At 35.6% G+C, this 108109-nt stretch overlaps 1 protein-coding gene across 2 annotated transcripts; it reads right to left on the reverse strand.

The window, feature by feature from the left end:
- Positions 1-813: 813 nt before the first annotated feature.
- ND-51 (NADH dehydrogenase (ubiquinone) 51 kDa subunit) lies at positions 814-77662 on the reverse strand. Of its 2 annotated transcripts, none has more exons than XM_089089645.1 (11): positions 77572-77662; positions 73544-73587; positions 70001-70077; positions 59036-59180; positions 57033-57126; positions 55410-55735; positions 28422-28525; positions 16230-16462; positions 14857-15065; positions 13858-13967; positions 814-1062 (listed from the first exon to the last, which is right to left on the reverse strand). In XM_089089645.1, exons 2-11 carry the CDS (start codon positions 73584-73586, stop codon positions 970-972), a joined length of 1434 nt encoding a protein of 477 aa, XP_088945771.1. In that variant the 5' UTR covers position 73587; positions 77572-77662; the 3' UTR covers positions 814-969. The 2 variants fall into 2 exon arrangements, with proteins under 2 accessions (XP_088945771.1, XP_088945772.1); XM_089089646.1 differs by having other exon boundaries at positions 77552-77653.
- Between the last annotated feature and the right edge of the window lie 30447 nt (positions 77663-108109).

The following is a 108109-nucleotide window of genomic DNA, read 5'->3' on the forward strand; positions in this document are numbered from 1 at the left end:
TAACATTTACAGTATCGACTGCGTGGTCGGCAAAATATACGTCCCCCCTCCCTGAGAAAAAAAAAAACATAGATCCGGCAATGCTATGAATAGACACTTCCAAGGCAATAGCCGTGTAAAATTGTCCTCTCAGGAAGCCAGATGCATACGCATTAAACTGGGTAAGCCTGAATACTACTAATTGAAACGATATTAAAGTGATAATAATGCAAGTCGACTGAGACTGGGTTGAGGCACGAGACCTAACAGGGAATCGCAACATTCCAACATCAGCTCAGCCTGCAAATTATCAAACAGGTGACTAGCCAAAGTGAATATTAAAACAGAAAAGCAAATGTGGCCGCTTCGATATTTGGTCTAGAATAATTACACAAACCAAATCAAGAAATTTGGCAAATTAGATATATATTCAAAGAAGACCAAATTTGGAACGCAAATCCATCTATTAGTTTAATTGACCTAGCACAACTAGAAAACTATTTTTCGCGAAAACTCTCTTCCTTGCTCTTTTTCTTTTATATTATTTTTTTTTTTAGCACAAGCAATGTTTTTAGCTAGATTTCAGTACAGAATAAATCAAATCAGCCCCCCCCCCCCAAAAAAAAAAGATCACACAACAGACAATCTTTTGATGTTATTTTGGAACACGCACCTCTACTTAGAAAGATTTCACTTCTTAACATACAAAGTTATGAGTCCATCAAGTGCAATAATGCTAAGATCTGGGAATGAAAGAATATTAATGTGAAGTTAATCAAGTTGGCTTCTGGGAAACTCGAATATACTGCCAAACTGTGAAGAAACAAAGTTAAATCGAGTTCTCTCCTTTTAATAGTCTAATACTTTTCGTAGAACAAAAATTTCACAAAAGATAATGTGACATACTTGATCGTACTGACATTCACAGTAAAGCTTAAATAGAATTAGCGCTTCTAAAACGGTAGACATTACTAGCTAGCATCTTTCAGTTCAATTTGATATAGCGACTTCTGTCTGTCCATGTTTCTCAGCATACTCTTGCATTCTTCTCTCCAATTCTGGTCGAAAATGACGGATTAATCCCTAGAAACATTTGTCTATCAATATTTCATCTAAAGAACAGAAATCATTAAAAAGAGGGACCAGTACCAGATAAACTAGGTCCGAAAACAAGTTAAAGTATTGTGGTTTTTGCTTTGATCTTGAGCAGAGAAAACACTAAATGGTGAATTTTAGAAGTGATGAAAAGTTTTTGGTATCGGTCCTGGTTTCTATGGAGTAAAGCTCTACCTGTATCACGCCAAGAGTCAGTCAAAAGCTTTATGACTAAAAAAAATAAATAATAAGACAGTCGAAGCCGTCGTAGTTACATGAGTTTCTGCAAAGCTCAACTGTAATACCAATTGACAGCAGGAAGTACGACAAGTTCCAGATAAAAGTTGTATAGAATAAACGAGACCAAGGCCAAGCGGGTTTATTTCTCAAAGAGAATAAGATATTTTGACAATACTGTAGGAGTAACTCAACTAACTCGTCTTGGTTTCTTCAGTATTTAATCCTCTATTTGTTAAATTTATCAAAATCTGAAAATACAATACGCAAAAAATGTTTCCCTAATCACAGCAACTGTTCTTTGTTACATATATAATGCAACAATGTTAACTTGGCAGATGCATAAGGCTGAATCTCAGCTATTAAATGATAGCAAAATTACGTCTTACGCTGAAACATTAAAACCATAGGTCTGCAGAAAAATAACATGTGGAAAACTTGCATCAGGAACACAAACCTTAAGTATAGTACAAGGTTTGCCAGTCAGGCTGAAAGTTTCAAGATTTCGCAGGAAAAGAACAACAACCTTAATTTGATTTGTTCTTTCTTTTCAAAGGTTCTAGGCGAATACCCCCCAGAAAATACCCCTCGCAAAAAATCCCCCCCGTGGAAAACAAGGCTTTCCAAAGTTCAGAATTTTATTAGAGCTTTATTTTTTTAATTTCCGTAGGGGGATGGAATTTTGGAACTTGTGTATTATGCACCATTCACTCAAGTTTTCGCTGTGTAAAATTCGAGAACAAGCCGGTTTTTTTTTTTAGTTTCTTAGTTAATTTAGAAATAAATTTACGCTATAGATTTGCACATTAGAGAAGGGGGGGGGGGGGTAAGCATAGCGGGTCTGCATGCAAAATGTGTTTGGTACAATTATTCTGAATATTAGATAGATAGACAAATAAATGTATTTTAAAGCCAAATATACGGCCATGAACACAGTAAAATAACATAAATGAAAGGCATAAATAACATAAACTTTGATCAGCGATAAAACAGTTCGTGGTAACGAACTGTAAGTAAGGAGCGACCCGGCTCAATAGCAACAGAAACTCGAAAAACCGGAATTTTGATACCAGTAGATACATCGAAAGAATCGGATCTTTATGCCGATTTAAAATATATAAGCTTCACAAAGTTTAGTCTTACCCATCAAAAGTTAAGATTATGAAAAAATTTACCTTATTTTTGGAAAAGGGTGGAAACACCCACTGACAGTCGTAGAATCTTAATGAAAATCAATCCATAATATAAAATGCATTAGAACTCTGTAGCTTAGACGTTCAAAGATCCTGTCTGCAAAAATAAAGAGTTTTGTATTTTTTGCAAAAAGAAAGATCATGAATACCTGTTTATTTATTTGTTTTTTTCCCAGGGGTGATCGTATCGATCCAGTAGTCCTAGAATATCGTGAGAGGGCTCATTTGAACTGAAATTAAAAGTTCTAGTGCCCTTTCTAGGTGACAAAAAAAACGGGAGAGCAACTTGGCCCCCTCCCACGCTGATTTTTTCCCCAAAGTCACCCAATCAAAATTTTGAGATAGCCATTTAGTTCAGCATAGTCGAAAATTAATAAATAATAAAATAAATAGTCGAAAATAATAAATCCACGGGGGGGGGGTATTTTCCGGGGGGTAAAGTATTTGGACAGTTTGAAGTCAGTAAAAAGTTCTTTCTAGGTATATAACCACTACAAAATTACAGAAGAATAGCGAGGTACACTATCTGGAGATTTTGTTAACTAAAAAAAAAAAAAAAAAAAAAAAAAAAAAAAAAAAAAAAAAAAAAAAAAGTATAAAGTAAATGTGATGTTTCATTTAAGTGGGTTTTTTTTCAATGATCGTTTTTCCAAGTATTAAATACTATTATTAGGTTTATGAAGTGTGTCATGCAAGTGTTTTATGATGATCGCCATGGGCGCTGGCAAGGGGGGAGGGGCAGGGGGGCCATGGCCCCCCTGGAAATTTGGGACTATAAAGTAATTATAAGGAAACCAACGGAAAAAGACCAGAATAGGGAAAAAACATGAAAAAAATGTGTTTTACCCAACTTCTATAAACAGTTGAGTCTAAAGGCATTAAATATTTTGGTGTTTGATAACCAAGTTCAAAACTGTCGATATTGTTAAAAAATATCCGTCCAATACTTCGGCATTGCTCAGCAGAACGGATTGCTGGGAGTTTATATCTTAGTTTTTGTAAGTAGGCTATTGTTTTGTGTATTTTTTTTGTAGTTAATAACTCTTATTCATTTTTACATACTTTTACTTTAACTGACATATTTTTCCATTGCCTTTAAAAAAAATGTTTGTCTCTAAGCTTCAATACAAAAAAGGTTAATCAACTAAAAGTAAGGAGCAGCATGCTGGTAGATATGGGAATGTAACATTTTAGCTGAATAGAGAAACAATTTAATTAATTCCTACTCCCCCTACCTCGTTCAACATTTATCTGAACCCTCATAAAGAGAAGGCAGCTTGTCCATTAAAATGTAATTTTTTTAGGAATCTACCCTACCCCCACCCAAACAATGACTCACCCCCCTCACTATAGCTGATACGCAATTACAGATCACCAAACGTAGCCTATTTTTATTACAAATAAAGCGAATCAACCTGGTTGAATGCAGTACTACCACCGTGCGATTACTTCTTTTACAACAGGAAAGCCTAAAATATAGTTATTGATACTTTTAAATCAATTAGCTCCTCAGAATTTTGAATTGATTGCAAATTTCTCCTCTTCGGGGTAAAGTCATAGTTTTGGTGCCCCAAAATAGCCAGAAAACAAGACTTTCCCCAGGCCCAATCTGTATCGTCATTTAAAAAGGAGCTTTAAATTCACGTTTGAATGAGCTCCCTCCCAATTATCTTGGACCTTCGGTTTGATACAATCACCCCTGTGAAAAAAAAAACAAATAAACATGCATCAACTATCCTTCTTCTCGAGAAAAAAAAAAAAAAAAGCGAAATTCCACATTTTGAAAATTAGAGCTTGAAACCTCAATATAAAATTCTCAAATTTGGAAAGCCTTATTTTCCACGGGGGGGGGGGGGGGAGGGGTATTTCCTGGGGGGTATTTTTCGCGGGTGTATTTTCCGGGGGGGTAAACGCAGGTCACCATTTTCAAACAGGAAACAAGAATCTCATTTTGAATCTGGTTCCAACTGTTTAACTTCTATGAAATTTGAATTCATAATTAAACAGAAATTTGACTAGAAAAGACAATACCCCCCTTTTCAAATACAAGATGTTCTTAATTCATAAAAACAAAAGAACTTGCTTTCCAAGAAGAATTCTTAAGGGCTTCTTTGACATAAAATCTTATTTTTGGTTCTCGATATTGCTAGGCATTCAAAATGGAAAACCAAGAAACGAAGAAATACAATGCTCTTAAATCTGGTGTGTATCGATAAGTATATTAAATTGATTAGTATCTATGTGTGTATGAACGAATTTTTTTTACCCAATACGATACAACATTGCAATGAAATATCAATAATACACCCTTAAGGGAGAGCTGAGCTCGTAAATTTTAGACCTAGCAAACACAAGAATTAGCCTCTGACACAACAATAAAGTAAATAAATACGAGAACGAAACCATGGAATTAGAAATGGAAATATTGGGTAAGAAAAGAAATGCTGAGCAAGTAGTACACGGAAGGCAACCCCAACATGGGCAAACAGACAAGGAAATAAAAGAGAATAAAGAAATACTTAAAAGTTTAATACTTATGCTATAATATGCTATGCCTATGCATGTATGCTTATCATCAAACCTTAATAAATAATATGTATAATTTTCTTTTTCAAACTATATTTATTATGTCTAAGAGACTCAGCCGCAATTCATTTTCTCTACCTGTATTTATTCGGGATTAACGATAGGCCTAATTTATATCTAATTGAGTACCTATATCTTTCCCGTTCTAAAATGCCCAAGAACCGAAGAAAGCGGTGAAATCATCAGAGGCCTCTCATAGAGATAATTACTTCAGTTTTGTAATTTGAAATGCCATTTTGTAATGTTTATATTTCTCATGCGTTTCAAGTCTAAAATATTCAGAAAAAAATAAATTGTTGCTGTCTCAAATGTATTTTTAAGTTTTAATAGACGATGTTACAGAATTCTAAGCAAGCATTCTCACTGATTTATTTTGAAGTATCACTTGTGATTTTATATGCGTCCAAAAAGGTGATTGGACATATGATTATACAGTAATTGAAAGAAGATACAAGCAACGAGTGATAAATTATTTCTAAAGCCAAAAACGAAAAAAATTGTGTTTTACACGATTAACAGACCCTATATTTTGTGTAAGTTTTACAGAAAAATACTAAATATGAACTGGAAATGACAGAAGTGGGCCAAGAAAGACTTCCAAGTAGCAATTCCTCACGAATCCTCACGGATCTTATGCTCACTAATTTGGAGCTCCGGGTGTGAAGTTTTCTGAGTATCACGTTTTTAACGAGTAAAAACAAATAAAATCAGTTTTTATAAAATTTGGTACTAAATAATTGAAAACAATCCATTGGTTAACAAAATGTGTGGCTAAAATCAAATTTGAGTCAACGTAGACGAGTCCTTCGCTTCAACAGATACAGTTGTATCGTCAGCGTATAGAATCACAAAACCAATATTCCCCAGTAAGCATCGGGGAAAATCATTAATGCACATTAAAAATAAAAGTGGCCTAATAAAGAGCCTTGGGGGACACCGATATCTTCAAGGTCATCTATGCTTGACAAATGACAGCCGACATCCATCACGGTCTGAGAACCACAAAGGTACAATTTCATTATTTCTAGCACCTTCCCCCGTATACCTACATTTTCTATTTTATTAAAACGAATATCACGGTGCAACGTATCAGATGCTTTCCCTAATTTCTTAAGTAGTACTACTAGTTCAAGATGCTATAGCTTGGGCATGATTTACGATTTACTAGAATTTGTTCTATTTAATACTTTTATAAAGTTTAATGGTAATCTGCATAAGCAAATTATTGGAATCCCTATGGGGACTAATGCTAGTCCATTTAAAGCGGACTTGTTTTTGAGCCATTTAGAATATGAGTTTATGATTGATAAAAAGAACCCATGTAATATAAAATATTCACTTTCAAATAATAAAAGATATTTAGATGACCTTCTGGTGATAAATTGTGCAGAATTTTTAGAGATTTCAAATAATATATACCCACCAGAGTTAAGTTTGGAACCAAGCGATGGGAAAGGCAATTATGACCATTTTCTAAATTTAGATATTAATTTTTCACATAACAATAAATTAGTTTTTAAAATATATAATAAAATGGATGATTTCAATTATGAAATAGTTAATTTCCCATTCCTTAAAAGTAATATACATTCAAATATCACATATTCAGCTTATTATTCCCAACTATTTAGATATGTGAGAGCTTGTACGAATTATATCGATTTTAAAAGTAGTAGTCAAATGCTTAGCCATAACTTAATCGTAAGAGGTTTTTCCACCAAAAAACTTTCTTGACAATTTAAAAAACTTAAGTTTTCAGTATTATTGAACTTTTAAATAAATAAAATAAAATTTATCAAGATATTTTGAATGATGTTTTGATGTAACTTGTTGGAGATATTTTTTCTCTTCCTTATATTTTTTTTTTTTATTTAGAGTATGTTTCGACTCAAGCAGGTGTTTAGTAACAGGTGGTAGGTTGAAATAGGTTATTGGAAGGTTTTGCATGAGAGTGAATGGGTATTTTTGGACAGTTGGTTGTTATGCAAATATGGGAGGTAAATTGGCCGAAGTGATAAGGTTCCTTCACATTGAACTTTGGCTTTCCATTCTCCCCTTCACACTGAATTCCGTAAGCCTTCCGTAAGGCTCATAACCCTCCGTAAGACCTTACGTCAACGCATCCGTAAGTCAAAACGTAATGCTAGAGCTCTGACGGAAGAAGTTCAAAATATTTCAACTTCTTACGTTTGCGTTTAAGCAAAATGGAATTTAGATGATAAAATATTTGAGTTTGTAGAAGCTAGAAAATTTTATACAGCTCAAAGGACCCTGTTTTCAAGGACAAGCAATTTTAGCTAAATTATTTGGAAAGTCTGAGCCAAATTCTCCTCAGCAGGAAAGAAAGTAGTAAGTATAGACTGTCTTGATTTGTAGGCCTAGGATAGGCTATGCTTTGATAAATACTACTAGTTTTGTTTTCAATTCTATTTGGGTTTGGGGTTAAAATAAAACCTGTTGTGGTACAGTTAATCATTTAAAATGATATCTAGGAGATTAGTTTTGTAACTTAACTCGGGATTTAGAATGTTCTTTATGAGGTTGAAGCAAGAATAAATTTAGATTAGGATCTAACCTACTTTGGTACATTTAAATATATAGTTTGATATAGTTTCACAACATCCTCTCAAATGAAAAAGATTTAGGATCATTGAGAAAAAATAAAGACTTTAAGTTAATTTCTTTGGCAATGTAGTAGTTTTAGATGGGCTACCTTAGGGATATATCCAGGACCATTAGGGAAGATAAGGCGCACTGTCAGAAACCCAAATTTGATACATAAAAAGAGCATAAAAAAAGGAATCTAATGGTATTTTTTAAAGTTTATCAAGCCGTTTTCTCCTACAAAGCTGCTGATCTGTAATGCTACCTTGCATTGTACTGCCATTCCCCATGATTGGGTTCAATATGGGTTATTTAAGGCTATTTGTTTTTTCTTAAAATGATAAAATTATACAACATGACCTAAATTTTGACTGGAAATAAGTATATAAATATTACAAGCAAAAATGATCTGCAAAGTTTTGTTTATAGCATAGGCAATAGGCTATATATTTTAAATTATTTTTTTAAAACAACACTTTATTTACATTTCCAACTTATGAAAATTATATTTATGGAATTCAAAACAGACAGCGTATTCGCAGTAGGCTACAGCATTTTTTTCTGTGGTGTTGAAATATATTTATATGGATTTGTTGACACAGAAAGATATATCAACTACCAAACATTAGTAAGAATTTAAATAAAGGATAAAACCATTTAGTACAAAGATTTGAACGACACAGTTAGATTATCTTTCTTAACAACAAAGTTTTCAAATTAAAGGAGGATAGAGTATATTCCCCCTATCCTCTATTTATTTGCAGATATGCTGAGCAAAGCAGCGTCTTTTTGCTCTATCCTTGCATTGTTTCACTTACTGTTGGCATCATTTTTGTGTTTAGTACTGCAAAGAAATTAATAAAAGTTCGTTTGGTAAAGCATGCAGGACCTATTAAAATGTGTACCTTTATGTCACAGAGCCTAAAAGAAATGTGGATATCCTCATATGTGCTTTTTTCCTTTTTTTGCATAGAAACTCAATTAATAAAACTAAAATTTATTGTAATTTTTTTCATAATCCTTGACATTTATTGTGATTCACTCTAATTTCATGCCTGATTAAAACTTGTTCCAGGCAATTTATTTCCTTGATTTTCAAAACAAAGTAACTTGAACAATTGAAGAATGTATTATTTGTGAGGATACTTGTAAAACTTAAATTAGGAATGGGAAGCTGCAGCATTAAAAATAAATTTTGACCCCAGCCAGCCCAAGAATAAATCTCGCTATCTATTTGACAAGTTTACCCCTTTTAAATCGGAAAATAATATAATTACACATACTCATCAAACTTTATTTGATAATATTGTACATTTTGATTGCAAAAACATATAATAATTAAAAACAAATCTACAACAATTTACAAATCTTTTACCAAACACAGTGCTAAGAAACAAAAACAGAAAGATATGTCTTGCTCTTATCAAAAAAAAAAAAAAAAAAAAAAACAAAAAAAAAAAAAAATCATGCTACAAGCACTGTAACTCAGTATCAATGAATAACATGATATAAGAAGAGTTGTAAGTTTTCGGTTTTTCAAGTGACTACATACAAAGCCAAAATTGATTATAGAATCTTTTTTTCATATTTCACCCCCTCTTTGTCTACTAAAGATTGTTTGTAAGCTACCCCAGTAGGGCCTGTTTTAACTATATTTTGGGAAAGTTGATATAAAACTAAGTAAATAATTAACTTTTGGTCATTAGATGTATGTAATGTGTGATGTGAGAAAAGAAAGAGAAGAGAATAGTAAATACAATGTCATTTCTCCAAACACCTGTGTGTGGATATTGTCTTCAAGTAAAAGTTGATTTTGACTAACTTTAGTTGAACCCAAAGCAACCTTAAAATTTGATCTTCCATTCATGAAGAAGTGACAAACACAACAAATTGTGTTGTATTTTAAAGCTTCTAATCAGGACACTGATATGCATGTTTTTTTTTATTACCCATGACCAACAGGTTTTAAGTGACACTCAACTTTGATAAACAAATAGAAATACAGTACAGTCTATTGAGTATTTATGCATTGAAGTATTGTTATAACAAAGAAATGATATTAATTCAGTTAGTACAATAACAAATGTTTTGTAATTGGGTATAGGTAAAGTACATGTTTTAATAAATTTGATTTAAGGCGCAATAAATTTTACTTCTTTTCTAAGTGCTCCTTGACTTTCTATGGTCCAGAAAATTCTTTTTTTGTTGCTCCATAGAATTAATCAGCAATGGAATTCTTGCTATTGAGGAGAAAAATTAACAAAATCTCCTCAATATTTTTTACGAATAAGCTGCAATAAAAATTAGGCTATAAAATGAGTATGTTTAAAGTTTAAAAATTGAAAAATTTAATAATAATTGTGTTTTTTTCTAGTTAATGAGCTTATAAAAAGATGAGGGAACTTGAGAGACTACTATGTCCCCCTAAAGAAAAAAGGGAGATCTCTAATGGATCTGGTGCTAGTGTAAGCTTAAAGCCAGAAGAACAAAAGCTTGTACAAAGAATGAACTTCCTTTCTGAACATATTATTGAAAGGAACCATAAGACAACAGGGGACACTGATCAAGATCAGTGGAAATTTATTCAGAGTATGCAGCGGATATCTCTAGTGAGAATCCCTTGAACTATACAACAAGTATTTTCGCCAAATCTCCTGATAAAGTTGTTTCACATGCTGCAGTTAGCAGCCAAAAATATAACTATGATGAGGTGAAGGATACTGATTTTATTACCCCTAGTGAAGAAATTCTCATTAACGTTCAAACAGATATCCCAAGTTTCCAAGCTTCTAGTAGGCAACAAATATATGCCGCAACAAGCCAAAATCAAACTCATAAAAGAACAAAGACTGGGTCTAGAGATCGAACAGACCTAAAGGAACAGTGAGCAATTGAAAAAAAAAAATTATAAACCCAGTGATGACCAGCATGATCCGGAGTGGTGCTTTCTACAATCACTGTTACCTCACCTGAATAAAGTACCAGATGACTCAAAGTTAGAGTGGCAGACGGAGATCATGAAGGCAATTAAAAAATTAATTTAATCATTCAGTGTATTTTTAGTTTTATAGACGAACTTAATAAAGCTTTTTTTTCTCTCTTTAAGGTAAGCATTAAATTATATGAAAAAAATGGCAAGCAGGTCTAAAAAACAAATATTCCAGCAATATAAATCTTTAACAATAATATCACTAGTACCAGAGTAGAAACATGATATGAGCAAAAATTTTTGACATTTCTATGGATTTGTTTTGAAATGCAGTAACTGGTTTTAGATTTTCTTTGAAAAAAAATTATAATAGCTATAATTATGTATCTTAATTCTATGGGAGATGGTGAAAAACAAGGTAAAGAGACGCTTTTTTACAGAAAGTTATTAAAAATGTGTAAAAAGACATGCCTGCCATGAAAGTGTAACTAAAGAGAAAACAGTCAGAAATTTGGAAACTGCCATGCAGTGTAGTCCTTTCCCTTTGCTAGTGTTCACTTCCAGAAGTTTAACGTTGGATTAGGATAACCACAGGGATGACTAAAGAGCAAACTACAGCCCATAGTAACCAAAAGTTAAAAAACGCGTTTAGAAAAAAAAATACCTAGTGAAAAAAAATGCCATCTGACACTGATTCAGGAATGGTAACTATTATTTCGGTTCTTCTTAAAAGTAAAAGTTAATTTCGAAAAAAATATATGGTGATTTAAAAAAAAGTCTGGAGCCCCTCTAAAATGGCGTCATATCAAAATGAAAAGTGTACCTTTAGAATCAGTGCGGTAAAAAACCTAGAATAGGGGAATTACAGCCCACTTCCTTGCATAACAAGGAAAACCACATTTTGCATGGGTAGCACTGAAAATTAACGTTGCAGTGTGAAGGGAAGATTTTCGATTTGAAGGAACATAAACGTAAGACCCGTAACATGAAACGTAACAACCTTAGGACTAAACGTAACGTAAAGTCTTACGTTTTCAATGTGAAGGAACCTATATTCATTCAGATTTGGGTAGACATTATTTTGAATCAGTTCTGGATGATTGGGGTTGAAAGAAGCTTTGCTAAAAATTGCGGGTTTTATTTTTTGTATATATTCCACAGGTGACACTCCATAAGGGTAGGCCATAAGTTTCTATGGCAGGCGCGCTCATTTGCCAGGGTCAGGAAATTTAAGCACCGAAACCCGTATTGGCAAGTGAGTTTTTCTCTGAAAAGCCGTGATGTGAGGTGATCACTTGGGGAATAATAATCTCTGTAGACTTAAGGTGCTTTTGCTTGGTTTTGGACAACGACTTACATTTATTAATGTTGAATTTGCCCTATTTTGGACATGATTTTTTGGCTATTGGATTGGATATACTGTTTTGTCCTAGGTGATTGGATGGATGAATAAGGTCTAGGCCTTGTTCAAGTGCTCATTTATCTTAGTTACTAAATTAGGAAGACAGGTCTTTTTTCTTCTTTTTTTAAACCAAACAATTACCTGTAACATACTATAGATTTCCATTAGATACCTATTCTTTTCGAACAGAGACAGTTCATCGTCCCTTCTTGGTAATAAGCTAAGTCTGACAAAATAGAAGTAATTTGTTCACCAGATAACTGGATCATCAAATTGACAATCAGACCGCCAAGTTTATTTGGCGACCAAGAGTATACAGATTTAACCTATATAGAATGGACCCAAAGTCACCATCTCCCTTCCTGCTCAAGTACCTTTCAGCCATCGGAGGACAAAAAAAACTTTTGTCAAGGTCTTAATCAATGCCTCTACAAAGGAGGGAAATCCCCAAAAGGATTAAAATTGTTTTGTTGCATACATACAAAGTCATTATTCAGCTGTGATTTAGAATGAGAGCCGTAAAGGAATACGAGTCTATCGGACCAGTCCCTTGGGGGGGGGGGGGGGCTGACCCTGTCCTCCTTGTGAACAAGAATCCGTCGGTGTAAAGAAAACAAACATAGACCAGAATACTGTCAGAAAAAAAAAATTATAAATCGACAGACCAAAAATCTGAGTCAAAACTTCATTGATAGAATTGGAGGTTTCGTTAGAAACGAAATTGCCCCAGTTTTAGAGAAATTTTTGCTATAGCATCAATTAAAACAAGAACCTGCTTGCTAGTATGTTTATAAAATTAAATTTAAAGAGGAAGGCAAATGAGCGATCTGTCTAAGATCTGATCAAATATCTGAGAAATCTAGTCTTGTTTTAATCAACTACGTAGATTTCCGAGTCCCTTTTGGCCTCCCCAAGGACTTAATCGTCCCCTTTAGAAGAACTCCAACCACCAGAAGACAATTAATTAAATGAAATGACTGATATCCCAGCTCTGTGGAGAAAATCAACCCTCCAAATGTCAAACCTGTAGCATTATGTAATTAAAAAAGATGTAATTAAATGTCAAACCTGTAGCATTATGTAATTAAAAAAGATTAAACACCAGCATCTTAACACCATGTAAAGGCCGATTCACAATGAGTTTTTTTCCGAGATTTAGCTAGCGCTAAGATTTAGCCCGTCAGATTTTTCACAGAAGATTTTAATGGGCTGTAAAGCTATATAAATATTCTGATTGACTCAAGTTAACGCCAGGTAAATTTCGGTATTAGAAAAACCTCATTGCGAATGGGCATTAACAAAAATTGGCTAAAAAGAGAAAAAAATTGTATAATCTTTAAGCATACTAAACTGTTAATTAAAATGTTTGCCCAGTTTCATAGCTGGTGCCGTAAATTGGGCGGGAAAGCACAATTTTATGTGAATATATCTATCTAAAAAAAATAAATAAAAAGGGTCAAAATATATCTCAAAAATCATGTCTGAGTTTTATCTGTTTGTAGATAAAAATTGGGCGGGAAAGCACAATTTTATGTGAATATATCTATCTAAGAAAACAAATAAAAAGGGTCAAAATATCTCTCAAAAATCATGTCTGAGCTTTATCTGTTTGTATATGTCCCCCTAGCTTCTATCCTCTTTCAGAGAGGCATTTAATCGTCCTGCATAAAGCATACATGTTCCTATGCTTAACGCAAAGCTTTATTTTGCGTGAACTTTTGGCAAATTTCTGATATATATTTTTTGTGAAAGTGAAGTGAAACAACTAAATATAGCTTGCAACGCCTTATTACATCTCCATGGGATATACGCATAATCTATTAAGCACTCACCTGGACAGGCCACGCTGCAGCATCACCCAGAGCACAAATAGTATGGCCTTCAATTTGTTTTGTCAATTCCCAGATCATATCGATCTCTTCTGGCCTTGCATTACCATCAACTAGAGAAATAGAAAGTTCATTAACTCAACATATTCAAAGCGAAACAGAAGCAAACTTACTGACTCCAACCCCCATAAAATCGACATTTTTGGCGTCTGGTGAAGAGCCAACGACCCCAGAAAAACGAAACCATTGGTTTCAAAAATGATCTCGTCAAACTGTTATTGTTGTTTTGTCTGCAAAACGTTGTTCCCCAAATGTTTTAAGACCACATTTTTTTCGTTCTTTTTCTAAATAAAACTATATATAGGTTCAAAGCTCTTGAAATGGTTTTATATTTTCCATGTAATGCATATTTTTGGCGCTTTTTTCAAAGTTTTGTCAATCCATTCAATTTAGTATACTGGAATTCTTTGGAACAGAGATCAAATCCTATCAGTGCGAAGGCCTTCCTGTCTGGATTGTAAAAGAAAAAAAGATTGCAAGGTACTATATCGTGCAAATCTTGTAGGTTTTTTTCACCTTTTTGTCATTCCAATGGAGGCTCAAATAAAGAACTTAAAGGTTATTAGATGTAATTTATATCTACCTAATGAGAAACTATTTATCTTTAAAAAAAAAGCCAACGTCTTAAACAACCGGAATTGAAAACATACCTCGGGCCAATTCGAGTCACTTTTAGAATTAAATTATTGGAACACACGCTACTACTTCTTTCTTTGCAAATTGCAAAGGGTTATTCGTCCTCCATTTCCAAGTTCAATCTAAACTAGCGCAAGGCAAGGACAAATTTTTTCCTAAAATAAAATCCACAAAATGTCGTCGCCATAATGATTTCACTTACAAAAATAAAACTCTTTTTCTTTATGTGTCGAAATTTATAATATTAAGCCAGAAATTTTTTTGATTATCCATAAACTAGTCGCTGAATAAAATTGCATTGCTTACCGAATCTATACATCATTTTAGTAAGCCATCCAGTGCCTTCACGGCATGGAGTACATTGTCCACAGGATTCATGTTTGTAGAACTCAGACAAACGAGCAATGGCTTTGACAACATCGGTCTGTTTGTTCATAACAATAACAGCAGCAGTTCCTAAGCCGGATTGGGCAGCCAAGAGAGAGTCAAAATCCATCAGAACCTCTTCGCAGAGGCTATAAAAAAAAAAAAAACTTAAATACTACGCCATCGAATACCAACTAATATCTCTAGAAACTCTTGCAGCTTTAAGCCACCTAAGCACGGCGCACTGCTGAACGCCACTCTTCCTTTCCACACAATTTAAAGTTTTGCCATGGCAAAATTACAAGAGATCCCCACAGATATAGGTTAATTATTATAATCTCCGTCAGCCTAATCCATAAAGCCCAATATTTTATCTTATTCGTTGTTTTGAGTTTAATTGACAAACCGTCGTAATTTAAAAAGTACTGAATTAGATTATATACAATTGACAGCATCGTATTTCAAGTTCCAAGTTTTTTTTTTTTTTACTACATTTTTAGAAGATTTCATCAACACTAATATCGACATCCAGTTTATTCTCTTTGCATTAATAAATTAGCTGAACTGAAAGACCCTCTCGTAACTTATGTTCAAAATATCTAAGATTGTACTAGCTGGATACAACTTAAAAAACAAGTTAGGAGAGCAACGAGAGAAATTCTCAGCCAGTGAAAAAAAACGCACCTTCAATGCAAGCGAAACAAAAGGAAAATGACTAAATAATGAAGCAAGAAAACTGTAAGAAACGGGAAAACTTGAAAAATCTAAACGTTAAATATATATATATATATATATATATATATATATATATATATATATATATATATATATATTATATATATATATATATATATATATATATATATATATATATATATATATATATATATATATATATATATATATATATATATATATATATATATATATATATATATATATATATATATATATATATATATATATATATATATATATATATATATATATATATATATATATATATATATATATATATATATAAACAAATCACAAATTCACGTCACTAAACACAAAAAGAAGTAAAAAGTCTACAGACGAAAGCGAATGACTTGCAAAACTAGAAACAAAATAAAATAAATAACCGTTTGCTTCATTTTTCCTCTGACAAGAGTTTTCCCAGCTCTTATTCTTTTACCCCTTTTTTCTGTTCTAATTATGATAAACTCTGCAATTGGTTGATACGCTTAATAATGACTATTCCAAGTCGTGAGTTAAATTAACAATTTAATAGAAAACCTTTCCAATTGAACTCTATAAATGCGTTCACTTACTTCTTTGGAAGCATTGGGACGGAAGAACCACCTGGAATAATGGCTAGAAGGTTGTCCCAACCCCCAAGAACACCCCCAGCATGCTTCTCGACAAGCTCTTTCAAGGGAATTGACATTTCTTCTTCCACTGTGCAAGGGTTATTCACATGTCCAGAGATATTGAACAGCTTCGTGCCTGAGTTTCTAGGGCGCCCGAGACTGGCGAACCAATCCCCACCACGGCGGACAATAGTCTATAATTATGATATGAACTGACAAAAAAAATTAACATTTATGGAATGTTTTACAATTACGATACAAGCACTATTAAAAAAAAACAGACGTCTTTCATATGCACAATAAAAAGGACAATCACGCAGGAATAGTACATACATATAATTAAAAAGTTCAATGACTCTAATAACAAACAGTCTTTCTATTTGCTATTGTAATGAAAATACAATAAAAAATGGTACAATTTTCTAATAAGGCCTTTTTGGACACAAAAATAATAATAAAAATCCGAATATTCCGGCCTCAAATTCGGAAGCCTTTAGGAATGGAAACTAATATATATATATATATATATATATATATATATATATATATATATATATATATATATATATATATATATATATATATATATATATATATATATATATATATATATATATATATATATATATATATATATAAGCTATACAAGACATCTTGCCATGAAGCTTTCTTGTTTGCGCTTTGGTGCTTCAAAATATTGGATTTTGTTTAAAAATAATTCTTGCTTTTGTTTTTCTTTTTGTTTTTTTTTGTAAAGTTTTGTTTTAGTTTTTCTTTATATTTTTTGTCTAGTCTAGTTTTTTGGTTTCCGTTGATATAGGCTTCTACATGAGAAGCCGGAATATTCGGACTTAAGTTTTAATTTAAAAAATTTATTTTCATTACAATTGTAAAAAAGGTCAATATATGGGATAACCTTCTTTAAACTGGCACACAGAGTTTGATATCATAACCTGTTATATTGAATTCACAATTGATAACAAGTACTGTGGCCGCCCAATTTAGCTTCGCAGCAGTGATAAAACAAGCATAAAACACAATTTATCTTTTTGAAACTGGGTCGATGCGCTTGATTAGCGAATTGGCATACTTTGTGATTAGCAAATTTATGACGGTAGAAGGATTTTTGCAATAAAATATCATACATTTTTCCTGATTTTTAAAATACAAGGGAACGACCTTGTATTATCAAAGAACAGCCAACGGTGGTGTTAAGCTATATATGTCACAGAAGCAACTTTAATGTTACATTCTTTTTCAGTAACAAGAAGCTAAACTTAGTTAAAACAAACTTCTTTTCACAGACCAGCTAAATTTTTTATTTTGTTTAAACTCATATAAATCAAACTAAAACAAATATCCAATACTTTTTCGGAGGGGCTAAAAATAATCTAAACGTTGTAAGAGAAGGTTTTCCCCAGGAAGAAGGAAAAGCAATTATAATTATCAAAACACTTTCCAAAAAAGCATTCAGCATATTTGAAAGCCAAAGCATTTAGAGTTCTAACACCAAATCCAATCAACAACTGCTTAAACCTGTGTTTAATAGAATTTAGTACAAGACCGTGGTTTATTATTTATTTGCTTCATTTCGCTTTCCGTATTCAACAAATAGTTATAACTAACATAAACGGTATCCTTGGAACTGTAGAATGCTGGAAATGCCCAATTTCCTATTCTGAGATGTATGCTAAATTCATATTAATCAAAAAAGAATCTGAGGAAACTTTGCATAGTTCAACAATGTCATATTTGATTTTTGGAGATTTTAATTTGGATTTAAATATGGTTGATAGAAACAGTAAGGTACGACATTTTGTTAGCACAATATCAAGTTTTGGCTTTTAAACAGTAATCAATTTATGTACATGGGTAACAGAAACTTCGAAATCTACAATTGATAATATTTTTATTAACATTAAATACCCATGCTCTATAGTAGTTATTAAGAGTCTATCCAAAAATGAAAATAACGATGAAGATTACACTAACTTTCAATCATACAAACAACAAAAGGTAAAAGACTGGGGAATTAATCTAAAACAGTGAATTTATATATTTGCATTTATATATATATATATATATGTATATATATATATATATATATATATATATATATATATATATATATATATATATATATATATATATATACATATATATATATATATATATATATATATATATATATATATATATATATATATATATATACAGATATACTGGTTTCTAAAAGGATTGCTCGCCTCAATGAAAAAAAAAAGCAAGAGACATATAAGAGGTGCGCGGCTGCAGGTTTAGTATCAAACAGTTTGTGGTAACGAACTGTAAGTAAGGAGCAACCCGGCTCAATGGTAACCGAAACTGTAGAAAACGGAATTTTGATACCAATAGATACATCAAAAAGAATCATATTTTAATGCTGATTTCAAATATTTAAGTTTCATCAAGTTAAGCTCTACCTATCAAAAGTTACGCGCCTGAGAAAATTTGCCTGATCTTCTAAAAAAAAGGGGAAAAAAAGTCATAGAACCTTAAAATCACACCATCAGATTTAACGCATCAGAGAACGCTACTGCGGAGGTTTCAAGCTCCTATCTACAAAAATTTGTAATTTTGTATTTTTTGCCAGAAGAAAGATCACGGATGCGTGTTTATTTTTTTTTTTATTGATTTTTTTTTCCCTCAGGGGTGATGATATCGACACAGTGGTCCTAGAGTATCCTGGGATGGGTCATTCGAACGGAAATTAAAAGTTCTAATTCCCTCTTTAAGTGACCGAAAAAAATGGAGGGCAACTAGGCTCCCTCTCCCACTCATTTTTTTTCCAAAGTCACCCGATCAAAATTTTGAGATAGCCATTCTGTTCAGAATAGTAGAAAATATGATAAATGTGTACTTTATGATGACCTAATTCGCCGACGTCCCCGGGGGGAGGGCTGAAAGTTATGAACTTTACCCAAGGCTAACATATAGTATTGGGTATTGGGAAGTATACAGACGTTTTCAGAGGGGATTTTTTCTGGTAGGGGGGGGGGGAGTGGGGCGGGGGTTATGTGGGAGGATCTTACCACGAAGGGAGTTTTCATGGGAGAAGAGACATTGCTATGAAGGGGGTGCCGGATTTCCCAGCATTATTTAAAAAAAGATCAGAAATTATATAAAAAAAAACAAGTTTTTTAACTGAAAGTAAGGAGCAACATCAAAACTTAAAATGACAGAAAACATTACGTATATATTTGGGTTCATCCTCTAGTCAATACCTCGCTCTTTAAGCCAAAGATTATTTAGTACTTTCATAAGAGCTATTTATTCTAATTAACGGCATTTGTGATTAAGGGGTCATTTTTAAAGAATTGGAGCAAAATTCGGACTTTAGCTTAAAGAGCAAGGAATTAAGAAGTAAGAATTGTTTTCTTAACATGTCTCCTTATGACCTGGAGTGGTTATGAATTTACACCCTCCGTTGTGGCTTCATCTCTCTTACTTGACAACTATACTAGAATTTTTCATTTTTATTCGATCGAGTCCACTCCTTATATCCTACAAACATGACATTTTAAAGACTTTTCCTGATAAAAAAAAAGACGTATTCGTTACCATACTTCTGAGAAAAATATAAAATTTCGTATTTTTGTAGGCAGGAGCTTAAAGTCCTTCTCACAGGACAGACTAAAAGAAGTCAGTAAGACGATTAACATCGAAAATAAATCTGAAGAGAGGGTAATTACAAGAATTTGAAAAAGACTAAGGATGTCAAAAGGCATGGAACGAAAATTAAAGAAACCAAACCAACTTGGAGGGATCAGAAAGGACTAAAGGAAGTCAATATGAATTAAAGAAAGTGAGAAGGAATTAAATAGGTCGAAAGGATGTAAAGGAAGTTCGAAGGAATTAAAGGATGCTAGAAGAGACTAAGAAAGTTGTGAGACTTTCTCATAGCTCTATTTTTTTTCAAACAATGAAAAACTTTAGCGTAAAGAGCGAGGCGTTGAGGAGGGGACAACCCCTTTCATATACCGATTAATTTCTTTTCGTTTTAAGTTTTAACGTCGTTCCTTACTTTAAGTTAAAAACTTGTTTTTTTTTTATTTAATCTAATAAAGAACACTATGAAGAAATCGATATAAAGTTAAATAGTCTTAAGAAAAGCAAAAATGGATTACTATGCCAAGAAATTTAAAGACTACGAAGGAAGCCCAGCTAAAACCTGGCAACCGATTAAGTTGGTAATAAGCCCAAATAGTTAGCCGATAATTCCCAATGATGAGCTGTGGGAGTCAGACAGCGACATGGCTAAGAACTTGTGTACCCACTTTTCAGAAGTAGGGCACCGACATCATTGGAGTGCGTAAAAGGTGATGGTACATATCGGAATTCTCTTCCTAAAGCAAGCAATACAACCATTTATTCTCAACCATTGTGAGAGAGAGAGAGAGAGAGATTTATTCTAAACAAACAAACAATGTAACATCAGTTTAGCGATATTGAGGCCACGTACATTTGAGGATACTTTGAAAAGGTATGAAAAATCGGCAGCTATAATGGACTTTCAAATAATACAACCAATTTGTCTGATTATACCTAGTCATCTGTAGTACCTTTTTAATCAATGCTTTGAATATGTTGTGAACGCTAACTGCTTGACAAGTGCGTTGGTTATTCCCCTGATTAAAGGAGGTGATAAGGAACGTAAAAATAATTAACGTCTGATTTATCTACTTCCAGTGATTTCTCGTATTTTTGAAAAATCGACTTATCAATGCTTTGTTATTTTTGACTACGTTTGTTACCGATTGTCTAGATTTAGGTTTAAAGATGGCTTCAATTTTTTCGGACATTATGAAGGGCTTTTGACTGTGTTGACCTTGAAATTTTATTGGCCAAGCTCGACAACGCTGGAAAACGTTTTAAAAGTCTGAAATAGATAGCTTCATTTCCTAAAGGAAGAACACACAAAGTAAGGCTGGACACGATCTTGTCAGAGGAGATAGTAGTACAGTGTGATGTACCACAAGGATCTGTGCAGGGTCCCCTATCATCTCTTGCATACATCAAGCATCTAAATGGATGTCTCAACAGCTGGCGATACTAAGGTGCAATGAAGGCCGGGTGGGGGCAATACTTCCGAATTTTGCTGATAATATTTAGTTTACAATGGATGGCGAAAACAGAAGCTGATTTGAAAAATGAAATGAAACAAGGAATGGTGATGATCGAGAGGTGGATACAAGCGAACCAACTGCTTGTTAATCACAAGAAAACGATGTTCCACTTATATGGCAAAAGTACAAACTACCATCTCTGGATTGAAGAAATTGAGATAGAAAGTGGATGTGTAAAAGAGACAAGTATTGTAAAGTATGTTGGTGTCATGGTAGATGAGTGCCTAAGTTTCACAGACCATATTGCATTTATAAGTACTAAAATGGCCAAAAATGGTGGATTTCAAGGAGAGTTGCAGAATTTTTCCCCAAAAGAACTTATTAGAACATAGCATTTTTCTCTTATTTATCCATATTTGTTGTATCGTTAGAGTTTGGTCGTCGACGTTCAATAGCCATTTATACCCGCTCCGTGTGTTACAAAATAAAACCGGAAGAGTTTTGACCAATATGACCAATAATTTGTCCAGGAATTTGGTAAGATCTAGGTATCACCGGTTAAAAATTTTACACTTTTTGGTTTGAATAAATTTTGTGTAAATTCGTTTATCATAATTTTTTTCTAATGTGTTACCTGTGTATTTTTAAGATTTTTATAAAGAAAGGGAACATAGTTATGAAACTAGAAATGTTGAACTGGCTAAAATGCATGTTCCAGTTACTACCAGATCTAAGCTTTCCATTAGGTGTGCAGGCCCTGAAGTCTGGAACAGGCTTTCGGCAGATGAAAAAGGTAAGAAGGCCCATGAGGAATTTTGTGTTCTTTGCGCTGCATTTGTTTTAACCAATATTCTACGGATGGATTGAATGATTGATTTTGGTGTGAGTATATGCTTGTGTGTTGTTAAAAGAGAAGTTGATTGCTGAGTTAGATTAGGTAAGTGTTGGTATCTTTCAGGAAGTATGGTGAACTTTTGAGTAGGAGTCTGGGATTCCTTTCAATTCCCTATAAATATATTGATATTAGAAATGTTGATTAATTGTTTAGTGTAGGGCGGGGAGGGGGGGGGAGTAAGAGGTTTTCTTTTTTTCTGAGGAAGTTCATTAGCAGTGGATGTGTGTTTTTTAGGTCGTTCCAAAAACGCTAATATGCGTTGGGACTTATTTCTTATGTAAGGGAGAATGTTTATTTTTGCATCCGTTATTATTGTATGGAAAGTTTTTGTTGCTGTTTTTTTGTGTGATCCATTTGTTAATAATAATAAAAAAGAGTCCTCCAATTAAAAATACAACGTAGATAGAATCCATATTTTTCTAATTTCTCATTTAATCAAAAATCGATTTTTTACTTTTTATTTGGAGCCCTTTTATTTTTTTTTATTGTTTGGCTTTTTTTCTTTCTTTTTTCTAATGTGGAGGGTTCGATAATAAAACGGATAAATTCCAGGAAAGTAACTATCGAGACAGACAGGTTTTCAAAGTTAAATTACTAAAATTGAATCCCTTTCTTAAATTCTATTTCAGTAAGACCAGTCAACAATTAAAATACCAATCTGCTTTCAGAATAATAATTTTCAAGCAAATAAGAAAACCCGAACGACTGCCACTTTAATTTTGTTTGCTATTGCTACGAAGAGAAAAGATATCCATTGAGCCCTTCAGTAACTATGAAGTATCTCGGCAAATCCATGTACAACAGGTTCGTGTCTACATTGAAAAACATGAGTCTCAATTATGTTAACTACCGGAATTTTGAAGATGTTAAGCAGTGGAACTGATTAACTTCAAAACTCAATAATCAAAACTTAAAATGGACTATCCGAAAAAAATAAATTAAGTAACTTGAGAAAGATTCCTACAATATAATGTACAAATGTACAAAATATAGGCTCCAAATCACGCTGCTTTTTGCGCCATTTTTGAGACCTAAGGGGTGTCAAAGGGTGTCTGCAAGAAATACATTAATTAAAATCCGAAGTCAGATGACATAGTTCTCCAACTTATTTAATTGTTGGTTCGTTTTGTTTTTGAGTGAATGAATTGATTTCTTTTCTCTCTCAGTTGTTCGCTAGTATCCGTCAATGGCAGTTCATATTTTTGGATTTTGTGCAAATCGCAGATATTGGCGAATAACTCGCTTTTATGGTTGTTAGGTATTTGGTTTTAATTCTTTTAATTTTTGGCTTTTATTGAATTGTATTAATCTTTTAAGTTTTTGGTCTTTTCTTTGTTTTTTTTTTTTGGTTCTTTTCACATTGACTTTCCGCGTTTCTTTCATTTGGCCTATAAAAAAACCCATTTTTTCTCGTTTTTATTTTTTTATGTGATGTCAGGCTAATGTGGTTTAAGGAATTATCTTCGTCATGCTTATGGGGAGCATTCTACCAATGTTGTTACTACAATCATATCTCTTGTGAGAAAAAAAGCAAATTTGATTAATCAACAGTATTTTCTTCATAATTTTAAAATGAACCGTATTTTACCCAAGTCAATGCGACATTCACTTCACTTAAACACACGTAACGAACGGCAATTTACAGAACGTATAGGGTTTGGTATTTTGAATCATGTTATTAGAGATTGCAAAAGCAAGCGCTACCGGTTAAATCAGGATATTTTCAGGCTAGAGCGAGAAATATTATGTACGCTCTCTTATGCTGATTTTCATCAAATTAAGGCTATTGCTGAAAAATTCTTTTAAGCATGATTTTAGGATTTCTAGACAAAGACTTTCTGAAAAATTACACCGTTTAAAATTGAAAAACTCTAATAATCCACCTGTTGTCCCAAAGGTGTATCCTAGTCCTGTCTTGATCAATGTCAGCTCCATGCCCCTTGAAGAAGAGAAACATCAAACTCTGTTAAAATAATTGAAATTTCTAATAGCCCCTTCGAAAATACATGACAGTGAAATTATTGCGAACGCATAATGGGCATTTCATGAATCCTACGCTGAGATTGGAGATATTGATGAGGTTAGAGCACAACTTGTTTAAACTTTGTTGAGTTTACATTCTGTTCATAATCGGAATTTAAAATTTTTTAGTGAAAATGCACACTAGGTCTTGCACACCCTACATGATGATCGTTCCAGAATAATTATCGAAGCCAATAAAGGGAATACTGTTGTTGCCTTGGATTCAGATGATTACAATAGAAAATTCAGGGACATTTTTAGTGATTCTAACAAACATGAATAAAAACCTACTAATCCCAAAGAAAAATTTGTCCTGGAAGTCTAAAGAGATTTCTTATCTTAAAGGCAAAAAGGAGATCACAGATCAATTGTGCAAAAAGTTTAACCCGTGTGGATTTACGTCCCCACGCTCTTATAGTCTGCCTGAAGTTCATAAGCCCAGTGTTCCACTTCGGACAATTTTTTTTTCTTTTAATTCTCCTACAGCAACAAAGGAAAAATTTTAATTAGCTGTGGTTCGCTAACATATGCCGGGTCAAAATCGGTGTTTCTCAAATTCCGATTATTTCTCTTCCCAGGTAGAGCATGCTTCAGTTAAACCAAATATAAAAATTGGTAGTTTTGATGCAGATTCAATTTATACCAATTGGTATCCTCAAGAGGCTAAACGGATTTTGGAGCTTAAAGTTAATTCTAACCCGTCTATATCAGAAAAATCTACTCTTTCGAATCAGGCACTTCTTTCTCTGAGAACCGTTTGTAACAGAACTTCTTTTCACTTCTATTATAGATGTCTTTTTTATAGAAAGAAATATGGACTTTCAATGGATGCCCCCTTTCTCCAATATAGGCTGAAATCGTTATGGATAACCTTGAATAAAGGGCTATTTTGCAAAGTTTTTTTAAACCCTGTTTTCGGGTTCGTATCAAAAACGATGTTTTTTATCTTTTGGGACATAACAACGAGTCTCCTAGTTCTTTTCTTTACTTGCTCAATTCCTGGGATCCAAAATATAAATTTACTCGGGAGTCAGAGGTAGAGAGGTGTCTCCCCTTTTCAAATGTTCTGGTGCACCGATCTTAGTCATGTTTGGAGTTTGGTGTCAATGGAAAACCAACAAACAATGACCGTTACTTAAATTATTCCTCGAATCATTCTCCTGCTGTGAAAAGAGGAGTTGTCACTTCTCTAGTTGATAGAGCATCGAAAGTTTGTTCAACACTTCTTGGATTTAGAGCTCAACCACCTTAGAAATATTTTATTTGGGAATTAGAATCCAATTAGTTTAATAAATCCTGTAATTGCAAAAACGCACTAAAAGATTATCAGATAGTTCCACAGAAAACACAAATCAAAGGGAAAATTCAGTTTATCTTGGTCTCCCATACGTTAAAGGGGTTTCAGACCACATTTCCAAAAATCTAAGAAAAAATAACATTTACACTTATTATAGACCCAGAAAAACTATCAGGTCCCAAATTTATCAAGGTAAAGACCCTATCCCGATAGGTGAAAACTCCGGTGTCTAAAGAATTCCTTGTTCGTGTGGTCTTTGGTATATTGGAAGAACTGATCAGCGACTCACGGAGAGATTAACCCAGCACTCTAGTTCAATTAATAATACACTTAAGAAGCGGAAAAAAACAGAAAATTTTGACTCTGCCCTTGCAGAGCACATTTTTGAAAAACCAGACCATACTATTTTGTTTAATCAAGCTAGCCTAATTTCGCATGACAAAGGTATTGTCCAGCACAACAGAGAAGCTGTTGAAATTTATAAATACAAACATTTAGGTCTAGCTTTGAACAGAGATTCTGGTGATTTCAGAATAAAAGAATCATATGTCGTTTTTCTCGAAAAAGAAGTCGATACTTTGGTTATACCTAAAATGACCCTTGAACCACCTCCTCAGAGCTATAATCAAACACTGGAAAAGCCCGTTATGTCTCAAAGAGTGTCTGCAAGAAATGCATTAATTAAAATCCGAAATCAGATGACATAATTCTCCAACTTATTTAATTGCTGGTTCGTTTTGTTTTTGACTGAAGGAATTGTTTTCTTTTCTCTCTCACTTGTTCGCTAGTATCCGTCGATGGTAGTTCAAATCAAAGGGAAAATTCAACTTATCTTGGTCTCCCATAAGTTAAAGGTGTTTCAGACAACTTTTCAAAAAATCTAAGGAAAAATAACATTTATGCTTACTCTGGACCCAGATACACTATCAGGTCCCAAATTTATCAAGATAAAGTCCCTATCCCGATGGGTGATAACTCCGATGTCTACAGAATTCCTTGTTCGTGTGGTCTTTGGTATATTGGAAACACTGATCAGCGACTAACGGATAGATTAACTCAGCACTCTAGTTCAATTAATTATACACTTAAAAAGTGAAAAAAAAAAACAGAAAATTTTGACTCAGCTCTTGCAGAGCAACTTTTTGAAAAACCAAACCGTAATATTTTGTTTAATCAAGCTGGCCTAATTTCGTATGGCGAAGGTAAAGTCCAGTACTACAGAGAAGCTGTTGAAATTTATAAATACCAACATTTAGGTCTGGCTTTGAACAGAGATTCTTGGAATTTAAGAATAAACGAGTCATATTTCGGTTTTCTCAAAAAAGGAAGCCCATACTTTAGTAATCCCTGAAATAAAGCTTGAACCACTTTCCCAGTCATATAATCAAACACGTGAACAACCCCTTAGGTCTCAAAGGGTGTCTGCAAGAAATGCATTAATTAAAATCCGAAATCAGATGACATAATTCTCCAACTTATTTAATTGCTGGTTCGTTTTGTTTTTGACTGAAGGAATTGTTTTCTTTTCTCTCTCACTTGTTCGCTAGTATCCGTCGATGGTAGTTCAAATCAAAGGGAAAATTCAGTTTATCTTGGTCTCCCATACGTTAAAGGGGTTTCAGACCACATTTCAAAAAATCTAAGAAAAAATAACATTTACACTTATTATAGACCCAGAAAAACTATCAGGTCTCAAATTTATCAAGGTAAAGACCCTATCCCGATAGGTGAAAACTCCGGTGTCTACAGAATTCCTTGTTCGTGTGGTCTTTGGTATATTGGAAACACTGATCAGCGACTAACGGATAGATTAACTCAGCACTCTAGTTCAATTAATTATACACTTAAAAAGCGGAAAAAAAACAGAAAATTTTGACTGCCGTTTCACAGCACCTTTTCGAAAACCCAGACCGTACTATTTTATTTAATGAAGCTAGCCCAATTTAGCGTGAACGAGGCATAGTCCAGCACCACAGAGAAGCTGTTGAAATTTATATACACCAACATTTAGGTCTAGATTCGAACATGGATTCTGGTGACTTAAAAATTAACGAGTCACATTTCGGTTCTCTCAAAAGAGAAGTCGATACTTTAGTTATCCCTGAAATAAACCTTGAACCACCTTCCCAGTCCTATAATCAAACACGTGAACAACCCGTTAGGTCTCAAAGGGTGTCTGCAAGAAATACATTAACTAAAATTCGATGTCAGATGATATACTTCTCCAAGTTATTTAATTGCTGGTTCGTTTTGTTTTTGTGTGAGTGGAGGGATTTCCTTTCTCGCTTAATTTTCAGCTAGTATCCGTTGATCGCAGTTTAAATTTTTGGATTTTTTACAAATTGTGGACATTGACCACTAACTCGCTTTTATGGTTGTTAGGTATTTGGTTTGAATTCTTTTAATTTTTGGCTTTTATTGAATTTTATTACTCTTTTAAGTTTTTGGTTTTTTGTTTGTTTTTTTTTTGTTTGTTTTTTTGGTTCTTTTCACATTGACGTTCCGTGTTTGTTTTTGTTTTTCGGCACTTTCCTTGGATACATTATTTCGTTTAGCGCTGAAGAAGAGAGGTGTTTGCCCTCTCGAAATATTCGCTTTGTTGTGTGTTTTTCAGTACTTTCATTTGGCCCATAAAAAAACCCATTTTTGCTCGTTTTTATTTCTTTATATAAAAAAATAACATTATAATGAAAGAGCAAGGATTCGCCTCAAAATATAAACGTTACTTTCTTTTTTTTTGCATACATCTTTTTATTTCCTTGCCGACTAGTACATACATTTTCTCACAGACGTCTTTTTAGGCGTAATGTATGAAAAGAGATCTGAAGACTTACTGGAGCAACAGCAACAGTTTCTACGTTAGCGACAGTTGTTGGACAGCCAAAAACACCGATGTCAGCTGGGAAAGGGGGCTTGAGACGGGGTTTCCCTTGCTTTCCTTAAAAAAAACATTCTTATAAATTTTACAAAAGATAAAATTACATATTAATACACACTCAATCCACTTATAATTATAACTCCCAATATGACTCTTCAATGCGCTGAATCACTGCTTTCTCGATTAAAGTGACTGCGATTAATACCAAGTAGACATCGTTTCCGCTTAGTCGTGACGAAAAGCATATTAATTTACAATAAACTATAGACAGCTTGTGCTTTTGAGAGCTCACTGCGATTTTTCTCCTATGTCACCAACAATGGCTTTGTAAGGTGTTTGAAAAAGGCAAAACCGGTTACTTAGGTATGCTCTTCTAATACCTGATTGGTTGCCCCAATTCCTATTAGGTACAAGATGGCTGTTTACCTGCTCGCGCGTTTTTTTCTATACCATCTGGTGTGTATTCAGGTAATAATCTACGGTCAGGACCACAGTGGTGTTTTAAAAGTACTATTGCCTAAATTGACATATCAAGTCTGGTTCCACTAAATTCCATTTCCCTAATATCATAATAATAATATTTTACTAACCGTCAAAATGAAACAAGAGAGACGGAGTAGATAAAAATACAAGAAAAAGATAAACAAGACAAATATAGAAGACAAATACAAAATACATAAAGATAAAAGTTTTAGATACAATGTAACACTCACTAGCAAGAAAAGACTGGTTGAACCCTAGAAAAAAACAAAAACACACTGAGTTCTACTGGCGGAGGATTTAAAACCACGGATGGCTTTTAACATTATTACTGAACCTTGAGATCTGATTAAGGATGGCTGAGGTAGGGTCTGCTATATTGTAATTCCTAATAAGAAAAGAATTTAGGGACCAAAGTGGGAGACAAAGTAGAAACTTAGCATAATTAAAGAAAACAGATCGAAGTTTACGTTTATTGTACTCGGGAAAAATTCTCCGAAAAGGACTCAAATACAAAAGATGAGGGAGTGCCTTTGTACTATAAAGGCGAGCTAAAACTTTTCTGTTGAACCTCAGCTTATTTGAAACAATTTTACTATATGCAAAACCAATTCGCTTCTGTAGATGCGCCATAAGCAATCGACAGGGTGTTTTTAGAGTTGAACCGATAGGAAGGCCAAGGTAAGTAATGAACTGGACTGGCTTAACATTTGTGTTTCCAAGAGTAATCGTAAAACCATCGGGGACTGATATCCAATTAAAAAGCAAGATTTCCGGCTTTTCTGTGTTAAATTCTAAACCGAGCTGCTTATAATCATTCTGGAGGATGTTGAAGTTGTCCTCTATACCCAAAACAGTGCGACTCGAGTTAAATATATCATCCGCGTTATATATCAACGAAACATCGATACATCACAGGACACAACTTGTTTTACGTCTCTCTTGCCTTCGGATTATTGTATTATTAAAAGCAGTAGGTGAAGTTATTGCCCCTTGTCTAGCCCCTTTTTTAACCAGGCCAATAGGATTATTTTTTATTTTAAGATCTGGATGCTGATACGCGAGCTTAAGTTCGGCTTTCAGATTTACATACATATTTTTTAAAGGAAGAAGGGTTCCTTTTTTACACCGCGCTTTCCCATGTCCAATATCAACTCATCATGAATCAAAGAGTCGAAGGCACGTTGAACATCGTACACTGCGAGAGCCAAACTCTCCAGTTTTCTCGGCATCAACGAGAATAGGTGCTACGGCAGACAATGTATGGCAACAACCCAGACGCGGCTGGAATCCAAACTGTGAGTCCGGGCTATAACACTTATTTCAAAAAACCAACAAAGAGAAAAATCTCTAAAAAAAAAACAAAAAACAAACAAACGAGACTGTGGCCAGTGGAGAGAAAAGGAAAACAACAGAAACAAAACAACGCGTATTTTTAGCCTTTATAAAAAAAAGGCGTATTAAGCACTAAATACACAAAAAAAAAAAAACAAGATAAAACAAAAAACCAATAAAACCCCCACCAAAAAAAAAACAAAAAAAAATGTACAATCGGCGCAAACTAATCCACGTAGGGAAAAGATGCTAATAGAGAGTTACTTCAGTGAGGACACCAGAGTAACTGAGGACAAATAAAAAAATTGTAAATTAATTTAATTATTCAGTTGTGAAATAATCCTTTTGTTAGCTATTACTGAAGCAAATCGTTTTGGTCTAACAGGTAAAATAGTCCCCTGGTGATTATTTAAAATCTTTACTCCCTTATTGACAATTGATTCACTCTTTAGAAGGTTATCATAAATTGGGTCAATATTTAAATTACCCGTGTCCCTATTTATGGAAAGGTTAGCAAACATATGTTTTTTAATTTCTATGGCTTCCCTGGCCCATTGGGTGTACCCCTTATCATTAGAAATAGAAATTATCATTAGAAATTTCGGACCTCATTAATAATCAAAAGCTCAAATATTTTACAAAAAGTTGTCAAAACCGTGATCGGCCGAAAAGACGAACATTCCGGACGAGGTTTAACTTTCTTAGGGATTGGAGTTAAAGCCCCAATGCAAAAAAACGATGGAACTATTCCGGTGACGAAAATCATTTGAAATAACAGTGTCATACAATGAAGAAATAATTGACTATATATTTTGACATGGAACGCGGAAATATTATCTGAACCCCTGAATTTCTTTTTCTTAAGGCGATTAATAGCATTCATTACACACTCTAGAGAAACCACAACATCAGAATCAGACGAACTAGCTAAGAAAGAATCTAATTCAAACTTATAATAATTCGCAAGGCACTTTTCAGGGGCACAGAACACGTTCTCATAATATTCAGGGATGTCATAATCCGGTATATTATTAAGGCAATTACTTTGTGGTTTTAGCACCATTTTCCAAGGCTCATTTGGATTACTAAGAACTTTATCGGAATAAACTGACTGAATTGAACTCCTATGATTGGCAGGCTCCTTCGCGACTTGTTTTTTAATCTGCAGTCTTATCTGATTTACAATACCAGATCCAGGAGAACCACAGTCTCTCCAAATTGTAAACCAAAATTTTGCCTTATCACATGCTTCACAAAGTGCTGGGTTTTTTAACCACCCGATAATCTCCGTCCCACTTTTAATACACTTAATAGGAATAACCGCAAGTCCGGCAACACGCAAAGAATGGATCAATTCGGCACAGTATACATTTAGCTTCACTCGCGTATCAACTGAGTCTGCACGAGCAGACTTACAAAGTAGATCATAGGGCACACGGATTTTGTCCAAGATTACATCACACAACTCATGAAATTTTGAACTAAACATTAACCCTAAACCAATTCGGTAACTTGATTCACCTTTAACGCGACTCAGCGCTGTCCGTATCTTGTGGTAACTGAGCCTGCGGGAAATATTCTCTAAACTTGAGTGGGAGATGGTCAGAAGTTAAGTTATTATCCATAACAAGCAGAGAAGGAATATTAACAGATTGGCTTGCTACAACATGGTCCAAGTTGAACGTACTTCCAGAGTTATGAATGTATGTGAATTTTTCACTTTTGGCTCTGACGCAGAGATCATCACTCATAATACCAAGTAAAACACTTCCACGACTTAATAGTTTTCACTCGCAAAATAGCCATTATCGGGGGGAAGTGGTGGTAGATGGCGTTTTTGGTAAACCGAAGATTAATAGACAGAATGATAACTAACTGATAATTTTTTCAACCTTGAGGTTCACTAGAGAAAAGTTCCATTTCCCGGATGAAATACTTCTTATTTGATAGTACCTTATCTGGACGAACTTTTTTTTTAGTTTAGTGCAGTTAGCCCGTAAAAAATTATTTTATTATTGTTATGAGCAGACACCAACCAACGGTCTTGAGCTTTTTCACAGTCAAAAACAGGTTCATTTGAAGTACCAAAATTTTAGAAGCTCACATAACTTAGGTATTCCGAATCTGATTGCAGGGTATCTTTATATGACACGTGAAGTCCACAGCGTACATGCCATATGATGCAGTAGCTCTTGTTCCTTTTATTCAATTTTGTTTATTTTTTGGAAGGGGGAGGAAGAGAGCGTACAATCAACAAATTTTACCTTCTTCTTACCGGATGCCAAATGTCCCATGCATTTTTTTTTATCTAATGATTGGACGCTTTAGTGCGGGTGATGGGGGTGGCAAGCAGAGAGACGATAAGTATCCAGTGCCTTGATGTAATTGCTTATGAGCTTAAAGATTAATTGGGCTGCTGCAATTAAGTGTATAAATAAATTTAATAATCTATTATTAAAAAAAATGCTAAAATAGCCGTAATTACAGAAACTTAGGATTTATTGCGACTTTGGAAGGGTCTAGAAAGGTGTGGATAATATTAGATAATAATTTAAAGAAGCTCCAAATGCTGCTTAGTTTTCAAGACTATGATTGTATCTCTAATTAAGCCGTTATTATTATTTCTAATACAAGGAAAACTCTAATTAAACCCCAACCCCTCAATAAGAATGGTGATAAGAGTGAGTATGGCAATTATGGCGGAATTAGACTGGTTTCTAAAGGTAGCAAATTACTTAGTTTGGTGATATTTTTTAGACTTAGAGATTGTGTAGATAAAGTTTTAAGAGAAAAACAGTGCGGTTTTAGAAAGGGTACAGGATGTGTCGACCAAATTGTCACTCTTAAGATTAATAATTGAGAATTGCCTGAGTCATCTGATTAAGCTGATAGAAGAGCTTTAGCGAAGATCTTATCTTTGTATGGTATACCAGAAAAATAAATTAAAGTGATTAGTGGTATGTATGAGGATAACATAGCTGCGGTTTGGTAGGATATGAGGTTAGTAGCTGGTTTCGTAATAAGCAAGAGTTACGCTGGGTTGCATTCTATCCCCATTTATATGGATCATTTTGAAGAACTTTGTCTAAAGAGGCACAGCAAAGGCAATGGGAGAACACAGAATCAATTGGGGAAATAAAACTCCTGGACTAAGATTGCGCTGATGATTTAAACATCCTAGATGAAATTGTTAGCAAAATGGATTACTTTTTAGAGGTTTTGCGAGTTAAGGGTGCAAGAATAGGTTTGAAAATTAATGTTAAGAAGACTAACTCGCTAAGGGGTGATAGTGAAGATGAAAAGGTGATGTTGGGTAACAAGAAGATCCATCAAGTGGATAGCTCCACTTTACTAGGTAATGTTATTAGTAAAGATGTTAAAAGTAGAATAGCTAAGGACCAGGTTATTTTATTTTTCACAGTTGAAAAAAGGTTGGAAGAATAGGAAGACAAGTCTGCGAACCAAGATTAGAATATTGGAAGCTACAGTGATGACAGTGGTCACGTATGGTTCTGAAGCGGGGGCACTCCGGAAAATGGAGAAAGATTTGCTAGATGTTTTACAGAGAAAATGCCTACGGATTGTTTTGGCTACCCGACTGACTGACCGTATCTCACGAAAAGTAGGGTTCAATCTCTCTTTCTAGGGCTATAATGAGAAAAAATGGATATAGCTAGGGTACGTTCTACGGATGATGGATGACAAGATTGCCAAAGATTGTCATCTTCGACCAGCCGTCTAGGACAAAACAAAAACAGGTTGTCGGCGGTTGGGGTAGGAAGATTCTGTAAGGAGATTTAAGGAAATGAAAAATACCTAGGAGGGTGTAAAGAGGGAAGCTTTGAATAGATTGGGATGGAGGAGGAGCGTGCGTAGCTGTGATGGCATCAATCAGCTTGGAGCTGCAGTGGTGTGTTAGTAGTAGTAGTAGTAGTATGGATATTAGTTACCTAAAACTGCAGACCCGATCATAGTAAACAAAACTTTTTCCATTCTAGAGTCTAACACTGGTTAGCTTGACCCTTTTTGGTCTGTTCTTGTTTATGAGTTCAAAGATGCATTGTAAAAAGAACCCCTTACTTTTGTCATATTCTCGACAACTGATGGCTTGGTTTGGAGAAAACCACTTGTAGAATCGACAGTCTAGTCCTTGTCTCGCAGGCTGGAGTGAAACCACCTGTTTAGTATATAACGATTCATTTATCCTGCTTTCAATCGGATTCAGAGAACTCATCAAAATGATTGACATGGCTTCAACCCTTCAGGTTACTTTCGAGACGTACGCGAGATTGTTTAGCACCATGCAGCATGTGAAAATCTACTCACATACAGTCTGTGGTAACAAAAGACTATTAGTCTACTTGTTATGTCATGCAATAGAGAAAATCTAAGCTTCTTCGATGAGAATGAGGTTAACGACTGTTTTGCTTCACTAGAGAACATTTAAACGATTTAGTTATCGAGCGTCAACACTTGTCAAAGGATGTGTCTCAGAAAGAATTATTTGTAAAATAAAAACAACTTCCCTGAATAAGGTCTAAAAACAGTGTTTCTGCTTAAATCCAACATTATTCTGCTACATATGTTGACACGCAATCAATATTATTGATTTAAAGTGCCCACGTAGCCTACATGCGGTAATGGTATTATAATTCAAACCAACAAATTAAAATCTAGCCCAAGCCTGTAAATAAACCTTATAATGAAATAAATTCCCTCTGTCCCCATGGCACAAAGTTAATAATCACAAAATTTTCAATTGAATCTGACTAATTTCCTGCAAATATCAGAGAAACAGAACAACTTCTTCAATTTCAAGTTGACAGTCATCATTTTCATATCCGAGTTTCAGATTATGTCAACAACTTTCAACCCATCTTGTGGCCTATAATTCCAACCAGATTGGTGAAAACAAGCATGCCTGCCTTTTTCTGAAAAGTTATTGTTAGAGGCGGCGTTGGAGGGGCCAAGGGTACATTTTGTGCCTCAGATTACAGAGTGAAACCTCTTTCTTGCTTCAAACGAGGAACAGTATGCCCGCGTCTCTGCTGAAAATTTTGCAGTATAGGGGGGGGGGGAGATGCTGGAAGGACTAAAAATTCTATAAATTATAAATCACGGCACGTTTTCAATTATAGAAGAGTAGAGCATGACATCTTTCTTCTAAGAAATTGGGGGTGAGAGGAGTGGATGTGTTGGAGAGGTTTCATGGCCAATATGTCAAGGAGGCACACTTGTGCCTCTATGAAGAGGCGACCCACCACAATGTTAAGCGATTTCAGGTCCTAGAGGTCGCAGAGAGACGGCGGTGATTGCATTTTGTAGCCCAAACTCAAACTAAGAAACTTGCAAAATTTCATCCTCTTCCGACTTTATCTTCACGGAGTAAACTGGGCCGGAATTTTCGACCCTTCCGCCTCAGCCCCCCTTTAACGTTTTCCGATTCGGCTTAAATTTAGAGGCTAAGCTTTCCTAGGACCCTGGAGCTTATCCTCGAAATTTCAGCTCAATCCGATCACTCCTTCCCTGTTTTCAAAAACCAAATATAGCCACTTAAACTTCATTTCTCTTTTTTTTCTTGTTATCCACGCCTACAGGCCACAGTTGGCAACTGATCCGGGTGAATGAGGACTCATTCGAAGCAGAATTCGACCTGTTAGGGCCTTTTGATATTTTCATACCGAAAAAATTATCCCCCGAATTTACATTTACGAAAAACCTCGTTTTCCTATACTAGCCCAGGTTAATTTTTCCCACCACCCCCCCCCTTGACCGGTGTCTGATCGGGCTGAAATTTAAAGGATAAGCTTTCCTGGGGCCTGGAAACTTATCATCGAAATTTCAGCTCAATATGATCACTCCTTCTCTGTTTTCCAAAAACCAAATATCAAGTTTTGTGGGGAATTGCTTGCGTCAAAAATAGATTCCCATTGCTAAAAAACAATTACAATTGTGTCTCTTTAGTCCAGCGGTCGAGACCTCTGACTGTCAGGTGGAAAACCCGGGTTCAATTCACTGTCAGAGGAAATTTTTTATATACTGAATTTAAACTTTAAAAAAGAAACTGACTTTCTTTTTTAAATTATTTGAAAAAAATTACGTTTTCTAAAGAGTTAAAGAGGCTGAGTTACAGGGTCGACCCTTAAAACGCACAGGGATTAGGAGGCACAGTTGGGGGGCTGTTAAAGAGGTTGAGTCACAAGTTATAAACTGTACAAAAACGTGCAGAAATTATTTGAAAAAAACTACGTTTTCTAAAGAGTTAAAGAGGCTGAGTTACAAGGTCGAACCTTAAAACGTACAGGGATTAGAAGGCACAGTTGGGGGCTGCCGCCCCCCAAACCCCCGCTTTCGCAGCCTTTAAATAAAATAAAAAAAAGTTTTTTTAAACTGAAAGTAAGGAGGGACATTAAATCTTAAAACGAACAGAAATTATTCCGTATATGAAAGGGGCTGTGCCCTCCCCAACGCCTCGCTCTTTACGCTAAAGTTTTTATTGTTTAAAAAAAGAGTTGTGAGAAAGTCAAACTTTAGCGTAAAGAGCGAGGCGTTGAGGAGGGCACAGCCCCTTTCATATACAGAATAATTTCTGTTCGTTTTAAGATTTAATGTCGCTCCTTACTTTCAGTTTAAAAAAAACTTTTTTTTATTTAAAGGCTGTGAAAGCAGGGGGTTTGGGGGGCGGCAGCCCCCCAACTGTGCCTCCTAATCCCTGTACGTTTTAAGGTTCGACTTTGTAACTCAGCCTCTTTAACTCTTTAGAAAACGTAGTTTTTTTCAAATAATCTCGGAATAAATCCTTGCACGTTTTAATAGATTAAAGATTCCTGCAGGTTCTGGTTCAAAAAAGGTACGAAATACCTAATATTGTGCTCTAAAACGTTGTTGAAGATATTGAAAGGCACACACTCGGACATTGCATCTGGTACACTTTGGGTTCTCTACTCATACCGATCAATTGGCAGATTCCAGTTCAAACAAGATGCAACATGCTTTTCTGCTAAAAATGTGGTAGCTGAGGGGTCGGGGAGGAAGTGGGGGAGGTGGAGGGGCCATTTACCATGCATCTAACAATTTAGATTGAATGAAAACCCTTCCGTGATTTCAAATCAAACGACACTGAAGCGGAATAACCTTTCTGAAAAAAAAAAAAAAAAAAAAAAAAAAAAAGGGTGATGGCACATTAAGTGATCCTAGGACTTTCTGGCCCAAATTATGAAGATTGAAAAGCCTTATAAGATTCCGGTTCAAACAAAGTATAACATGAATACCTTTCCACAAAAAAGTCGACGACGAGGCGGAAAGTTATTGGGGGGAGCACGGTCCAATATATCCTCTGCTCATCCCGAAATCCTTGCATGATTCAGATTAAACAAGGTGTAATATGCCTATGTTTATGCTCAAAAAAAATTGGCGGGACAAATGGATGGAGGTATTGAAGAGTTCAGGTAGATATTAGAGGGACCATGGGCCTAATTTATCCCTACAATAGCATCGACCAAAAATCCTTGCAGGATTCTGCTTCAAACAAGGTGCAACTTGCCTGCTTTTCTGAAGAAAAAATCGTTGAGAGGTGGGGTGAGGTTTGAGGGGCCATGGGTCCACTTTATGCCTTAATTTATGCCAACTGAAAATCCTTATATGATTCCAATTCAAACAAGGTGCTACATTCCTAACTTTTTACTACAAAGTTAGTGGTGGATTGGGGAACGGCAAGTGTTAAAGCCTGTCTCCATTTGGCAGATTATGCCATCATGCAGACAAAGCAACATCGAAGGTTGCAGTATCTGTAAACTGCCAATGCGGAGCTGGAAAAGAAGTCTCCATTGAAATAAAATTTGCAGATTTGCAGAATCTGCCAAATGGAGACTGGCTTTTAGATCGAGTATAGTAAAACTATGATTATTCAGTAATATGGATTGGACATTCTTTGCAAGATTTCGGTTCAGACAAGGCGCAATACGCCTACCTTCCAGCTTCAAGTTAGAAGTGGGAGGGGTTTTGGAGAGGAGGTCGAATCGGCCAATAGCCAACTTCGGCTCGCTAATCAGATATATAGAAAGATCTTGAGTAATTCTAGATTAAACAAGGTGGAATATGCCTGCGATTATGAAAGTTTTACGCATTGTCCTCACTTGAATTGACAATCAAATTTAGTGACGACGTCGAAGAAAAGCAGAACTATCAGGAAACACTCCACATAATGTTTTAACTGAAATATTGTTAGCTAGGATATTTTTCATAATACTAAGGCAATATTAAAAATGCTCCGAGTGAAACAATTGGCACCATGATCATACGTTCGGCATTATAATTAACGATATACTAATCACGGTCCACAACATCTGAAGATGAGAGGCCAAATTCAGAAGTATATGGTCTTATAAACTTTCACTCAAAGGGCGGCTCATATACACTCACTCTCACTCAATCACACTCACATCCAGGTGGTAGAAATTGTATAAAATTCGGAGGGGGCTCACTTGATGGAAAATCCCAAGTTCTAGTACTTTATAAGAGTCAAAAGTGATCGGAGGGCAACTAGACCCCCCCACACCCTCTTTTCCCCAAGCCATTTTGTTCTAAATAGTCAATAGTCCAAAGATTAGATAACAAAAAACAGGGTCAACACAGCCCCCCAGTGCCCGGGGGCAAGTGTTGTAAGTTATGTCCCGGGGCATTTAAGGTTTTTATGGAAGGGGTGGTCGCCACAGTGAAAAAAGTGGGGTAGCAATGCTGCTTGGCAGTTTTCATGGCCTAATGAAATTTGTTGGCAGATCTTGTCTGAAAATACCATTTTTACATAAAAAATACTTTTTGCTTAAAGAAAAGCTGTCAAAACAAAAGTTGTGCTACTAAAGTGTCGGCAGCCTCTGGAATTCTGTCGAGTTCTGCTACTGGTAGCTTTGAAACTTTTCCCACGACTGGGTGGTCGTAAAAACTTTGAAGGAGGCTTATTTGATTGGTAATTGAAAGTTCTTGTTTCCTTTTTAAGAGTCAAAAGTGATCAGAGAACAACTATCCCACCCCAACATTCTCTTTTCCCCAAATAAATCCAATCAACATTTTGAGATAGCCATTTTGTTCTAAATAGTTCCAAGATAAGATAACAAAAACTTCGGGATTGGCACAACCCCTAGAGCCCGGGGGCACGTGTTATAAGTTATGCCCTCGGGGCATGTAAGGTTTTTATGGAAGGGGTGGTCGTAAAAACTTTGGAGGAGGCTCATTCGATTTGTAATTGGAATTTCTAGTTCCCTTTTTAAGAGTCAAAGTGATCGGAGGGCAACTAGCCCCCCCCCAAGCCCTCTTTTCCCCAAATGTACCCAATGGAGATTTTGAAATAGCCATTTTCTTCAAAATATTCCAAAAATCATATAACAATATCTCCAGGGTTGACACAAACCCACAGAGCCCGTCAGTAAGGGTTGTAAGTTATGCCCCGAGGGGATATAAGGTTTTTATGGAAAGGGTGGGTTGTATAAACTTTGGAAGAGGTTCATTTGATTCAAAATCAAAAATTCTAGTTCCCTTTTTAAGAATCAAATGTGATAGGTGGTCAACTATCCCCCTCCATGCCCTCTTTTCCCCAAATACATCCGATCAAAATTTTCAGATAGCCATTTTGTTCAAAATAGTCCAAATACCGCACAACAATGACTTTGGGGTTGACACAGCCGCCCAGAGACCAGGAATAAGGATCGTAAGTTATGCCTCGGCGGCATATAAGGTTTTAACCACAGTTTATATAATTATCCAGTATGATTATTTCCTATCTCACCCATTATAAGAACCCAGAGTTTTTATAATGCGAGTTCCCAGGTGCGAGTGCTCCGGAGAACGTTTTTGCAGATAGAAACATAAGCGGAATCAGATCTTTTCACGGGTAGACAAGTCAGACGCGAAACAATCGGAAACAAGTGGAAACCCGCTATTACGAATAATGCACTTAGTAACCATTTCTCATTGATAGACGCAAACACACTGATCCATAACTGCACGAAGAAGTGGGAGGAGATTTTTTTTCGCACCGAAAACGCAGACCAGAAATGATCTGCGATAAGCTTACTGGATAATTATATAAACTGTGGTTTTAACAAAAGGATGGTCGTATTAAATTCGGAGGGTCTTATTTGATTGGAAATCAGAAGTTCTAACGCCCTTTTAAGAGTCAAAAGTGTTTATTGGGCAACTAGCTCCCCCAATGTCCTCTTTTCCCAAATCGCATCTGACCAAAAAAAATTCGAGATAAGTATTTTGTTGAAAATAATACTAACATCATACAACAATGTCTCAAGGGTTGAAACAACCCCCCAAAGCCCGGGGGCAAATAATGTAAGTTATACCCCGGGGCATATAAGGTTTTTATGGAAGGGGTGCTCGTATGACCTTTGGAGGAGGCTCATTTGACTGGAAATGGAAAGTTCTAGTTCCCTTTTTAAGAATCAAAATTGATCGGAGGGCAAAAAGCCCCCCCCCCATACACACCCTCTTTCCCCCAGATGCATCCGATCAAAATTCATAGTATTCATTTTGTTCAAAATAGTCCAAATATCATATAACAATGCCTCCAGGGTTGACACAGCCCCCCCCCCCAGAGACCGGGGGCAAGTGAAAATTGTAAATTCTACTTCCATTTTAAGAGTCAAAAGTGATTAGAGGGCAACAAACCCCATCCCTTACATCCTTTTCCCCAAATAGATCTGATCAAAATTTTGAGATAGCTATTTGTCCAAAATAATCCAAAGATCCTATAAGAAAAAAAACTTGCATAAAAACTTTGCATAAAAAGAAGCTTTTCAAATAAAAGTAAAGAGCCATATTAAACTCAAGACAAGCATAAATTAATTCCTATAGTAGTTCAAACTCAAAACGACCAATGATCAAACAGTTCGTGGTAACGAACTGTAAGTAAGGAGCGACCCGGCTCAATGGTAACCAAACTCTATAAAACGGGATTTTGATACCAATAGATACATGAAAAGAATCAGATTTTGATGCTGATTTCAAATATATAAGTTTCATCAAGTTTAGTCCTACCCATCAAAAGTTACGCGCCTGGAAATTTTGGCTGATTTTCGAAAAAAGGGTGAAAGACCCCCTAAAAGTTATAGAACCTTAATGAAAATCACACCATCATATTCAACGTATCAGAGAATCCTTCTGTAGAGGTTTCAAGCTCCTATCTACGAAAATGTGGAAAGTTGCATTTTCTGCCAGAAGAAACATCACGGATACGTGTTTATTTATTTTTTTTTCAGGGGTGATCGAATCGACCCAGTAATCCTAGAATATCGTAGGAGGGCTCATTGGAACGGAAATTAAAAGTTCTAGTGCCCTTCTTAAGTGACCGGAAAAAATGGAGGGCAACTAGGCCCGCTCCCACGCTCATTTTTTTCCCAAAGGCACCCGATCAAAATTTGAGATAGCCATTTTTTTCAGCATGGTCGAAAATGTGATAACTATGTCTTTTAGGATGACTTAATACCCCGAAGCCCCCGGGGGTAGGGCTGAAAGTTATGAACTTTACCTAATGTTAACATATAGCATTGGTTATTGGGAAGTATACAGACGTTTTCAGAGGGGGATTTTTTCTGGTAGTGGGAGGGGGGGGCGGGTCGGGGGTTATGTGGGAGGATCTTTCCATGAAAGAAGTTTTCACGGGGGAAGGGACACTGCTATGAAGGGGACACCGGATTTCCCAGCATTATTTAAAAAAAAAAACGATCAGAAAATAAATTTAAAAAAAAGTTTCTTCAACTGAAAGTAATGAGTAATATCTAAGCTTAAAACGAACAGAACATATAACGTGTATGATTGGGTTCACCCCCTAGCCAATACTTCACTCTTTAAGCCAAACATTTTTTAGTACTTTCATAAGAGCTATTTATTCTAATTAACGGTCTTTTTGATTAAGGGGTCATTTTTAAAGAATTGGAACAAAATTCGAACTTTAGCTTAAAGAGCAAGGTATTGATTAGGGAGAGAACCCCCTAATATACGCATTAAAAATATATGAACATAGAAGTTCGTTACGTAAGTTAATTCGTAAGTTACGTATATTTATTACTAATAAAAACGTTCGTAAACAAAATTAAACAACTTTCGAGGAGGTCATTTAACCAAATAAAAGTAAAATTAATATACAAATTTTGTTTTAATTATTCATGTACGGTGAGCCAAAATCAAAACCTGCATTAATTCAAAAACGTTCAAAAATTAAAGAAAAAAAAAACAATTTTTTTTAACTGAAAGTAAGGAGCGACATTAAAACTTAAAACGAACAGAAATTATTTTTTAAGAGTCAGAAATCATGAAAGGGCAACCAGACCCCCCCCCCTCCCCAAATGCATCCGGTAAAATTTATGAGATAGCCATTTTGTCCAAATAGTCAAAAGGCCAAATAACTACGCTTTTGGGGTTGAACGCCCCTAGCCCCCCAGCCCCGGGGTAAGGGCTGTAATTTATGCAAGTTGATCATTGTTACTTTGATACTTTGATTTACTTATTTACGGAGCTATTTTGATTAACAGGGCACGGCTGTAAGTTATGCAAGTTGCTTATTGTTACTTTGATAATTTGTTTACTTTGATACTTTGTTTCTTAAATATTGTTACTTTGATACTAGTTTTGAAAAATTTGATGTTGAAAGTTTGGCAATCAGAATGAACAGAAAATAATTCAAAAATAAATTCCGAAAAAGAAGTTTTTCAAAGAAAGTGTTTTGTCAAAGCCTTATTGAACTCAAGATCAGCGGAAATAAAAACCTAAAATAATTCAAACTCAAAACGACCAGAAATTACTAGTAAAAAATAAATGAAACCCAAAACGAACAGAAATAAAAAAAAAACAATCCCAGTAAACAAGCATACAACAGACACTAATATAAATAAATCATAAAAACAGCAACACTTAAATTGAACATGCAACTAGTTCCACTTTTCTTCAACATTGTTACTGTTTATATAACTTTCATTGTTAATTCATTTGACTGTGCGTAAAACCCTGAGGATCAGAATAGTAAAAAAATACCATCTACTTTCTAAGTATTTGCTGTAAAATAATACAGAATATCACAATATTTTTCAATTATTAATGATAGCAAGAAAATGGAGGAGGGGGAATTTAATCCAAGCTGATCCATAAATGGCACTCACTCACTTGGGGTTGAATAACTACTTGATCCATTCAAAACTGCATTGACTCCTAATAGAATTCTAACAGCTGTCCATAAAATGAAAAAGAGCTTTTTCTTTAGGCAAGACTCATTAATCAGAATATTTCTCAATATCAGCAAGGGAACATCGAGCGATATTAAGAAATCTTACGAAAGACAATCCAATATTGAGTCAAAGGCATGTATAGAGAAGAAACTTTCGTAATATTGATGAAGCAACTAACACGGATAGGGCAATTTCGCAAGCGCTGTCATGGTAAAATATTGAGAAATGGGATATATCTTTCGTTATTTAAGCATATTATTCTCATCTAATACAGCAGTAGAAATAGATAACAATGCCTATTCGACATTATCAAAACGGCAAATCAAATTAATCCAGAAAATAGAATTATCAACATATCGAGTTTTTATAACATAGATATTTTCAAGAGTTACATAAATAGAAGTCACAATAAACTGAGTTAGACCCCGGCGCCACGCCGGCAGATCAACCGAACGCCGCCAACGAGAAGCCCGTTTGACCGCCACCAAAGTGTTGTAACGCCGCCGGCGCGCCACCGCCAGCAGAGGCGGCGGCGTTCGGCTGACTGAATTAATTTTGCGCCAATTTTTTATTGCGTCAACCGCAAAGTCGCCTTTTCTCGTGTGGTTAAGTATTTCGATATTCCTGATTAGAAATCAAGGAGGGCTTGCACTATCCCCCGAATTGTCGGGGATTTCCCCGAAAATCTGTGTCACCCCGAAAAAGGATTTGGTTCCCCGAATCTCCGAAAACGGTGCCACCCCTAGTGAAGTGACCACCCCTGTCAAATATTACTTTGCATACCATAATTCTTCACTACTCTTTTGTTCGTTAATTTCCGTCTCTAATGTTACTTTGCATAAAAACCACAACAGACAAAATACAATTGCAATATACACGGTTCTTCATATGTTGACAAAGTATTGTCTTTATGAAATGAGATTAAACCATTTCGAATGTAGTTTCCTAACATCATTCGCAGTCTAGAATTTTATTTTTAAGTTGAACGGAACGCATACACTAAACAAACTCATTTGGATTTTGAAATTGATATTCAACAGATAGTTGCGACAGCTGAATCATAAATTTGCAGAATTTTGTTTTCTTTTGCTATTTTTAGATACATTTTCTTGATCTTTAATACACAATAATAAACGCATGATAGATTAAAGAAAATACAATCTTCTCTCTGAAAAAAAAATTACCCTCCCCCCTCCAATAAAAACCTATCGAGAAAAAAATTAAGCTATAGACTATGTACAAGATTGGGGAAATGAAAATTGAAACGGAAGTGACCCCAAAAATATGATTCATAAAAAATGTAAATGATTGTCTGTAGGGGGGGGGGGGGAATAGGAGGCTATCATTTTTAAATGATAATACCTCAACTTTTTTTATTGAAAGTAGGGATGCCAAAAAGATAATTATTTTTTCTCATGTAAAGCGGAGACGGAAGAAAATTATATCAAATTCACTGAGAAACCATAGAAATATTTTGATAGACCTACGGCCCCCCATTGGGACCTGTTCATTGTCAGGGGTATTTTTGGATTTCTCATAGGCTACTGGCCAAATTTAAGTTTTGTGTGCGCTCCCTTTGAATTAGATTCCTTGGATCTTATTGAACGTCACGGCGAATCTATGACTTAGTTTTCCAGTAATTTGAGGCATATCTGAATAATTTCAACATTTTTGTAGTTCAACCTTTATAATTTTTAAATGATAATACCTCGAATTTCTTTTTATTGAAATCAGATATACCAAAAAGTTTTTTGTTTTTTTTTTAATTTAAAGCATAGATGGTATCCAATCAAAGTGGTATCCAGAGGGGGGAGGGCTAGGGAAATGTCATATTTAAATGAAAATACCTCGATTTTTATTTATTGAGGGCAAAGATGCCAAAAAGTTATTTTTTGTTTAATTTAAAGCGGAGACAGTATCCTATCAAGGCAGTATCAAAAGAGGGGACGGGTAGGGGAGCTTTCATTTTTAAATGAAAATACCTCAATTTTTTTAATGAAGGCAGAATGCCAAAAAGTCATTTGTTTTCTTACTTTAAAGCAGAGAGGGTATCCTATCGAGGCGATATCAAGTGCGGGGGGTAGGGGGCTATCTTTTTTTAATGATAATACCTTGATTTTTTTTTATTGAAAGCAAGGATGCCAAAATGCTAATTATTTTTTCACTTAAAGCGGAGACGGAAGAAAATGATATCAAATCCCTGGGAAACCATAGAAATATTTTGATAGACCCAGGACCCCCCATTTGGGATTTGTTCATTCTCTTGGGTATTTTTGGATTTATCATAGGCTACTGGCTTAATTTGGCTTTTGTGTGTGCTCCCTTTTAACTAGATTCCTTGGATCTTATTGAATGACACGGCGAATCTATGACTCAGTTTTCCAATAATTTGAGGCATATCCGAATAATTTCGACATTTTTGTTGTTGTTATTTTACCCCTTTACTCATTCACTCAATTTTTTTTCCAACGAACACTAGGCTGTTTAACTTTATTACGCGTGTTTGTTTGAACCATATAGTTACCTAGTTAATTATTAAGAATTCTTTTAATGTAAAGCTGAGACGGTATCCTATCAAGGTGGTATCCGGAGGAGGGGGGGATTAGGGAGGTATTATATTTAAATGATAGTATCTCGATTTTTTTTATTGAAAGCAGAGATGCCAAAAATTTAATTATTTTTTCTTAATTTAAAGGAGAGACAGTATCCTATCAAGGTGGTATTCGGAGAGGGGGGGGGGGGGTAGGGAACTATCATATTTAAATGATAATACCTCAATTTTTTTTATTGAAAGCAGGGATGCCAAAAAGCTATTTCTTTTAAATTTAAAGAAGATACAGTATCCTATCAAGGTGGTATCCAGAGGGGGGAGGGGCCGTAAGTAGAGTAGTACATTATATTTTGCTGACCGCACTAGGAATCACTGTGCTATTTGCTGACCGCTCTACACCTTTTCAAAGAGAGTGAGTATCCCCTCACAATGTCGTATGGATTTGCTGATTCTATGTTCCTTACTGTGCTATTTGCTGACTCTGTTTCTTACTGTGCTATTTGCTGACTCTATGTTCCTTACTGTGCTATTTGCTGACCGCTCTACACCTTTTCAAAGAGAGTGAGTATCCCCTCACAATGTCGTATGGATTCTACGGGTTTATGTTTCTCCCCATGCTATTTGGGGACATTATGTTCCTTGGTGCCTTTCCTAGCAAAGTAATCAAACACGTTTTGGAACTATGAGCGAGATTGTATAATACAATCAGACTGGTTTCGTTTCACAGTTTCATTAATAGAAAAACTAATGTTTTTGAAAAGGGTAATTACTTGTAAGTTCAATAGCCAAGGTAAACTTCCGATGGTTAAGAATGCGGCACGGGGAATAAAAGAATGAGGAATGGGGTACTATAGTTAGAATGGTTTTAAGTTGAAAATTGTGCCATTTGCGTAAAAATAACTCTATTTGCGATTTTTTGCGAAAAGCTATTTGCGAAAAGGTATTCCGATGGTTAAGAATACATCACGGGTAATTAAAAAATGAGGAATGGAATGCTATAGTTAGAATGGTTTTAAGTTGAAAATTGTACCATTTGCGTAAAAATAACTCTATTTGCGAATTTTTTTTCGAAAAGGTATGCCGATGGTTAGGAATGCGTCAGAGGTAAGTGAAGAATGATGAATGGAGTGCATCAACAATACAACGAATATACTTAGATGGCTAATAGATCTGATGTTTACTAGAGACACTGCTAGAAAGCGTTGAATTGATGATCTGGCTTTATATCCTTTTGTGTAAAAGATAACTCTAATTGCGAAAAAGGGTTAAGCATTTGTGAATTGGAATGTATGAATGATATTAATTTTTGATTGAATAATAGGGATGTGAATGATCCTAATTAGTGATCGGATTGTATGAAGGTAAAAAAAAGGGCTAAACTGATTATCAGTTAAGGTAACCCCTCGGGGTTGTTAACTCATAGCTTATTTATTATAAATTTGGAATACCATCAATCTATGGGAATGGTTAACAATGATAAAATGGTCTTGTGAGTTGACCTATCTTTACTTCTTCGACGTGTTCTGTATAATACACAAGTGGCGTTTGAACAGTGTTGTCAATATAAAATAGAGTCTAACGTTATAGTAAACTAAAAAGTTGATACTAAGAGTGATGTAGATGACAAGAAAAGAAATTTAATAAAGAAATTCAGAACAATCCGTAGACATCCTTACAAATCAAGTAGTGAGGTGTATATGAGTACGAACCGTCAAGGATCATAAGCACCAATGACCCTAACCACCAGGGACCTCAACCCCCGAAGGTCCCCTATCCCCCAACTCCAAGGCCCCCCTCCAACTTTTTGCCCCCCTCCATTTTTGTTTGTTGAATTTTTTTTTGAAGTTTCTTTTTTAACATGATATATTTTTTCAACTTTTTTTTGCATCTCTAAATCATATCAGAAAAATAAAAATGACACTTGATTTAAATTTTAAAATATATTCTTGTGCATACCCATACTCCTATTGATGAGGACTGATGGTTCTCATTCAATATTTTTTCATGAAAACCAAGCTATTTTTTTTTAACTAAAATTTTTTGGGACTTCGAAATTATTCAAATTTTTTTTTACATCTATAAATCATATCATGAAAATAGAATGACACTGTTTATTTAAATTTTAAAACATATTCTTGTGCATACCCATACTCCTATTGATGAGGACTGGTGGTTCTAATTCAATATTTTTTCATGAAAAACAAACTTTTTTTTTTGAACAAAATTTTTTTTTGACTTATTTTACGATTTGTGTGTCTGAATCTATGTGTTTTTGTCTCTCTCACTCTTTTTGCCTATGTGTTTGGGTGGGTGTTCGCTTATTCCAAATGCATGTCTTTCTCGGTTTGTGTGTTTGAATCTACGTATTTTTATTTGTTTTTGTCTCTCTCACTCCTTTTGCCTGAGTGTCTGGGCGGGTGTTTGCTTATTCCAATTAAATGTGAATTTTTTATTTTGTAAGTAAGTTTCATGTCATTTTAAGAGATGTAAAAAAAAGTTGAAAAAAATAACATGTTAAAAAAAAGAAAAAAAGTTGAATAATTTCGAAGTTCAAAAAAAATTTAGTTAAAAAAAATAGTTTGTTTTTCATGAAAAAATATTGAATGAGAACCATCAGTCCTCATCAATAGGAGTGTGGGTATGCACAAGAATATGTTTTAAAATTTAAATCAAAAGTGTCATTCTATTTTTCTGATATGATTTAGAGATGTAAAAAAAAAATTTGAATAATTTCGAAGTCCAAAAAAAAAATTTTAGTAAAAAAAAAACAGTTTGTTTTTCATGAAAAAATATTGAATGAGAACCATCAGTCCCCATCAATAGGAGTATGGGTATGCACAAGATAATATCTCGAATTTTTTTTATTGAGAGCAGGGATGCCAAAAAGTTATTTTTTTTAATTTAAAGCAGAGACGGTATCCTATCAAAGTAGTATACAGAGGGGGCGGGGGTAGGGAGTTATCATATTTAAATGATAATACCTCGAATTTTTTTTATTGAAAGCAGGGATGACAAAAAGTTTGTTTTTATTTATTTAAAGTAGAGACAGTATCCTATCAAGGTAGTAACCAGAGGGGGGGGAGGGGGTAGGGAGGTATTATATTTAAATAATAATGATAAATATATTTAAATGATAACATATTTAAATGATAAACAACATTAATCATGCCGGCGGCACGCCGCCGACATCTTACCGGTGGTGGCGCGAAAAAATCATCTGCTATTTTTTACCCCGCCGCCACCGGCCTTTCCTTATCGGCGCGGTACTGGGCTCTAAAATGAGTTATGCAATACGAACTGGAATTACCCTGCACGGCAAAGGATAGGTGCCATTGTGCGTGTTTCTATATTTGAGATTCAAAGGGGACTTGCCGCTTTTTATCCCAAATTCTCCGAAAAATTATATCTGTTCTAAACACATATAAATGTGTCAGGCACGTCAAAAAAATACCCCCCCCCCCCAAGAAAAAAGAAACACCTGAATACGCTCTTGAATTTCAGTAATTATTTGATGAGTTTTTTTTACAAGTTAATATACATTATAAAATTAGTAACCTTATAATACATATAAATCTTTGTCGACCTAATAAATGTAAGCATTTAGGCCTACATAGGTATATTCTAAATGTGGATCGAGGCTCTTAAGTGAAAATTTAAGAAAAAAAGTGTGCCAATTTAAGGCTACAGCCATTTCAGTTTAGGTTATTTTCAAATCAAACAGTTCGTGGTAACGAACTGTAAGTAAGGAGCGACCCGGCTCAATGGTAACCGAAACTCTAGAAAACGGGATACCAATAGATACATCAAAAGAATCAGATTTCAATGCTGAATTTAAATATATAACTTTCATCAAGTTTAGTCCTACCCATCAAAAGTTACTCACCTGAGAAAATTTGGCTGATTTTCGAAAAAAGGGGGAAAGATCCCCTAAAAGTTATAGAACCTTAATAAAATCACACCATCATATTCAGCGTATCAGAGAACCCTACTATAGAGGTTTCAACCTCCTATCTACCTCCTATCTGGAATTTTTTATTTTTTGCCAGAAGAAAGATCACGGATGCGTGTTTATTTGTTGTTTTTTTTTTCCCCAGGGGTGATCGTATCAACCCAGTAGTCCTAGAATATCGTGTGAGGACTCATTCGAACGGAAATTAAAATTTCTATTGCCCTTTTTAAGTGACCAAAAAAAATGGAGGCCAACTAGGCCCCCTCCCACGCTTATTTTTTCCCAGTCACCTGATCAAAATTTTGAGATAGCCATTTTGTTCAGCATGGTTGAAAATATGATAACTATGTCCTTTAGGATGACTTAATCCCCCAAAGTCCCCGGGGGAGGGCTGAAAGTTGTGAACTTTACCGAATGTTAACATATGGTGTTGGTTATTAGGAAGTATACAGACGTTTTCAGGGGGGATTTTTTCTGGTAGTAGGGGGGTGGGTGGGTCGGGGGTTATGCGGGAAGATCTTTCCATGAAGGAAGTTTTTATGGGGGAAGGGACATTGCTATGAAGGGGAAGCCGGATTTCCCAGCATTATTTAAAAAAAAAAGATCAGAAATTAAATATAAAAAAAAAAGTTTTCCAACTGAAAATAAGGATTAACATCAAAACTTAAAACGAACAGAAAATATTACGGGTATGATTGGGTTCACCCCCTAGTCAATACCTCACTCTTTAAGCCAAAGATTTTTTAGTACTTTCATAAGAGCCTTTGTGATTAAGGGGTCATTTTTAAAGAATTGGACCAAAATTCGAACTTTAGCTTAAAGAGCGAGGTATTGACTAGGGGGCGAACCTCCTAATATACGTATTAAAAATACACGAATGTAGAAGATCGTTACGTAAGTTACGTATATTTATTACTAATAAAAACGTTCGTAAATAAAATTAAACAAATTTCGAGAGAGCCATTTAGCCAAATAAAAATAAAATTAATATGCAAGTTTTGTTTTTATTATTCATGTACGGTGAGCCAAAATCAAAACCTGCATTAATTCAAAAACGTTCAAAAATTAAATTAAAAAAAAAACAAGTTTTCTTAACTGAAAGTAAGGAACAACGTTAAAACTTAAAACGAACAGAAATTTTCCCGTATATGAAAGGGCTGTCCCCTCCTCAACGCCTCGCTCTTTACGCTAAAGTTTGAATTTTTCACAACTCTTATTTTTTTTAAACAATAAATAACTTTAGCGTAAAGATCGAGGCGTTGAGGAGGGGACAGCCCCTTTCATATACGGAATAATTTCTGTTCGTTTTAAGTTTTAACGTCGTTCCTTACTTTCAGTTAAGAAAACTTGTTTTTTTTTTAAATTTAATATATAACTGAGACGTGGCTACATAAGTGACTTCCTGATTAAGAATCTGTTAAATTCTTAGGTAATAGGGTTGAGATTGTCTGTGCAGAATTTCCACTCTTGTTAATAGAAGAGCATCACCAAGTGCTGAAAACCATGTTGTGACCAAGATGGGCCCAGGATTGCACAAAGCCTCCATTCATACTAAAGGTCCCAGGGACTTCTAGTTGTCCGGTTCTAAGCCGGCTTAAGCACTTCGGTGTAGACTTGAGAAGATATGTGGTCCCTGTCCTGCACTGGTATCCGGGATCATTGCTTTTGAAAATAGGAACTTACGTCGTAATAGGAATATTACGACGTTAAAAAATTACTATCGTATCGACATTTTGATAGACGAATTCGGACGATTCGAACTGAACTTATTAGGAATTTCAGAAGCTCATATTCCAGGGGGTAGGAAGCATGAAATTAGGTGATATAGAATTTGTTTACTCAGGCAGGAAGGATGGGGTACAGAGACAGGGAGTAGGGCTCATGATGAATAAGAAAGCTGCTAAGTCTTGTTTAGGCTGGGAAGGTATTAACAATAGAATACTAATTGCTCATTTTATCACTAAAATATTCAGGGTATCAGTTATAGTAGTATATGCCCCTGTAGAACCGACTGACGGAGATACTAGTGACTGAGATGAATTTTACTTACAGTTACAGGAGCAAATAGACAGGGTCCCAGGTAGAAATATGAGGTTTTTGCTGGGAGATTTTAACGCCCAGGTCGGTAGAAATAGAGATAGATGGTATTCTAGCCTTTGTAAATTTGGTGTAGGAAAACAAAATAGTAATGGATACAGACTTTTGGAATTTTGTAGGTAAAACAATCTAGTTATAACCAATACGGTTTTTGGTCATAAAATGGCTCATAAGTTAACATGGTATTCACGTGATGGTAAGAATAGTAAACCGAAGTAAAGGTATAGTAAACCAAAGACTGGCAGGATCAATACAAGATACTAGGGTATATAGTTATTGATGCTAAAAGTAAAGATCACCATCTAGTAGTGTCTAGGGTCAATTTAAAGCTGAAATTTCGGTGGGATAACTACCTCCTGTGAAATTGTGATGTTGGTAGACTCCCGGATAAAGATTTGAGAGACACTTTCCAAAAAAAGTTGAATACTAAATATGTGAGTTTAAAAATTAACAATGTGGAAGATGGTTGGAATAATTTTAGAAAAATCATCTGTGAAGTTGCTGAAGGTGTCTTAGGAAAGAAAGCTAGGACTGCAGCTAAGAATATTAGTGAAGTTTAATAGAAAGGTTTAAGTTTAATAGAAAGGAGAAGGGACTTGTACAATAATTATCTGAGTGATAGATCATATGAAAACAAAAGGAATGTAAAGAAAGTGGAGAAAGCATTAAAATATGAACTAAGGAGGTGTGCAATGGAGGCTATGAATAAAAGTGCCGAGGATCTGGAAGATGCAGCTAGACGGCATAATAATAAAATATTGTACTGGCATGTTAATAAATTGAGAAGGAGTAGTCAATCCAGATTTGTCCCAGTTAAGGATAGGAACGGGGCCACAATTAGTGATAAAGAAAGAGCTAAAGAGAGATGGGCAGAACACTGAGAATTTGCTAAACCGAGATAGAGTTGCAGGAAAAGATATAGAAGAAAATGAAAAAGTTTGTGATGCCTTGGATGTGAAGGAAGATTTGTTCTGTGAGAAGGAATTAGCGACAGAACTAAAAGGATTAAAAAAATAATAAGCCTCCAGGTGCTGATAGTGTGGTAAATGAGCTTCTTAAATATGGTGGCTCTAAGGTTAGAAATAAGTTGCTGAAGATTATGAATATGATTTTTGAAAATTGGGGAAGTACCTAACAATTTTAGGAAAACCTAAATTAAGCCACTGTATAAGATAGGTGTTTAGAGTCAGCATGGTGACTATTGAGGCATTAGTCTGGTCTCAGTAGTTTGAAAATAACGGAGTAATTTTAGACAGAGAGATGCTGTAGACAAAGTTTTAAGAAATGAACAATGGGTTTTAGAAAAGATAGAGGATGTGGCAACCAAATTTTTACTTGTGGATTAATAATTGAAAAATGCCTGAGTTCTCAATCCCTTCTGGTTCTCAGTTTTATAGAATTTAAGCAGGCGCTTGATTCAGTTAATTGATGAGGTTAAGTGAAGGTTTTATCCTTGTATCGTATACCAGACAAATACATGAAAGTCATTAGTGCTATGTACGAAAATAACACTGCTGCGGTTAAGGTAGGAAATGACGTTAGCAGCCGGTTTTGTATTAAATCAGGAGTTAAGTGGGGTTATGTTCTATCCCCCTTTATATGGATTATTTTGATGGACTTTCTTTTAAGGAGCTCAGCAAAGGCGATGGGAAAACACGAAATCAAATGGGGAGGAAAAAGTCTCCTGGACTTAGATTATACATATGATTTAAGCATCCTAGATGGAAGTGTGAGCAAAATGAATGAAGTTTAAGAGGTTTTGCGAGTTCAGGGTGCTAGAATAAGTTTAAAAATTAATTTTAAGAGGACCAAGTGACTAAGGCTAGGAATAAGTGAAGATGAAAAGGTGACGTTGGGTAACGAAAAGATTGATCAGGTGGGCAGCTTCGCTTACCTTGGTAGTATTATTAGTAAAGATGGTGGGAGCAGTGAAGATATTAAAAGTAAAATGCTCAGGGTGTTATTTCACAGCCAAGGCTCAGGGTGTTTTTTCACAGTTAAAAAAAGTTTGGAAGAATAGGAAGATAAGTCTGCAAAGATTAGAATACTAGAAGCTACAGTGATGACAGTGGTCAAATATGGCTCAGAAGCATGGGCGCTCCAAAAAGCGGATGAAGATTTGCTAGATGTTTTCCAGAGAAATTGTTTACGGATTGTTCTGAGTACCCGGCTGACTGACCGTATTTCAAACAGTAGGCTCTACGAAAAATGTGGTTTAATACCACTTTCTAGGACTATAATGAAAGAAAGGTTGAGGTGGCTAGGAAACGTTTGCGGATGAAGGATGACAGATGGCCAAAAGTTGTCCTTTTCGGCCAACCGTCTAAGGCTAAACGGAAAGCAGGCCGTCCTCGTCTGGGGTGGGAGGATGTTATAAAGAAAGATTTAAAGGAAATGGGAACTTCCTGGGAGCGTGTAAAAAGGGAGGCTTTGAATAGATTAGGATGGAGGAGGAGCGTGCGTAGCTGTGTTGGCCTCAGGCGGGTTGGTGCTGCGGTGAGTTGTTAGTAGTAGTAGTAAGTTCTTAGATGAATGCTCGTTCTAAACCTAACATGACAGCCATTATTCTCTTTCTTTTTCATGCACTCTTAATGCAAAGAGTAGCAGTAGGAGTAGAAACTAAACATTTTTGACTGCAGATAAAACACCGCTTAAATTTTTTTCATGCCATTTTTTTGTAGTCTTTTTTCGCATTTATTTTATATTTCATTAGAAAGCATGCGCATCAGCCTTATCCTCCACGGTATTCTCATTGAAAATATTTTGGTCTATCCATCAAAATCTTGTACTATATTCATCCAAAAATTTTCCTGAACGAATCTCTAAACAGAAAACTAACATTTTTTGTTATTCCCAAGGATCCAGGCTTCGGTGCTACATTTTGCAACATTAGGAATATATCCCTAAAATACCTTAGCTTTTATTAAGAATATATCTCTAAAATATCCCTCACTCAAAACAATATGTGGCAAAACAGTGTGATTTGGAGATATTAAACGCTATCCTGGGGCAACAGTCCTAACTTATTCCTGCTGAACCGGTAATGCCCCATATTTTTATCTTACATATTTCACTATTTTCATTAAAATTTGAAATTCATTAGTATTTCACAAATTCATTTTGAATCCATTAGAATTCAAAATTTCAAATTTCTAGATAAAACAACAAATGAATATAGAAGGATTACCAAGGAAGTTCTACTTCCCTTAGGAATCAAACTATTTAATCCGATATTACCAAAATGGCCTAGACACCACATTTTTGGCCATCTTAGTCTCATCTACGTAAGGAAAAAGGAGAATGTCGTACCTTCAAGAGATTCGATGAGAGCTGTTTCCTCTCCGCAAATATATGCACCAGCACCACGATGAACAAAGACTTCAAAGTCATATCCACTGTTGCAGGCGTTCTTTCCAAGGTAACCCGCCTTGTATGCCTCATGAATCGCAACTTGCAAGTTGGTACCTTCATTGTAGAACTCACCGCGAATGTAGATATAAGCTGCTCGTGCTCCCATAGCTCGACCAGCAACAAGACAGCCTTCAACGAGCTTATGAGGATCGTGTCGCATGATTTCTCGATCCTTACAAGTTCCTGGCTCGCCCTCGTCAGCGTTTACAACCAAATATTTTGGCCTAAGAAAAAACATTCGTTTACATTTATCTAACTTAATTATTTTAGTATGTCAAAATTATTTTTCCTTTTTTTCTTCGCAGAGAAAATGCCCCTGACCCCTACAATGTAATACTTCACCAATAAAAACGCAAAAAAATAAAATAAGTTGTCTAAGATTATCTGTGCACTTCATACACTCTTCATTAGATTGGTCCTATCTTAATGTTATTCCATCCCCTCCCCTAAGAGTGATCTAAAAATCCAAAGAAAAAATTGAACAACAGTGGTGCAAAATTGTACTTTATTCATGTTTGTAGCCCCCCCCCCCCCAAAAAAAAAGGACTTGAATACAAATATTTATATAGGATAAAATAAATAAATAAAATTAGACAGGGTCTCGAGAAAACTTTATTCCAAAATGTAAAGACTTTCCCTATCTTTTTCGATCAAACAACTTTATTTACTCATTTTTTACCTTTGCTCAACATTTCTATTCAATATAAGGGATGGAAAAACGAGAATCATTTGATACATCCTGAACAGCAGTTATATTTCATATTATGGCCTTGAAATGTGAATTAAAATTTGCTAAAAAAAAGAAGAAGTAATTTTGGTACTTTTGTCTTACAGCCACCACAATCAAGATCTTGTATCACGAACATGAGACAATAACCGGTTTTCATGGTCTTTACACTAGACAATAATAGCTTCGGCACGGGGGGAAACTACATTGTAGCTATATTTTGATTAAATATTTAGTTGTTATTTTGGTTAGATTAGATTACGTATTTAATATAATGCGGTCTGGGCAGCCCTTTTCCATAATTCTTTGTTTTAGTTTTCATAGTTTTGTTGATAAAGTATTACATTTTCATCATATTTTGTTTAATTGCGTTAGCATTAACCAAACTTCACTTCTCGACAGAACTTGAGTGTGGTTGGCTATAAGACACGAGTACCGTGATTTTATTTCAAATTAAAAAAATTTCCATCCAATGTCTTCTGCATGACTTATGAATAAATTACCAGTCCACGCCCAATTACTTTTGAAATTGTACAACTCCAACATGACTAAAGTGCCCAAACTTGTTTATTCACCAAAATCCAGAATTAGCTAAGGCCAAAGATACCGGCCTATTTTAGATACTGTTCAACTAACTAGTTAGTAGAAGGGCTTTTCGAAATTGGCAACATTGAACTATGCGCATGGCATATAAAAATTATAATAGACAATAATTTGAAAGAAAAAAAGCTCCACTATTCCCTGATAACAAGTTTATTACATAACAAAAGTAATATAACTAAAACATGCCGCACCTGCCATCAGACGGTTTGTTCATGAAACTCCATTTCATTCCAGTTGGAAAACCAGCGCCACCTCTACCACGAAGACCAGATTTCTTCATTTCATCTGAAAAAAAAATGTGGATGTGAGATTTAGCTTTAAGAGGATATAAGAATTGAAAATATATTTTAATTCAAATACTCACTGTAAAAATCAGTTTCAGTTTCAGAGGGGTTTTGGTTGTCAGCATCCCCATAGACTTCTTTCTTCTCTCGTAATCCAAGCTATGAAAAAAGGTGATGGTATTTATGTGTGCTCTTGATTTGGCCAAAGCCTTTGACTCAGTTGCGCATGCTCAAGCTCTTTATTCTCTTGTTTCCAATAGAATTAATTTTTTCATTATTCCTTTTCTAAAATATTGTTATAGGAATTCATTCATCCGTCTTAAAACTGGAGACAGTCTTTATTCAACTTCTGCATTTACATGAGACAAGGGGAATTATGATTTTGTCCATTTTCAAACTGTGTTGCTCTAAAGTATTAAATATAACCTATCAGCTACTTACTTTTGGGAAATTTTAATGTCTCATACATAGCTTACGGTGATGCCATTCTCCTAATTAGTTTCAACCAGAAGAGGCTTTCTATTTCTGTTGAATGTTATCTTTCCTCTCTCCACTACATGACTTTCTCTGAATGCTGATAAATGTGAGTTTTCCTTTCTTATGATGTTAGGGTTTCTTCTAGATCGCCACTTAGTCATACAAATATGTCTATACCTTTTGATAAATCTATCAGGTGGTTGGAAATTACGATTCTAAATAATTTACGTTCACTTCGTTCCTCTAAAGTTTTTGACTCTAAGCTTAAACTCCAGATTGGGTACTCAAAACCGTAGCTAATATGAGTGAAATTAACAGTAAAGCCTAACAGCAAATTTGTACTCGACCTAGTGTGATTCACCTCTTGTTGCTTTCCAATTTCTGTCAAATATGACATCCCAGCCCCCTGTACAGCCTATTTTCAGCATTTGAGATTTTTAATATATTTGCTACCGTGGTATAGGGACAGAAAAAGTATGCAGAAATTTAATATTCTTGAAGTTGGCCTCGCTACATGAAGAGCTCTTCGAGTCTGCTATTCCAAAGTCAATTTAAGGTCTTTTCCCACGTTCTTCACCAAGTTGGTTGTGTAGTTTTTCATTATGGTTTATTTTTGTCTTCATATTTTTTTACTTCACTTTGTATTCTGCTTTATAATTCTTTGTTTTGTTTGTTTGTGGCTTGGATAAAAATACGTATATATTTTCTGATTACACGACGGCAACTAAAAAATATTGTAGACATAGTTCATTTGCGACCTCATGTGGTATAACGACAGATATAGAACCTAAGCTCGTTATTCCTGATAGACTAAAAAAAAAAAAAAAAAAAAAAAAAAAAAAAAAAAAAAAAAAAAAAAAAAAAAAAAACACTGTTTTGTATTCTTTTTTTAATAGCATACTTGAGAATATTGTTCCAAGAAAGAGCCCGATAAGCCACTAGCCTTTTACTTAGCCTAATCCCTAGATGTTATACATCTCTTAAACCATCGATTGGAGAAATCCACAGATTGCTTTGGTGGGAACCCAGCCTCAGAACTTTGGGTCTGTAAAGAAGTGGAGTACTGGGTTTAATATGACGATTCTTGCATTACTATATTTGCCTAGCAGCCCTTCCTTAGTTCCGCCTGTGCGTCTCCAAAGGTACAAAGGGCACCAAGAAGGAGCTGTCAATCAATTCCAAGTTTCTGCTGTGATGATGTCTCCCGATTTAGGCTGGAAGTTGGTGTGGAGGTTTTGCAAAGCCTTGTAGTAGGTACTTCTAGGTCTACCTCTACCAAATAATCCAAATATATTATCTTAGAGACAGTTCGCTTAACAATTAAATAATTCCCAAATTAAGACTGAATATCTTGTTGGAGTATCAACTGTAGCAAATTAAAACTCCGGACAGTAACTTCAATGAAAGTAATCAAAAAATTTTGGTCTACATACTTAAAATCCACTCATGGCCTTTTAAGAGAACTTCCTTGGTTTTGTACCAGTCTCCACGGGCTTCAGCGCCTTTCAGTCTCCAATCATGGCGACCATAAAGATTTGTGAAAATTCGATCTTCGTCTGACAAACCTCCAAACTTGGTCTAAAACAGAAAACAAACTCTGAATTTCACAGATATTTAAATAAGACTGTATACAATATAAAATAGGATGAAATTTAAATCACGAAGAAGAGTATGCAAGGCAACTCGGCTGCAGTGACTCAAAATACGGTATGTCAAATTTCATTTCAACTTTATAGATATTTTACCCAAGTTCCAAAAATCCAACCCTAAAGCCCATTCTGTTTCCCGATGACTTTCATTCCAACAAACTTTCATGGGTGTATCTGTAAACACTCCACCATGATTGGCTAAAGTGTTAAGAGTAAATCTAAACTATTGTCAGTGCCAATTGAGATGAATAAAGTGCACAACTGGGAAAAGATGAAGAATGTCCAATGGAAAGATTAGAAATGCACCAGTAAATTATCTAGGCTTAAATTAACATATCATATTGGTTATTTGTGTATGCAACTTACTTCTAAGTATTATGTTCGAATAGCATGTTTTCAACCCTTCATTGCTTGTTCTACCCTTAGATACGTCTTTCAGTGTCCAAGGCTTCCACTGAAGAGTGTTTCAAGTCAATCATCTCACCTACAATCCACTGTGCAAACAGACTGCTTTTTAGTGTTTATCTGGCATTGGGGGAAATATAATGGGATGCCATTAAAGGGGCGCAAATCCTCCCTTTGGTTGGTAACAGATCTAACCCCGTAATATCAAATGCCAATAATCCGGAAAATGTTGGATATTTGGAACCTGCAACAACAAAGAAATTTGATGAATGCGAATTTAACAGGTCAAGACCGGATAAAAAGAATGAAACCAAACCCAAAGCTTGTTTTTTAGTACCACCCTGTAAGATTAAGTTCTCTACAACATTTTTTGTCCGAGAGGTTTACCCTCGTCAGGCCACTTTGGTAAGCGTAGGGAGAATTAGGGGGAACCAAATTCTGAAAACCCTTGAATACTGCTTTCAAGGTCTTCAATGAAAGAAAAAGCATAGGTGATTCCAAAAATGAAGCCTAATTTTCAATAAAGGCAAAACTGAAGGGGGACTAGGGAAACCAGACGGTTAACTTTTAAAAATGTTAAAATTGCCAATAGGCTGTTTTACGAAAATATAATACATCCATTCGTAAGTTGATCATTTTGAACTACTAGCCTACATTGAGGACTGGCGAGGTGCGTATATCACAAGGAACTTAACTGATTCCTTCTATTGACCTTTAGAAGCGACGTCAAAGTTTTCAGATAATTATAGTTTTGGCTACAAAGCTAAAATAACGTGACACATATCCTAGTCTGATCACCCAGCTCTACCATAGGCATCCAACTAGTATAAAACTTGTAATAACATTTACAAATAGCTAGCAAAAATCCACTGTACTTGGTAGATTGGACCCTCGTAAGTGGGTCCTCAATTGATTCTTTGTGCGGGAAACCTTCGTGGCTGGTAACGTAAACCCTCCTATCCTGAGGGATACTGACAGCGTTTTACTTTTTCAGAGGTGAAAATTACTTAATTTTGAAACCAGTCCTACTTTTCTTTGACGAATTTTGAGCAGTCATTATTTGAAGTAATAGGCTGCCAAGTTAAGAAAATGAATCAGCACAATCTCTTGGCTCCCATTTGATTGCTAGTTGCACTGTCATAGACCCAGATAAACCCAAAAATTGAACATTTTATATTCCTTTAGTGATAACAAATCTCTCAGCCACAACCATCCGTATACATCCAAGCCCTCCAGGAGGTGCTCATGACAGTCGACTTTAATGATGTCGCCAGCATAGACACTTCCACTTTTTTTAACAGCTTTCAGCTGATCGTAGCGTTGTCTCTAGCTTTAGCTATCGACGCTTTTCCAAGGGACAATAAAAGGCTACAGCGACAATACCGCATTGGACGACATTAAATAATATTATAACCTCATCGGCAGCCCTTCGAAGTCAGTGCAGCTGTGTTCAGTACTCCCAAACTTTCCTCACCAGCTGCCTACTCGGGGAAACTCTATTCTCTGGTAAAAAGACCAGCTCAAAAGCCTTTCCTCTAGCATGCAATTTATTAAAGATTTCAAACTGTCATCGAAAATTATTGTAAGGATCTTAGCCGACTGGTGCGTCAGGCTTGTAAAGAGGAATAGCAATTCAACTAACACTGAAGAAAATAACCTGGTTCAGAGAAGCTTGAGTTAATTTTGAGGCAAATATTTACTTATTCTTCATGGCTGAAATTCAGCAACTCTGATTGAATACCATATGGACTGGGAGCGATATGTCACCTTAGAAATGTATTTCTATTCTTATTTACTCTTTTAGCAGCAGAAAACTAAGAAGAACAGAATAATTTAGGGTTAGAAAACACATCACGATGCTCGGCACTAGTGCAATAGAGCATCCATTGCCTCCTATCACGGCTGGGGAATCTAAGGCAATAACTTCACGGACTTTCTTATCATAGGCAGCGCAATAGCGCTGCCTAAGTAAAGAACGATGTTGGCACAATGTATTGTTGTTTTTTTCTTGGTCTTAGACCAGGGCACTTCGTATCTAAGGAAATGTCGTAGAAACTTCGAAAAGGGCTCATTCGATTGGAAATTGGAGTGGCTATTGCCCTTTTTAATAGTCGAAAGTGGCTGGAGGGCAACTAGCCCCCCCCCCCACGCCCATCAGTCCCCCAGACACATCCATTCAAAATTTTGAGATAGCTATTTTGTTCAGCGTAGTTGATTTCCAGATAGAAAATATGTTTTTGAGGAGGTCATTCCCCCACAACCCTCAGGGCAAGGGTTTTAAGTTATGCCCTGGGGGCATATAAGAACGATGTCAGAAACATGTATTATTTATTATTTTATTTCCTTTAGACCAGGGCACTTCGTATCGAACAAGTTGTCGTAGAAACTTCGAAAAGGGCTCATTCAATTGAAATTTGGAGTGGCTTGTGCCCTTTTTAATTGAATTGAATTTTATTAATAACCTGTCTTACAATAAACAGAAAAAGACAGAGCACAAACTAGAAAAGAAAGAAAAAGCAAAAACTGGCAAGAAAAACAAATACAAACAGAAAGAACTACATAATAACACAACTATTTGAGAAGGTGGGCCCACTCGTGATCCAGAAGCTCTAGTTTTTTCACATAATTCTGAATTACCTCCTCCACGGCACTCAGAGGCTCAACAATTCCATATTTCACAGCAATATGGTGGTTTCTAACAAAAGGCAGCACTTGAAGAAGATATTGGGCATACTTGAAAAATACCAACCTTATGTCTTTCTTGTTTCGTGCACTCAGGAGCTTCCAAAAAAGAGACAGGTACAAGACATGAGGCAAAGCAACTGCATTATAAAGACGAGCCAAATATTTACGGCTTGAATTGCGACGGCTAGTGACAACACCCGCATAGTGACATAAGCAAAAACTGGGTCTCTCGAAGATTACGACCAATCGGGAGGCCAAGGTACGTAATGTGACTAGACGGTGTTACGGTAATTCCACCAAGCCTGACTGTAGCATAATCTTCAGGGCAATTAAAAAACAAAACAGCAGACTTTTCTACATTAAACTGCAAACCAATATCAGCATAACTTTTTTCAAGACGCGAGAAATTTTTATAGTCGAAAGTGATTGGAAGGAAACTAACACCCCTTCCACACCCACCATTTCCCGAAACACATCCAATCAAAATTTTGAGATGGCCATTTTGTTCAGCGTAGTTAATTTCCAGATAGAAAACATGTTTTGAGGAGGTCAGTCCCACACAGCCCTCAGGTCAAGGGTTTTAAGTTATGCCCTGGTGGCATATAAGACCGAAGTTGGCACAATGTATTATTTTTTTTTTTTTTCTTTAGACCAGGGCACTTCGTATCGAAGAAGTTGTCGTAGAAACTACGAAAAGGGTTCATTCAATTGGAAATCGGAGTGGCTTGTGCCCTTTTTAATAGTTGAAAGTGAATGGGAGGCAACTAACACCCCTTCCACGCCCCACCATTTCCCGAAACACATCCAATCAAAATTTTGAGATAAAAATTTTGTTTAGCGTAGTTGATTTCCAGATAAAAATTATGTTTTGAGGAAGACACTCCTCCACAGCCCTTAGGGCAAGGGTTGTAAGTTATACCCTGGGGGCATATAAGGTTTTTTATAGAAAGCGTTGTCGTAAAAACTTAAAAAGGTTCATTCGATTGTAAATGCAAAGGACTAGTGCCATTTTTGATCGTCGAAAGTAATTGGAGGGCAACTAATTGCTCTCTTATGCCAACCTTTCCCCCAAACCCATCCAGTCAAAATTTTGTGATAGCCATTTTGTTCACATATTTGTAAGTTTAGGAACCTATATCTTTGTGGATGACCGCCCCCCCCCCCCAGCCCTCAGGGCCAGGGTTGTAAGTTATGCCCTGGGGGCATATTAGGTTTTTATAGAACGCGTTGTCGTAGAAACTTCAAAAAGGGCTCATTCGACTGGAAATTAAAATCGCTAGTGCCCTTTTTAATAGTCGAAAGTCATTGAAAGGCAACTAACACCGCTTCCACGCCCACCATTTCCCCACACTCATCCAATCAAAATTTTCGGATAGCCTTTTTGTTCCGCGCAGTTTAAAAATCAGGAAATTATACCTTTGAGCAGGGCACTCCCCCCACAGTCTTCAGGGCAACGGTTATAAGTTATGCATATAGGAGGGCAACTAGCCCCCCCCCCCGCCACGTCCATCATTCCCCCAAACACATCCAATAAAAATTCTGAGATAGCCATTTTGTTCAGGGTTGTTGATTTCCAGATAGAAAACATATTTTTCAGGAGAACACTCCCCCAAAACCCTCGGGGCAAGGATTATAAGTTACAACCTGGGGGCATATAAGGTTTTTATTGGAATGTTTGTTAAAGAAGGGTGTAACAAGACTAAAATGATATGAAATTGAAAGGACTAGTGTCTGGTTTTATAGTCGAACGTTATTATAACGTAGCTAACGCCCCTCTCACGCCTACCTTTTCCCCAAATACTTATAATAAAGATGTTGAGATAGCCATTTTGTTCAGCTTAGTTACTTTCCAGAAAGAAATTATGTTTTTGAGGAGGACACTCCCCCACAGCCCTCAGGGCAAGGTTGTAAGTTATGCCCTGGGGGCATAAAAGGTTTTTTAAGAACGCGTTGTCGTAGAAACTTCAAAAAAGGCTCATTCGATTGGAAATTCAAGTGGCTAGTGCCCTTTTTCATAGTCGAAAGTAATGGAGGGCAACTAACCCTCCTCTCACGTCCACCTTTTCCCCAAACACATCCAATCAAAATTTTAAGATAACCATTTTGTTCAACGTAATTGAGAGATCTGGAAATTAGGTCTTTGACGATGACACCTCCCCCCCCCCACAGCCCTCACGGCAAGGGTTGTAAGTTATGCCCTTGGGGCATATAAGGTGTTTATAGAAAGCGTTCTCGTAGAAACTTTAAAAAGGGCTCATTCGATTGGAAATTCAAAGGGCTAGTACCCTTTTTAATAGTCTCGAAAGTGATTAGAGGGCAATTAATCCCCCTCTCACGCCCACCTTTTCCCCAAACAAATCCAATCGAAATTTTTCGATAACCATTTTATTCAACGAAGTTGAAAGTTTGCAAAATTGGGTCTTTAAGAATGGCAGCCCTTCCACCTCCAAAACCTTCAGGATAAGGGTCGTAAGTTATACCCCGAGGGTATATAAGGTTTTTATAAATATTGATGCTGTAGAAACTTCAAAAAGGGCTCATTCGATTTGAAATTGAAAGGGCTAGTGCCCTTTTAATAGTCAAAAGTGATCGAAGGGCCACGAACCCCCCTCTCATGCCCACTATTTCCCCAAACACATCCAATCAAAATTTTGAGATATCCATTTTGTCAAACGTAGTCGAAAGTTCTGGAAATTAGGTCTTTTAGGATGATAACCCCCTCAGAGCCCTCAGCGCAAGGGTTGTAAGTTATGCCCTGGGGGCATATAAGGTTTATATAGAAAGTTGTTGTAGAAATTTGAAAAGGCGCTCATTTGAATGGAAATTGAAAATACCCTTTTTGATAGTCGAAAGTGAGTGGAGAGTAATTAACCCCCTTCTCACGCCCACCATTTCCCCTAACACATTCAATCGAAGTTTAGAGATAGCCATTTTGTTCAACGTAGTTGAAAGTTCTAGAAATTATGTATTTAAGGATGACTACCCTCGGGGCAAAGGTTGTAAGTTATGCCTTGGAGGCATATAACGATCTTATAGATAGTGTTTTCGTGTAAACTTCAAGAGGGGCTCATTCAATTGGAAATTGAGAGGGCTATTGCCCTTTTTAACAGTCGAAAGTGATTGGAGGACAACTAACCCCCCTCTCACGCCCACCATTCCCCCAAACACATCCAATCAAAAGTTTCAGATGGCCATTTTGTTCAGCGTTGCAGAAAGTTCTGGAAATTAGGTCTTTGAGGATGACAGCCTCCCCCCCCAGCCCTCAGGGCAAGGGTTGTAAATTATGCCCTGGGGGCATATAAGGTTTTTATTGACAGCGTTGTCGTAGAAACTTCAAAAGGGCTCATTTGATTGGAAATGGAAAGGGCTAGTGCCTTTTTTAATAGTTGAAACTGATTGGAGAGCGACTAACGCCCCTCTCACGTCCACCATTTTCCCAGACACATCCAATCAAAATTTTGAGATAGCCATTTTGTTTAACATAGTTGAAAGTTCTGGAAATTAGGTCTTAGAAGATGAAAACCACCCTCACAGCCCTTAGGGTTCTCACAACCCCTATGCCTTCCCAAGGCCAGATCATAATTTGCACTTTACTGAAAAAAAATACAAATGAAGGTGCATTGTCAGTTTAATATACATATACCGATATTTAGTAATCAAAATGTAAGTATTATTTGATTTATTTAAGTTATAAAAGTAAAAACATTTATATTTTTTTCAGTAAAGTGCAAATTATGTTCTGGCCTTGGGAAGGCATAGGGGGTTTGAGCCCAGTTTATGTTAATTTCTTCTCGTTTTGAATTTGACTCGGTTATTTATTGTTATTTCTGTTCGTTTTGGGTTTCATTTATTTATCGACACTGATTTGTGGTAGTTTCACGCTTGGTAGATTATTTGATTTTATTTTTCGTTTAATGGAGCTCTTTACTTTTCTTTGAAAAACTTATTCTGTGGAAAGTTTTTTAATTAATACATGAAATAGTCGTCACCCTTCTTAATGGCGTCTTTACATTCCCGGAAATTTTTTCTGTAATCATTTTGTCGCAGGGCTTACCTTTTTTCTTTTTAATTCAACGTTCTCTTTTAAATAAAACATTTTATACTCCTTCATATTTCGAGGCACGCGTCTCTCAGCGAAAATGAGCTTCCCCAAGGGACCCCCATACTTTCTTCGAATAGTTCTTGAAGTCCAATGCTTCGCTAGCAATTCTGCAAGTGATACAGACGCTTTCTTACCAGTTTCATTTTTAAGAACATTGGCAGCTTATGGAACTTGGCAGCTTTAAGAACTTGGCAGCTTATTTGAGAGGAAAGTTCCAAATTAGTTGTTAGTTTCTATAATCTCTAGTAAACCAATGCGGTATATTTTGGTGGCTTATCGTTGACTGTTTAGTCTTGTAGAGATGCAACTGAAGTCCAGATTCGACCATTAGACAGTCTGAACCTAATCCCTTCATGTTCTAGAAATGCCATTAGTACAGACGATTTCCGTCAGTAAAGGAAAAGGATATGATCAATCATTTTTTATTTTACGGTAGTCTGAAGACCTCCAAGTTACTTTCCCATGCAATCTATGGCAAAAATTGTGTCAACGACAGTAAGTTCCTTGTCACTGCAGGAATCAATAGACATCTCAATTATGGCTAAAGTGTTCATGTCCAAACTTGGATACTTGCTCTTTTAATTCCAAGGAGTTTATCTTGAGGACAAAGAATGATAATGCCCTTAAAGAAGGATTTGAAACTCCTGTTAGTTATCTGTACTGCACAATAGCAAAGCCAGATGACATGGCAACCTTGAGGAGTGGCATCTTTCGAGGAAATTATAGCCTAGATAACGACACTGTATTACACAGGACTTTTATTAATGGATACTTTTTAAGGGTGTTGTATTTGTTCGCAGGCATTAACACAAAATATCTCGAAGGCAAAAACCTGGGTTGCTTATACAGGACGTCAACTGTTGCTGAGCGTATCGCCAAGTCTTGAAAACCATATAGAGACAAAGATCGGCCCATGTGTATATAAAGCCTCCATTCAATTGGAGGTAACAAGGACTTCTTGCTCTCCAAGTTCAAATAGGCCGGATTAGTGATATGTAAAAGAATGATATTGTTGTGGTTAAGTTTTGAAGTAAGGCTAGTGATTGCTTCAGTATGTATTCAGGATTCCCGAGTCAAGAGTTAAGTAGGGTTGTGTCTTATACCAGTTTATATGAGTTATTTTTACGGAATTTGTCCAAAAAAAACACATGAGATAATAGGAGAACATGGTATCTAGTTGGAAGATAAAACTGTCCTACACTTAGATTATGTAGGTAATTTGGGGATCCTGGACAAAAATAATAGGGATGTGAGTGGATTTTGGAGATGTTGATAGCTCAGGGTGTGAGAGTAGGTTTGAAAATTGATGTTGAGGAGACTACATCGCTTAGACTATAAATAAGGATGAAAAGTTGATTTTAAGTAACTAGAAAATCGATCAAGTGAATAGTTTCATTTACCCGAGTAGTAAAGATGGTATATGTAGTGAAGATGCAGAAAATTGAAAAGCCAATGCACAGGTTTTTTTTTGTGTTGAAAGAAGATTGGAAAAATACGAAGAATTTATGAACAAAGATTAGAAATATTTGAAACCATCGTATGACAGTGGTCAAGTATGGCACTGGAACAAGGGCGCTTCGAAAAGCTGAGGAAGAATTAGTAAATGTTTTCCAAAGGAATTATCGAACGATAGTAGTATGTGCTCTCTAACTGACCCTATACAAAACAGTAAGCAGACCAAAAAATGTGGTTCGATCCCGCTTTCTGAGCTTACAGAGCAGATGATTCTGATAATCAATGTCTCCCCTTAAATACTTATTATTTGAAAAAAAACTACGTTTTCTAAAGAGTTAAAGAGGCTGAGTTACAAGGTCGAACCTTAAAACGTACAGGGACTAGGAGGCACAGTTGGGGGGCGATCGCCCCCCAAATTCCCCGTATTCGCAGCCTTTAAATAAAAAAAAAGTTTTTTAAAACTGAAAGTAAGGAGCGACATTAAATCTTAAAACAAACAGAAATTATTCCGTATATGAAAGGGGCTGTGCCCTCCTAAACGCCTCGCTCTTTACGCTAAAGTTTGACTTTCTCACAACTCTTTTTTTTAAACAGTAAAAACTTTAGCGTAAAGAGCGAGGCGTTGAGGAGGGCACAGCCCCTTTCATATACGGAATAATTTCTGTTCGTTTTAAGATTTAATGTCGCTCCTTACTTTCAGTTTAAAAAAACTTTTTTTTTTTATTTAAAGGCTGCGAAAGCGAGGGGTTTTGGGGGCGGCAGCCCCCCAACTGTGCCTCCTAATCCCTGTACGTTTTAAGGTTCGACCTTGTAACTCAGCCTCTTTAACTCTTTAGAAAACGTAGTTTTTTTCAAATAATTTTTGCACGTTTTTGTACAGTTTATAACTTGTGACTCAGCCTCTTTAACAGCCCCCCAACTGTGCCTCCTAATCCCTGTACGTTTAAAGGGTCGACCTTGTAACTCAGCCTCTTTAACTCTTTAGAAAATGTAATTTTTTTCAAATAATTTAAAAAATAAACTGAGTTTCTTTTTTAAAGTTTAAATTCAGTATATAAAAAATTTCCTCTGACGGTGAATCGAACCCGGGTTTTCCACCTGACAGTCAGAGGTCTCGACCGCTGGACTAAAGAGACACAATTGTAATTGTTTTTTAGTAACGGGAATCTATTTTTGACGCAAGCAATTCCCCACAAAACTTGATATTTGGTTTTTGGAAAACAGGGAAGGAGTGATCATATTGAGCTGAAATTTTCGAGGATAAGCTCCCAGGCTCCAGGAAAGCTTATTCTCTAAATTTCAGCCCGATCAGACAACGTTAAAGGGGGGTTGTGGTGGGAAAAATTAACATGGGCTATTATAGGAAAACGAGGTTTTTCGTAAATGTCAATTCGGGGGATTATTTTTTCGGTCTGAAAATATCAAAAGGCCCTAACAGGTCGAATTCTGCTTCGAATGAGTCCTCATTCACCCGGATCAGTTGCCAACTGTGGCCTGTAGGCGTGGCTAACAAGAAAAAAAGAGAAATGAACTTTAAGTGGCTATATTTGGTTTTTTGAAAACAGGGAAGGAGTGATCGGATTGGGCTGAGATTTCGAGGATAAGCTCCCGGGCCCTAGGAAAGCTTAACCTCTAAATTTCAGCCCAATAGGACAATGTTAAAGGGGGGCTGTGGTGGGAGGTTCGAAACTTCCGGCCCAGTTTACCCCATGAAGATAAAGTTGGAAGAGGATGAAACTTTTGCACGTTTCTTAGTTTGAGTTTGGGCTACAAATGCAATCACCGCCGTCTCTCTGCGACCTCTAGGACCTGAAATCGCTTAACATTGTGGTGGGTCGCCTCTTTATAGAGGCACAAGTGTGCCTCCTTGATCTAGTTTAGGTATTTACTTGTCATTGCTAGAACAGCCAGGGAGTTTACTTCAGCCCAAAATGAAGCATTTTAAAAAATACTTATCGTCTCCCCGAAATTAGTTTTACGGGCCACTGAAGTCAGTAGTAACAGCCTAATGGTGTCTATCATAAACGCAACTACAGACAAGCCGATATGCCAAACGAACAATCTTATTCCGTTACTCGACTATAACCCATTATCAGACTTACTCTGGCTGGGGCTTCTTGTTTGGCTTCAGTCGTATTTGTTCGAAACGGGACTACACAGCATCTCAAGGAGGTAGTGCCTGTAAAAAAAAAAAATAAAAAAAAAATAAATAAATAAAAAAAAAAAAAAAAAAAAATGGAACCAAATTCCACAACAACATACAGAGCAACGGTGCCAACACGTTCTGCTAAAGCTCCCTCAAAAATACAAAAAAAATTAAATATTTATTTTTTGGCAAATACAAACAAGTCAAAATGAAGAAGTTAATTATATATGTAACAATAGCTACTTTTCTCCTTTGTTGTACAGTAAAATAAACTAAGAACTGTTACTTAAACGAATGCCTGAGTAAAGGTTAAACTAAATGTCCAAATTATAGGAGGGAGAGCATGTCATCACAAAGAAAAGCCCTTGAAGACCAAAGCAGAATTTTTAATTTGAAAATATTAATAAAAAAAAAACACAAATCAATTCAGCGTTTCAGTTTCAAATGAAATAATACAATAACACAAACAAGATTTTAGATCTTAAATTTGTATAATCCTTCAGAACCTTGCAGTAGTCATAAAACATTTTTGTCAGGATGGAATTAAAGGAGATTTTAATTATGTAACATTAAGCAAGAACCCTAGATTAAGCATAATAGATTTTTGATTAAACTAGGTTACTGAGTAACTATCATTAGGATTTCAGAATCAAACAAAAGGACTATATGAAGCGAATATAACGTATTTGTGAAAGTACTGAGACCCAATTGTTATTTTCTTTTTTTTATGCTCATGAACCAAATTCTCACTCATATACTCCTAGTCTCAAGTTCAAACAAAATTCCACTGTAACTGGAGTATTTTGAATTTTCTAATTTTTTTTTTCGATGTGACAGGGAGTCAAATCCATCTAAATACGTTCACTTTCTTATTTTGAGCTGTTATGAGAAGGTGTTCTTGCAATTATAGGACAAAATTGTGAACAGAAATGAACTTTGTCCTTAGATCGAACGGTTAGTTAAAAATACAGCACAAATCGATTCAGTTTTTAGTAACAGCCTTCATTCCGCACAAAGTTTCACAACATTACACATTACTAGTTCGAATTAAATAGGCATTTTTATATTAAACTGAATTTAAGTTTTAAGAACTGAAATCATATAAACAAATTGAAAGTGTGTTGCACAGTGTTGCACAGATAACACAGGTAAATTCACTGGTTTACTGGTTACCCAGAAACACTTGTAAAACTCCAACGAAAAACTTCAAGGCAAAAAATTTCATAGCTTGAAGACGTCATGAGATACTTTCAATAGGCTCTAAAATTACACTTCCAAGAATTTATGGGCATACAGCTTTAAACCTGTCAAAAAAATGTTGCCTTCGTAGTTTTTCTGCGGGGAGCTACATCATCTAGATATCACCAAAGGAGTTAGAGAATATTTATGTCCTTCAACAGGCACTCCAGAACCTGAATTATTTCCAACTGACTGTAGAGGTTCACTAGGGATTGTTGACTTATTGTACACATTCCTTCCTCAAGTGCATTTTTAAGCAGAAATATTTTTATTTTTGCATAGTATATTAAACATTATAGGTTCCCTTAATTTTTTGTGCTATATTCAAAAAGTTTTCCAAACCATCCAGAATAAAATATCCCCAACCAAATACTTCCTCCGTCAAACTTTAAATTTGTTTGAGCATATGGGATCGTAAGAGAACGAACTACCGACGACACATCCCGTCCCATCTTATTGTCCCAAATAACTCAAAGTTACTATAACCTGACATTCCCTTAATATATAAAACCTGTTCTTACATTTTACGCAGCTGTTCTCAACTGTCTGGTAACTTCGCCATCCTTTAGATCTACCAAAAAACTTTTTCTAATACCTACACTAATTTTGATCAAGGTGCTATTTTTGTTAAATTATGAAAGCCACCTTTTAATCTTTAATTTTTACATTCCGCCAATCCCTCATTCAAAAGATACTTGAAACACGTTCGGAAGATGACTTTCGAGCTTTCATAGAAAGCTCAGCAAACACAAACTAAGTACCTTTAATTTTGTTCCAAAGAATATCATCGGAATCGAATGAAGGCCCAAGCTCCAAATCCACACAAAATCATTGTATATTATCATTATCAAGGATTATTTTTAGCAAACAAAAATGTTCGGTGAAGAATTACAGCTATCATTCTAATGAAAATACTAGCTCCATTTTCATGGAAATCGACAGATTAACATCAACACCATAGATATATTAAATAGATAGACCTAAATGGGCAGGGACTTAAGGGACTCAATTTCCTATTTCCACTATACTACCAAATTTCGGTGATCGATACCAGTTTAGTATGCTACATAGCTTATAGTCGCTACCGCCGACATAGCTACCGACAGAGCTGTGCAAATTCTACTATTGATCAAGTCGCATGCTGAAGCCACATGTCAAAATCCCGCTAACGAGAAAAAAGGAGTGTTCTTTATATATTTCGTCGTTTTTAATAACGGAAAGACCACCGCACTTGATGTTAAGGATAATTGAGTGTTCAAGATAACTGAAAAATAATGCCATCTATTATCCAGGCAAATACTTTTAAATAATTTCTTCATGTCACATCTTCATTGGGTATTTATGATTTCTGCAACTGATGCTCAAATCCGCCTTAAGGCGTGGTAAAAGCACAAAAATTAACCTAAAAAACAGTGAAGCCAAGTCTCGACAGCAAAACTTTAAAACTTAGATCTCACTAAAACTTTGAAACACAAAACTTAGTGGTTTATATTCTAAATTCAAGAGGAACTTATTTTTACCATAATTTGAACTATAGGAAATAGACACTTAAAAACAGATTGTAAGCTAAGCAGTCACTATTGAGGACCTGGAACTACCATTTTCTATTGGTCTTTGGTCAGTGCTAGAGCTGGAGGATCATGACAGATAAAGGGACCCAGGAGTCAGATACAATTTAGCCTTTTTTTAAAGGATAATAAATTCTAACAAAATTGTACTTAAATAAACAACGACAGCATAACATCTTGATTAATTACTTCATAATAGAGATAAGAGCCGCCTCACCAAATTGTATAACGTAAGCAGCAAAAGATGCTACAAAAAAAATTAAGTGATATTTCACATAGTGCAGACATGTTTAGACTTAGAACCTCCCTCATTCATTTAAAGCCATCAAACAACCGCCATAATTTATTTTGGTGGGATTTAAGGGCACCTTCGCTTTTAAAAGTGCTTAGGGGGGCTACAAAATCCATTCTCCCACACCAGCACTTTTTACATATTTGCCTTTGTCTCAGCTGTTATATTGCAGATAAAAATTTTCATACAGGCTTTATCGCACAGATGTTTTGTGAAAATGTCTAGTTAGGGCATACTAATCCTTTATACCTGCCACTTGAGAAACAGAGCATAACTTTTGTAATTTGCTATGACCAAAATGAAAGTATATATTTTATTTGCAGTTAAGTTTAATCACTCTATTTTTGTATATTTAATATTACACTGTAAAAAGAAGAAAAAAGAAAAGAAAAAAACATACCAAAAGAACCTGTCAAGAGCTGGGGAACCTTAATGGCAGACATCCTGAAAAAAGGGAAATGATTCATTTAAAAAAAATGAAAATACACCTAAAAGCCATATCTTCCAATTTAAAGGATGAAGAGGAAATAAAGGCAGCAAGGATCCTCACTTTTAATTAGGGGCTCCCAGGACTTGAACTGATTTTTTTTTTTTTGAAATATTATGACAAGATCTTTGATGACGCATCACCAGTAGGTATGGAGTGAAAGTAGAAACCTAAAACCTGCTTATCAGGCTCTAATTTGGGCAGTAAATCGATTACTTGAAGTTTATACATAGTACTGTTAATTTTAGGGTTAACAAGGACTTGTACTAATTCCTGAAAGTTTTATTCAGCAAAGGTAATAATTTTCCAAGGTTAAAAGAGGTCACTGTTCTGAAAGGAAAAATGCTTACTTTAAAGGTTGGTAAATCTGAGAAAAAAACCTTGCCTGGCAGACAAAGAAACTCACTAGACAAGGTGCTTTCTGCCAAAAAGCGGAATTTAAGTACAATGCCTCTAGGACACTGACCAACTGCACACTAATCCAGTTTAGTCTCAGAGGGATGCTAAGCCATAGCTCCTAAAATGGCACTCCTCAATGACACTTCAATTGTCTGCTTTCACCATCAATGTGGGTCCATTGGTGTTTTTTTTTCTCACTTATTTAGTCACAAAAATCCAATAAAAAATATTACTCTGAAGAACATCACCAAAAATGTTCACATGTAGGAAGTTGATGAAACCCCACTCTCATTAGTGTGAAAAAGCCTTGGAGATAAAAGAAGCAACCATATCATACAACAGGAATAACCTCAGCTAACAAAAACCAGAGTAAAAACAACATTAAGCATCTAAAATCAAAATCTGAGAGGTAATTGAGCCACCTTTGCACAAAATGAGTAAAAAGATTACTGAAGACCAAATGGCACTATGAGCATAATATTACTATTACTGCTACTATTAAGGCTAAGATTATAAGGGTGGAACTTAAAAGGAATGTTGGTTTAAATAAAAATCATGTGCATGCAGTTTGTCAGAAAGGCATATCAGCAATATCTCAGGATCATCTTAGGGCATTAAGTTGAAACTTTCAGGGCATGTTGAAGTAACCAAAGGCACTGCATGCATACTATTACTACTGCAGCTTCCACTACTACTACTAGTGCTATTACTGCTACTAATGCCACTGCTGCTGTTACTTCTACTACTGCTATTACTACTACTTCTGCTACTGCTATTACTACTACTTCTGTTACTGCTACTACTACTACCGCTACTTCTAAGCCTAAGGGTATTAAGGTGAAAATTTCAGTGAACTAAATCCAAACACATTGTGTACATTCAAGTTTAAACAGGGTGTATTAGCAATATCCAAGGAACACAGAGCATTAAGTTGAAACTTTCAGGATGTGTTGAGGGGTATTTTGGACTAAACAAAAGGTCCTGTGTACATGCTACTGCTACTACTAAGGCTAAAGTTATAAGAAACACGCTTAAAAATTGAAAGTAGTACACATAGACTCCTTATTTTATGCTTGTATTAAATATTATTCTTACAATGTACCCTACTTTGCAGATGGTCCCAAATATAGTCCAAAATGGTAGGCTATAGTTCTTTATTGTTTATCATCCCATGAAGCACCATATCTTCTTTGATAAATGGGCTTACTGCATTCTCAACCAGTAAATATATACATCTTCACTTAGTTTGGCTAAGATGAAAGTCAATACATCACTTGATGCCTTTTTATGCTCTTTCTGAATTCAACAACTGCTTCAAGGGTCAATTTAATTTTGAACCCCCTAAAGAGATGCAAAACATTCCATTGTAACCAAAAGTTTAAAATGTGTTTCAAAAAAAAAAAAAAAAAAAAAAAAAAAAAAAAAAAAACTGTCTCATGAGAAAAAAATTGCTGCTTGTCACTGATTTAGAAATGGTAATTACTCTTTTCATGAATCTTAATAGTAAATGTTATTTTGAAAACAAATTTGCAGCCTAAAACTCCTCAAAAATAACATCACAGCAAAACAAAAGTACACCATAGAAATGACCTTTGTTGAAAACACTAAATTAGTTAGAGAAAGTTACAGCCCTACCTTCAACAACAAGGGAAATTGTATTTGCTTTAAGTTTACAACCACTCCAGGTCATAAGGAGACATGTTCAAAAAACAATTTTGACTTCATAATATGCAAAATAATCCTAATTAACATATTTTCCAGGGGGCGCACTTTATCATCACTTCTTTCACTGTTGTAGAATTTTCTTTTTAACAAAATTGTGAAAAATAAACAGATTTGACTTCATTTATCCATTCTCAAATATTCTATATATGAAATTTAAACACCATCACTGTCATCCAAGGCTGTACCCAGGATTTTTTTTGGAGGGGGTTATACTCAAAGATTTATTTTGTTTTATGGGGGGGGGGGGTTCACAAAAAAAATAAAAAAACATACAAAGTTTGTTTATAGCCTACCTATTTTTGTTATGTTTTTACAAGTCAAAAAAACATTTCAGGAGGGGTTCAAACCCCCCTAACCTCCCCTCTGGGTACAGCCTTACTGTCATCTACCAAAAAGATACAAATAGGCTAATATTGATAAATTTATGGTAAGTTAGCTAGATAGCTCTTGGGTGTTTGTTTTATAAACAATTTTGGATAAGGTTTATATTAGCCGATTATTCAGGTAGCTAAGAAATAAACTTACCACTATAGTCAGAATTGCACCCTGAATCCAAATTTAACATGCATTTCCACTGGATATAAACTTTACCCCCTATATATATCAATTCAGGGTAGCCTATATTCCAATTCAGAGTATGTATTTGCACATAAGGGAGGTGGAGGTAAAAATCATTTCTGATGCAAATAAATGCTAAATTTGGATTCAGGATACAATTTTGACTATAGAGGTGAGTTTGAACTTTACTTCCCTCCTTCCCCCCCCCCTAATATGCAAATATATACCCTGAATTGGTATATATAGCAGTGGGAGTAAAGTTCATTTCCAACACAAATCCATGTTAAATATGGATTCAGGATGGAATTCTGACTATGGTGGTAAGTTCATTTCTGAGCTACCTGAATAGTCTGTTAATACAAACCTTACCCAAAATTTTAAAGACTTGGAGAATTGACATAAATATTGAAAATTTGTTTGAAAGACTGGAGAAACAAGGAAAATAGTGAGGATAAAGGTACTCTCCCTGGATAATATGTTGACTAGGATTATTATGCATGTTATGAAGTAAGAAATGTTTTCTTAACATTTCTCTTTATGACTGAGTGGTTGTAAATTTATACCTTGAATTTGTTGCATGGACAGCACTGGTGGCATAATTCCATTTAAATCCTGGGGTGAGGGGAGAATTGATTGTTTTAGTGTTTTCTTTTAGTTTTTTGATTAGGCCTACCCTAGGGCTTTAACTGGGACCATCAGAGGGGAAGGTGCAATGGCAACCATGATATTTGAAAAGAATATGAAGTAACAAATATAATGGTGCTAGTTATTATTTTATGACCATGTTTCTTTTTGGCTAGATGTGGTCAGCTTGAAAAAGCTTAGGGCTGTTTATGCAGTAGACTATATAGTTTTGTATTTTTTCTACCTGATTTCTGGTCTATAATGAACCTTAGCCTACCAGGCCTATTTCCTTTTATCTAGATGTGGTCAGCTGGAAAAAGCTTAGGCCTGTTTATGCAGTAGGCTATAGCCTACTATAGACCTATTGTTTTGTATTTTTTCTACCTGATTTCTGGTCTATAATGAACCTTAGCCTACGGGCCTATTTTACATATTAGACTAAAATTTATAGGGTACTGCAGGTCTAGGCCCAAGAAGGAGCCTAATAGACCTAGGCTAGCCTAAGAATAATTGCATAACATTAAATCAGCTACACAAAACTGGTCTTAGATTAACCTAGCTATCCTCAACTTCATGTTTAGTACTTCTCTTAGCCCTTTAATTTTTTATTCTTACTTTTACAGAAATCTTTTCACCTTTAAATCACACAATAGCCTATCCAAACACTTATTGCCTAGTTTATTTTATTAGCTAAGAATTTTTCTCTTTTGAGAAATTATATAAGAATAACAGCGGCATCTATTACATTAGAAAAAGTAGATGGTAACATGAATTAGAGAAAAAAGCTGGAAAGTTGGAAACCGAGACCAAATATTCCATTTTTTTCTTTTGATTAAATAAAAAAAAAGATTTTTTCAACTGAAAGTAAGGAGTAAAATTAAAACGTAAAACGAATAGAAATTATTCTGTATATTAAAGGGGCTGCCACCTCCTCAATACTCCACCCTTTACGCTAAAGTTTTTTACTACTTTAAGAAGCTACTTATTCTAATAAATAAACGGCCCTTATATTTCAAGAGTTGTGACAAAAATTCAAACTTTAGCGTAAACATTGGGTCATTGAGGGGGGGGGGAGACCCTCTAATATACAGAATAGTTTCTGTTCGTTTTAATGTTGCTTCTTACTTTCAGTTGAAAAAACTTGTATTTCTGTTTAATTCCTGATCGTTTTTGAAACAACGCTAGGATATCCCCTTCCCCCCGTCTAAATACAAACTTCCACATTTTGTAGATAGGAGCTTGAAACCTCTACAGTAGGGTTCTCGGATATGCTGAATCTGATGGTGTGATTTTTATTAAGGTTCATTAAATTTTAGTGGGTGTTCCCCCCTTTTTTTTTAATCAGGCACATTTTCTCAGGGTCGTACCTTTGATGAGTAGCACTAAACTTAATGAATATTATGTACTTGAATTTAACATAATAAGTCGATTCTTTTAATATATCTATTGATATCAAAGTTCCATTTTTTAGAGTGTCTGGTGCTATTGATTCGCGTCGCTCCTCAGTACAGTTCGTTACTAGGAACTGTTTGATGGCTCTCTTTGTGAAATCTATGGTTCAATATAAACGTCCTCTTTAGTGTATCAATTTTGATGAGCCAAATTACAAATTAATCTACCGCTTGGAATATTGAAAGAGGATAAACGTCATCTTTAGGGCTGCCGGGATGGAAAAACATCAATGGGAGACATACAAAGCACTTCTCGTAAAATATTTAAATGATAATCTTTAGAATTTGTAATTTAACTCATTATAAAGAAATAAAATTGTGGCAATATATCTCATATTTCCTATAATTTGTATTCTTAATAGTATAATGTTGTGATATCGGATGCTTTCGTTTTGATTAATTAAAAAAAAAATCTACAGAAGTTTTCAAAGAAAAGTAAGGAGCTATATTAATCCAAAGACAAGCAGAAATAAATTCGTCAAATAATAATAAAACAGTAATTCAAGCTTAAAACGAACATAAAATACTATCAATAATTAAATGAAACAAATAAAAATAGAAAATGTAATAAATAACCAAGTAACAATTAAAATCAACACAAACTACCAAAAACAGGAGTAGGGGTAACAGCCCCTAAGCCTTCTAAAGACCAGAACTTTATTTTCACTTGACTCAAAACAGTTTTTATTTCGAGTTGTACGTTTTTATTTGTCATAACATCAATAGAAAAAAAGAAGACCAACATAGTAACCAAGATTATTGAAAAGTAGTAATGAATGTAGATCGACAGTATATGAATTCATATTTATTCCTGAAGGTCCCAGTAATCTGAGATTTATTAACTTCATAAAAGTGAAAACGTGTAAAATGCATTTTGTCTTCACTATAGCGCTACTCCTGTTTGTGGTAGTTTCTGTTAGTTTTAACTTCAAATTAATGTTTTGTTCTAATATCTCTTCGTTTTGGCTTCATTTATATATTAAATAAAAAGAAAGTTTTTTTAAATGAAAGTAAGGAGCGACACTAAAAATGAAAACGAACATACATTATTCCGTATATGAATGGGGGTGTCCCCTCCTCAACGCCCCGCTCTTTACACTAAAGTTTAACTTTTTCTCACAACTCTACTTTATAAAACAATAAAAAAAAATTAGCATAAAGAGGGGGGCGTTGAGGAGGGGACAGCCCCTTTCATATACGACATAATTTCTGTTTATTTTAAGTTTTAATGTCGCTCGGTACTTTCAGTAAAAAAAACTTTTCAATTAATACAGGATTTGAATTTGGGCTCACCATACATGAATAATTAAAACGAAATTTGCATATTAATTTTACTTTTTCATAATTAATAATAACCTTATAATAACCTAAGTTTATTTTTTTTTCCAGTTATTTAAGAATGACTCCTGAATTACAAAGGCTGTTTAATCAGAATAATAACCTTTTATAAAGGTTAAAAAAGAAACTTTAGCGTAAGAGCGAGCTATTGAGGAGAGGCAAACCATCTCATATACGTAATATTTTCTGTTCCTGCTAAGTTTTAATGTTGCTTCTTACTTTAAGTTAAAAAATTTAATTGCTGATCGTTTTTTTATATAATGTCGGGAAACCCAGCTCCCCCTCCATGGAAAATGGAGGGGGACCTGGGGAGTGCTCCCTTCCCCCATGAAAAGTTTCTCCATGGAAAGATTATCCCACGTAACAAAATATTTGTGGAACTAATTTTGTGAGGCATAGTAACAAAACGGCCAATGAGGTCGAAACTACTTTATGAAAATTAAAGTCACAAGTTGAGCAATTCTCAAATGAATGAAAGAAAAAATCTTTAAAAGATATACGTAATAATTTATGTTCGTTTTAAATTTTAATGTTATTCCTTATTTTCACTTGGAAAAAACTTGTTTTTTCCAAGTGTCTTATCATAGGCAGGCCCCCCCCCACGCCCATCATTCCCCAAAACACATCCCATCAAAATTTTGAGATATCAATTTTTTTCAGCGTAGCTGATTTCCACATAGAAAATATGTTTTTGAGGAGGTCACTCCCCAACAACCCTCAGGGCAAGGGTTTTATGTTATGCCCAGAGGGCATGTAAGAACGATGTTGGCACAATGTATTATTTATTGTTTTTTTCCATTTGACCAGGGCACTTCGTATAGAAGAATTTGTCGTAGAAACTTCGAAAAGGGCTCATTCAATTGGAAATTGGATTGGCTTGTGCCCTTTTTAATAGTCGAAAGTGAATGGAAGGCAACTAACACCCCTTCCACGCACACCATTTCCCCAAACACATCCAATCAAAATTTGAGATAACCATTTTGTTCAGCGTAGTTGATTTCCAGATAGAAATTATATTTTTGAGGAGGACACTCCCCCCACAGCCTTCAGGGCAATGGTTGTAAGTTATACCCTGGGGGCATATAAGGTTTTTATAGAAAGCGTTGTCGTAGAAACTTCAAAAAAGTTTCATTCGGTTGGAAATTCAAAGGGCTAGAGCCCTTTTTAATAGTCGAAAGTGATTGGAGGGCAACTAACCCCTCTCTCACGCCCATCTTTTCCCCAAACACATCCAATAAGAATTTTGAGATAGATATTTTATTCAACGTAGTTTTAAGTTCTGTAAATTAGATCTTTGAGGATGACAACCCCCTCACAGCCCTCAGGGCAAGGGTTGTAAGTTATGCCCTGGGTACATATAAGGTTTTTATAGAGCGCGTTGTCGTAAAAACTTCAAAAAGGGCTCATTTGGTTAGAAATTAAAATGGCTAGTGCCCTTTAATAGTCCAAAGTAATTCGAAGGCAGCTAACACCCCTTCCACGCCCACCATTTCCCCAAACACATCCAATCAAAATTTTGAGATAGCCATGAAGTCTTCAGAGCAAGGGTTATAAGTTATGCCCTGGGGGCATATAAGTTTTCATTGAAATCTTTGTCGTAGAAATTTGAAAAAGGGCTCATTCGATTGAAAATTCAAAGGTCTAGTGCCCTTTTTAATAGTCGAAAGTGATTTGAGGGCAACTAACCCCCCTCTCTCACCACTCCAATTTCCAATTGAATGAGCCCTTTTCGAAGTTTCTACGACAACTTCTTCTATACGAAGTGCCCTGCTCTAAAGGAAAAAAAATAATAATTAATACATTGTGCCAATATCGTTCTTACAAGATGCGAACAGATGCGATGGGTTGAATTTCCTTGGCTTGAATAGCTTTGAACTTCGTCCACGAAACTGCACTGTCCCTGTGGTGGTCACTTTTCGCATGTCTTGATGCAACCTATGCAACCTACTGCAAAATACTTGATAACTTCAATTCAAAAGCACCGGGAAAACCGGGAAAGCACCGAATTTTTCGGTTGACAGTAGGGGAAACTACAATATATGAGGCAGATGGTGAACTTAAAAAAAAGTCATGGGTCCATATCAATAATCAATAGAATATAATACACCTTTTCCCAAAACACATCTAATCAAAATTTTAGATAGCCATTTTGTTCAGCGTTGTTGATTTCCAGATAGAAGTTATGTTTTTGAGGAGGACACTCCCCCACAACCCTCGGGGCAAGGCTTTTAAGTTATGCCCTGAGGGCATATAAGAACGATGTTGGCACAATGTATTATTTATTATTTTTTTCCTTTAGAGCAGGGCACTTCGTATAGAAGAAGTTGTCGCAGAAACTTCGAAAATGGCTCATTCAATTGGAAATTGGAGTGGCTTGTGCCCTTTTTAATAGTCGAAAGTGAATGGAAGGCAACTAACACGCTTTCCAGGCCCATCATTTCCTCAAACACATCCAATCAAAATTTTGAGAGGCAACCATCGACCACTTCCGTAAACTATATAACCAAAATCAGTTTTTATTGTATGATTTTAAATTTTTCGAAGCTTACAAAATATACATGGATTCAATATACTCTTCAATTATGATTTTAGTAATTGAACTTGGCAAAACCGAGAGTGTATTGGAGTAAAACAACAGATCCTAAATATCAATATCGAGCGACGAAAGTAAAAAATATCAATATACCATTATATCAATAAATCGAAAAGTCACCCATAACTTATATACTTGTATATTGTCGCTGTGTAAGAGGGAATCTTTCAAACTAAATTTTGAACTTCCAACATAAAGGTACCAATCGTTGCATGTATATTCTGACATATCCGTTTTTTAAGAGTCCAGTTGCATCGTTACACATACCGGATTAGTTTCTAAGAGAAAAAGGGCAGAATCCTGAATCTCTTTAACGATAAAATGTCATAACGATGCGCACATATTGTAGATTCTTGTCATTTAATCTGGATTTAGATACTTCGTAAGACCCCTTTAAAGGTTTATTTCTCTTATGATATCGCTTAGATCTTGCCTAAAAAGTTGAGAAATTATGCTTCAAAACAAGTGTCTTTGCGGTAGCTTCCCTGGGAGGTGATTAGAAAGTCGGAAGCATTGAGACCTACTTGGAGTTTTAAATACAGGTGCCAATATTCAAAGACTTATTTTTACAGTCCAGACACTAGCAGGCTTCACAGTTCATAGTTCAGGCCCCAACCTTTGCACCTTTGAAGGTTCTTAGCACCTTGACCAAAAATGCCAGCGGTCTAAATTTTGGTTTTTAGGAAATCTACTAAACTGAGAAGTCGATCAGAGTAGCTTAATGTTGAACGTAAGTGGGACTCGGAGGTGTTGTACATCTCCGACAATCCGTCCCCCATGTTCAACTGTCTAATGAACAGGAGAAGAAGTTAAGTCAAGCTAGTAGGCAGTACATAACCCGTAGTACAAAATTGCATCTAGGAAAGACCAGATACTGTACGACTCCTCACTGTACTTATATGCCCTTATATGCCCTCATATGCCCTTATATGCCCTCTTTGGAACTCTTCAAGTTTAAACACGAAAAAATGCTGGGATAGGCAATATTCGTCAATTGTCCCAATGACCCAGGGAGGATCCATGGCGCGACACCCCTTGGATTGGGCATCTGTCGATACCTCCCCCCCCCCCCCGCCAGCGATGGTGCATTTTGATTTTGTGCAGTTCTGCCAAGCAAAAATAAATAAAACAAATTCAAAGATCAATCCACCAATAAGAGAGGTCAAACAACACCTGGAGGTAGAAGAGAATATTACAAAATAGCTGTCTGTTTATAGAGGGGGAGCGAACAAATGTACCGTAAGTAATATGTGATATTTATTTAAAATATAAAAATAAAATTGGTTCCTTCTAAAAATACTTCCGATATAAATTAAACTCCCCCTAATTGAGTTTAAATCCCGTTTCAAACTTGAGTCTAAATTCCTAATCAACAAAAGAAAAACCGCATTTTATTCTCAGCCAAATATCCCTTTGAAGTACCAAGTAAAAAATATGATTATATTCGCATAAGAGCTTGATCAATTCCAGAGTACTTTGTAATGCTTCGCAGCATTCCAAACGTTGTGTTTTACGGACCGTCAGATGTGAAATGCGGAAAAAGCCGTGGATCGAATGACGGTACTAATCAAAGAAGATGGTTTTGAATTTCGCGAAAATACTTGACAAAAAATCACGCGACATTTGTCTTATACAAAGTTTAAAGTTATCCTAGGAATGTGAAGGTTTAATGATCAAAATATTGCAAAATAAATTATTGGACAGTCAGTCAACATAATGATCTTATTGTGTCAGCATAATGATAAGGTAGGGGGCCTCCAATAGGAGTTGGGTCAATCGTGAAATAGCTCTTAGGGCACAGAATCAAGACTCGTGTTATATAGTGATGAAAAAGTATTTTTCGGGTCATTATTCATTGGATTATTCATTGGTCATTTTGTCATTATTATTGCGCCACAATTCTATGAGCTATTATGATATTATCATTCCGACTGTCAGTACGGTTGAATTGAAGTTTTGCTTATATACGTACATTGCTGTAAACCCCAAATGTAAGTCCTATTAAACCTATTACTTTTCCATTTTATTATATGCCTGCATCTCGCATCATAGTGGCTAACTAGTTCAATTGTACTCCATAGGTAGCGCTCCCATGGAATTTGATGACCACATGAAATATGATTACGCTCCTTGACTGACGGCACCCCAGCCTAATTAATTCCCCACAAGGCAATTCTAACCTATTACTTAATCTATTTTATTTTCTCCCATAGGCAGTGGCGCGGTCATTTTCTACCCCCCATTATACCCATTCAATTTTCCCCCCAGTAAAAGTGGCGTGGTCATAAGCGGCGCAAGTTAGCCATAGACGGCACGAGTACATCCCTAGCGCTAAGCGGCCCAAGCCTAAAAGATAATCGGCACAAGGTGGTTATAAGCGGTGTAAGGGGCGCAGTCTTTAGCGGCACAAGTTTGTGTCAACTTAGCAACACAACCATAAAACCCCAGTGGCACAGTTAGCACCACTAAAACCCCAGTGGCACAGGTGGCGTGGTCGATAGGATAATGGCACAAGTGGCGCGGTCGTAAAACTTGGAGGAAAACATGCGCACTAGTTATACTACAAACTTCTTAATTTAAATTTAAATCAGTGGATAGATACAGACTTGTAAGAAAAAATGTTTAGGCCTATAACCACTAAGCTATAATAGGGAAACCCTGTTAGAATATCTCATAGAAGATAGTAGTTCCCCCCTGAATAGGTTAAGTAATTTCGTAATTTTGTAAAGTTGGTTTAATTATTAAAAAAAATCAAAGATGTCAGAAGAATTAAGTGAACTATTAATGGCGCAAAAATTGGTCGCGAAAAATGTAGAAATAACAAAATCTATCCCCCAATATGATAGACAATCAGACGTCGACGAATTTGATATGCAATTGGTCAATTTGTTGAGATAACTAAAAACATTATTAAGTATGCTTCTCCAAAGATTGAGATGCCAAGCCCTAACATTCTTAAAGCAAATTGAAAATACTATAGGGGACAATAACAGCCTCCCAATAAACACGGTGGACAAATTACTAACAGCGTTTGGAGAAAGATTTATTGAGACTAGTTCAACACATAAATTAAAACACGGAAAAGTATGCTTTGACCCTACACAGAATGTGATAGAATATTTACATAATCTACGAATTTCAGTAGAAGCAAAATTTGGAAAAGGTTCAGGTGAATTGTATGAAAAAATCATACTACATACCTTTTTGCAAGGGCTTCCCCCAAAATTATATAGAATGGTAATATCCAAAAATATTCAAACGTTAGATCTTGCAGTTCAGGAGGTCGGACGAATGATCAAAATTGACATGATTGTGGCGAACTACAGTAAAACAAAAATAAATAGCATAGGCAAATCGACCGCGAGGCTAGCCTCCCTTGAAGGTCAGGCTTCTCCCAATTTCTTTTCAAGGGATAATGCCCCAGTGTCACAAAGAAATAGAACACAAAAACCCACTAGGCAGAAAATAGTACGTTTTCAGCCCATTAAACCAATCAATTATGGAAACAATCCTACAATAATAAGATGCTATACTTGTAATCATATTGGGCATATCGCGAGAGAATGCCGTTCTAGGATCAGAGCCATAACGGCACCAGGGAATGCCGTCGGGACTACACCAAATTATTGCAACCATTTGTTCGGGAGAACCAATTTTAATACTAGTGGTGCAGGAGAATGTAGGTGTAATCCTCCACGGCTACCAATAGCTCACAATGAGTAGCAACAAAATTTGTATAACCCTCCCCCCAACAGACAAAATAATTAGCAATTCCAAAACCCAAATACTGGACAAAACCAATATAGCGCCAGAATAGTAAATCCTCCGAGATTTGGTAGAGAGACCGAAAACTTGCCGAGAGAAAATGCTAATTTTTTGAAATAGCCAGGAGCCATGGTATACGATACAAGGTATACTTTCGCAAGAAATCCAAATCATCGAAATGATACAGCGCAGAATCGACAAACAACTGTCAATCAGTTAGCTAGAGATTCCATGGGCATATCTGAATCTCTGTTTCAGGCGCCAACATACGAAATAAACCCGCAGGGAAGCGTGTCAGGCCCCTCAGAAGAATAAATTGGACCCAGAAGGGGGCCAGAATTTTTTATAGGTCTGACCCAATATTAGTACTGTTTTTTAGTGATAGTAATAATACGTTACCCATATTTAATGACTCTGTGTGGCAAAAATGTTTACTTTAAGGTATTATTTAACTCTGGCGTAACGGTTAATATAGTAAACTCCTGTGTATTCAATAGGTTATCTCTGCAAGTTAAGCAACGGAAGATTTTTAATAATCCCAATTTAACTAGTGTAACAGGGTATAAAATGGATGCAAAAGGTTCAATTCGGCTAGATGTGAAATAGGATAATATAATTTTTCCGACAAATCTTATGATATGCAACAATTTTCCGTATGAAGCCATTATAGGCAAAAATTTTTAAGGTCGAATAAGGTATTATTAGACGTAGCGAAAGAAAGGCTTGTGTACCCGGCAAACACCTCTTCCCTTACTCAAATAGATTGTAACAGAGGTTAGGAAGAAATTTTAACAGTAAATAGAATTCTGGTGATATAATGTCACAATCTTTTGAACCTGATTTCTCACTACAAAGAGGACATGGCATAATCAGAAATTTGCTTCCTTATTCTGGGAGACATCGGAGAAGTGAATAAAATTTAAATAATAAATAGATTGAATCGGCTCAAATAAAAATAGGAGATATGTGACGATATAGGTCGAACGAAATCAAGGAAATAGTGAAATTATGGAAAAAAGTAGTAAAACCCAACGCGGTTCATGCGCAACCAACGTTACTGGCGGAAGCCATGAAGAGATATAATTCCAGCCTAAACTTAAAAGACAATGAAGAGTAAGAAAAATATAAAGGGTTCGCAACTCAGAAAACAAAAGTCCCTCCCAAAGCGATGCTAAAAATTGAAATATCACAAATGATCGAACGAGTGAGCAACAAATCCGAAATATGGTTTGTGATCCTGTCGGATGGAATTCCTGAAAACCGGTTATACGAACAACAGATTATATCTTACGAAAAAGGAGAAGGTTTTATTTGGGTAACTAAGACTCATGAAAATGAGACAATTACGATAAAAAAGGGAATATGTCTAGTTCGGATCCAAGCTATCTTGGAGATTGATTTAAATAAGTGGAAAAATTGCAAAAGAAACCGAGTTAACAGCATTAATACCTCAAATAACAAATATCCTCTAACTAAATCGCAATTTTTAAACAAATTTAATATGAATCATATTACTGACTTGGAACTCAAGAAAAAATTATGTGAATTGCTATGGAATTTCAAAGATGTGTTTTCCGCATCTAAAGACAACATAGGACTAACACCGTTCTATGAACACTGAATTCTAACGACCGTTAATCCTGTCGCGAAACAACCATATCGTATACCGTACAATTATAAAGAGTGGTTGAAAAATAAAATTCACGAGTTAGAAAAAAATAATATCATACGCCCCAGTATAAGTCCGTATTCAGCACCCTTGATCTTAGTCCCAAAAAAGAATGGTCACCAAAGACTTGTAGTAGATTATAGAGCCCTTAACAAACAAGTAGTCACTGAGAAATTTCTCCTGCCAAGAATAGACGAAATTCTTGACTCTTATTTCAAGTAAAAACAAAATTTTTACTTCATTAGATCTTTTCCAGGGCTATCATGAAGTAAAAATAGCTGAAAAAGATGTCTATAAAACTGCGTTTTCTACAAATGAATGCGGTTCATATAAATACTTAAGAATACCCTTTGGACTTAAGATAAGTTCAAGCGCGCTATGTAAACCCTTGTTACACCTATTAAGAAGATTAAAGAATATAATTCATTTTGTTGATGATGTCATATGTGTAGGAGAAAATGCTGAACAACATTTAGCAACACTAACTAAAGTGTTTGAGAAATTCAGAGAAGGTAATCTAAAATGCTGGCCAGAAAAAGTAAACTTATTTCAACCCAAAATTAAATTTTTAGAAGTAGTGGTGACACAAGGAGAGATATCCCCAGACCCAGACAAAATAAAATGTGTTGAAAACCTCAAACCCCCTCTAACTATGAAGGAATTAAGAGGAATTTTAGGCCTTACTAGTTACTTTAGAAAATTCGTCCACAACTAAGCCCAAATTGTGAAACCCCTAACCGAATTAACTAAAGGAAACAACCAAAACAATAGTTCACAAGATATTACTTGGTCCCAGGAAGCTTAAACATCCCTAGATCGTCTCAAAAAGGCACTCACTTCTGAACGAATAGTATCGTTGCCGGATTTTGAAAATAGACAATTCGTAGTTACAACTGATGCCAGTTCAAAGGGCATTGGTGTTATCCTATCCCAAATAGTCCCGGTAGAAAACCCTAATCCTCTAGAGGGATCGCCTAGTCAGAAAAAAATAGAAAGAGTTATGTGCTATTCGAGCAAAACTTTATCAAAAGCCGAGAGGAGTTATTTTGCCACGCACCTAGAATTATTATCTATAATCTACCATTTGGATAAATTTAGACATTATTTAATTGGTCGAAAACTTAAACTACGTTCAGACCACAAAAGCCTGCAGTACTTGGCCACTTTTAAAAAGCCCACTGGAATTCTAGCTAGATGGATTATGAAAATTCAAGACCTAGATTACAAATTTGAATACTTAAAAGGTAAAAAAATAGAGCTTGTGATTTCTTGAGTATACTCCCAGAAAATATTTCTGATGAGATACTTTCTTAAGCCGAGAAGCCCAAAACGCCATCGGAAGCCGAGCAGGACGAAATTAATACTATCAATTCTAAGAGTAAACGCGAGTATAAGAAAAACAAAGATAAAGATAGAGTAAAAGAAAATAAGAATAACTATTATATCTTATCCTTGGAAAATATTAAAAGAAATCAAAATAAAGATGAAATGTGTCTAGCACTTATTAATTATTTCGTGAACGATGACGTGTTACCAGATAAATTCAAAACTCTTAGAAAAGAAATAGATAATTTTTATTACAATCTTGGCGAAGAAATCTTATGCAGAATTGTGACAGCCGAGGCAAATAGAAACCAAACCTCGATAATACCTGTATTGCTCCAAAACTTAATAATACCTGCCTATGAATATTTTCATTCAGATATAGGTGGACATTTAGGGATAACTAAAACCTTTCATAAATTAAAACAATATTCTTATGTGCTGTAGGAATTAACAAAACTTAAAGACTTTTTAAATAAATGCGAAGCATGTAACTTAAGAAAAAATCCCAAAGCTTATCCTAACCCCCCAATGGGAAGAGTCCCGGTAGCAAGGTTCCCCTTTGATATTGTTTCATTTGATTTATTTGGAACCAGTGGAGGCCTACCTGTTTCCAACAGGGGCCATACTTGTATTCTTTCAGTTATAGATCAGTTATCTAGATTCACTTTTGCTAAAGCATTAAAAAATCAAGGCGCGTACGCTACGAGTAAGGCATTAGCGAAATTATTTTTAAAATTTGGCATTTCTAACATGGTTATAAGCGATAATGGAAGTAATTTTGTTTCTAAGGTAACAAAAGATTTATTGAGTTTTGTTAACATAGAGAAATTGGTGAAATCTCCTTATCATCCACAAGCTAATGGTAAAATAGAAAATAGGCATAAAATATTTTCGAATGTATTAAGTATTTATACAAAAAAACAACAGGAATGACTGGAATCAATTCTTACCTTATTTGACCAACATAATAAATACTACTTATTCAGAGACAACAAAAGAAAATCCTTTTTATTTGTTATTTGGTCGCGACTTCCGAATACCGTATGATGATATTTTTGAGTCCCGACAATATTATAATAACAGGGAGGATTACAAACAAGAGTTCATAAATAGAATGAGGAAAATTTATAAGATAGTTAGGCAAGAGTTGAAAAAATGTAAAATAAGCCAAGAGTTAAGAAACCAAGCCAAAGTTAAGGGAAAAATAGATTTTAAGATAGGAGATTGCGTTTACCTAAAAAATGAGGCAAAGGCGGAAGGCAAAAAACTTTCCAATAAATATTCTGGACCGTATAGAATAATTAAAAAGTACGATAACGATTTTACTTTTAAAATGGTGAACCCCGATAATGGAAGAACTTATAAGGCACATGTTAGCCGAATAAAAAGAGCCAAATTCCCGGAAAGATGGGTATCGCGACCGTCGTCTACCGATTCGTCAGACGCAGAAGACGAACCCCCTAAATCAAGGTTAGCTGAGTTAAAACCGTTTAATTTCAAGCAACATTATTTTGAAAATGATAGTAATGAGGAAAACTTTGCAGAATTTTTAGCTATGAAAAACCTAGTTGTTCCCAAAAGAAATTCCCTAATACCAGTAAGAACAAAACCGCCAAAACGTCCAAAAAGTTCATCACCGGAAAGTTCAGGAGAATTAGATTATACCCTATCTCCAAAAACCCAATTTTTTCCTGATCGAATTTCGACCCCTTGTCCCCCTAAAAGATTTCCAGACGATATGGTTTCCCCAGCAACCCCAATAGAGAGTCACCTGTCGCTCCAGGAGGAATTGAACAGAGTTGTAGAAACTCCGGGTATTACTGTAAAGAAAACTCCTCCCAAAGATTCAGTTGAAGCAAAAATATGAGAAGATATGAATTTAGTAAATTTCCCCATAAATACGAGACAAATTGCACTGCCTAGGAATCAAACTCCCAAGGATGCGCAGCAAGGACAGTATTACGACATAACCATAACCAAGGTTAAGCCTTAAGAATGGTCTTCGTGGAGGGAAACACTAGTGCAAAAAATGCCTCATCCCCCTGAAGACATAGCATTTAAACAATGGAGGAACCCTGCAAAAACTCTTGATTCCTCTCAGAGTTCTCAAGAATCTTTCAAGTCTCCCGAGTTGAAAACTCAAAGCGAGGATTTGGAGACTAAACCTTTTACTTCCAGAGGAGTAGAAATTTACGAAGGAAGGGCAGGTGATGCCTCAAGAACGCAAAGTGCCACTTCTAAAAGTTCTAATCCGGACTCATCGGAAATCAGTTCCGAAGAGTCTGATGGTGAATCAGACCAGACAGCAGTTAAAGAAATAAGGAAATCAAAACCAGCCTCAGCGGCCAAGCACATGAAAGAAACAAAATGAAAAGGGCAAGAATTTTTGAAAAACAATACAAAAGTTTGATCTTATATCGCTGGCAAAACCTAAAAATAAAAAACCGCAAGAACCTGAGGAAAAAGTAACGACACAATCGGGTAGAACGGTTAAAAAACCTGACAGATGGAAATATTCATAGTCAATACAGAATTAAGAAATTTTTAATAGTTTGGTGTCATGAAGGAATAATAATTTAGAAACTTGTTGCGTATGAATAAAAATTATACAACTACAAAAATACTATTGCTACGGAAGCTTGCGCGTACTTATCGGGAGCTACCCGGAGGGTGGTGGATCTTAGCTCCCTCACGAGAAACAACGATACCTCAACAACAGTGATTTACGAGAGTCTCTCCCCGAATACTCCAGCTACAGAAATATGTTACACAATCAATATAACGATCCAAAATAAATCGGGCATCGAAATTAAATGATGGATTCTATATCGTGGGAAGTTTGTGTTCCGTCTCACCCACCAAATGTGTTTTGTTCAGTTGGTTGGGGAGACAGTTCCTAAAATCCTACATGAAATTCAACTTATATTTCTACATAATGATCCACGGAAACCAGTCCCCACTCCTTATTAAGTTGTGTCATCGAAATTAAATAGATGGACCACGTATCGTGGGAAGTCTGGGGGGAGCTCGCCCTCAGGCAACGTTTGGTTTTTTGAGGGCGTGCTCGTCCTCGGAATTTCTATGAAAAATCAACCCACGCTCTAACAAAGATTGATACTATTAAAAACAACAATTACCAGTATAAAAGTGTGTAATTATAAACTGATCTCTTTCAAATATATATCATGACGACAGAATGAAAACCCAATCGAAAGGCGATAATCGATACCGAAAGGGGCTAAATTGTAGTAATGGCCATTTTCGCTTTTTACCCCTTAGATTCCTTACACTATTAATAGATCGAGGGTATAACCTACTAAATGGAGGAAATTTCCATAAAATGTTGTATAAAAACTGCTGGAACTTTGATAGCATAAACCCTGAAATAAAATTCAACACATTGGGAGTTACCGCGCGAGATTATAATGAAAATTACATAAAGAAAATTACATTAAACTTATTTAAAGAAGATGAAAATTTTGGATCCAAAGTATTCCCTGGATTTTTTATTATTGTAAGTGAAAAAAAATGTTGCAATGCATCACACATACAATTAATTTTTAGAGTAGTAAAAGTCATAAATAATCCGCTTTCCTTAGCTGAACGGTGTCGCAAAGTAAATCGTGAAAAATATACAAAAGAAAGATATATCGAATATGTTGAAAAAACCTAGACCTTCCGAACGATCTGTTGTTTTATTTGATGCGTTTAGACACAGATAAGAATAATGAAAATAACATAGTGTTTGAATTAAAGTTCCTCAGTAAAAATGTGTCATCATGGGAAGTTCATCGACTTAATACTATGCTAACGTTGTCAGAAACACGCAAAGTACTACCGAAACATACGTCAATATTGAAATTGAACGCAGATGACTATGGGAAGAATCATGTATACAAATAAAATTATCAAAATAACATCCTAAATTATAAGTTCACTAAATGACACCATAATCTCTATTTTCAAAATTTTTCCTTCTCAAAAATAATAATAATAAGTGAATCAATATTAATGAGATAGCGTATATCTTACGCAACATTAAAACCATACACTAAGCATTGAGGTAAATACCCTACGACTTAGTGTAATAACCCTACAAGGTCAATACTGGGTAGTCATCCATAATAGAAATATGTAACTACAGCATAAATTAATCCCATATATAAGAGTTACTTTGTTTTCGTGTAAACTCTAATAATTCTAGTTATAATAACGATAATAATCTTACAAAAGGTTATAATGAAAATAGGTTACCAGTGTATTTGCATGTTATTTACTCAATGAACAAATAACTTAAAATCAAAAAAATAATAAATATACATATATCACTCTTGAAGTATCAATATCAAGAAATTTAATATAAAGTTAGGTTGTATAGTACTCAGTGGCCACAATTCACGAAAATGTAGGGGGGGGGGGCAAGGATTTTTTTTTGATTTTTTTTTAAAATTAAGATGCAAAAAAAAGAACAACATTTAGCAAACATACCTAAAACAGGGGGTAGCGGCTAGGTCGCTGCTTGGCAAAATCGTCGACTAATCTATCCAAATCCAGTTTCTTTACCTCCTCTTTTTCAACGGCCATTATCATGAGATCACTGAGTCTGTCGTTTCCCATCGTCGATCGCAGATAGTCTTTCACACGCCCTAATGCCGAGAAGAATCGTTCATTACTGGCTGTGTAATAACTCTTTCCACTTTCGAAAGTTCGAGAAAATTGGAACTTGATTGGTCGAAGGCAGATAAAGCGTCGAGCAGAGGCATATTCTGCATGAAACATTGGTCCATCTCACTCGTGAAACGATCTATTGCCTCGAAGCACTGAAGTTTACCGGAGTCTGTTTTAACTAGCTGACTTATAAGGCGTTTACCGGTGATTGAGTTTAAAAGGAAGCATCTGAAACGAAAAGAAATAGCTTGAATTCTATTGCTTTGAGCACTGGTTTTAGATTGTGGAGATTTAGGTTCCTGGATATCGTGTAAAGCCAAGAATTCGGATATGTTTTTGCTCAAGTTGTTCCATTCGTTATCATTTCTCAGCTTTTGGAGTGTCTCATATGTCCCAGAAATCAGTACAAGTGCCTTATAAATCAACAAACTTCCGAATTGAAGTTGCTCTGATAAACAATCTACAATGACTAATACTTTTTCCATTATGTGTAAAGTTGAAACAAAAGAGGCAGAGTTGATTTTGTCCAGTAGTCCTTCTGCTTCACACTCTGCCTCGCCGTTGGAACTATCAGAGACTGCGGCAAGCACAGCAACAATACAATAAAATCTGGCCTTCACCTTCGAAATAGAGCGGACTGCGTAAAACCAGCGAGTCTGGACGGTCCTCTCTAGCTCCAAGACTTTTTGCCCGCTAATACGCTGGGATTCCACAAATAGCTCGTGACGAGTATTGCTGCATGATATAAATGCGTAAAGTCTTTACACCACAGAGAAAATTCAGAAAGATCGCTGATATTTTTTAGGCAGTCAGTAAAAACCAAGTTTAATCTGTGGGTGTGACAGTGTACATAAACTGCATGAGGCACCTTCTCCCTAAACTTTGCTTGAATTCCGTTAAATTCCCCAGTCATAACGGATGCGCCATCATAACATTGGGCAATACACAGCATCGAATCTACACCAAGCTTTTCTATAGTTTCACAAATCGAGGTGGATAAGCTCTCGGCGTCTAATTTGTGCATGTGATAGCAGCCCATTGGTCGCTCCACTACTTTTTCATTTGATATGCACCTGAGTAGGATCGTTAATTGTTCTTTTATAGGAACGTCTTTTGTCTCGTTGACAAGAATAGCAAAGTAATTAGCTGATTTTACTTCTGAAATAATATCTTGGCGCAAAGCATTTCTTTTCTATCAGTGTAACTGGGTCATTTTGGTACTGATTACTGCAATTGGGACCATATCGGTACTATAACTTGGCCTTCAGCTTTTCGTCACTTTTTGACATTTTCTCCATCGATTCAACCAAATTACCCCGGTTTGCAGATGTTTCTGATTCGTCATGACTCCTCAAAGCAAGACCCCGGCGGCCAAGAAAGCAAATACCGCGAAAAATGTACTTCGCATGATTTCTATTTTCCTGAGCCTCTTGAGATCTGGATTGAATTAGGGCATTCGCTATAGATTTCGAAGTATCAGTACTCATTATCTTAAATTCCGTCCATGCTGACATACAATGCCTATGTCTTTCAGAACCATCATGTTCCTTTAATAGAGCAGAACTGTCTTTCCACAATCCTGACTCAATGAAAGCCCTTTTTCCAGCAGTTTCTCAATCCTTAGAGTCCCCATAGAAAAATGGCGGCAAGCAAAACAAAACACGGAATTCAAGTTTTTTGAGTATTCAACCCATTCATAAGTCTTATAGTACTGTGCAGTGAATTTTCGTCCGTTAGAAGTGGAAGCCGGATATCTCTCAAGAATAGGTTGAGCTGGTTTGTCGTGACGCGTCCTAGAGATATCTGAGAGAGTTTGTTGACTACTATTAGAACCCGCATGGGGTTCAGCGATGCAGACCGAACTTTCATGTTGATCTGAGCCATTTATTGTTCCGCTAGTTTCCGAAATTCTGTCACAGGTGGGGGAATTTATCTCAACTAACCCGAGACTTTGGGCGCTGACACTATTGCCAGTTTCTTGCACTGAAGTTTCTTCATTTTTCTTCCGCATTTTCACCGAAAAAAAAAATCTAAAGTTTATTGTCGCTTTTTACTCATAGTTAAACGAGTAGTAGACAAGGACTTCACTCAGACACGGCAAGAGAAGAACTGAAGAAACACGTAGAAACTCACTTAGAAAATCAATCCCATACTCCACGGTGAAACTACCCCGCTTAGAAACCCCATAAACCAATCACTTACATTTCCTGTTCACGACAGTCCCATAAACTCCACTGGGACTAGTCATCCCATAAACTATTCAACAACGTCAAGAATCTGCTGACCAAAACCCCCTTGAAACCCTAGAACACATTTCCTTTCCCAGCTACTAAAAAAGGCAATATACAAAACTCATAGTTTACAACGAATTCTTCACAAGAACAATAACAAAACAGGTACTGACCACACGAAGCTTAGTTTTGAATGAACCCTACTCGGAAATAAAATAGTGTAGACGCGCTTGCTCTTAGACATTTCAAAACAAGATTATATAATTAGGGCACCAGTTTGTTGGTCGTATTTATTGGACCAGTTGCTGGTTTAATATAGCACATAGCTAAAATAGAAAATAGCTGTGAAATATAAATAAGAAGGTAATTTTCAAAGTCTAAGGGGGCCCATGCCCCCCCCCTGCCCCCCCTAATTGGCGCTCCTGATAGTACTTATTGACTAAGTCTTTAAGGTAAGCCACAACTAGTCATAAATACATATCAGAACCAGAGTAAAGCTAAGAATTCCATAACCATCATAACCCTAAGAGGTAATTCATAAACAAAAATTAAAATCAGTTTTTTGTTCAGTTTTTTTTGTTGATTACAAATCAGCTTTTGTTATGCCAATGCCATAAACTTATGTTTGGATGATTGTTTTTAAATCCAATGTAGAATTAAATAAAAGTTGAAGAAAATTAAAATAAAGTGTGTGTAATAGCGTATACTAAAGAGCATAATAAGAGACCTTACTTAAAGTTAGGGGAATTAATCTCTTATATCGTCGTTTTTCTGAAACACCTAAGAAGAAACTTCTATGTTTTAGAATTTAAAATGGAAATTATATATATTTGAAACTAACATGATAATAACTTCGTTTTGTTAAAATCAATATATGTGTAATAGTATCAGTGTATTTGTTTAATATTATCTTGTAGCGTAACATTCGCCATTAAATGTACCCAATCGTATAGCTTATTATGTATTATGACTAATCGTTTTAAAGAACGTGTGATTCTGCCTCGTTATTTTTATTACAGGAATTGGAATGACCTATTGGAAATCAATCATTACAATACATAATCCAGCTCAGATAAAACCTAGTAACATCTATCTTCATCATCCCTCAACCAACGAAGAGTACTCACAATAAATTCCAGGCAGCGAAGCTAGAACAAAACTTGCTGTTACCTTTTTGATCGTTGTTTGCTCGATCACACACCATATTATGAATCAGGTAACACTACCTAATAATTCTCAGTAACCAGTGCATTACACAACTATATAAACATAACAATTCTGAGAATCCCCATCAACCAGAATAAGATGCAAATGCATAAATATCAGCCTTGATAAACCCTGTGGACCGATATACCATATAACTGTATAGTTATGATATTTGGTTAACCCAATCCATTTACATGTCATGGACTCACGTGTTGAATCCCGAAAAAAATGGTCGAAAAAATCCTATCCCTGTTATTCCGTAAATGGTACGAGATAGTTTCTGAAAAATGGACCTGAAAACCAACCATTGAATCATAGAAACCAAAAGTAACCCCAGTGACTAACCCCTGAGTGACAATATACTCCTCTCGCAAGTTAAAGATAATATGTTGAAGGAGACACTCAAATTTGATGTCAACCCATTCCAAATACAAACATCAATCCCCCTGTAATTAATCAAGAAATAACCGCAAAACCCATAGATCGAGCCAAGCACGAACAATTTTATACGAGAAATACATTCTCTATGTGCTTTAAAATATCCCAAGAATGAAATGCTGAGAAGAAAATCAACCCCTCTATTAGCAACATAATTCCAGTGACTAACCCCTTAACGATAACGCACGCTATGAACTATCCAAAGACAGCAGGTGAGAAATAACTCTGACATCAAAATTCCACAATTCTGTACCTGGAAGTATCAATTCCCGTTTGACAAATTAGAGAAAGATTTGTCCAAGATGAACACAGCCATGTTCGAAAAATTTTGTGAAGAAACTGTACTGTCAGTGTTTTAACATTTTTATACAAGACGAAAGGAGTGATAGATAATAATCAATAACAGAATGAGTGAGTACGATAAGGATATGTAAGGTGGTGAAATAGGTGTGAATTTGCATGTATAACAATTTCGATAACTTATCATTAGTATTATATAAACATACCCAGTGAAAGAGTTTTGATGTTTACCAGTGAACGTGGTGAACATAATATTGCATGTTTTAAATCGTTCATGTATATGTATGTATTGCTAGTTGCTTAGATAGAGTTATAGGTACAATCGTTGTATTACTCCATTAATTTAGCGTATATAGGAAGAATAATTATCCCAGAGTTAGCGTTAGATAAAAGCTTGTACAAAGTGAATTTTCAAATAATATGATTATTATCATATTATGAAAAATCTTAAATTAGTAGTAGTATAATCCCAACCACATAAAACATTTCCCATAATAATGTTTAATAAAGTTAGAAATTCGAAGCTATGAGTGTTAGATAGAGAAAAAACAAAAAAAATGTGTGGTAGCTAGGCTGTAACCATAGATAATCTTAGTCCGGTAGAGGAACCTTTGAATAGGATATATAATAAAATAAGAAAAGTAATCCAAATTTTTTTAAGCACTCCTGATTAAGCTTAAATAAAAGTATAAATAATATATAATGTCAATTAAAGTTATGTAGGACAAATAGTAAATAAATCGTGAAATATTTCAAAACCCAAGGGCAAGCAAGTCCTAATGACGGGACGTCATTAAATAATGGGAAGGGTAATATGTACCGTAAGTAATATGTGATATATATTTAAAATATAAAAAATAAAATAAGTTCCTTCTAAAAATACTTCCGATATAAATCAAACTCTCCCTAATTGAGTTTATATACTATTTAAAACTTGAGTCTAAATTTCTATTCAACAAAAGAAAAACCGCATTTTATTCTCTGCCAAATATCCCTTTAAACGTACCAAGTAAAAAAAGATGATTATATTCGCATAAGAGCTTGATAAATTCCAGAGTACTTTGTAATGCTTCACAGCATTCCACACGTTTTGTTTTACAGACCGACAGATGTAAAATGCGGAAAAAGCTGTGGGTCGAATGAAGGTACTAATCAAAGAGATTGTTTTGAATTTTGCGAAAATTCTTGACAAAAAATCGTGCGACATTTGTCTTATACAAAGTTTCAAGTCATCCTAGGAATGTGAAGGTTTAATGATCAAAATATTGCAAAATAGATTAATGGACAGTCAGTCAGCATAATCATCTTATTGTGTGAGCATAAGGATAAAGTAGAGGACCCTCCAACAGGAGTTGGGTCAATTATGAAATAGCTATTGGGGCACAGAATCAAGACGCGTGTTATATAGTGATGAAAAAGTGTTTTTCGGTGATTGTCATTTTTGTCATTATTATTGCGCCACTATTCTATGAGCTATTATGATATTATCATTCCGACTGTCAGTACGGTTGAATTGAAGTTTTGCTTATATACGTACATTGCTGTAAACCCAAATGTAAGTCTTATTAAACCTATTACTTTTCTATTTGTGTTTTTTTTAATATATGCCTGTATCTCACATCATAGTGGCTAAGTAGTTCAATTGTACTCCATAGGTAGCGCTCCCAAGAAATCTGATGACCATATGAAATATGATTACGCTCCTGGATTAACGGCTCCCCAGCCTAATTAATTCCCCACAAGGCAATTCTAACCTATTACTTAATCTATTTTATTTTCTCCCATAGGCAGTAACGCGGTCATTTTCTACCCCCCGTTATACCCTTTCCGTTCCCCCTCCCCATTACAAGTGGCGTGGTCATAAGTGGCGCAAGTTAGCCATAGACGGCACGAGTACATCCATAGCCCTAAGCGGCACAAGCCTAAAAGATAAACGGCACAAGGTGGTTATAAGTGGTGTAAGGGGCACAGTCTTTAGCGGCACAGGTTTGTGTCAGCTTAGCAGCACAACCATAAAACCCCAGCGGCACAGGTAGCACCACTAAAACTCCAGCGGCACACGAAAATGAGGCCACTAGAGCTAAATCATTGACAATTTCATTTTTATGACTGACTATAACGATAGCGTATATTTAAAGTAAGTAAAAATGTTTTTCTGAACGCACAAAATATTGGAAGTGCAAGACTGCAGTATTTCTGGCGATGAAATTAATATTCTATCTGCTTAGCGTTTATGTGCGACTAACTGAAAAAAATATGAAAATTTGAAACTTAACGTAAAAACAGATAACGAGTCTATTTTCTATGTTTCCGAAGTTAAGTAAAAAACGTTCTGTTACGTTCAGCCCGAGGCACAAAACCCAGTAATGTAATGTTTTAGTGTGGAAAACCACGCAAGGCACTTAAATGCATATAATAGCACTACATATTGAAAACGTTCTCTTTCATCCTAGCCGATTCATGCCAAAAGGCTTGAAAAAATTTGAGCAACACATTAACAGATGAGTTAAAAAACGGCTAAAACATTCAAAAAGCGGATCGGGAGAGATAGAAAAGCAAAAGAAAAAAAAAAAAAAAACTGGGAGTTGCTTGGTATGATCTCTCTTTTGGTCCCTTTCAGAGATTTGAAGAAAACCACCGAATGTTTCGGTTGACATTAGGGGAAACTACAATATATGAGGCAGACGGTGAACTTAAAAAAAGTAATGGGTCCATATCAATAATCAATAAAATGTAATACACCTTTTCCCCAAACACACACAATCAAAATTTTAGATAGCCATTTTGTTCAGCGTTGTTGATTTCCATATAGAAATTATGTTTTTGAAGAGGACACTCTCCCACAACCCTCGGGGCAAGGGTTTTAAGTTATGCCCTGAGGGCATATAAGAACAATGTTGGCACAATGTATTATTTATTATTTTTTTCCTTTAGAGCAGGGCGTTTTGTATCGAAGAACTTGGCGTTTAAACTTCAAAAAGAGCTCATTCAATTGGAAATTGGAGTGGTTTGAGCCTTTTTTAATAGTCGAAAGTGAATAGAAGGCAAATAACACCCCTTCCACGCCCACCATTTCCACAAACACATCCAATCAAAATTTTGAGATAGCCATTTTGTTCAGCGTAGTTGATTTCCAGAGAGAAATTATGTTTTTGAGGAGGAGACTCACCCACAGCCTTGAGGGCAATGGTTGTAAGTTATGCCCTGGGGGCATATAAGGTTCTTATATAAAGCGTTGTCGAAGAAACTTCAAAAAAGTCTCATTCGGTTTGAAATTCAAATGGCTAGTGCCCTTTTTAATAGTCGAAAGTGATTGGAGGGCAACAAACTCCTCTCTCACGCCCACCTTTCCCCCAAACACATCCAATAAAAATTTTGAGATAGCCATTTTATTCAACGTAGTTTTAAGCTCTGTAAATTAGGTCTTTGAGGATGACAACCACCTCACAGCCCTCAGGGCAAGAGTTGTAAGTTAAGGCCCGGGGGCATATAAGGTTTTTATAGAGCGCGTTATCGTAGAAACTTCAAAAAGGGCTCATTCGGTTGGAAATTGAAATGGCTAGTGCTCTTTTTAATAGTCGAAAGTAATTCGAAGGCAACTAACACCCCTTCCACGCCCACCATTTCCCCAAACACATCCAATCAAAATTTTGAGATAGCCATTTTGTTTCATGCAGTTTAAAGTTCAGGAAATATACCTTTGTGCAGGGCCCTCCCCCCACAGTCTTCAGGGCAAGGGTTATAAGTTATACCCTGGGGGCATATAAGTTTTTATTGAAATCTTTGTCGTAAAAAAAAAGACTTAAAAAAGGCTCATTTGATTGGAAATTCAAAGGTCTAGTGTCCTTTTTAATATTCGAAAGTGATTTGAGGGCAACTAACCCCCTCTCTCGTCCACCTTTCCCCCAAACACATCCAATAAAAATTTATAGATAGCCATTTTGTTCAGCGTTGTTGATTTCAAGATAGAAATTATGTTTTTGAGGAGGAAACTCCCCCACAGCCCTCAGGGCAAGGGTTGTAAGTTGGCCCTTGGGGCATATAAGGTTTTTATAGAACGTGTTCTCATAGAAACTTCAAAAAGGGCTCATTTGATTGGAAATTGAAATGGCTAGTACCCTTTTTAATAGTCAAAAGTGATTGGAAGGCAACTAACACCCCTTCCACGCCCACCATTTCCCCAAACATATCAAATCAAAATTTTGAGATAGCCATTTTGTTCCACGCAGTTTAGAGTTCAGGAAATTATGCCTTTGAGCAGGAAACTCCCCCCACACTCTTCAGGGCAAGGGTTGTAAGTTATGCCCTGGGGCCTACAACGTTTTTATTGAAATCTTTGTCGTAGAAACTTGAAAAAGGGCTCATTCGATTTGAAATTCAAAGGGCTACTGCCCTTTTTAATAGTCGAAAGTGATTTGAGGGCAACTAACCCCCGTCTCACGCCCAACTTTTCCCCAAACACATCCAATCAAAATTTTTAGATAGCTATTTTATTCAACGCAGTTGAAAATTTTGGAGATTAGGTCTTTAAGAATGAAAACCCATCCCCCCACAACCCTCAGGGCAAGGGTTGTAAGTTATGCCCTGGGAGCATGTAAGGTTTTTATAGAAAGCGATATTGTTGAAATTTCACAATGAGTTAATTCGTTTGCAAATTGAAAGTAATATTGCCTTTTTTATATTCGACATCTACTTTAAAGCAATAAACCCCCCTCGAACGCCCAACATGTACAAGAACAAATCCCATCACAATTGTGAAGGGGCTAGTTTGTACAAAAGAGTCGAAACGTTTTGACCTTTGGTCTTTTAGGATAATAACACCCTCTGAGCCATCAGTGCCCGGATGGTAAGTTATGCCCTGGGGGCATATAAGGTTTATATAGAAAGTTGTTGTAAAAATTTCAAAAAGGGCTCATTGTTTGGAGATTGAAATTGCGCTTTTTAATAGTCAAAAATGAGTGGAGAGTAATTGGCCCCCCCCCTCACGCCCACCTTTTCCCCAAACACATCCAATCAAAATTTTTAGATAGCCATTTTGTTCAACGTAGTTGAAAGTTTTAGAAATTGGGTCTTAGGATGAATACCCCCCCCCAGAGCCCTCAGGGCAAGGGTTGTAAGTTATGCCCTGGGGACACATAAGGTTTTTATGGAAAGCGTTGTCATAGAAACTTCAAAAGGGCTCATTCAGTTGGAAATTGAAAGGGCTAGTGCCCTTTTTAATAGTTGAAAGTGAATGGAGAGCGACTAACGCCCCTCTCACGTCCATCATTTTCCCAAACACATCCTATCAAAATTTTGATATATCCATTTTATTCAACGTTGTTCAAAGTTCTTGAAATTATGTATTTTGGGATGATAACCCCCTCAGAGCCCTCAGTGCAAGGGTTGTAAGTTAAGCCCTGGGGGCATATAAAGTGTATATAGAAAGTTGTTGTAGAAACTTCAAAAAGGGATCATTTGATTGGAAATTGAAATTGCCCTTTTTTAATAGTCGAAAGTGAGTGGAGAGTAATTAGGCCCCCCCCCCCCCTCTGACGCCCACCATTACCCCAAAAAACATTCAATCAAAGTTTAGAGATAGCCATTTTGTTCAACGTAGTTGAAAGATCTGGAAATTATGTATTTAAGGATGAGAACTCCCCCCCAGAGCCCCAAGGGCAAAGGTTGTAATTTATGCCCTGGGGGGCAATAAGGTTTTTATAGATAAATTTGTCGTAAAACTTCAAAAGGGGCTCATTCAATTGGAAATTGAGAGGGCTAGTGCCTTTTTTAATAGTTGAAAATGATTGGAGAGCGACTAACTTCTCTCTCACGCCCACTATTTTCCCAAAGACATCCAATCAAAATTTTTAGATAGCCGTTTTGTTCAACGTAGTTAAAAGTTTTGGAAATTAGGTCTTAAGATGACAACCCCTCCCCCCCCCCCGACAGCCCTCAGGGCAAGAGTTGTAAGTTATGCCCTGGGGACATATAAGGTTTTTATGGAAAGCATTGTCATAGAAACTTTAAAAGGGCTCATTCAGTTGGAAATTGACAGGGCTAGTGCCTTTTTTAATAGTTGAAAGTGATTGGAGAGCGACTAACGCCCCTCTCACCCCCACCATTTTCCTAAACACATCCAATCAAAATTTTGAGATATCCATTTTATTCAACGTGGTTAAAAGTTCTTGAAATTATGTCTTTTGGGATGATAACCCCCTCAGAGCCCTCAGCGCAAGGGTTTTAAGTTAAGCCCTGGGGGCATATAAAGTGAATATAGAAAGTTTTTGTAGAAATTTCAAAAAGGGCTCATTTGATTGGAAATTGAAATTGCCCTTTTTACTAGTCGAAAGTGAGTGGAGAGTAATTAACCCCCTCTCATGCCCACCATTTCCTCAAAAATATATCAAAGTTTAGAGAGAGCCATTTTGTTCAACGTAGTTGTAAACTCTTGAAATTATGTGTTTAAGAATGAGATGACCCCCAGAGCAAACAAGGAGAAGGTTTTTAGTGATGCCCCGGGGTCATATAAGGTTTCTATTGATATTGATGTCATAAAACGTCGACAAGGACTCATTTAACCGAAAATTTAGAGGGCCAATGCCCTTTTTAATGGTCTAAAGTGATTGGAGGGCGATTAACGCCCCTCTCACGCCCACCATTTTCACAAACACATACAATCAAAATTTTTATATGGCCATTTTGTTCAACGTAGTTAAAAGTTTTGGAAATTAGGTCTTAGGATGACAACCCCTCCTCCCCCTCCCCCCACAGCCCTCAGGGAAAGGGTTGTAAGTTATGCCCTGGGGACACATAAGGTTTTTATGGAAAGTGTTGTCATAGAAACTTCACAAGGGCTCATTCAGTTGGAAATTGAAAGGGCTAGTGCCTTTTTTAATAGTTGAAAGTGATTGGAGAGTGACTAATGTCCCTCTCACGCCCACCAAAAACCAAATCCAATAAAAATTTTGAGATATCGATTTTATTCAACGTGGTTGAAAGTTCTTGACATTATATTTTTTGGGATGATAACCCCCTCAGAGCCCTCAGTGCAAGGGTTTTAAGTTAAGCCCTGGGGGCATATAAAGTGTATATCGAAATTTGTTGTAGAAATTTCAAAGAGGGCTCATTTGATTGGAAATTAAAATTGCCTTTTTTAATAGCCGATAGTGAGATGATAGTATTTAACCCCCCTCTCACGACCACCATTTCACCGAGCACATACAATAGAATTTTATAGATGGCACTTTTGTTCTACAAAGTTAAAAGTTCTGTAAATTATATCTTTAAGGATGACAAACCCCCCCAGAGCCCAAAGGGCAAAGGTTGTAAATTATGCCCTGGGGCTATAAGGTTTTTATAGATAGAGTTGTCGTAAAACTTCGAAAGGGGCTCATTTCATTGGAAATTGAGAGGGCTAGCACCTTTTTTAATAGTTGAAAGGGATTGGAGAGTGACTAACGCCCCTCTCACGCCCACCATTTTCCCAAACACATCCAATCAAAATTTTAAGATATCCATTTTATTCAACGTAGTTGAAATTTCTTGAAATTAAGTCTTTTAGGGTGATAACCCCCCTCAGAGACCTCAGTGCAAGGGTTGTAAGTTAAGCTCTGGGACCCTATAAAGTCTATATAGAAAGTTTTTGTAGAAATTTAAAAAAGGGTTCATTTGATTAGAAATTGAAATTACCCTTTTTAATAGTCGAAAGTGAGTGGAGAGTAATTAACCCGTCTCTCACGCCCACCATTACCACAAAAATATTCAATCAAAGTTTAGAGATAGCCATTTTGTTCAACGTAGTTGAAAGGTCTGGAAATTATGTATTTAAGGATGGCAAACCCCCCAGAGCCCCAAGGACAAAGGTTGTAAGTAAGATTAAATCAAAATGCACTGATTAAATCAAATTAAACAAAGATTAAATCAAAATACACTGTGTTAATGCTAATTCCCAATAAGACATCTCAGCAGTATCCCAAGAACGACTGAGGGTATTATGTTCAGACTTTCGGGGCTACTTCTGCTCTTAAAAATTTAACCAAATCAAAATAGCGTAAGTATATCCAAGCCATAATAGAAAGCAAACAGTTTTTTTTGTGATTGGCATCATGTTTTCTATTTCAGGTCAACAAGAGGAGATATGAAGCTAAATTAAACACTACTATTTGTGTCCAGATTTTTAAAAGGGTGTATGTTATTAAAAATTGCTGAAAAATTTTCTCCAGTATAGAATTAGCAGTCAAAACTATAAAGTCTTAAAAAAAAGAAGAAAAGATTTAAAGCATTATTTTCTTTTTCCCTGAGAAGACTATGTCAATACAAAATGAACAGAAATAAATTTAAAAAACTTTTTCCACAAAATAAGTTTTTCAAAGAAAAGTAAAGAACTCCATTGAAGTAGTAACCATCTATTGAATTTGCGTACAGGTATAGCAATTTCCATGTTATTTGCGTACAGGTATAGCAATTTCCTATGCTCGTCTGGATTCTGCTAATCCTATGTACCAAACAGGTTTTTCTGGTAGGTAAACATTTCTACAGGTCATTACACCTTTGCCAAGAGGAACGAGTATAACTTGATTGGTGATTAGGATTTGAATAAAAGGTATCAATTATTTTATTCCAGTTTTTCTAAACCAGTATTGTCTATAACTTAATTTACGTAGGTTAAACTTCCGGTGGTTAAGAAAGCGTAACGAGTAATTAAAGTATGAGAAATGGGATGCTATAATTAGAATGGTTTTAAGTTGAAAATTGTGACGTAAAAATAGCTCAGTTATTTGCTTGCGTGTATAGGAATTCCCATGTTATTTGCTTGCCTGTATTTTGTGTTAAATAAGTAGTTTTTGTATCTTTTAAAAGAGCTTTAAGGGGTTTGAGAGACTCAGTTACCTGATTCCGTGTGGTTTTTCTTTACTTAGTGCTAATTAAAAACGAATTTTTGTTTTAAATAAGTAGTTTTTGTATCTGTTAAAAGAGCTTTAAGGGGTTTGAGAGACTCTGTTGCCTGATTACGTGTGGTTGTTCTTTACTTAGTGCTCATTAAAAAAGAAGTTTTTTTTGTAAATAAGTAGTTTTTGTATATGTTAAAAGAGCTTTCAGGGGTTTGAGAGACTCTGTTGCCTGATTCCGTGTGGTTTTTCTTTACTTGGTGCCCATTAAAAACGAACTTTTTGTGTTAAATAAGTAGTTCTTGTATCTTTTAAAAGAGCTTTAAGGGGTTTGAGAGACTCTGTTGCCTGATTCCGTGTGGTTGTTCTTTACTTAGTGCTCATGAAAAACAACATTTTTGTTGTAAATAAGTAGTTCTTGTATCTGTTAAAAGAGCTTTACGGGGTTTGAGAGACTCTGTTGCCTGATTCCGTGTGGTTTTTCTTTACTTGATACACGTTAAAAACGAAATTTTTGTGTTAAATAAGTAGGTATTGTATCTTTTAAAATATCTTTAAGGAATTTGAGAGACTCTGTTGCCTTATTCCGTGTGGTTTTTCTTTTATTAGGGCTCATTAAAAAACGAAATTTTTGTTGTAAATAAGTAGTTCTTGTATCTTTTAAAATAGCTTTACGGGGTTTGAGAGACTCTGTTGCCTGATTCCGTGTCGTTTTTCTTTACTTGATACCCATTAAAAACAAAATTTATGATTTTTGTTAAATAAATAATTCTTATACATTTTAAAATAGCTTTACGGGATTTGAGAGACTCTGTAATGCAGTAGTTTTTCAGTAAAGACAATCGATATCCTAAAAGTGTTTAATTCAAACTTTTTAAAACTTCAAAATTTTTCAACTTTATTCATTTTTTTCTTTTTGTACATAAATTAAAATGTCAAAATATGCTTACAGTTCTAACAATTGCGCTCTGTGATTGGTCAGAGACACGATGTGACTGTCCCACTGGTATTCTATGACCAGTTATTGACACTACCTAATCTATTGCATGTATTAAATCAGTATTTTTTACGCAGTGGAACGATAAACACATAAGTCATATCTTTAAAAAAAAAGTGAAGATGGAGCATTTTAATAAAGTGTGTTTACATAACAAGGTTATTGTAGCATTGAATGCCGACAAAGAAAAGTATTTAAACTTTGAAAAAAGTACAGATGGTAGCACTATTGGAAATGTATGCATGCATTGTCATGACAGTAAGGAATTAAATTTCTTTGGAATACCGAAAAAATTCCACTCTTATGTTGGTGGTTATGTGA

This window comes from Artemia sp. Qi Xiang Cuo, chromosome 5 (assembly GCF_049724085.1).
Source record: "Artemia sp. Qi Xiang Cuo chromosome 5, ASM4972408v1, whole genome shotgun sequence".
Classification (NCBI taxonomy): domain Eukaryota; kingdom Metazoa; phylum Arthropoda; class Branchiopoda; order Anostraca; family Artemiidae; genus Artemia; species Artemia sp. Qi Xiang Cuo.

Bases quoted from the DNA above. Each gene is read 5' to 3' on its own strand.
- ND-51 (XM_089089645.1), bottom strand. From the start codon at position 73,586: ATGTCTGCCATTAAGGTTCCCCAGCTCTTGACAGGTTCTTTTG. The intron at 59,181-70,000 runs GTAAGTCTGATA...TTTCTGTTTTAG, and splicing joins AACAAGAAGCCCCAGCCAGA to ACCAAGTTTGGAGGTTTGTC. The intron at 1,063-13,857 runs GTGAGTGCTTAA...AAATGTTTCTAG, and splicing joins CTGCAGCGTGGCCTGTCCAG to GGATTAATCCGTCATTTTCG.